General features: G+C 53.2%; 4 protein-coding genes, 3 long non-coding RNA genes and 1 pseudogene across 15 annotated transcripts; 3 read left to right on the top strand and 5 right to left on the bottom strand.

The window, feature by feature from the left end:
* Window positions 1-20,764: 20,764 nt before the first annotated feature.
* ACP7 (acid phosphatase 7, tartrate resistant (putative)) lies at window positions 20,765-37,230 on the top strand. Its single transcript, XM_023245575.2, has 13 exons — window positions 20,765-20,901; window positions 21,644-21,925; window positions 27,602-27,802; window positions 28,110-28,292; window positions 29,164-29,287; window positions 29,501-29,563; window positions 29,661-29,775; window positions 29,866-29,973; window positions 30,064-30,121; window positions 30,200-30,267; window positions 30,378-30,449; window positions 33,163-33,300; window positions 35,397-37,230. Exons 2-13 carry the CDS (start codon window positions 21,805-21,807, stop codon window positions 35,460-35,462), a joined length of 1,317 nt encoding a protein of 438 aa, XP_023101343.1. The 5' UTR covers window positions 20,765-20,901; window positions 21,644-21,804; the 3' UTR covers window positions 35,463-37,230.
* Window positions 37,231-43,652: 6,422 nt separating this feature from the next.
* PAK4 (p21 (RAC1) activated kinase 4) lies at window positions 43,653-88,815 on the top strand. Of its 8 annotated transcripts, none has more exons than XM_011289878.4 (11): window positions 43,653-43,807; window positions 57,189-57,318; window positions 77,919-77,992; window positions 79,206-79,464; window positions 82,210-82,668; window positions 82,883-83,320; window positions 84,652-84,785; window positions 85,004-85,130; window positions 86,279-86,404; window positions 87,241-87,375; window positions 87,807-88,815. In XM_011289878.4, the coding sequence occupies exons 4-11, from the start codon at window positions 79,261-79,263 to the stop codon at window positions 87,960-87,962; spliced, it is 1,779 nt and encodes a 592-aa protein (XP_011288180.2). In that variant the 5' UTR covers window positions 43,653-43,807; window positions 57,189-57,318; window positions 77,919-77,992; window positions 79,206-79,260; the 3' UTR covers window positions 87,963-88,815. The 8 variants fall into 8 exon arrangements, 7 of the variants coding, with proteins under 7 accessions (XP_011288180.2, XP_011288178.2, XP_019675129.2 ...); XR_891157.4 differs by lacking the exon at window positions 57,189-57,318 and having other exon boundaries at window positions 43,655-43,807; window positions 87,807-88,021; window positions 88,161-88,815; XM_019819567.3 differs by lacking the exons at window positions 43,653-43,807; window positions 57,189-57,318 and adding exons at window positions 69,427-69,624; window positions 70,079-70,142.
* Window positions 44,441-45,606, bottom strand: LOC111558140. 2 transcript variants are annotated; one of them, XR_006590236.1, is made up of 2 exons: window positions 45,418-45,606; window positions 44,441-44,930 (listed from the first exon to the last, which is right to left on the bottom strand). It is a non-coding gene; the product is annotated as an uncharacterized LOC111558140 (long non-coding RNA). The 2 variants fall into 2 exon arrangements; XR_002738724.2 differs by having other exon boundaries at window positions 44,441-45,016; window positions 45,418-45,549.
* On the bottom strand, window positions 74,574-76,702 carry LOC109494804. The gene is made up of 2 exons (XR_002149868.3): window positions 76,082-76,702; window positions 74,574-75,517 (listed from the first exon to the last, which is right to left on the bottom strand). It is a non-coding gene; the product is annotated as an uncharacterized LOC109494804 (long non-coding RNA).
* A 2,385-nt stretch (window positions 88,816-91,200) lies between the features above and the next one.
* LOC109494805 lies at window positions 91,201-97,378 on the bottom strand. Its single transcript, XR_002149871.3, has 3 exons — window positions 97,270-97,378; window positions 95,952-96,013; window positions 91,201-91,604 (listed from the first exon to the last, which is right to left on the bottom strand). It is a non-coding gene; the product is annotated as an uncharacterized LOC109494805 (long non-coding RNA).
* A 5,723-nt stretch (window positions 97,379-103,101) lies between these two features.
* Window positions 103,102-106,671, top strand: NCCRP1 (NCCRP1, F-box associated domain containing). Its single transcript, XM_019819571.3, has 6 exons — window positions 103,102-103,786; window positions 104,393-104,455; window positions 104,540-104,591; window positions 105,173-105,268; window positions 105,860-105,998; window positions 106,131-106,671. The coding sequence occupies exons 1-6, from the start codon at window positions 103,117-103,119 to the stop codon at window positions 106,269-106,271; spliced, it is 1,161 nt and encodes a 386-aa protein (XP_019675130.3). The 5' UTR covers window positions 103,102-103,116; the 3' UTR covers window positions 106,272-106,671.
* An 849-nt stretch (window positions 106,672-107,520) lies between these two features.
* SYCN (syncollin) lies at window positions 107,521-108,929 on the bottom strand. Its single transcript, XM_003997817.5, has 2 exons — window positions 108,510-108,929; window positions 107,521-107,684 (listed from the first exon to the last, which is right to left on the bottom strand). The coding sequence occupies exons 1-2, from the start codon at window positions 108,902-108,904 to the stop codon at window positions 107,675-107,677; spliced, it is 405 nt and encodes a 134-aa protein (XP_003997866.3). The 5' UTR covers window positions 108,905-108,929; the 3' UTR covers window positions 107,521-107,674.
* A 13,614-nt stretch (window positions 108,930-122,543) lies between these two features.
* Window positions 122,544-128,528, bottom strand: LOC101091983 (annotated as a pseudogene).
* Between the last annotated feature and the right edge of the window lie 8,919 nt (window positions 128,529-137,447).

Here is a 137,447-nt window from a genome sequence, read left to right as displayed (position 1 = left end):
TTCTTGTGGCAAACGTTGAGTGAAGACACAGTCGCGCAGGAGGCGCTGGCGGCCATCTTGGGACAGTTGGGTGGCAAATCCCAAGTTGGATGACAGCATGCTGAGGATGATGGAGGAGAAAAATGGACAGAGGTGTCCCTCGCTGTCATCACTGAGCCACTGCACCAACCCAGGTGTCACATACCTCCTGGTTAGGAAGAGGGAAAAAATGCCCTCAAGCTTCAAAGCCTCTTGGAATTGGGTTTCCTTTACTGTTTCCCAAAGCATCTTGGGAATTGTGGTGGGGGTCTCCAAAGCCACCCTTGGGTTTGGTGATTCACCAGAAGCAGTCACAGGACGCAGAGGGTGTAATGCCCACAGTTAGAGTTTACTATGGTGGAAGGGAAAAGGTGCATGGCGAGAAATCCAGAGGAGACTGGGCACAAGCTTCCAAGAGTCCCTCCCCCCCCACCCCCCCCCACCCCCCCCCCACCCCCCGCCCCCAGTGGAGGGACCAGGATGCAGCCTAGGTCCTTCAGCCATGATGGGTGACAGCTCATGCAAATATTGTCCACCTGGGACGCTCACTTGAACCTAGGAGTCTAGGGTTTTTTTGTTTTTGTTTTTGTTTTTTTAGGAGTCTAGGGTTTTTACCGGAGGTTGGCCGTGGAGGCACGCAGTATTTGAAGCCTGACTCCAGAGCTCCAGGAGGAAAGGAGACGTTCAACTGTACATTATATTTTCTTTTCTTTAAAAAAAATTTTTTTTTTAATTTTTTTTTAATGTTTTATTTATTTTTGAGACAGAGAGAGACAGAGCATGAGCAGGGGAGGGGCAGAGAGAGAGAGAGAGAGACCCAGAATCCAAAGCAGGCTCCAGGCTCTGAGCTGTCAGCACAGAGCCCGACGCGGAGCTCGAACTCATGGACCGCGAGATCGTGACCTGAGCCGAAGTCGGCCACTCAGCCGACGGAGCCACCCAGGCGCCCCTCAGCTCCAAATTATATTTTCTGCACCAACTATCTAGACAAACAAGCGCCAGGGTGGTTCGAGCCCCCAAGTGTGCAAAAACAATCTTGTCAGAACATTCAGAGAGCTCCATTGGCGGATGCTGGCTAAGGGCCAGTCACGAAAACAGGCACCTCTCGGAACTGCGTATGGGGTCTGCTGAATGAACTTTTTTTTCTACATAAATATAATCACCACTTTCATTCTTGTCTTCGAGTACATGGAGGTCCAGAGGGGTTAAGAAACGGAATGGGCCCAAAGCCACCCTAACAAATGCTGATGCTCTTTAGTCTCTGGCATGACTGCTTCAAGTTGGCCACATCAGTGGGACCGCCTCTCCAGACCAAAGAAAACACGGACGTGGGCTGGATTTGGCCCCAGGGCCTGCAGCCCTCATCCCTGGGATATCGAGATGCCACTGAAATCCTTATAAGGGAGTACGAGGGGGGAGAAATCCCCAAAGGTAAAGGAAAGGATGTCAGAGGAAGGCCACACGAAGGGACAGATATGTCAACACACTTCCCAAAGAAGGAGCTCCACTCGTTGGGGGAGCAGTGGGCTCTGGGACAGGAAGAGGGGCTCAGAACTTGCAGGAAGGGCTTAGAGGGGAGGGTCCAGGTGGCGTCAGGGGGCAAATGCAAAGGGGAACTGGAATCCAGCTGTGTCAGCTGGTTGCTTACTCCCTCCTCCCAGGTGGCCCCACATTGAAACCCCGCCCTGGGAGGAACTATTCTATAAAGCAATACTTTTGGAATCGTGGGTATTTCATTATATTTTTTTAAGTAAGCTCCACGCCCAGCGTGGGGCTTGAACTCACCACCCTGAGCCCAAGAGCCACATACTCTATAGACTGAGCCAGCCAGGAGCTCCTGGAACGGTGACTGAGGATCATTCCTGGAGTGGCCACCTCTCCCCTGGGGGCATTTGGGAAACTGGAGGAAGGTTTTTATTACAAGGATTAGGGGGAGCGACCATCACTTCCTGGACAGGGGACCAGGGCACCAAGATGCCAAATGTCCCATGAGGCTTCCCACAGTGGCCCCGACAGAGTCCCACACTACAATCCATGAGACATTCGTGGAAGTTAAGAACCTGCTTATAATTACCCGCGTCCAGCACTGAGCTCCGTTTACTTATAAACAAAGTTATACATTTTCCAGAAATGCACACACCGCTCGCACCAAGGGAGGTTCGTTCATTGTTCGCCACTGGGTTCTTCGAATCACAAATACGGTATACTGTGTCTGTTTTGTTTGTGGCAGTCAGAGAGCATTCAGGAAGATTCTGCCCCGAGTACACACTCCCACCCCCATCATTGTGTCTTGAAGCTTTATCAGGCCTGAGTCCTTCATTAGTGTATTACAAATTACTTTCCCCTTATTCTTTCCTTATATCACAATAAGGGCATTATCTTGATTTAAAAAAAAAAACTTTTGGTATGTGGGTAGGTTATATTATCCACAAATTTTATTTCGGGGTGGCGAAAGGAGCATTAAAAAATATTTATTATAATACTAATCTACGGTGATAACAATCAGAACAGCAGTTACCCCGGAGGGTGGGTGGTGGGTGGTGAGAGGTTTGACTGCAAAGGGGCACAAAAGAACTTTCTGGAGCAATAGAAATGTTCTTTACCTTGACTGGGGTGGTATACAACTATCAAAAGTCATTAAACTGCATACTTAAAGTGGGCTTGTTGCATTGCAATTGCAATGCAAATTATAACATCACTCGGGCTGAATAAAACACAAATTTAAAAATATTTGTGCAGAAAAAATTTTAAGTACGTATTTGTTACAGAAAGGAGGTAATGGATCTGCTGAGGCTTTGAAATTGATTAGGTGGATTTGTGTGGGAATCTGAAAAGAAAGATGAAACAATAGCAGAAGAGATCATTTCATCCAGGGCTGCCTTTCACACAAGTTATGCCAAACTTTCAACTAAATAATAAATGTGCAGATGTGGGTGCAGGTTGGGTTGCGATGTGACTACATTTCTTATTCTGAGTTGCAGTCAAAAAACTTCGAGGGGTGCCTGGGTGGCTCAGTTGGTTGAGCGTCTGACTCTTGCTTTTGACTCAGGTCAGGATCCCAGTGTCATGGGATCAAGCCCCATGTAGGGCTCTATGCTGAGTGTTGAGCCTGCTTGGGAATTTCTCTCTGTCTCCCTCTCTTTCTCTCTCCTCTGTCTCCCTCCCCTGCTCACACTCTCTCTCTAAAAATAAAACAAAAACCAAAAAACTTTGAAAACCACACTCTAAAATAGAAATCGCCAGACTTTCAAAGCGATCACTCCTATTTCGGCACAAAGCGGATTCAGGGCAATGGCTTCGCTCATGGTGGTGGACGTCAATCTGTCCCCTCACATCGTTATCTTTTTTTAAAGTTTTTAAAGTTTATTTGTTTTTGAGAGAGACAGAGTGGGACCGAGCGGGGGGGGGGGGGGCAGAGAGAGAGGGAGACAGAATCCAAAGGGGGCTCCAGGCTCTGAGCTGTCAGCACAGAGCCCAACGCGGGGCTCAAACCCATGAACCGTGAGATCATGACCTGAGCTGAAGTCGGATGCTCAACCGACTGAGCCATTCAGGTGCCACCCCGCCCCCCACATCATTTTCTTAATAGATTCTTTTACAGCAACCTGATCAGATGTGATTAGATTAAAATCATTCTGGCTTTACCTGAGAAGCTCGTCAGTCAGGAGCTTGTGTCTGAAGCTTGCAAGAAGATGAGATACAGGGAAGGGAGAAAGAAGGTGATGGGGTAAAGAATCAGAATCTCCATCTTTCATAATGAAAACTTAATACATAATGTCTAAATTCGATGGATCCAGCCATTAACACTCACAAAATGGGAAAAATACAAGTCGTATCACACACAAAGGGCTAATTTTCCTAACATGCATACAGATTACTAAGCTTTGGACTGGGAAGCTCGTCGCCACCATCACCATCAATAACACCAAAAGGTGGAGAAACAGAGTGGTTTGAGACTTCTTAAGAACAATACAGATTTTCCTTGACTTACGATGGGATCATGTCCTGATGAACCCATCATAAGTTGAAAGTACGAGGGGCTCCTGGGTAGTTCAGTTGGTTGGGCTTCCGACTTCGGCTCAGGTCATGATCTCATAGCTCGTGAGTTCGAGCCCCGCATCAGGCTCTGTGCTGACAGCTTGGAGCCTGGAGCCTGCTTCACATTCTGTGTCTCCCTCTTTCTCTGCCCCTGCCCTGTTCATGCTCTGTCTCTCCTTCAAAATTAAATAAACATAAAAAAAATTTTTTTTTAAGTTGAAAGTGCTAGAAGTCAAAGACACATTTAATACACCCAGCCTGCTGAACATCATAGCTTAGCCTGGCCGACCTAAAACATGCTCGGAACACTTACATATTAGCCTACAGTTGGGCAAAATCATCTCACACAAAGCCTATTTTACACTAAAGTGTTGAATATCTTATGTCAATATTGAATGTTGTACTGAAAGTGAAAAACAGATGGTTGTTTGTATTGGTTGTTGACCCTCACGATCGTGGGGCTGACTGGGAGCCGCGGTTCCCTGCCACTTCCCAGCATCGTGATATGCCCATCCCTGCATATCACTAGCCCCGGAAAAGATCCAAATCCAAAATTTGAAATCTAGTTTCTACTGAATGCGTATTGCTTTTGCGCCATCGTAACAGTCAAAAGATCATAAGCCGAGAATCATTATTGTACATCGGGACCATCTATGTTACCAACGTGAGGACAAGGGAGCAATGCCTTCAAAATTCTGAAGGAAACTACTCTCTGTCCCCGAATTCTATAGCCAGCCAAACTATCACTTGAGCGAGAGGGGGAGTTGAAGACATTTTCTGAAGCACAAGCTTTAAAAAATGTACCTCCTGAGACCCCTTCCTCAAGAAGCTGGAGGATGTGCTCTATAAAATGAAAGTATCATTAAGGAAGAGAAGGAACTGGGACCCCAGACACGCAGGGGGCCCTTCACAGGAGAGAAGTGAGGGGAACCCCAAGGATGATGGAAATCCCAGCACGTCAGCTAGTCTCAAGATTACAGGTCAACCAGTCCTAGTAGGACCACGTGACTGCAGGGACACTCACGTTGAGGGCTGTCATCCCCAGATGCCAACTGCCATTGAACTGTTTTGTTTTCTTTTGATTTTTAACCTGAGGAGAGAACGGCTGGATGGACACGAACCACATTCTTGTCTGTAGTTGACTTGTCGCGGCCATGATGGAGACCCTGTTCTCCCTCCACAACTGGCTGCTGGATCCCCACCCAGGGGGCTCATTTCTCCCCCAACAAATGTGCTGCTTGGCTCCCACTCATGAGAGCTGTGGGAGGCCGGGGGTGTTCTCAAAAGTGGAAGACACAGGGCTGACCACATTCAGGCCGGCTGTGCGGGACGTGGCCCACATGTCCGCCCCGACAGTAACACTCATTTACGTATGGTTAGCCGTATGCTTTCTAGGATTCGTTCAGGCCCTCACCCACTGAATTCTCCAGAAGGGGTTTGTGTAGACTCTCAAGGAAGCTGCCACCAGATTATGATCTGGATATGGTCCAGCTCTTCCTCTCCCAAGGACTTCCGTTGAAGAATGGCTGGTGTGCCCTCTCCTTACACAGATAGATGGCTCTTCTCTTGTTCTTTAACCTTTCCTTCTCTTGCAAAAAGCTTTCTTGTTTCCCTTGGGGCCACAGCTTGGGAGAAAGCTCCAGAGTGGTTACAAAGCTGCCCAGTGGGGCTGCAGGGAGAGGTTCAGGCACGAGCCCTGACCCCAGGGGGATGCCAGATGGACCCGTCAAAGGCCGCTGGGCTCCAGTGTTTCCTAGTCATGGTTGTGTTCCCTTATCACTTTTTAAAAACTCAACCATAACGGTGGATAAATAGATATTATTATATACTAGGATCACAGTTACCACGAGAAAGGTGAACCCAGAGTGTGCGGTCTAACCGATAACGCCGTACTGACATAAATTTCTCAGTTTTGACAAACGTACTGTGTGGTTTTTTTTTTTAATGTTTATTTATTTTTGAGACAGAGACAGAGCATGAACAGGGGAGGGTCAGAGAGAGAAGGAGGCACAGAATCTGAAACAGGCTCCAGGCTCTGAGCTGTCAGCACAGAGCCCGATGCAGGGCTCGAACTCACAGACTGTGAGATCATGACCTGAGCCGAAGTCGGCCGCTCAACCGACTGAGCCACCCAGGCGCCCCAAACATACTGTGGTTTTGTAAGATACTAGATGCGAACATCAGGAGAAACAGGGCAAGGGGTCTACTACACTGGAGCACTCTGTGTTGCAACTTTCTGTCTATTTAAAATTATTCTAAAATTAAAACATCGGGGTGTCTGGGTGGCTCAGTCGGTTAAGCATCCAACTCTTGATTTCGGCTCAGGTCAGGATCTCACACGGTTTGTTAGTTCAAGCCCCACATCTGGCTCCTTGCTGACAGCATGGAGTTTGCTTGGGATTCTCTCTCTCCCTCTCTCTCTGCCCCTCTCCCGATTACTTGCGTGTGCGTGCATGCTCACTCTCTCTCTCTCTCTCTCTCAAAAATAAATAAAACTTAAAAAAAAAACAAAAAACAAAATTAAAACATTCAAAAGAAATGTCATAGGGCCACCTGGTTGGCTCAATCAGTAGAGCATGTGACTCTTTTTTATTTTTATTTATTTATTTTTTTAATAATTTTATTTATTTTTGAGACAGAGAGAGACAGAGCATGAGCAGGGGAGGGCTCCAGGCTCTGAGCTATCAGCACAGAGCCTGACGCGGGGCTCGAACTCACAGACTGTGAGATCATGACCTGAGCTGAGGTCGGACGCTCAACCGAATGAGCCACCCAGGCGCCCTTTTTTTTTTTTTTTTTTTAATACAGCAGCCTCTTATAAGGCATAGATCTTTAAAATTTTATCTCTGAGGGAGAGCACGAGCAGGGCAGAAGCAGAGAGAGGGGAACAGAGGATCCAAAGCACAGGCTCCACGCGGATAGCAGTGAGCCCGATGTGGTGCTCAAACTCACCAACGGAACTGGCCAACCGTGAGATCATGACCTGAGCCGAAGCCGGGCACTCAACTGACTGGGCCACCCAGGCGCCCCGGAGCATGTGACTCTTGCTCTTGGGGTCGTGAGTTCAAGCCCCATGTTGGGCCTAGCGCTTACTTAAAAAATAAATAAATAAATAAGTGGGTGAATAAAATTAAAAAAATAAAAAAAAATGTCAACCGTTATGGTGTCGGAGGACGGAGGAATTGCACGTAGGTGATCAACTATAAAGAAAAGAAAAGAAAGAGTAACACAAGAGGCCATAATGGTGACACGGGACTTGGGTGGGGCACACAGGTGCTGCTAAGACACTGAGGATGAGCTCGTTCCTTACCCAGGTGACGAGTTTACGGGCTTCTAAATTGTTATTCTTTAAGCTGTACACAGGGGTCTTACAACTCTGTACTGTGTTCTATGAAACCGAATACAATATTTGGGTAGTGTCTTACACACAGCCTGGTAGTGACCTACCACCAACGACACCCCAGCCAGAGTGAACACACATATCACAGGCATTTGGTTCTGTGTTCTCAGGGAAAATCCTCCCCTCCAAAACAAAACCAACTCCCTAAAGGGTATTCTACTCAATAAACATGCGTTTCACCATTTTGTTGCTCCTTCTCATAGCACAAACACCTTTCTTGTGGTAGCTGTGCTCCCAGTATATAATAATACCCATTTCTTTTTTTTTTTATTTTTTTCCCAACATTTTTATTTATTTTTGGGACAGAGAGAGACAGAGCATGAACGGGGGAGGGGCAGAGAGAGAGGGAGACACAGAATCGGAAACAGGCTCCAGGCTCTGAGCCATCAGCCCAGAGCCCGACGCCGGGCTCGAACTCCCGGACCGCGAGATCGTGACCTGGCTGAAGTCGGACGCTTAACTGACTGTGCCACCCAGGCGCCCCAATAATACCCATTTCTAAGATATCATGGGTCCGCGTTCAGTAGTATTTTGTTATTGTTCTCAGATTTCAACCTCAACTCAAGCTTTATCTAAATCACCGTTCAGTGATCAGCTCTAATGTGTGAGGAAAAACAGGACGTCTTGCCCAGAGGTAAGCGGCTTAAGCCATCGGCGGTGGCTGACCCAGAGGCAGGCACTTTATGCTTGGCTTTCCTCATCTGTGAAATGGGTATAATGAAATCCCTACCTCACACCCTTGTTAGGATGTATAAAGCACTTAAATGTGGTGGGGTTTTTTGTTTGTGTTTTCAACATTTATTTATTTTTGAGAGAGAGAGAGAGACAGGGCTCAAGTGGAGGAGGAGCAGAGACAGAGGGAGACACGGAATCCAAAGCAGGCTCCGGGCTCCGAGCTGTCAGTACAGAGCCCCATGCGGTTCGGTTTCATGAACCTCAAGATCACGACCTGAGCCGAAGTCAGATGCTTAACTAACTGAGTCACCCAGGTGCCCCATGGATGTGTAAAGCACTTAGAATGACACCGTGGCACCCACTGAGTACTCTGGAAATGTTCTTCTTTAAAAAAAAGACAAAGAGTTTTTAAACGCAATTAAAAAAATTTTTTTAATGTTTATTTTTGAGAGAGACACACAGAGAGACAGAGCTCGAGTCGGGGAGGGGCAGAGAGAGAGGGAGACACAGAATCTGAAGCAGGCTTCAGGTTCTGAGCCATCAGCACAGAGCCTGATGCAGGGGCTCGAACTCACATGCCGTGAGACCTGAGCCGAAGTTGGACACTTAACAGACTCGTCACCCAGGTGCCCAAAGGTAATTTTAAATAACATCTGTTCTTAACTCTTATATAGTTTGGCCTGGTTTACTCTGTCCCAGGCCTCAATTTCTGGATCTTATGGAACCATCACTCCCACCCCACGATTGGACAGTGTTGGGAGATGCCCCTGAACTTGAGGCCTGAAATCCAGGATGTGATGGCTCATGTCTATGGGCGGAGGGCGCTGGAAATGATTCCCAGCTCTTCTTACTAAGGCGTATATCTCAAGTTAGTGAGTTCACTTCTCTGAGCCTCAGTTTCCCGTTCTAGAACACGAGAGTATGAGGAGGAGTGTGGAATCTACACAATCCCACTCATGGCACCTGACACATAGTGAGCACCCACTGGCTCAGGTCATGACTATAAGGATGAAGCCTCAGGTAGGCGGGAGACTGAGTGTTCGGGGGGGGCTCCCCTGGGTCTGTCACAGGAAGCTTCCATATCCAATAGAGTGAGTCACCCTTCCTTCCTACCATAATTTGAGGCAGAGTGGCATCTCCCAGGAGGTGAGCGGTGTCCTGGTCACACCCCTCACCTCCAGTGGCTCACAGGTCCCCTGACACATGACATCATAGTCAGGATGAAATAATGGAGCCAAAGGTTTGGATGAAAGGAAGTTGTTCTCTGTTTGTCTCTTCCTCTCAATCTCAAATTCTTTTTTGTTTTTTTAATTTTTCGATGTTTACTTATTTTTTGAGAGAGAAGCAGAGAGACAGAGCGTGAGCGGGGGAGGAGCAGAGCGAGAGAGAGGGAGACACAGAATCGGAAACAGGCTCCAGGCTCTGAGCTGTCAGCACCGAGCCCGACGCGGGGCTTGAACTCGCGGACCGCAAGATCGTGACTTGACTCGAAGTCAGGTGCTTAACCGACGGAGCCACCCAGGCGCCCCCAATCTCAAACTCTTGAACCTAGCACTTTCGGGTTCCTCTTGAAGCAGCGGGGCCCTGGGGAGTGGGCAAGGGCCTTGGTTACCCCCGGTGAAGAAGGTGGTGTGAAAGTAAAGATGGGCTCATGTTCTCAATAGTGAGGATTCATTCACGTGTGCAATCATTTAACAAACCTTTATCGTACAGCTACCGTGTACCAGGCAGACAAAAATCCCTCGCCTTCCTGAAGCTGACAACCTAGTGGGGAAGTCAGACAGACGTAACACCGGGGGAAATATTCTAATCTGCTAGAAGCCAGGTCACGATCTCGCGGTCCGGGAGTTCGAGCCCCGCGTCGGGCTCTGGGCTGATGATGGCTCGGAGCCTGGAGCCTGTTTCCGATTCTGTGTCTCCCTCTCTCTCTGCCCCTCCCCCGTTCATGCTCTGTCTCTCTCTGTCCCCAAAATAAATAAACGTTGAAAAAAAAATTAAAAAAAAAAAAAGAAAGAAAAGTGAGGCATTCCATGTGAAAATACTGGGCAGGGGCATCTCAGGGCAGGGTCAGCAGACTGCAGCCTCCAGATAAAATCTAGCCCATCATTCGTTTTTGTATGGTTCCCAAGCCAAGAATGGTTTTTACTCCTTTTCGTGGTCGGGAAAAGGAAATCAACGGAAGACTTTGGGACCCCTAAAATTTGCATGAAATTCACATGCCAGGGTCCGTACATGGAGTGTTATTGGAACACAGCCACGCTCGTCGGGTTACATAGTGCCCGTGGCTGTTTTTGTGTTCTAACCCCGGAGTGGAGTAGCTATGCCAGAGACCACATGGTCTGCAAAGCCTAAACTAGTTAATACCTTGCTCTTTACAGAAGAAGTTCCCAGATCCCTGGCTTAGGGGATTGCAAATGGTATGTGAAGGTGGACTGCCATTTTATATTAGAAAGTCAAGGAGAGCCTCGCTGAGAAAGTGACACGGGGGTAAAGCCTGAAGGAAAGAGGGAGGGCTGCTATGCCAGCATTGGGGAAGAATGTTTCAGGGAGCGGGAACAGCCAGTGCAAAGGCCCCGAGGTAATGTGTCTGCTGTGTTCAAGGCACAGTGTGGGAGCCCCCATGTCTGAAGCAGAGAGAGCACGAGGGGGCGTGGTGAGAGAGGACAGAATGGTGATGGGGACGGTTGTGTGGGCTGGGCCACAGGGCGGACTCCGGCTTCTATCCTGAATGAGACGGAGCCATGGGAGGGCTCTGGGCAGGGGAGGGGACAGTAACAGTCTGGTTACACGTGGGGAAGGCTGGGGGCAGGGAGACGAAGGAGGGAGCTGCTGAGATAGTCCTGGAAGGAGACGATGAGTAGATGCTGGGGAAGGGAGAGAGGCGGGCAGATTCTGGATAAATCTGAGGGTGGAGCTAACAATATTTCTCAAGAGATAATATCCCAACCTCGGAAAAGTCTTTCCTAAAAGTGCTCCCGTCCTAGGCTTTCAAATCACTCCCGTCAGGGTTTTAGTCACAGCTTGACTATGTGGTCATACCTATGTGGTCTTAGGTAAGTCGCTCAATCTCTCTCAGCCTCAGTTTCCCCACCTGTTAATGGGGCTAATAACCGGGGTGCGGTATCAACGAGCTCATTCATGCAAAGCGTCCATCATGATGCCTGGCACACGGAGCGGGCTCCCATGCGAGGCAGCTGCCGTAATGAGGATCGTTCCCCACGAGGGACCCCAAGATCTGTGGGCCCGGGTCACCGTCCCTGAGTCGTAGACCACCTTCCTGGAAGGAATCTGTCCATTTACCGCCCACCTCCGCTGGATTCCACCCTCCTCCTCGACCCCCGCCCCACCAAGTCAGTGACCCGAAGACCACACAGCGAAGTGCTAAACCTTGCTGAGCCTCAGTTTCCTTAGCTGTAAAATGGGCCTCCTAACGCCTGCGTTACGGACAGTCAGGGCCATGAAACTATTCCATATACACATCAAGTGCTCAGAAATCCATTGCCGCTCTGTTTTTCCCATGGCCATCAGCAACAACAGCCACGTGGGTCTCCTCAAGTATTTTCCCCAACGCTGTATTATGAAAATTCTCAAACACACAGGAGAATTGAGAGAATTTTACAAGAAACACACATGTATCCACCACCTGGATTCTACCATTAACATTTTATTATTCTTGCTTCATCACGCATCTGTGGATTCCGCTGTCCAGCCGTCAGTCCATCTTACGTTCTTACGACAAATTTCAAAGTCGTGAAATATTTCTCTTTTTTTCTTAATTTTTTTTAATGTTTATTTGTGAGAGACAGAGACAGGGTGTGAGCGGGGAAGGGGCAGAGAGAGAGAGGAAGACACAGAATCCGAAGGGGCTCCAGGCTCTGAGCTGTCAGCACAGAGCCCGACACCGGGCTTGAACTCACAAACTGTGAGATCGTGCCCTGAGCTGAAGTCGGACGCCTAACCGACTGAGCCACCCAGGCGCCCCGAAATATTTCTTTTTGTGAACATATATATTTTTTAAGTTTAGGGAGAAAGAGAGAGCAGGAGAGAGGGGTAGCAGGAGGGGGGGAGGGAGAGAGAGAGAGAGAGAGAGAGAGAGAGAGAGAGAGAGAGAGAGAATCTTAAGCAGGCTCCACGCTCCTCAGAGCCCAACATGGGGCTCAATTCCACAACCCTGCGATCATGACCTGAATAGAAATCAAGAGTCAGGTGCTCAACCGATTGAGTCTCCCAGGTGCTCCTCAAAATCCTGAAATATTTCTATTAAGATTTTCGAGGACTCAGTTTGCACCAAGCGTTGTTTTTATCACTGTTCTTAGTTCATTACTTCCACTTGCTCACCCAGTTCTCACATCAACCCTCTAACATATGTCAAGTATGCAGTAGAGTGTGTTATTCCCATTTTACAGGTAAGGAAATTGAGGCACAGAGAGGCAAAAGACTGATAGCTGCTAAATGCTGGAGTTGGGTTTGAACCCAGACCATCAGGCTGCAAAGCCCTAGCTTTTAACCATTAATGCCATATTGCTTCTCCTTAGCATGGGAGAAGCATGCCACCCACTGGAGTATCATGCAGCCAGTATCAAAGAATGTCGAGAAGAATCCAGTAAAAATAATACAGGACTACGACATGATCATGATTCAGCTCAGATCCGGTGTCTAAGAAAAAATATGCTCCGAGGAGGGGCACCCACGGTCACCAGTAGTAGCTCAGGGGTAAATGGACACTGACTGATTAAATAAAATCGTTTGTTACTCATTGCAGCTACTATTGGTTGAGCTCTTTCTTTGTGCCCCACCCTCTATCACAGGCTTTGCATGTTGTATCTTTCCAAGCACTTGGAAGGTAGGCACTGCCATATCCATTTTAGAGATGAGGACACTGAGACTATGAAGGGCAGGACTGGCCCGAGGTAACTCAGCCGATAAGTGGAAGAACCAGGATTCAAATCCAGGTCTGTCAGTTCCCTGTGCTGATAGGCCTTTCCGGCTCTTTCCAACGTCTTCTTTTTCAGTAATAAGATGATTTAATTCCATAATGGAAACTACTCTTTTAAGAAGACATCTCCTTAAGAAAGTAGACTTATTTATCGTTATTGTATTAGCCATGTGTATTATTTTAATACAATTAAAAATCCTACCTCACACCATAGACAGAAATCAGTTCCAGGGGCCCCTGGGTGGCTCAGTAGATTGAACGCCGACTTCGGCTCAGGTCATGATCTTGCAGTTCATGAGTTCAAGCCCCACATTGGGCTCTGCGCTGACAGCTCAGAGCCTAAAGCCTGCTTCGGATCCTGTGTCTCCTTCTCTCTCTGCCCCTCCTCCACTCACGTCTCTGTCTCTCTCAAAAACAAAATAAACATTAAAAAAATACAATAAAAATCAGTTCCAGATAGACAACCAACTTAAATGTAATGCAAGATGATAAAGATTTTGGAAAACAACGTAAGAGAACATCAACATGTTTTGGAGGCATGGAAATATTTCTTAAACAAGACATAAAAATAATTATTCATAGGAAAAGACTGAGGAATTGGACTGCACTAAAGGTAAGACCTTCTGTTCATTAGAAAATGCCATTAGATGGGGTGCCTAGGTGGCTCAGTCAGTTAAGCGGCCGACTTCGGCCCAGGTCATGATCTCGCAGTCCGTGAGTTCGAGCCCCGTGTCGGGTTCTGTGCTGACAGCTCAGAGCCTGGAGCCTGTTTCAGATTCTGTGTCTCCCTCTCTCTGACCCTCCCCCGTTCATGCTTTGTCGCTCTGTCTCAAAAATAAATAAACGTTAAAAAAATAATAAAAAAAAAATAAAATGCCATTAGAGGGGTGACTGGTGGCTTAGTTGGTTGAGCATCTGACTTCAGCTCAGATCATGATCTTGTGATCGTGGTTTGTGAGTTCGAGCCCATCAGGATCGCTGCTGTCAGTGCAGATCCCCTGTCCCTCTCTGTCTCTGTCCCTCCCCCACTCATGCTGCTTTCTCTCTCTTTCAAAAATAAATAAACATGAAAAATCATGTTAATGTCATTAAGAAAATGAAAAGACAATCTGTAGAGTAGGAGGTGTTCATAGTACAAACAACTAACAAATGGCTTGTGTCCTGAGTATATGAAAAACACATCCATTTAAAAAATGGGCAACCCAATAGAAAATTGGGCAAAACACCTGAACAAGCACATTACAAAAAAGGATATTCAGGGGCGCCTGGGTGGCGCAGTCGGTTAAGCGTCTGACTTCAGCCAGGTCACGATCTCGCGGTCCATGAGTTCGAGCCCCGCGTCAGGCTCTGGGCTGATGGCTCAGAGCCTGGAGCCTGTTTCCGATTCTGTGTCTCCCTCTCTCTCTGCCCCTCCCCCGTTCATGCTCTGTCTCTCTCTGTCCCAAAAATAAATAAACGTTGAAAAAAAAAAAAAGGATATTCAAAAGGCCAATATGCAAATGAGAATTTTATTACTCATCAGGAAATGCAAATTAAAATTATGATGAACTACCATTGCACATCCACCAGAATGGCTAGAAACGAAATGGCTGACAATGCCAAGTGTTGGTAAGCAATGGAAGTACTCCAAGATGGCCAGAGGGAGAAGATAGTATTACAACCACTTTGGAAAACTCTTTGGTAATATCAACTAAAGATAAACATACATGTCCTATGATCCAGCCATTCTACTCCTGGGTTCATACCCAAGAGCAATGTGTAATAAGTTGCCCCTTTTAATAACTCAGGAGTTAGGGGCAGTGACCTTCCCATGCAGTCAAAAATCTGAGTATAACTTTTGACTCTCCCCAAACTTAACTACTGAGAACTTCCTCTTGACGGAAAGCCTTACCAATAACATAAACAGTCAATTAACACATATTTTGTATGTAATAGGTACCATATTCTGTATTCTTACAGTAAAGTAAGCTAGAGAAAAGAAAATGTTATTTCAAAAATCATAAGGAAGGGGCACCTGGCTGGCTCAGTCGGTAGAGCACGTGACTCTTGATCTTGGGGTTGTAAGTTTGAGCCTCACACTGGATGTAGAAATGACTTAAAAATAGAATCTTCAGGGGCCTCTGGGTGGCTCAATGGGTTGAGCATCCAACTCTTGATTTCATCAGCTCGGGTCATGACCCCAGGGTTGTGGGACTGAGTTCCACGCTCAATGCAGAACCTGCTTAAGATTCTCTCTCTCTCTCTCTCTCTCTCTCTCTCTCTCTCTCTCTCCTTCTGTCCCCCTCCTCTTCTCATGCTCTCCCTCTCTCTCTCTAAATAAGAATAATAATAATAAACATATAAAATAAAATCTTTTAAAAAATAAGAGGGGACTCAAATAAATTTAAAAAATCATAGGGGCGCCTGGGTGGCTCAGTCAGTTAAGCATCTGACTTCAGGTCATGATCTCACAGTTCATGAGTTCCAGCCCCGTGTCGGGCTCTGTGCTTATAGCTCAGAGCCTGAAGCCTGCTTCAGATCCTGTGTCTCCTCTCTCTGCCCCTTCCCCACTCGTGCTCTGTCTCTCTCTGTCTCTCAAAAAGAAATAAACACTAAAAAATAAATAAATAGGGGCGCCTGGGTGGCTTGGTCGGTTAAGCGTCCGACTTCGGCTCAGGTCATGATCTCACGGTCCGTGAGTTCGAGCCCCGCGTCGGGCTCTGTGCTGACAGCTCAGAGCCTGGAGCCTGTTTCAGATTCTGTGTCTCCCTCTCTCTCTGCCCCTCCCCTGTTCATGCTCTGTCTCTCTCTGTCTCAAAAGTAAATAAATGTTAAAAAGAATTAAAAAATAAATAAATAAATAAATAAATAAATCATAAGGAAGAGAAAATATAGTGATAATACTGTATTTACAAAGTCTACGGACATGTGGGCCCATACAATTTATTTATTTTTTAAATGTTTATCTTTGAGAGAGACAGAACACAAGCAGGGGTAGGGCAGAGAGAGAGAGAGAGAGAGAGAGGGAAACACAGAATCTGAATGAGGGTCTGGACTCTGAGCTGTCAGCACAGAGCCCGAGCATGGAGCCCGACGTGGGGCTTGAACCCACGAACTGTGAGATCACGACCCGGTATGCAGTCAGACGCTTAACCCGCTGAACCACCGAGGCGTCCCTGGACCCACGCAGCTTAAAGCTGTATTGTTCAAGGGTCAGCTGTATAGGTTGACCACCCTATGCTGTGAACGTACCAGAACAAAATGCTCATTATGTATCATTTGCGAGAGCAGAAAATGGAAACAACTTAAATTTCCAGCCACAGCTGGTGTGTAAACATAGAAACATATTGTGGTGTATTCGCACAATGGAATACTACTCGGCAACGAAGACGAACGGATTGCGTCACACACCCAACCTGGATGAATTTCACAATCGTAGCGTTGAGGGAAAGAAGCCGACACAGGAGTTCATACTGTAGAATATCATTTACATCGTGTGGAAAAGAGGCACAATGAAACTCCTGTCTCTAAGGAGGCATACTTAGGCAGTAAAACCTAAACCAGGTCAAAGTCAGTCCAGTAGGCACCTTCTCAGGGACGGAGAAAGTAGTGCCTGGGAGGAGGTGGGGAGGAGCTTATGGAAAGCTGGTAGAATTTGTTGCCTCACCTGGGTGGTGGTTATACAGGGACGGTCCCTTTGTCCTAATTCAGGAAGTGGACTACTTGTGTTTCAGGTACCCTGCATATGTATGTCCTATTTCACAAGGAAGAAGGTTCAAATAATTTAAAAATGATTTAGAGGGGCACCTGGGTGGCTCAGTCGGTTGAGCGGCCGACGTCGGCTCAGGTCATGATCTCACAGTTCATGGGTTCGAGCCCCGCGTCGGGCTCTGTGCTGACAGTTCGGAGCCTGGAGCCTGCTTGGGATTCTGTGTCTCCCCCCCCGCCCTCTGCCCCTCCCCTGCTTGCACTCTGTTTCTCTCTCTCAAAAATAAATAAACATTAAAAAAAATTTTTTTTAATGATTTAGAAAAGGAAGTTCATCACAGCCTCATGTTACAAACGGAGTAGACCAGATGTCTATGATATAATAATCATTGGAAGGGACGTGCGTGGCCCTTGCTTTGTGCTGTTGTTTATTATCTGTTACCTTATTTCATCTTTATGACAACCCTCTGAGACAGTTACTACCATTATTCCCATTTAACAGATGGGGAAACTGAGGTCCGGCGACGTTCAGTAACTTGCCTACGTCAGTCAGCGCTAGAGCTCGATCTAATCCCAGGCCGTCGGGCCCCAGAGGCTGTGCTCTGTTCACCACCACGCGACTCTCTCCTCTCTAAGGAGAAGCAGAAATAGGGAAGTAGAAGGCTATTTCTCAAAACACAAAGCTGTCTGATGAGAGGATCTGGAAATCGTTCCACGGCCGTCTGTCCGGACAACAGGGGAAGGCCGTGATGGGAGCAGGGCTGGGGGGCAGGGCACAGGGAGCTGTGAGCCCCTCACCCACCACATCAGAGACCAGCAGGTACAAACAATTCTAGTGGGGCTTATTTATTGTTATTATTATTATTATTATTATTTATTATTTTTTTTTTACTTATTTATTTTTCTACTGGGGATTTTAACCGGAGCTGGTGGATGGAATTCAGCGGCTACGTGATTTTGGATGGGAAAGCCCATGACCTCTTTGCTTTCACTGCCCTTTAACTCAGCAGTCCTCAAAGAGCGGTTGGGGAACCCCCCGTGAATCCCCAAGACCTTTTTCAGGGCGTCAATGAGATCAAAACTCTTTTCTTTTCTTTTTTTCAAGTTTATTTACTTTTTTTTTTAATTTTTTTTTTAACGTTTATTTATTTTTGGGACAGAGAGAGACAGAGCATGAACGGGGGAGGGGAAGAGAGAGAGGGAGACACAGAATCGGAAACAGGCTCCAGGCTCCGAGCCATCAGCCCAGAGCCCGACGCGGGGCTCGAACTCACGGACCGCGAGATCGTGACCTGGCTGAAGTCGGACGCTTAACCGACTGCGCCACCCAGGCGCCCCAAGTTTATTTACTTTTGAGAGAAAGAGAGAGTGCGTTCATGGACGCATGCACATGACTGGGGGAGGGGCAGACAGAGAGGGAGAGAGGAAATCCCAAGCAGGCTCTGCACCACTAGCCCAGAGCTGCAGGTGAGGCTTGAATTCACGAACCCAGAGAATGATCTGGGCTGAAATCAAAAGTCTGACGCTTAACCCACTGAGCCACCCAGGTACCCAGAACTATTTTCATAATAATACTGAGATGCGTTTGTCCTTTTCACGCTCCGAAGGCTGCTCGACCTGTGGTGACATCATTGATAGGACGGCTAATGACACGTACGCATGTGTATTCCTGCGTTTGAAAAACTGCTCATTTTAGGGGCACCTGGGTGGCTCAGGGGGTTGAGTGTGGGACTCTTGATTTCGACTCAAGTCGTGATCTCAGAGATCATGAGATGGAGCCTGGCGCTGGGATCCATGCTCACAGTGCAGAGCCTGCTTGGGCTTCTCTCTCTCTCTCTCTCTCTCTCTCTCTCTCACTCTCTGCCCAGTGCCTCAAAATAAATAAACAAACTAAATAAAAACTTCTCGGGGCACCTATGTGGCTCAGTCGGTTGGGCATCTGACTTCAGCTCAGGTCATGATCTCGCGTCGCGGTTCATGAGTTTGACCCCCCCCAGCATCCGGCTCTGCGCTGACAGCTGGAGCCTGCTTCGGATTCTGTGTCTCCTTCCCTCTCTGCCCCTCCCCTGCTCGCACTCTGCCTCTGTCTCTGTCTCTCTCAAAAAATAAACAAACATTACGAAAAAAATTTTAAAACCTCTCCTTTTATTTTTCTTGCATGACAAGTAGCAATGGATATAACCTATATGTGTGTGTGTGTGTGTGTGTGTGTGTACACAAAACGTCTTTGGGGTCCTCAATAATTTTTAAGAGGATACAGAAGGGCTGCTGCGATTGAAATTTACCACGTCCTTCTGTCCTACTTTCAGACTTTCAGCTCTGCCATGAGAAGAAATCAAAGATGTTTTCAAATCCCACTGAGTCACTGCGGGCCACTCAACCATCTTCTGTTCATCCATTAAAACTTCAGAGTTTGCCATAATTTTCTGAACCTGCACTAGATCTTGAAGTTTAACGCATTAAGAAGGAAGCGCACATCTCACCGTATCATGTATTTGTTTTAAAAATATTTCAATATTGGGGCGCCTGGGTGGTTCAGTAGGGTAAGTGTCCAACTCTTGATGTCGGTTCAGGTCATGCTCTCAGCGTCTGTGAGATCGAGCCCCACGTCGGGCTCTGTGCTGACAGTGCAGAGCTTCCTTGGGATTCTCTCTCTTTCTCCCACTCCCTCTCCATCTGCTCCTCCTCCACTCGCACTTTCTCTCTCTCTCTCTCAAAATAAATAAATAAACTTAAAAAAATTTTTTAAATCTTTCAAGATCTATAATTCGGTAGCATCGGTTTCCTTCATAATCCTGTGTGTTTATTTCATGCCTGTAAAACCATGATTCAGGGAAGGGCTTCACCAGCCCGCTTAGCACAAAAAAAGTTTAGAAGCCTCAGCTTCTGCAAGAAAGACTAAAAGCAAGGGCAACTTACAATTGGGGGTGGGAGTGGGAATTGAGGGTGGTTGAGGATGAAAGAGTTGTTTATTGTTACATTTTAAGCTGTAATGGGGACTCTGGAAGGTGAAAAAAAAAATCCGAACAGTACAAAAGGCCCATCTGGAACCCCGGGCCCCTTCAGTGTCACTCCGAAATCTGTTGTACCCAACCTGGGGACATTGTTGTACTTTGAATTACAAAAACCAAGTAGGCGGGGTCATTTTATCTGCTGCGGGGAAGAGAGAACAATCGAAAACCTGGACCCTCCATACTTTTTCTGCTGCTGGAGGAACCCCCAAACACATTTTGTGGCAAGCCACACTCAACCTCCGAACAGCTCCCGAAGGTTTGCTGGAAAATTCTCACTTGCTCCCACCTAGACCTCAGACCCATTTCTGGAGTTCATGCAATAATAATAATAATAATGATAATAATAATAATAATAATAATAATATCCAGCCTTTATTCTGGGCCAGGCCGGCTCTCAGCCTGAAATTGCCTCACCTGGTTTAAGCCTCACACCCGCCCATAGGATATGCACTATTAACACCTTCGTATTAGGCGTGAAGAAGCCATGGCTCAGCGAGGTTAAGCAACCCGCCGAGGGCGCACAGCCCAGAAGCGGCACTGTCCTTCTTGGATTTTGATTTTGTGTTTTCAATGTGCCCCGGGGTTGAGTGGGGGTTGGGGGGGGGATGGGAATCCGTGAGCTAAGCTTGGAGAAGGAGGAAGGTGGAAGGGGTTTAGAGGAAGACGAGCCGGCTGGAAGGGATGGGGGAATCGAATCGCCTGGGTCGCAGACCCTCGCTGCTGGCACACGCGGGTACCGCGGGATCTGGCAGCTCCAGGGGCGGGAGCCAGCGTCCGTGCCCTGGGGGCTCCGCAGTCGCGGGGTGGGGCGCCTGGGGGACCCAGCTCAGCCTTACCTGTCTCGGCGCTCATCTGGTGGTCAACCTGGAGGTGTTGGCTGCGGCGTACCAAACCTTTCTGGGCCCCCCATCCCACGCCCCACCCTGGGTGGGGGGGTGGGGCGCCCAGGACCGGCCGGACCTGTGTGGCCCGGGGCCCGGGTTGCCTGGGGAGCCCGTCACCTCGAGAAGGCAGGCTCTTCCGGGGCTGGGACAGCTGTGGGCGGCAGGATGCCACGATGCCTGCAAACTCATAAATACCGCCGCCGCACGGGTGGCCAGAGACGCGCGTGCGGGCAGCTGGCGCCCCCGAGGGTGAGCCGGGGACCGGGAGGGCGTCCCCCCGCTCCAGCTCCCGGCGTCCGGGCTGCCGGTCCTGGCCCGGCTGTGCCCCGGCAGGTCCTGGGGGAGCTGGAGAGCGAACGGGGGCCGGCCAGAAGGGGCTGGGGAGAAGGGGGGTGGGTATGCAGGTGCAGCGCCGGGGGCGGGATTGGGGTCACCGAGGCAGGATGGGATGCTGGGGAGAGGGCAGAGAGGCTGGGGCCGCCTCCGGGAGGGTGGAATTCCGGGGGGGGAATCTGGGGTTGGAGTGGGGGGTTGGGGTCACTGGAGGACCAGATAGAGAGCGGCGAGGTCTGAGAGCCGAGTGCAATGCTAGGGGTGGAGGTAAAAAGGTGAAAACGCTGCGGTTGCTGAGAGCAGGCGGAGTGCTGGTTACCGGGTTGCCAAGGGCAACTTGCTACCCCGAGCCCCCAGCCCACTCCCAAGCCTGTCACCGAGAGCGAGCTGCGCTTAACGGCAGGAGCTCTGGGGCCGGGACCCCTGGGTTCCAGTCCCGGCTCCATCACATCCCCAGCTGTGCACTGAATCACTGTTGCTCGTTTCCCTCCTGGGTGACACAGGGGACACCCGGTGACACGGGGATCATCACAGTAGCCACCACACATAGGAATGTTGTGAGGCGCCCGTGACTTAATGTATGCAAAGTGCTTAGCACGCAGCGAGTCTCGGGACATCGGGCGCTTGGTAATGATCAACACGCTTGTTTTCCCTGCAGCATCCGGATAACCGTCCTGCCTCCCTCCCCGCAGCGTCGCCTGCGCTCCCTCCACTCTGCCTCCCAGGCTCTTCGCGGGTTCCTGATCTTCGCGCTGTTCCGGAATCTGAGCTACTGTGGACCCCTCCCCTCCCCCATCTGTCCCTGACCGTCCCCTTACGATGCGCCTCCTTTGTCTCTGCTCGTCCTGCTGCTGTGTGCTCCTGTTTTTCTCCCTCGGAGTCCGAGGGGCCCCAGAGGCTCCCAGGGCCCCCCCTGAGCAAGTCCACCTGTCCTACCCGGGTAAGTTTCTGTGAGCACTTCCTGGGCGTTTCCCCCGGAGGCTCAGTGGGCTGGGGGCTCCGGAATCCCATGCCAATTGTTGTGGGACCTTGGGCTTGTCCTTCCTGAGCCTCGGTTGTCTGCCTCTGTTAAATGGGGGTTCCAAGCAGTGTTTCCTCTGGCTGTGTGGGAAATGATTACCGTGTCCACCCGGTGGTAAGCACTCCCCAAAGGGGGCTGCTGTTGTCCCTGCCCATTGTGTCCCCACAAAGCTGCCTCCTGATCCTTGATCCAGAGGCCCGGGTGCCCTGTGGCGGTAAGGCCTTGGACCCTGGAGCCTCTGTACCCAAACATCCTGGGTTTTAATCCCACTTTAAGTAGTTTAATCGTACGTACCTGCTGTGTGACCATGGGCCAGTGACTTAACCTCTCTGGTCTCGGCGTCCTCATCTGGACAATGGGAAAATGTTAGTGTGACCTCACGGCGGGGAGTAAATGAGATATTACCTGTGAAGGGGCAAAGCGGAGCTTGGCCTGCGTGCATCCATGCCTCTCCCACATTTTTGTCTCAGGGCCCCTTGGCACAGCTAAAAATTATTGAGAACCTCAAAGACCTTTGGTTTATGTGAGTTATAGCCAAATATTTGCATCTTAGAAACTAAAACTGAGGCATTTACAAACTTTAAGTCATTTAACGTGAACACTGATAAATCTGCTCTGCGTTAGGTAAATGGCATTTTTCATGAGATATTACTATGCAAAAGAAAAGAAATTTCACGAGAAGAGCAGCACTGGTTTACATCTTTCTAAGCCTCTTTAATGTCTGGCTTCATAGGAGACAGCCAGATTCTCCCCACATCTGCTTCTGCTGCTGTTGCAATAGGTTGCTTTGGATGATACCTAGGAAGGAAATTTGGTTTCTCACGGGCACTGGGTTGAAACAGGGAGGAGGCTTTTATCATTATTATTTTTGTTATGTTTTATTTTATTTTTGAGAGAGAGAGAGAGAGAGAGAGAGAGAGAGACGGAGCATGAGCAGGGGAGGGGCAGAGAGAATAGGAGACACAGAATCTGAAGCAGGCTCCAGGCTCTGAGCTGGCAGCACAGAGCCCTCTGTGGGGCTTGAACTCACGAGAGGTGAGATCATGACCCATGCAGAAGTCAGACCTCCAACTGACTGAGCCACCCAGGCGCCCCCGGGGAGCAGGCTTTTAAAAGGAGTTTCAAATTATTGTGCCCATAGCTTTTCGATCTTGCACCAAATCTCAGCACACAGCCCTGTCTGTCTTTCAAATAATTTTAGCTTTTTATTTTGCAATAATTTTAGACTCATGGAAGAGTTGCAGAGAGAGTGCAGAGTTCCTGTACCCCCTTCACCCAGCTTCCCCAAATGTCAATGTCTTATGTACCCATGGTACCGTTGTCAAGGCTAAGAAATTAACATTGGCATCATATCACTAACTGAACTATGGACTTCACCCATCTTTCCACTAATGTCTCCATTCTAATCCAGGATCCAACCCACGACTCCACACTGCTTCTGACTCTATGTCTCTAACCTCCTCCTCTCTGTAACAGCTCCTGTCTTGTTGGTTTTTTGTTTGTTTTTAAAAAAAATTTTTTTTAACGTTTATTTATTTTTGAGACAGAGAGAGACAGAGCATGAACGGGGGAGGGGCAGAGAGAGGAAGAGACACAGAATCGGAAGCAGGCTCCAGGCTCTGAGCTGTCAGCACAGAGCCCGACGCGGGGCTCGAACTCACAAACCGTGAGTTCATGACCTGAGTTGAAGTCAGAGGCTTCACCGACTAAGCCACCCAGGCGTCCCCCCGCTTGTACTAATTTTAGATTTAACAGAAAATTAGAGTTTCCTTCTCCCCGGGTTTCTCCTAGTGTTATGTTAGCGTCTTACATAATTACGGTCTGATTATTAAACCGGGAGGTTAACATCGGTACAATACCATTAACTGAACTAGAGACCCTGTTCATATGTCAGCACTTTTTCCACTCGGTTATTTTGTCATTCAGCATTTAGTTGTTCTCCTTAGTCATCTCCAACCTGCCAGTTGCAAAGTCTTTCTTGTCTTTCGTGCTCTCGACATTATTTAGCACTGAGCAGTTATTTTGTAGGGTAGCCCTCATTTGGGGCTGGTCAGGTATTTTCTCAAGATTAGGATGAAGTTATGTGTTTTTCTGGCAAGACTATCACCGCGGCGATGTTGTGTCTTTCCCGGTGCCTGTTATCGGAGAGTTCATGATGCTGACACAGTTTATGGCTGTTCCTTCACCGCCTGGTTACAGGGGTGCGTGCTGGGTTTCTCCAGGGCAGGATTTTTATTCTTCCCTTTGTGGTTAATGAGTATCTTGGGGGAGATTCCTTGAGACCATGCAAATGAATGTTTCTCTTGAAACTTCCTCCAGCCAACTTGGGCAGCTGTCAGTGGATCTTGCCTGCAACAATTGTTAGGTGGTGTTTGGCTAATTGTGACTTTGTAACTTTCTAATTCCCTGTCTCCAGCTAAGGAAACTTTCCTTCCCCCCTTCATCCATCCATTCATCCATCCATTCATTCTTTTATGTCAGTATAGACTTACAGATACCCACTGTTCCATCGGTTAAATATACAGCACTATTGTTATTTACTTTGTGTCTCAAGCTGTCCCGGATTTGGTCTTCTGGATTTCTTTCAGATTGGCTTCTGTGTTCTTTCAACAAACCCCCATCATTTTTGGAGCACTTCCACTTTTTCTGGGATCATAGGTTATTCCAGGCTTATCTTGTATATTTCCTGCCCCATCTTTGGAATCAACCGCTTATCCAAGGAGCCCCAGTTTCTTTCACTGGAGAATGGGTATTTAGAAACTAAGATCTGAGCACTCGGTGTGCTCGCGGCTACCGAGGTATCATTGCTTCTAGGCCCTTTCACGAACAGAGCTAGGCAACATGTGTGTGTTACACGCGTATGCACACATCTCTATTTTCGCGTCTGTGTGTATACACTACCTACCATGAGATCATGCTGATACCTCTGATTCTATTTTTTTTTTTAACATTTATTTATTTTTGAGACAGAGAGAGACAGAGCATGAACTGGGGAGGGTCAGAGAGAGGGAGACACAGAATCTGAAACAGGCTCCAGGCTCTGAGCTGTCAGCACAGAGCCCGATGCGGGGCTCCAACCCATGAAACCTCGAGATCATGACCTGAGCCGAAACCAAGAGTCGGACGCGTGACCGACTAAGCCATCCAGGCGCCCCTCTGTCGTCTTTTTAAAAACATTTTTTTATTACTGAAGTATAAGTTGACATCCAACGTTATATTAGTTGCAGGTGTAAAACATAGTGATTGGACAATTCTATACACTACTCAGTGTTCACCACGGTAAGTGTGGTCGCCATCTGTCACCATACAATGTTATTACGATACAATTGACTATATTCCCTGTGCTGTACTAGTTTCATCTCGGTGACTTATTTATTTTATAACTGGAGGTTTGTACCTTTTCTCTATAGTCTCTCAGTGTCCAGTCGAGACCTAGTTCCCGTGGTGACCCACCCCTTCGGTGTGGCTACTTTATTCACTTAAAATTTTTTTTTAATGTTTATTTTTGAGAGACAGAGCGTGAGTGGGGGAGGGGCAGAGAGCGAGAGGGCGACCCAGAATCTGAAGCAGTTCCAGGCTCTGAGCTGTCAGCACAGAGCCCAACGGGGCGCCCGAACCCACAAACCGGGAGATCATGACCTGAACTGAAATCAAAAGTCAGGCACTCGGGGCGCCTGGGTGGCGCAGTCGGTTAAGCGTCCGACTTCAGCCAGGTCACGATCTCGCGGTCCGGGAGTTCGAGCCCCGCGTCGGGCTCTGTGCTGATGATGGCTCAGAGCCTGGAGCCTGTTTCCGATTCTGTGCCTCCCTCTCTCTCTGCCCCTCCCCCGTTCATGCTCTGTCTCTCTCTGTCCCAAAAATAAATAAACGTTGAAAAAAAAATTTTTTTTTAAAAAGTCAGGCACTTAACCGACTGAGCCACCCAGGCGCCCCACCCCTGTTCACTTTTTAAATATAGTTACCTCCATTGGTCAGTATTTATATTCCATGCTGGCTTCTCCCCACATCCTGGGTGGTTTTAATTGTTAGTTTATTTGGGGAGTGCGTGAAGGAAATTTGAAGCGGGACTATAATTCTAAGAGTCAGAATTACACAAAAAAGGTAGTGTTTTCTCTCCTGGTCTTTCCTGCTCCGTTCCTGTCCCCCCCTTTTCTACCCCATCCACCCCATGTAAGTAACCCATCTATTTCCTTTCTGTTGTATCCTTCCTGTATTTCTTTGGTAGAAACGAGTAGATAACTTGTGTATATCCTCTTACATGAAGAGTAGCCGACTATAGGCACAAATAAGGGAGGGGCAGAGAGAGAGAGGGAGACACAGAATCCCAAGCAGGCTCCAGGCTCCGAGCTGTCAGCACAGAACCGGGCGCAGGGCTTGAACTCACCAACCTCGAGATCATGACCTGAGCCGAAGGCGGACGCTTAACTGAGCCACCCAGGTGCCCCGACATTTAAGAATTTTGAACTGTCACTTAAAAGTTTGGATCTCTGGGGTGCCTGGGTGGTTCAGCCCGTTAAGGGGCCAGCTCTTGATTTCGGCGCAGGCTGTGATCTCACGGCTCGTGGGATTGAGCCCCGCATCCCGCTCCGCGCTAAAGCATGGAAAACCACCACATAGAGACTTAGTCTAGAAGTTGACAGATTTCGTGGCACTGGGCCCACATGGTGGCTGTCACCAGAGCCAGCGATGGCCGCCCCTTTGAGATAGGGCAGGGTCTACAGTTGGCCACACACACCGTAACTCCTTGCTGCCTTATTCCTTCCAGCTGGCCCTTGTCACCGTTTATATTACCCAGCAGGCTTCTAGACATCTAAATTTATAACCCCCAAATAATATCAGGTGTGGGGGTGCCTGGTGACATTGGGGAGCCTGCTTGGGATTCTCTCTCTCTCTGCCCCTCCCCAGCTCGCACTCTCTCACTCTCTCTCTCAAATAAATTAAAAAAAAAATTTTTTTTAAATCATGCATTTAAAGTGGCACAAGGTCTGCACAGAGTGAATAATGATATTAATAATGTAATCCTGGGGCACCTGGGTGGCGCAGTCGGTTAAGCGTCCGACTTCAGCCAGGTCACGATCTCGCGGTCCGTGAGTTCGAGCCCCGCGTCAGGCTCTGGGCTGATGGCTCGGAGCCTGGAGCCTGTTTCCGATTCTGTGTCTCCCTCTCTCTCTGCCCCTCCCCCGTTCATGCTCTGTCTCTCTCTGTCCCCAAAATAAATAAAAAACGTTGAAAAAAAAATTAAAAAAAAAAATAATGTAATCCCAGCTGCACTGTTGCAGGCGCTTTACTCGTATTGACTCACCTAAGCCTCATCAAAACCCTGTAGAGTAGATATTATTGTCATTCTACCTTACAGATGAGGAAACTGAGGCTCAGAGAGGTGAAGTGACTTGCTCAGGGAAGCACAGCTTAGAAACGCCAGAGCCGGGATTGAACTTGGGGAACTCCGGAACTGTATCCCTTGACTCCTCGGTGTTCCGGAGCTCTTAGTTATTGGCCCTCACTCTCTGTGCATCCTTCCCTTCCCCCCCTCTCAGCACCCCCCCACCCCCCCAGGCCTCACCGCCCAGCTCCACTCTGTTCCTCTCTCCCCAGGTGAGCCAGGCTCCATGACGGTAACCTGGACCACATGGGTCCCCACCCACTCTGAAGTGCAGTTCGGCCTACAGTTGACGGGGCCCCTGCCCCTCCGGGCCCAGGGCACCTTCAGCCCCTTCGTGGATGGGGGCGTGCTCCGGCGGAAGTTCTATATACACCGAGTCACGCTGCGGGGGCTGCTGCCGGGGGTCCAGTACGGTGAGAGGGGCCCCGGACCCAAGTGTTGAGGGGAGCAGGAAGAGGAGTGCAGTGTATACTAGAAGCTACTACCACCAGCAGGGGGCTCGGGCTGGGCTGGCAACTGCTCTGTTTACCCGGACCCCATCGTAGGAGACCCTGAAGATGAAAATGGAAGGCGCTGGGGTCCGGGGCCGGGTGGACCAGAGGGCACGGGTCAGAACCCTTCGATCCCCCACCGCCTCCCCCCACCAGCTGAAGGTGGATGGCGGTGGAGGAGACGGCCGGGGGTGCCCCTCGCTGACCACGACCTTTCCCTTTCCCTCAGTTTACCGCTGCGGCAGTTCTCGGGGCTGGAGCCGTCGGTTCCGCTTCAGGGCCCTGAAGAACGGTCCCCACTGGAGTCCCCGCCTGGCTGTGTTTGGGGACCTGGGGGCTGACAACCCGAAGGCCTTACCCCGGCTGCGCAGGGACACCCAGCAGGGCATGTACGATGCTGTTCTCCATGTGGGTGAGGCATCGGCAAGGGTGCGCCCAGAGGTGTGGGGTGGGCGTGGGTGGGAGGACTGTTGAGGGGACCTGGCCGGGGCCAGTGTGGTTCTGAAGGGACCGGGGATGCGCCTGACCTTGGCGATGGTGTCTATGGTTAACCAGAACGCCCGGGTGAGAATCCCAGCTCCCAACACGTAGAACGTTGCTTTTGTCCTCTGCGTTACTCCCCTGTGACAGCTGAGACTGGGTCAGAATTCATGGGACTGTCGTCATGACTAAATAGTTGACATTGCCCAGCGTGCTGTAAGTGCTACATGTTCATTGTCATTATCATTGCTGCTGTGGCTTCTAGGGACAGGGAAACAGATGGGAGATGGAGATTGGGGCTGATAAGGTTCAAGGCCACAGACTCTGGAATCAGACTCTCGGGACTTGATTCCTGGGTCTTTACTAGCCAGCCTTGTGACCTTGCACGGCCCCCCTGGGCCTCAGTTTCCCCGTTTGAAGTGAGGTCATAATAATATCCACCTCAGAGGGTGTATTGAAGATTCAGGTGATCAAGAATGTGAAGCATTTGGAACTGTGCCTGGTACGAAACCAGTATCAGACTGTGTCGGTCTTAACATCGTTGTCCTGGGAGGGGACAAGAGGGCGGGCAAAGATGTGGGCCGGTGTAATCAGAGCACAGGAGACCAGCACGGTCCTGCGGCGGGGGCTCAGACCAGAGGTTCGGGAAACAGTCCCAAGGGCACATGTGGGTGGGTGTGAGGTAGGGATCGGAGAACCGGGATGGCTCCGAGCCAGAGTTACAGCCGACTGAGCAGCTGCCTCAGTCCTGGCAGAAGGAGAGCCGGGCCTGGGTCCTCACTCTCTCCCCGCCCGCCCCTCAGGAGACTTTGCCTACAACATGGATCAGGACAACGCTCGCGTCGGCGACAAGTTCATGCGGCTCATCGAGCCTGTGGCCGCCAGTCTGCCCTACATGACCTGCCCTGGGAATCACGAAGAGCGCTAGTGAGGGCCGAGGGCTTCAGGGTGGGCGGGGGCCTGAGCGGTGAAAACGGATGTGTCCTTCTTAGTGTCTCACCTTAGTCCCTCGCGCTGCAGCTGCTGATTGGTGGAGATAAGGGCTGGGCTGGGAGCCAGACCCAGCCTGGAAGTGGGGAGGTGGGGGTGGGACCCGAGAACCCAGAGTCTCTTCCCACCCCTTTATTTCCTTTTATCCAGCAATTTCTCTCACTACAAGGCTCGCTTCAGCATGCCGGGGAACAACCAAGGCCTGTGGTACAGGTAATCTGGGGGACCTGGGGGACTGGCTTCCCTCCCCCGAAGGGCGGGAGATGCAGAGGAGACCCCGCCTTCGACCCATGCCCTTTGACCCCTCCAGCTGGGATCTGGGCCCCGCGCACATCATCTCCTTCTCCACCGAAGTGTATTTCTTCCTCAATTATGGCCGCCACCTCGTAGAGAGACAGTTCCACTGGCTGGAGAGCGACCTCCAGGTAACCTGGCTGGAGGTCCCCTCTCATCCCCTGACCAGCCTGCCCTCCCCTCCCCTCTCCCTGCCTCTCACTCTGGGCCCTTCTCTCCAGAAAGCCAATAAGAACCGGGCGGCCCGGCCGTGGATCATCACCATGGGCCACCGGCCCATGTACTGTTCCAATGCAGACTTGGACGACTGTACATGGCACGAAAGCAAGGTGGGGACCCCCTCCCTGGGGGCGGGGTGCCGAGCGCCACGTGGGGGGCCGGCCCGATTCACCACTCACCTCCTCTGTCGCCCTGCCCAGGTTCGCAAAGGCCTCCTTGGCAAGTTGTATGGGTTGGAGGACCTTTTCTACAAACACGGTGAGTGACCCGGGGGAGTTCCCCGCCCTCTGATCTCTCCAGGGTCAAGGGGCTTGACCCCCACTTTTTCTGTCTCAGGGGTCGACCTGCAGCTGTGGGCTCACGAGCACTCGTACGAACGGCTGTGGCCCATTTACGACTACCAGGTGAGGCTCAGGGAGGGCCAAGGGCCCGTGTGGCTGGTGTCGGTGGACCCCTGGACGCCCCGGGGTGTGGCCTGTTGTGACATGCCCCTCCTCCTCGCTCCCTCCTCCAGGTGTTTAATGGCAGCCGAGAGATGCCGTATACCAACCCCCGAGGCCCCGTCCACATCATCACTGGATCTGCTGTGAGCAGGGCGGGAAGGGGGCGCCTTCGGCTTCTTGCCTCTTGACTTTCATCGCCTCTTGTACTGGCCTCGGTGCCACGTGCTTTGTAGAGTCACCGTCACCAACTCTCAACCCGAGAGCGTAGGTGCCCCTAGTAGCATGCCCATTGTACAGATGGGGAAACAGAGGCACAGGCAATCAGATGCTCGTTCGGTAGTGGGTTCAGTAAGTGGCAGGGGTTGCCCCGGTCACCGGATGATCCAGAGGCACCGGGCTTATTATTATCCTCGTCGCACCTGAACTCCAGACTAGTCCCATTTCCCCGAACTTCTCACTAACGACCGCCCCCTGTTCCGGGATCCCACACTGTGTCCAGTATCTTGTGTCTCCTGAGTCTTGTCCCATCGGTGACGGTTCCTCCGTCTTTCGTTGTCGTTCATCCTTCACATTTTGGAAGACTCCCAGCCAGTTGTCTGGCAGAATGGCCCTTGGGTCTGGGCATGTCTGACGCTGAGCCTGGGGTTATGCATTCGGGGCAAGACAGTGCCCGGTCGTCACCCAGAAGTGATGGTGTGACCGGGGGTGACGTGCCGTCTGCGTGTCTCATTCCTGGAGGTGTTTCCCTGCATCACCTGGTGAAGGAGGTGTCTGCCGGGTTCCTCCACCGTGAATGTATTATAGCTCCCTTTCTAATTAACAAGTGTCTTCAGGGAGATACTTTGCCGCCATGCAAATATCCCATCTGTCCTCAAACTTTCACCCACTGTGTTGAATCCCTTGGCGGGTCTTGCCAGCAAGAATTATTACTGTGGTGTTCTAATGGGGAGCTTCTATTTCCCGCGTTCCTCCTAGATTTATTAATTAGAAGCCTCCCATGAGGAAAAGTTGTCCCTTCTGTTCCATTTATGTAGTTAGTTATTGATTTATACCAGTCTGGACTCACGGGTAATGATTCTATCCTGTGGGCGATAATCTGATACGACCGCTATTACCTTACTGCTCCTGTTCTGGCCACTGGGAAGGCTTCCGGTCAGGCCCTGTGTTTTTTTCCCACGTGCCCCTGTCATTTGGTGAGCACTTCCTTATTTTTTGGCGCTCCAAGGTGCTCCAGGATCATCTTGTGTTTTCCTGCCCCCCGCCCTCTGCCTTGCAATCACTCATTTCTGCAAGGCGAGAGGGCTTGTTTTTTAAGCCGGTTCTTACAAATCAGGACGATCAAAGTAAGAACCACTTGTGACAAAAATTCAAACAGTGCAGGGGGCAGGAGGTGAACACCAGCCCTCCACACCCCTTCGTAGTCCTACTCTGTTGTTCTGGCTCTTGGATGGCATTTTAGAATGTTCTCCGCATGTACAACGGAGTCATTGTCTTGATAGAGATGTGTTACTGTATTGCCCACTTTTAAAAAACAACTTGGATTATGCTTCATACCCTAGGGGTTCTCAGCTTTGGTGCGCATACCATGGGGAAGTTTTAAAACTCCCATGTCTGGGCCCCACTCCACAACAAACATGAGAATCTTCGAGAAAGGGGCCCTGACATTGGCCCAGTGTTGGCCACCACCTGGAGCAGGAAATAGACTGTGGTCAGCACCAGAAGACTCCTCATACCCCTACGTGATCGCTGTTCTGAACTTTAATCAGCAGAGATTGGTTTTTTTCTTTGATTTTAAATTTTGACATTCCTTCAGACTTCCAGAACAGTTGCAAAAATACAAAGACTTTCCATATCCCCTTTACCAACATTTCCCAAGTGTGAACATTTAGCTGCCTTTGTTGTAATCTCTATGTTATTTTATTTGTTGTAGTTATTATTCTATTATTAATGTTTTATAATTTTATCTTATTATATATAATTATTACTAATATATATTATTACTCCTGGAGAGATCATTTGGGACTCTGCCAATATCTGGCTATTCCTCAAACTTTCACCATTAGTTTCACGATCTACTGATGATTCTTGCTTCCATCTGTTATTACAGTGATTGCTGCTTCCATCCATTATTATAGTGATGGCTGCTTCCATCCGTTATTATAGTGATGGCTGCTTCCATTAGTTATTATAGTGATGGCTGCTTTCATTAGTTATTATAGTGATGGCTGCTTCCATTTGTTATTATAGTGATGGCTGCTTCCATTAGTTATTATAGTGATGGCTGCTTCCATTTGTTATTATAGTGATGGCTGCTTCCATTAGTTATTACAATGATGGCGGTCCCTCATGGTCTCTGCTCATGTCGCCTGGTGTTCTGCTGCTTGTAGAGGATGAGCACACCCTCTCCCCCAGGCACTGGTGATTTAAAAAGCTTTCTTGGGGAGTCTGCTGTGCAGCCAGTGTTGAGACCCACCGGTTTTTATCTATTTTGCATTTTCCCTTTTATTATACATCTTGGCCACCTTTCTGTAGAGCCCTGCTTTGTGATGGCTATGCTATAATTTATTTAACGGACCCCCACTGATGGGCATTTGGGTGACTTCCAGCTCAGGGCTTTTACAGAAAATGCTGCAGTGGGCAGTCTTTTCCAGCCATGCACTTTTCTAGAAGTCAGAGACCCAGGGCACAGGAAGCCTGGCTGGGTCAAAACCCTCAATGCTGAGCATCAGTGAGGTCAAGTCTTAACGGATTTTGCCCTCCTTGGGGGCAGGAGGGTCCTGGCCCGGGAGGTTGTTTCTGCTCCTTGCGGGTCCTCCACCCTCCCCAGCCCTGGGTCTGAATGATTCTGTCTGGCAGGGCTGTGAGGAGCGGCTGACCCCCTTCTCCCTCTTCCCACGGCCCTGGAGCGCCTTGCGCGTGAAAGAGTACGGGTACACGCGGCTGCACATCCTCAATGGAAGCCACATCCACATCCAGCAGGTGTCCGACGACCAGGTCAGTGAGCAGTGGTCCAATCACCTCCCTGAGTAACCAGGCCTGGCATGTTCTGGAGTCGAGTGGTTAAAAACAGGGACTTCAGGGGCGCCTGGGTGGCTCAGTCCGTTAAGCGGCCCACTTACTCTCAGGTCATGATCTCCCGCTTTGTGAGTTCGAGCCCACGTCGGTCTCTGTGCTGACAGCTCAGAGCCTGGAGCCTGCTTCGAGTTCTGTGTCTCCCCTCTCTCTGCTCCTGCCTTGCTCACCCTCTGTTTCTCTCTCTCTCTCTCAAAAAAAAATGAACATTAAAAAATTTAAAAAACCAAAACCAAAACCAAACAAAAAACAAAAACACACGGACTCCAGAGCTGGAAACCCTGGGTTCAAATCCTGCCTCTGCTACTTACCAGCTGGATGACCTCGAGCAACTTATTTCAACTATTTGAGCCACAATTTTCCCATCTGTTAAAGGGGATGATAATAGTTGAATGACTTATGATAGAGAAGTGCTGAGAACGGTTTCCCAAACCTGGTAAATTCCATAGGTGTTTATCAACATGAAGCAGGGACTGAAAGAGGTGGGAAACCAATATGACATGTGGGTGGTTGAGACGCCTTAAGGTTAGATGCACCCAAATAATCACGGTTCACCATTATTTTTGCCACTGTAATTTTAAAATAATAATTATGATGATGATTTATTGAGCACCTGTTGTATATCCGATGCTGTGCTAGATGCTTTCCATCTCGTAGTATTTGAGTCACGAGAGCCATCACATTGGGTGGGTTTTCTTTCCATTTTACAGATGAGATAACTGAGGCTTAGAGACAGGAAATAATTTTCCAAGGGTCACACAGCTGGAGGGTGGCAGAGCTGGGATATGACCCTAAAGACCATATTCTTTTCTTCTTCTTCTTCTTCTTCTTCTTCTTCTTCTCCCCCTCCCCCCTCCTCAACTATGTTCTTTTTATTATAAATAACTTCCATTTATTGAGCCCCACGCGCTCCGGGGGTAGGCTTATGTGTTATCCCGTTCGGTTCTCCCAGTGTGTAGAATATGGGAGTTAAGGCTCAGAGTTGGATAATGTGCTTACAGTCATGGAGAGAGAGCCGTTGCACTGGGATGTAAGTGAGGTTTGTCTGACTCTGGGGTTTGTGCTTATAATAATATCCTACACTTATGCAATCCTCGCCATGCTCTGGGGCCCCTTCAGAAACATCCTTCGGGGTGCCTGGGCGCTCAGTCGGTTGGGCATTGGCCTCTGGGTTTCAGCTCGGGTCATGATCTCACAGTTCATGGGTCTGAGCCTCAGGTCCGGCTCTGCACCGGCAGAGTGGATCCTGCTTAGGATTCTCTCTCCCCCCCCCCCACCGGCCCCTCCCCTACATGTGCACACACGCACTCTCCCTCAAAATACATAAACTTTTAAAAATATAAAAAATAAAAATTGGCGCCAAAAAAATAAATAAAAATAAAAAACGATAAAAGTAAAAAATAAAAATAATAAATAATAAAAATAAGTAAAATATAAAGTAAATAAAAATAAAAAATGATAAAAGTAAGTAAAAAATAAAAATAAATAAAAATAATAAATAATAAAAATAAGTAAAATATAAAGTAAATAAAAATAAAAAATGATAAAAGTAAGTAAAAAATAAAAATAAATAAAAATAATAAATAATAAAAATAAGTAAAATATAAAATAAATAAAAATAATAAATAATAAAAGTAAGTAAAAATAAAATAAATAAAAATAAAAAATAATAAAAGTAAATAAAATAAAAATAAATAAAAATAATAAATAATAAAAATAAGTAAGAAATAAATAATAAAAAATAATAAAAGTAAAAAATAATAAAAATAAAAATAAAACATAAATTTAAAAAGCCCTCTACAAATAATCTCATTTCATTCCTACAAGATCTATGATGTACATGCTATTACTATCATGCCCGCTTTTCAGATGAGGAAAACTGAGGTTCAGAGAGGTCTAGCAATTTGTCCGGTCTCACACAGCCCATTAAAGGTAGAGCTGGAATTTGAATCCAGGTCCCTGGCCCTGGAGTCTGAACGTCCAGCTGTCATTACCTCCTTTGTTTCTGTCCCTTGCAGGACGGGAAGATTGTGGACGACGTCTGGGTGGTGAGACCCCTGCTTGGCCGGATGATGTACCTCTAGGCCCAGGGGCAGCCCTGGTCAGGAGCCCTGGGCCTTGCTGCCTTGGCTAGTGTGAACGGACGCTGCCCAGGCCCGGGTGGAGAGTCAGGGCGGGCCTTGTCTCCCAGCCCTTCTGAGGCCCCATGTGGGGTGGACACAGCCCTCGGGGAGCTGGGGCCGCTCTCCCCTCCTGGAGAGGTGGGGGTGCCCTCTGGCTGTAAGGAGAGGGCAGGTGTACAGGAACCGAGTGAGGCGGGCGCTGGGCAGCCCTGCTCTCCTGCATAGCACTGACGGGGCGGGGCGCCCACGGGGCCTCTGGAATAAAGAGGCTCATCGCTGCGACTCTGCACTTCCGCTGGGGGTGCCCCCTGGCCCGTCTCCTCTCCCTCCCGCGCATCACCCGCCCGGAGTCAGCAGGGTGGGCACGGCCGTCATGACACCACTCTCCGGCAGGTGGCGCTGGTGACTCCCTCCTGGGCGGGCCTTCCGGCCCAAGGCGTGCCAACCGGTGTTGCTTTGTGCCTCAGTTTCCCAGCCCAGCACTGGTTTATCCTGGAGGGGAGAAGTGTTAACACTCCTAGTGTTAGTCCTAGTCCGTGTAAGCCTCCAAGCTAGTGGTGCTTACACGGACCTGCCTGTTTTTTTCCCCTTTCCCCTTCCTCTTCTCCGCCCCCTCTGTCTCCCCCCCCCCCCACCATTATTTACTGGGCGTCTACCCCCAAAGCAGGGAAGGGCCATGAGGGGGGACACTTGCAATTTTCACCAGGACAATCAGGGAGACCTCACTGAGAGGGTGACATTTGATCTGAAGGAGTCAGAGGGAGTAGCCACAGGACCAGAGTGTTCTGGGCAGAGGAATGGCCGGTGCAAAGGCCCTGAGACAGAAACGTGGCTGGCCCTGCAGGGGTGTCGACGTGGAAGTGGAGGCCGGGGCGGCTGGGGCAGAGTGAGTGAGGGGGAGAGAGGGGCAGAGAGGGGTGACAGGGAAAGATCAGAGGACTTTGTCCTCTATCCTATGTGTAGTGGAGCCACAGGAGGGCTCTGAGCTGGTGACAGACCTCCGACTCCGGGAATCCGAGGTCGAGCTGGGCTCCAGCCCCAGGGCTCAGGGCTTCCCTGAGGTAGCCCGTGGGTCCCCAGCTCTGCAGGCTCACCTCGTCTTAATCGCTCTATGAGATGCACGGGCTCAGCTTTCTAAAACCAGCCCATCCCCCGGGTGACACTTTCTGGGGGGGTGGGTCTGTCTCCCCCACTGGACTGTCCATCCCGGGAGGGCGGTGCCCAGGGCTCTCCCCGGCATAGCCCAGCACAAGGTAGGTGCTTAATAAATATTTATTGCCTTACTGATGGCCACCATATGCCAGGCTCCGGCGGGGCGATGCCAGGGACACGCCGGGGACAGCAATGAATCCGCCCCCGTCAGGCCCTGTAGGAGTTCATGGGTGAGCAGAGAAACACAGTTACCCAACGCCGGTGACAAACAATGAGGGAATGCCACAGAGGGGTGCACCCAGCCCGTGAAGTCACCCACTGGGCGGTTGTTGCCCTGAGCTGGTGCCCGTGTGGGCCTGGCCTGTTCCATCCCAGGCCTGGGGGAGGCTGTGAACGTGCCTGGGCGGTGGGGTCCACAGAGAGCAAAGGCCCGGCACTGGGTTTGAATCTCAGCTCTGCCCCTTCCTGTGGGGTGTGAGGTCACCAGCCCACTCTGAACCTCTGTTTTCTCATCTGTCACAAAAGGAGGATCACACATTATGGGGTTGCCTTGGGATTAAATGAGTCTGAAAGCCTTGGGGTCGTGTTGTCCTTGACTCTTCTTTTTCTCACGGCCTTCATTTTTTGTTTAAGCGAGAGCAAGAGAGAGAGAGAGAGAGACAGAGAGAGCACAAGCGGGGGAAGGGCAGAGAGAAGGAGAGAGTCTCAAGCAGGCTCTGCACCATCAGCACCGAGCCTGATGCGGGGCTTGAACTCACGAACTGTGAGCTCATGACCTGAGCCGAGACCAAGAGTCAGATGTTTAACAGACTGAGCCACCCAGGCGCCTCTGTCATGTCCCGCATTTCATTAGCTAGCGGGGCTCCTGGGTGGCTCAGTCGGTTGAGCCTCCCACTTCGGCTCCGGTCATGATCTCGCGGTTTGTGAGTTCGAGCCCCGCATCCGGCGCAGCGCTGATGGTGCAGAGCCTGCGTGGGATGTTGTCTCTCCTTCTCTCCGCCCCTTTTCTGCTTGCTCTCTCTCTCTCTCTCTCTCTCTCAAAATAAGTAAATAAATTAAAAACTTAAAAAAAAAAACCCACACGGCATCCCACCCCCTACCTCCCATTACCTTTCCCTGCTTTATTTGCCTTCAGATCACGTTTGCTTTGGGACCCGCTATGGAGATACATCTTTCATGATTTATTCTTTATCTCCTCCATCGGAAACTGAGCTCCTGGGGCACGGGGGTTTCTGCCAGCTCTGTTTACCCCTGGAGTGCCAGTACCCGAAACAAAGCAGTTCCTCAATGAACACTGCTTGAGTGAATGAGGGAAGGCAGGAGACGTGCAGACAAAATGCTTAATGCGGCACTTGGCGCTGAAGGAGCAGGTAATAAATAGGAGGAACGATGGTAATTTAGGTGAATCAGACGAAGGCCTGGCCCTCGGGGTTCCCACTGCCGGGTGCGCAGGAGACAGGCGCGTCTGGCCGATTGCAACACCTGTCGTGTGTGACGTGCCCAGCAAGTGACAGGTTGCAGGGCGGAAGCCCCTACAGCTTCTGGGAGGGCAAAGCAGAGCGAGGCTTTTGGAGGCTCCACAGATGTGTGTCCAGCAAGCTGGGGTGAGTGTTCCCAGGAGGGGCGGCGGTTTTGGCCCTTGTGAGGCTTAAATTCTACTGGGAGAGATAGAGAAGAAACCATGAACAAAAATACTATCATGCGAGCATTCCGGATGGCGATCAGCACTGCGGAGAAAATACCCTGGAATGAAAGCATTGGGATAGACTCAGTCGGTTGAGCTCCGACTTCGGCTCAGGTCATGATCTCGTGGTTCGTGGGTTCGAGCCCCGCGTCGGGCTCTGTGCTGCTGGCTCAGAGCCTGGAGCCTCCTTTGGATTCTGTGTCTCCCCCTCTCTCTCTCTGCCCCTCCCTTCTCTCTCTCTCCCTCAAAAATAAACTTTATTTTATTTTTTTAATTTTTTTTCAACGTTTTTATTTATTTTTGGGACAGAGAGAGACAGAGCATGAACGGGGGAGGGGCAGAGAGAGAGGGAGACACAGAATCAGAAACAGGCTCCAGGCTCCGAGCCATCAGCCCAGAGCCCGATGCGGGGCTCAAACCCCCGGACCGCGAGATCGTGACCTGGCTGAAGTCGGCCGCTTAACCGACTGCGCCACCCAGGCGCCCCTCAAAAATAAACTTTAAACATACATAAATAAATACACACATTTGAAAAATAAAGCGTACAATTTGAGGAGTTTGGGCCCATGTGTATTCCCATGAAACCGCCACTGTAATCAAGACCCGGAACATTTCCACCACCCCAAAGTTTCCCTCCTGTCCCTTTGCCGCGAACCCTTCCTGTTGTCCCCCAGCTGCTGCCCTCTGTCACCAAAGATTCGATTTACCTTTTCCAGAAAGCTAGGAATAGAACTGTAAGAGACTGGCTCCTTTCACGCAGGCTAACACATTCGCAATTCATCCACGAGGCCCCGCTTACCAACAATTCCTTCCTTTTTATGCGAGCAGCGTCCTGGAATGGATACACGGCAACCCGTTTATCTGTTCGCTAGTTGACGGACGTTTTGGGTTGTTTCCAGTTTCCGGCGATGTGAACACAAGCGCTGTGGAAAAAAAATAAAACAAAAAACCCCGAAACCCCCCAAAACAAGCGCCATGAACCTTCCTGTACGGGTCATCGCGGGAATATACGGATTCATTTCTCTGGAGTAAATACCCACGCGTGGGATCGCTGGGTCCTGTGTCTTCTGCATTCTTTTTACGGTGGCAATCTTGTATTCTGTGACACGTTTCGAGCCCCCCTTGTCACCTTGTTTGGTATTAGCCATTGGTTCATGTGTTTATTATTTCTCTCTCAAGCATTCATTCTCTGAAAAAGAAGAGAAATGGTTGGAAGCCTAGACCCTGAAGCCAGGCTGCCTGTGTGGCTTTGGAGAAGTTACTTAACTTCTCTGTTCCCTTTCGCCCATTTGGAGAATGGGAATAACAAAAGTGCATAGGCTGGTTGTAGGGATTAAATGAGGTGGTGCATGCAAAGTGCTGAGCACAGGGCCTGCTAGAATAGAAAATCTTCAGTAAATGTCGGGGGTTGTAATTATCCAGTAGGCTTGGCACGCGGATGGCGTTCGACGAATGTCTTTATTGAATGAATTTGAACAGTCTTGAAGAGCATCAGCTTTGAAGTCAGACTTCCTGGGGGACATTCCAGCGGAGCTGCTTACAAGTGGTGGGACTTTGTTCCACCTCCCGCTCTCCTCCCCTGCCTCAGTTTCCTCATCTGTTAAATGGGGCTAAAGATCCCACCTCATAGAGAAGTGGTGAGGATTAGATAAGGTCATACAGGGAAAGTGTTTAGAGAGTCTGGGAAAAATTGGAAGCAACACGAATATGCAATAATAGGGAGATTGTGAAGTATGGTATGATACATTAGTAATTAAAAAAAACGACGGTGAGTAGGGGCACGTGGGTGGCTCAGTCAGTTAAGCGTCCGACTCCGGCTCAGGTCGTGATCTCACGGTCCGTGAGTTCGAGCCCCGCGTTGGGCTCTGTGCTGACAGCTCGGAGCCCGGAGCCTGCTTTGGATTCTGTGACTCCCTCTCTCTCTGCCCCTTCCCCCACCCCTCTCACTCTCTCTCAAAAATAAATAAACGTTTTTTAAAAATCTGCTTATTAGTGGGGTGCCTGGGTGGTACAGTTGTCTGAGCATCTGACTCTTGATCTCGGCTCAGGTCATGATCTCGCAGTTTGTGAGTTGGAGCCCCGAATCTGGCTCTGCGTTGATGGTGCAGAGCCTGCTTGGGATTCTGTCTCTCCTTCTCTCTGCCCCTCCCCTGCTTGTGTGCATGCACGCTCTCAAAATAAATAAATAAACTTAAGAAATTTGTTTGAAAATATGCTTATTAGTGGACCGATGCAGTTCAAATCTGTGTTATTCAAGCGTCACCTATACATTCGCATATATTCCTTTGTCTATGTCTTTTTTTTTCTCCCTTTAAGAACAATTCCAAGAAGAAGAATTGCATCAAAGGGTTGACAGCATTATTAAGTCTCTTCATGGATATTACCAAAAGCCTGCCCCAAGATCATAGTCCTATAAGTGGGGTATGAGAGTGGCTGTTATCTGGTATTCTTGTCAGCACTAATTATGACATAAAATTTTTTCTGAGAGATCAAAAAAGGGATCTGTTTAAGAGTTTAATATCCATTTCATTCATTTGATTTGCCAATTCCATTTTTTTTCGTATTCGTTGTATTTTAAATTTGTGTTCATGTGTTTTGCCTGTTTTTATGTTGTATGTTCATCTTTCTTACTGATTTGAAAATGCTCTTTACATATGAAGGACAGAAAGCTTTGTCTGCCATCTATGTATCGCCACTCATCTTTTCCCTTGATGTACTGAAATTTACCATTTTTATGAGGCCAAGTCCTCCTCACCTGTTTCGATCTATTGGGCGGTCACCTCCTGGCTACCTCCTCCAGGAAGCCTTCTGGAGGAGGCTGATTTTTTTTCTCTCAGAGCCCTGAAGAAAGAGGGTCTAATTGCCCATCCTGAGGAAGCCCTCGGAGGAGATCTACCACTGGGCTTGTTCCGGGGGTCTGATCTCTGACCGAGATCCCCAACTAAGTTCCAAGAGCCTAATGCCCTGCCTTCAAGAGGGCCGCAAAGAGGCAAAGGCTACCCCCGGCCCTCCTCCCATCACTCCGACCTGGATCGCGTGCCGTCATCTTCGCTACTGGACTTGACTTTTAAAAAGCGGAGACTCTGTAGGACATACAGATTTCAAAAGAGCACAAAAACAAGAATGTTTAATGCTGGCGAGGATGCCTAAAAGTGCACGTTCCCTCTGAACGCTGGTGGGAACGCGAATTGCATCCTTGGAGCACAATTTGGCAGCCTGTGTTCCGGGCCGCCGGGAGGCAGCAGAGGGCAGGTAGCGAGAGCCTTGGCTGGGAATCAAGGGTGGGGAGGAGCCCTGGCTCTGCCCCATTAGCTTGTGTGACTTGAGCAAATAAAGTTACTTCTCTAAGCTTGGATTTCCTCTGCGAAGCGCAGGCACGAATAATCATAGCCCCTGTTGTTAAAATTACACAGCTTAGCTCCAGGCATGGCAACTGTTACTATTATTAAATCTTAAAGTTGTACATTTCCTTTGACCCAGCAGTTCCATTTGTGGGAATTTATTCAAAGGAAATAATTAGAGATGTGCACAAATATTTAACTGCTTGAATGGGGGGGGGTATTATTTATAATAGCAAAATATTTATCACAGCTTCGATGTTCAACAAGAATGAGTGGTTAAACAAATCAGAGTTCATTGACAGGATGGCATCTGAAGCCATTAAAACTAATGCTCTCGAAGAAAATGACATGGGAAGATACTGGTGATATTTCCCATCTTGTTTTTAAAAACATATAAAATTCTTTATAAACGTATGCCTCTGATTCTGTTAAAGACAAAAGGGGTAGGTAAACGTACAGAAAAAAAAATGACTCATGCAATCATCCATTCATTGCCTCCACAGGCATTAATTAAATGCCTACTATGTGCTAGACACTGTTCCGGTGTGTGTGCGGGGGGGGGGGGGGGGGGGGGGGGAGGGAGGCAGAATGCATTCCGCGTTTAAGAGTATTTCTGTGGGGGTGGATTTAGGAATCATCCAACCACCCCATTCAGTAAATGTTTATTGATCATCTACATACCAACAGTGCAAGGGTACTGGGGCATGCACAGTGAAGAAAACAGACAAAACCCATGCCCTCCTCGAGCTGACATTTCGGTAGAGGGAACTACCAAAAAACAATAACTACAATTAGCTAATCATCTCGTTTGTTAGAAGGTGATTACAGCAGGGAAATAAAAAAAAAAAAGCAGACAAAGTGAAGGGTTTAGTAGCTGGAGAGAAGGTTGTTTGCTGCTTTAGTTAAGGTGCGAAGGTATAAGATCACTGATAAGGTGATACAGGAGTAAAACACTGGAGTCAAGACAGGGAGCCCTGGGGTACCTGGGGGAAGGCTACTCTGGACAGAAGGAACAGACAATGCAAAGACTTTGAGATGGGAGAGCACCTGATATTTTTCTGGAAGGGCAAGGTAGCTGGTGCCCAGTGAGTGAAATCACAGGACAGCTTGTCTGGGTTTAGCTTAAGGATTTTGTTGTTTTCTGGTAGTTTCCTTTTTTTTTTTTTTTTTTTTTGACACATTATTCACTTTTTAAAAACTTATTAAAAAGAGTAAGATCAAATAGTGTCTTGATTTCAGGTCAAGTTCCTGAACTCAGACAGACTGTCGTTCAAAACTCATTATCTGGGGCGCCTGGGTGGCTCAGTCGGTTAAGCGACCGACTTCAGCTCAGGTCATGATCTCCATGAGTTCGAGCCCCGCGTCAGGCTCTGTGCTGATAGCTCAGAGCCTGGAGCCTGCTTCAGATTCTGTCTCCCTCTCTCTCTGACCCTCCCTCGTTCATGCTCTGTCTCTCTCTGTCTCAAAAATAAATAAACATTAAAAAAAAATTAAAAAAAAAACTCATTGTCTATGTCCTGTAATCCTGAGGCAGCTAGGTCACCACTTTGAGCCTCAGTTTCTTTACCCGTAAATTGGGTATTAACAATAAAATAGGGATTTAGTGAGTGTTTAGCGGAACGATGCAAGTAAAGCATTTGGTCGGGTGTCTGGCACATGAGAAGTTCGTCATAACTGTTTCTGGCCACTATTGCGCATTACCGCTTTCCACCCACCAACTCTTTTTAGTGTAAGGTGGGTCTGTTACAAGAGAATAGTCATTTCCCCTTTAAGAACTCGATCCGGCGGGGAGCCAGCTTCCCGGCACCCTTTCCAAATTTTCCAATCCCCGCTTGGCATTTTCATCCCCAAGGCCTCCGATTGGACAACATGCACCAATCAGAGGCTGGAGCGGGTTCTGCCCGCGGCCCAGCTCCGCCCCCGAGTGGGCCCTGCCCCCTGCCCGGTCAGCCCCGTTGCTATGGGGACTGGTGGGCGGTGAGGGGGGAAAGCCCCGGATGTTCGTTGGGGATTTAACATGGCGGCGGCAGTGGCCGCGGTGGCGGCGGCGCAAGAGAGTTGAGGGCCGTGTGAGGGTTCGGAATTCCGAGTCGAGCAGCTAGGCCGCGAGCGACTGCAGCGCCGATCCGGTAGGATAAACGGTCTGGCCAGGGGTTTGGGGTGGGCCGGGCGATGGCGGTGGGAGATCGTTTACACAAGTAGGGGGCGGGGCCGCTGGGGTCAAAGTTCACTCAGGAGGGAAGGGTCGCGTCCGAGGGGTCGGGGGTCAATATTGCTGGGGAGGGTGGGGTAGGGGAGGTCAGAGGTCAAACTGGCGAAGGGGGCGTGGCGAAGGAGAGCGCAAATTTCGAAATTTAGAATGGGGCGCGGTCGAGGGGGCTCGGGGCGAGTGTCAAAAATGGGGGTCAGAACTCATCACTTGAAGGCCGGGTGCGCCTACCAGGGTCAGAGATCGCAGCTAAGGGGGTTGGTGGTTCTCAGGTTTAAGGCAGCGACCAGCGGAGCAGATGCCTGAGATTTAGGTTGGGGGACCTCTTTTTAAGGGATCAAATGTGGGGCGTGGCCAAAGGAGGGCAAAGGTCAGAATCTGACAGATGATGTACCTGAGGGTCAAAAGTTAAAAGCCTAGAGGGATGCATTGCTGGGGAGGACGGGAGGAATGTCCCAGAGAGAGGTCAGGGAGGTCCTGGTGGAGTAAAAGCCCCCTCCCGCAAATAATGAAAATAATAGCAAACACTTACAAATCGCTATGTGCCAGTTCATTTAGATGCTTTGCATATGTTTAATCCTCACTACAGCCTTACAGGGTTGGCACTATTATTAAGAGCCCAAGTGATTAGCCCCGGATCATCTAACGAATAAGTTGTGGGGTTGGGATTCAAACTCTGGAGTTCTGGGCGCAGAATGGTACGATGCTCTCAAACATAACCTTGTCTATCATTTAATGACGGCTCACGCTGTTCTCAGTGCTGTTTCATTCTACCACAATCTTGTGAAGTGGGTACCGGATAGACCCACTTTGCAGACGGGAAAACTGAGGCTCAGATAGCTTCTGTTGAGTAACAGAGGCCGATTCCAAGCTGGGTCTGACTGATTCCAGAGCTCCTGCCCCCAGTCCTCATACTGTAGATTGTTGAAGGTCTGTTCCTGGAAGCAGGGGGCCGGGCAAAGCTGAGCCACTCCCTGGACTGGAATGGATTGTCTCTGGGCTTCTTGGAAGGGCGTGATCTGGGAAGAGAAGTTCCCTGGGACCTATGGGAGTGGGGTGTTTGTGGGTGGCCCAGAGTTCAATGAGTCTGATGGGCTTCTGCCTGGAGAGGGTGTCCTTGAGTGGGACCCTGTACAAAGTTGAGTATCCTCTGTACTGAAAGCCCCAAGCTCTCACCTTGGTCCTCAGTCGCCCCCACCTCATTTCCTCCCCATCCCTCCTCGAGGTCCAACCCCACTGGCCTGTTTGCTGTTCTTACTCTCTGTAGGCATATGCCACCCTCCAGGGCTTTGACCTTCCTGTTCCCTCTGCCTGGAATCCTTTCCCCACCCTGCCCCCTCACTCCCAGTCACTCCACCCAGTTCTCACAGTCCCTCACACTCTTTATCTCACTATCTTGTTTTCTCCCCAGCCCTTTGCTCTGTTCTTACTCGGTTTTTCAGGGCACTGTTTATTCCCTGCCTCCTCCCCAGAATGTGGGCCCCCCACGGCGGGAGTTTCCCCCATGTTGTTCCTTCCCTGAACACCCACCTGAAGCCCTGCCCGGCGGTAGAGGATGCTCGGCTGTTGGTGGTCGAACGATGGACGCTGCTGGGCGCCGGGACCATAGCAGTGGAAGAGACACGGAATCCCTGGCCTCCAAGGGCTCTCGGCATCCCTTCGTGGGAGCAGACTGGAAGCAGACCCCCAGCCAGTGACACATGGCTTCATCCGTACCCCTGGGGTGCCTGGCCTGGGAGGGGCGGTGGAGCAGGGAGGGGATGGGTACCTGCCCTGGGTCTGGGGAGCAGTACTGGGGACTGGTTCGGAGCGCGGGCGCTGGAACAGGGATTCACACGCAGCTCCAGCGCTCACGGGCTGTGACTGTGGGCAAGTCGCTTAACTTTCTGGGCCTCCGTTTTTTTCGTCTGCAAAATGGAAATAGCGATAGTGGCCACCTCGTGGGATTGCTGTGAGGGTGCAAGGTGTAAAGCGCTTGACCCAGGACCTGGCACACGGTAGGTGCTGTGTTAGCGTTTGTCTTCCTTGGGAGGACCTCAGAGACCGTGGAGGGCCTCTTTCCATCCGCCTCCTGGCTTTCTCAGCCAGCCGCCCCGCCCCCTTCTGGGCAGGGTCACTGGGTGGGCACACTGCCAGGCAGCCCCATGAGGTCAGCCCAGCCTCGTGCCCTCGCGGTTCCAGCTTGCTCAGCATCCCGGGCTTGGCACAGAAAAGGAGGGACGGGGCTTTGGCACTGGGGACCCAAGTTCGGGTCCCTGCCCTGTCACCGGCCGAGGGACCTTAGGCAAGTCATTTCTTACTTGCCAGTCTTATTCCTGATGATACATTTTAGACTAGGGAAGAAAGTGAAGCATTCAGTATAACAGAGCACTCCCCCCTCCACCTTGGGCCTCAAGTTCAGAGCTTGCAGTGTTGAGTTCAATGCCCCGCCCCCTCCCCAGCCTCCCTGCCGGGCTGCCCGGCACTGGATTTGGTGTTCAGCGCTCCTCTGCGGGTCTTCCTACTTTTACTGCCTTTGAGAGTGTTCTGGAATGACAGAGCAACGGCCCTCAACCCTGGCTGCACACTGCAGTCACCTGGAGAGCTTTCAAAAATGCCGTCGCCCAGGCCAGCTGTAGAGATTCCGACTTGGATCCGCTTGGGTCTGGGGTGGGGCTGGGATCAGTACGTGGCTCTGGTGGCCAGCCAGGGTTGACCGCCGCTGTTTTCCGGTTTCACGGATCATGTAAGTGGTATCCCGGTAAGCAGCCTGCTTTTCCTGCTCGACGTTGGAGTCCACCTGTTGCTCCGCGAGGATGCGTGTCGCACTAGGATTCACGGTCTCGGCCGTGAGTGTTTCTTTTTGTGATTATGCCACACAGGAGTTACCTGTTCACCTCTTGGTGGACATTTGGGTGGTTTCCCATTGGGACAGTGACGGTGCTGGGTCGAACATTCTAGAACGTGTTTCCTTGGATACCGTGGCCAGAGTCTCTCGCGGGCATGGGACTCGCAGTGGAGCTGCTGGACCTTCCAAATTGCTGTCCTAAGCAGTTGTACCAGTCTGCTTTCCAGCCAGGCTTGAGGGCTCCCTTCACGCCACGTCCTGCTTTGGGCGAGTTCACGGCCCCCGCTGAAATGGCGTTACTCAGCCATGAGATGGTGGCTTCATGCCCACCCCCCGCCCCCGGGCTGGCTGGGAGCAGTTGAGGAGGTGGTTCACGCGATGGGCTTAGCTGGGGCCTGACACCCACGGAGCCCCCACACCCAGGCTTTTGCCCCGTAGGGCATCCGGGGCAGTGACCACAGCTTTGACACAGCTCTCCTGGGGAGGCATCTCTCAGGGCTGAGGTGGGGAAGGAAACCGTACTGACTTGAACCTCCTCAGGAACGGGGCAGGGAGGAAGCAGGTGAAGTGTGGAAAGCGACAGGCAGAGCCTGTCACACTCTTTGTGTGTCTGACCACGGGTCCCACTGGCAACCAACACGGCCCCGGCCCTGCCTGCACGGATTTTGGCATACCAGGGACACGGGCCCCATCCCCAGACAATGACGGCCCAGAGCGTCAGGGCTGGGATGGGGAAGTGCAAGCAGAGGCGTCAAGGTTAGGATCCGGGAAGCACCTGGCCCAGCCTGGGGAGTCAGTGAGGGCTTTCTAGAGAAGGAGACATCTGACCGATGAGAAAGAGTGAGCCAGGCCTAGAAAGGAGGTGGAAAGAATAGAGCGGGCAGTGGGTATGGGAAGTGCAAAGGCCCCGAGATGGTCAGGTCCCAGCACGGAGGCCAGTGTGGCCACTGAGCTCGGGGAGGCGGGGAAGATGTGGCAGATACACGGGGGGCCGACAGGCTGAGGCGAGGAGTGTGTCTAATGAGGATCATTGGAAGGTTTCAAGCAACATCTGGTGTCTTTCTTTAAAGAAAAAAAAACTTCTTTTAAAGTTTATTTATCTTGAAAGAGAGAGTGAGAGAGCACAAGGTGGGTAGGGGCAGAGAGAGAGGGAGAGAGAATTCCAAGCAGGCTCTGCACTGTGAGAGAAGAGCCCAACTCGGGGCTCAAACTCATGAACCCTGAGATCGTGACCTGAGCCGAGATCAAGAGTATACTTAACAGACTAAGCCACCCGGGCGCCCCCATCCCGTTTCTCTTTTATAAGGGTTGCTCCTTTTGCCATGTGGGGCCCAGATCATGGGGGGCGGTGGCAGGGAGACCGCAGGGAGGCTGCTGTAATAGTCCCAGCAGATGAGGGCGGAGAGGATGAGGGCGGCCGTGATGGAGGAGGGATCTGTGTGCTGTCGAAATCGTGGGTGCTTTCCACATATTAACCCATTGGATCTCCACAGACAGCCTACGAGGTAGGTGCTGTTATTGTCCCCACTTTAGAGATGAGAAAACTGAGACCCAGAGAGGTAGGCGACAAGTCTAAGATTACACAGCAGGCAAGTGGCAGAGGTAGGACAGGAACTCCAGGCCTTCAGACTCTGGAGTCACTGCCAGCTGTGGCTGTTCTCAGTGATTTGGAAGTGGTTTTGATGAGACAAGGTCTCTTCCTGTCCAGTTGGGCCTGACCCAGGCTCCTCTTTATTAGATGGAAGCTCCTTGGAGGTCTGTTCAACCTGGGCTGTTTCTGGGCCCCGGGTCCCTACCTCCCTCGGGGCCCCCCACAACCCCTTCGCTCTCTTATCCACTGCCTCGCCCCTCCTTGTCCTGCTGGCTCACAGTAGACCAGACTTCCTGGCCAGACGCCGGTCGGGGTGTCCCCAGCAGCTGTTTATCCCATCACCCGAGCCAGGCGGCCACAGATGCTGCCAGCAGGAAGCGGTCTCCTTCCAAGTCACGGCCAGGGAAATGGGACCCTTCCCGCCCCAACCACCCTTCCGGGGCTGGGGCTTGTTGTCCGCCGGCCGCCTTGGCCCACAGGAAGGTGTGGGGGGAGCACAGGGGGGCAGAGGGGAGCTCTGCCAGGTCCCAGGGGAGCTGGCTGTGGCGGATGAGACAGAAGCCACCCCTCACCGCAGCCTGTCTCCTGGGGCCCTCTGGTCCTGCCCTGCCTTTCCCCAGGTGCTGCTGCCGTCCTCAGGGGCAGTGACCACTTCCGTGCCGGGGGCCACGCCGTCCACAGCATCCCGGCTCCCCCTAGCTGGGGCCCCTGGGAAAGAGCCGGAGCCTCCCGGCCTCACGTTCCTCACCTGTGAAATGGGCCGTTGGGAGGGTTGTAGATCGTGCTGGAAAGCGCTTAGCACGTTGCCCGGCCCACGGTGAGCTTGCGGTAACAGTTTAATAATTCAGCAGTTTTAACAGTCTCCGTTTCCGTGCGCCCCGTCCTCCTGGGCTGCGGCGTCCTCCTCGTGGGCTCCCAGCCTCCCGGGGCGGCCAGGCCAGGCGCTGGCTGTGCTTTTTGAGCATCCTCGCGGTGGCTCTGCCCAGGGGCCCGGAGGGGGAGGGCTTGGTAACCTCATTTCTCTCTGCCAGCGTCTTCTTCGTTTTAAAGAGGCACGTTTTTGCTCCGTGTGCACGTTGTCCCCTACATAAGAGTTGCAAACCTCCGCACGGCACAGCAGGCTGCAGGGTGACGAGGAAACCCCTCTCCGGGCCTGGCTGTCCGTCCCCTTCCCAGAGACAGCCGTTGTTCCCGGCATCTTTTCTTTCTTGCGACGTCTGTTCCTGCACACGATCTGCCCCCTTTTGTTTCTCCCCAGGTGGAGCCGACTTCCCATGTTGGTATTCTGTCCCAACCCTTGCAGTTTTTCCCCTTCCGTTCTGTGGAGCGCTCTCTGCGGCCGTGTGATGTCCCCTGATGCGCCTGTGTTCGCGTCAGTGGCCGTTCCCGCCCTTCCAGCCTTTCCCTCTTCTGGACAGGGCTTCACGCCTGTGAGCGCGGCTCTGGGTGCGGCTCTGGAGACGGGCTCGGGGGTCTGAGGTGCGCACTCTGGTAGCTCTGCCCATAGGGCTCTGGCCTGCCCGTTTACACCCCAGCCCCGGGGTCTGGTGGCTCTGAGGTTGAGGTTTTCCTCCGGGCTGGCAGTGTTGTTGGGTGTTACCTGATACTTTGATCTTTGCCCGTCCTTACCCGTAAGGTCCTGAGGTCCTGATTTTCATGTGAATGAAATGGAGCATTTCTGTGTTTGTTGAAAGCCATCCAGGCTTCCTTTCCCGGGAGCTGTTTGTGGGATTTTTACTTTCCCTGAGAAGGGGAAACTGAGGCACAGGCTGGCAACCCCCGCGCAAATAAGTGGCAGATCCAGGACTCGAACCCCAGGCCCTCCTGGCTCCAGTCTGGAGTTCTTAACTTGAGTGACACGGTGGAGGCTGAGGGCATGGACTCTGGCGCCAGCTTTGCCCCTATTAGCTGAGTGGTCACTTAACCGCTCTGTGCCGTGGCGTCCTTATCCATAAAACGGGGACGACGGCGGTACCTCGCCGAAGGGCTGTTGTGAGGATATAGATGCGGAATCTTCAGGCAAAGTGCATCGAAGGCGCTCAGAGACTTAGCTGCTAGTGATAACATGCATAGTCTCACCCGATACCAGGACTGTTCACGGGCCTCCCTCTGCGTGCTCCTGCGAACTGACTTATTGGCCCCCGCCAGCACCCTCCAGATCGGGGCGTTCCTGTTACTCCCCTTCCACAGGGGAGGAGATTGAGAGCCTGGGAGACTTGCCTGGGGCCACTGCCGAGTCTGCCTCCTGACCACCTTGGCACACGACCTGTGCCACCCCCGGAACTAAGCCTGAGGGCTTAGAAGGCTCTCTCGCGCCCCCCTCCCCCCCTCCCCCCCCCCTTTGTGTCTTCCCGGGGTTCCAGGCCCTCCCTGCTTCCACCCCCAGGTGCCTGGGGCCTGGCTCTGGAAACTCCTGATAAAGTGGCATTGTGCTGAGGTTTCGGCCCGGCTCACTTCCCCAGTCTGGTTTCAGCCGCTCCCACACCACGGGAAGGGAAGCCGCCTGGCTATCCTGGGCCTCCTCCCGCCCTCCTCCTGCCCCTTCCTCCCCTCCCCTCCCCTCCCCTCCCTTCCCCTCAGCAGTCGGTGCTGGGAATAGGGAGAAAGTAGGACATGGCCGGAGGGCAGGGCTCTTCAGCACCTGCCGCTCAGGTGAGGACCCCCAGGCCGGTCTGCCTCCTCTCTCCCTAGGGACCCCTCCTCTGCTGCCCGCGGGCGCCCCCAGATCTTCCACAGCAACCTGACCCCAGATGATTTGACTCCGAGATGCCACGTGTGTGTCTATGTATGTTTATGATTCTACTACTTTTATACGTGTACCAATCGTGAAACGTAATATGCCTCCGGAAATGCGCGTAAGCGCACGCCTCAATTTCACATAATTATAGGAGGAACCGGCACCCTCACCACACCCGGGGGGAGACAGGACACCTCACCCTGGAAGCCTCCACCCCCACTCTCTCGATCACGACCCCAGGAGTGATCACCCCCCTGGCCTTGGGGGTCCCTGCGTCCCTGCTTTTCTGGAGAGTTCTTACCAGGCATGCATCCCCCACCCTTGCCTGCTTTTGAACTTCATATACATGGAGTCCTCCGGCGCGTCCTCGTTTGTGCCCGCCGTCTTTGGTCCGCAATCTGGGAGGTCCAGCCGCGCGCTCGAGAGTGGCAGGCCCCTCGTCTGCTGTCACTGCTGTGTAGTATTCTGTCGTGGAAATAAACCAGAACAGATCTCTCTGTCTCCTGCTGTGCAGGGTATAAATGTCCTTGAACTCGTCTGCTAGGGCACGTGTGCATGCTTTTTCCAGGGAATCTACCCAGGGTGCCTTGCTTGGGTCAGAGGTAGGGTATGGTACCAATGTGCACTATGCATCCTCACCAACGTTTGGTCAAACTTTCTTTTTTAATTTTTTTAAGTTTATTTGAGAGAGAGAGAGGTGAGGAGGGGCAGGGAGAGAGAGAGAGAGGAGAGAGAGAGAGAGAGAGAGAGGGAGGATCCCAGCTAGGCTCTGCATCAACATCGCACAGCCCCATGCGGGGCTCGAACCCACGACTGAGAGATCATGACTTGAGCCGACACCAAGAGGCAGACGGGACACCTAACCAGCACCCCTGGTCGGTCAAAGTTTTTAATTGAGCTTGGAACATTTTATATTCTGTTCTGCAGAAGTAACATGTGCTTGTTTATCATTGATTGGAGTCCTCTCGTTACTCTGTCCTTCCCATGTTCCTGTCCCTGCCAGCTCTTACCCGTCCTTCCAGTAGGAGTCAAGTGCTTATTCCTGAGTAGGCGCTGTACTGGGGCCACGGGAACCAGAGGTGACCACAGTAGGTGGCCCTTAGTGTACCCTGTCTTAGTGCACAGACCTTGGTCAAAGGTCGACACACAGACAGGTAAAGGAAGCCAGACTCCCGAGCCCCCGTCGTCCCCCAGTGACCCTGTCTCATCAGTGGGCACCCCATCCATCCTGTAGATCCGGCCAGGAGTCTGGTATCATCCTGACTCCTCTTGTCCTCTTCCTTCGCATCCACCATGGTAGGAAAGCCACTCGCTGTACCTTCAGAACAGAACCTTTCACTCTCCCTGTGTCAGCCCCTACTTAATCCACTCTCTTCCCCCACCTCCTCACTCCCCGCACCCCCGCTGCCCCCACAGTCCATCCTCCCATGAGGACAGAGGGAGCTGGGGTCACATCGTGTCTCTGCCTGCTGGGGACCCTCCTGTGGCTTCATCTCTTTGGGGGGTGGGGCATGAGATCCTGGCCCAGCTTCCTTGCCAGCTTCCCTGCCAGCTTCCCCTTCTCTCCTGCCATGCTGTTCCTGGAACATTCTAGGCTGGGTCCTGCCTCAGGGCTTTTGGTTCATGCTGCTTCCTCTGCGACCTGTCACCGTCTCTTCCCGCCTTCCCCTGCTTGATTTTGTTTGTAGCACTCATCCTACATTACATTACATTAGGATTTGTGGGTCACTTGGCTTATTGTCCTCCCTGCCCCTCATAACTTGGCTTCATGGGCCGGGGGGTAAGCGTGGGAGACCCTTACCGTGTCCCTTGCTAGAACCTCAGCTTGATGTGTATGTGTCGTGATTGCTCAGTCAACGCTGGCGGACTAAACGTGAAAGCAGGAATGAATGAGCCGTGCTAAGCTGTGAGTGCTCTTGTCACCTGAGTGCAGTGACTAATGACGGGAGATCTGCCCCAGGTAAGGAGGGAACACCACTTGAAGGGTGGATAGAGGTTGGCTGGGGATGGGCATTTGAGGCTGGGAGAGCGCAGGGGCCTTCGGGGAATTGAAGGGTAGCAGTGTCAGTTCTGTGGTCAGTCTGGATTTTGAATGCAGACGGCCACGCGGGCCTCTCCACGTCCCGGTTCTTCTCTAGAATCGAGGCCACCCTGGGTGTTCTAGGGCATCTATGAAGTTCTGCTCCTAACATACTTAGCTGATGCCTGGCGTATAAATATGAACGTGATTGTTTTCGTTTCCCTTCCACAAATACTGTGGCCCTTTGTTGTCTCCAGGGACACAGTGGTTGGTGGATAAACAGATCCCGTTGCTACCCACTTGGCGTCTGCCTCTTGGACTTTCAGCCTTCGGGGGCATCCCTGCTCAGAGGCAGGGGAGGGCCTGAAATGACCTCGGGTCTGGGGAGTGCTTATTCCCTAGACTGATTAATAGGGAAAACTAATTGAAGGTTTGCACGTACCAGGCCCGGCGCCCCACGTAGCACTCCTGTGCGTCTGCTCAGTGCATCCCGGGATCCCAGAAGGTGGCCGTGACTATTTGACCCCTTTCATAGAGGGTAAGGGTGGGACCAGTGGGGAGTGCTAGCCTGTCCTGAAAGCTGGTGCTAAGCAGGTCCGGTGGTATCTCCTCAGCCTGCCGATTTGCCTTTCCCTGGTGGCCGGTCAGGTGGAGCAGCCTTTCACCTGTTCCTGGGACATCTGGAAGTTCCTCTCTTGTGAAGAGCCTGTTCAAGTCACTTGCCCATTTTCCATCAGGCTGTCTGCATTTTTATTTGTCAGTTCTTTGAGTTAAATCCTAGGTTCTGGATGAGAGCCTTTGTGTTTCTGAGATGCTATACGTATCTTCTCCTGGCCTGCTGCCTGTCTTTTCGCCTTCTTTATTGTATCTTTTGATGAACAGAAGCTCTTAATTTTAATGTGGTCAAATGTATCACTCATTTCCTTTACAGTTTTATAGTCCTGCTTCTCACCTTTAGTCTTTCTTTGTCCTGGGTGTGTGTGTGTGTGTGTGTGTGTGTGTGTGTGTGTGTGGTGTGAGGTAGGCATCCAGGTTCATATTCTTCATCTGGATCCCCAATCCTCCAAATACCATTTATTAAAAACAGGCTCACTTTTCTCCACAGTCAGGCTTCTCATAGATCACATGTCTGTATAACTGGGTCTTTCTCTGAGTGCTCTGTCCTTTTCTCGCTCTTTTGGCCTATTCCTGCATCACTACCATGCTGCCCTAATTTCTGTAGTTGATAAGAAGTTTTGATCATGGGGAGAGCAAACACTCTTACTTGTTCTTCAAGAGTTCTATTCTTGTTCTTCAAGAGTTCAAGAGTTCAAGAGTTCTATTTAAATGTTAGACAAGCATCTTGTCACACACACAGACACAACATTTTGTCTCCCCAGTCCATGAACATGGTATATTTCCCCATTTATTTGTCTTCCCTGACGTCTCTCAGGAACGTGCCCTGCTTTTCCAGCACTTGGACTTTTCCAGTCCTTGCCCACCTCTTGTTGGATTTATTCCGAGGTACTTCATGATGTGGCCAGGGGAGTCCGTGCCTTCCTCTCCCACAAGGTGCCTTGCACCCTAGGTTTGGCCTTTGCCAGGTGAGGCTCACATTAGGGGCAGAAGTCCCCCTCCCCAGACCCTGCTTCCTCCCTGGCATCACTCCTGGGCCCTGGGAGAAGGCAGGCAGGGTGCCCGGAGAGGAGGTTGTAATTTTCCTGAATGATTTCAAGGGCTAATTAAAGGTTTTCCTTGACTAATCAGCTTACAGTTTAATTATCGGGGAACAGGCTCAGGGATGCGGGAAGCAGCTCTGGAGGAGTCTCCTCACAGCGTGGCAGGAAGGAACCAGGGCCCAGCTCTACCCCTCTGGGGTGGCAGGACCTGGGGATACCCTGGCACCCTCCAGTGGACCAGCTGGTGTTTCCCATCCCCGTGAAAGAAGAGAGGTGGAGGGCAGCTGGTGTGGCTGAGGTCAGCGCGGGTTCCTTCTCCGCCTGACATCCTTCCATGTCTCCCACTGCCGGGGGCGAGGACCCAAACCTGGAGCCCCCTCTGGTGGACCGGGCCCTGCCCCGATCTGCTTGCCTGCTGCACTTAGCCTTGCCCACCTTTCTTAAGTGCCCTCATCTCAAGTATTCCTCACCGAGACTTGAACTAGAGGTCACCCCCTCTGGGAGGCCTTCTCAGGTCGCCCCTCCCCCTGCCCCGCCCACCAGAGCAGGTGATAAGCTCTGCTACTCCCTGCTGGCTGTCAGGGCCACTCACTCCACCCCTGCTAAGTGCTGGGCCTGGCGCCTGGTCCAGCATGTGAGCTGCAGAGAACCCAAAAGGAGAAGGGGTTCAGCATGGGCCTTCCGAGAAGCCTGGGAGGGCTGGAGGACTGAGGGCTAGCTGATGCCTTCCCAGGGGAGGCTTCTGGCTGGGCCAGGCGGAGGTGGGCTCCTGGGAGTTTGTGCAGGGGGAGGGGACCCGGAGATGGCCGTGCCAGGCCCGCCTGCATTCCTCTGCAGGCCCCGGATTCCTGGTGGCCCGAGGTGGGGGAGGATGAGCAGGCAGAGGGGCCTCCCAGGCGATGCCCCTGCCCCTCCCCAGCCCTCCTTTCTCCTTCCCTCCCCCTCCGTCATCAGTCTGTCTCACTTTACAAATCCCACCTCTCCCCTCCCACCCCCCAGGCCTCAGGCCTGGAGCTGTGTGTCCTGCCCAGCCCCTGACATCCTACTTACCCCCGGCTGCACCTTAAATCATCTGGGGTTATCGAGCCCAGATCGTTTGTTTGCATCCCAATCTCTGGCTGTGGGGCCCGAGCATTGATTAGTTTTTGTTTTGTTTTGTTTTGTTTTGTTTTGTTTTGTTTTGTTTTGTTTTGTTTTGTTTTAAGTTCCCTGGGTGACTAGCTAAGATGAGAGCCACCGGCCTACAGAAATGATAGCAAACGTGTTCACTTCTGCAACGTTGGGGGCACTTTCCAGGCTCCTGACATGGCGTGATTGAGCCACGTCACCCCCACAGGCGCACTGTCGGAAGATAGGACTGTTGTTCCCACGTTACAGATGAGGCCGCTGGGCCCAGGGAGGGCTTCCGTGCTGGCGGTACAGCCTCTGCCGCTGTCCCGTCTTCCCATCCCTGGGTCCTCCAGGCTCCTGGAGGCGGCCTTCTCTGTCTCCCTGCCCTCCTCCTCTCTTTCTCCCCATGTCTCTCTGCCTTTCTCCTCTCTCCCCCTTTCCCCGGCCTCGATTTCTCACTCCCTCCTCCGCGAGTCGAAGCTTGTCCGGCTTCCCGTTTAGCCAGGATCCTGCTGAAGCCACAGAGGGAGATGGTGTCCACCAGCCCAGGACAGGGATGGGAAGGATGCCGGCGTCACCCTCGCAGCCCCCATCACCTCTCCTGACACCTGGAGTGGGGGTGGGGGCAAGCGTCCCACTGATATTTGGGGGTACTGGGGCCGGCTTTGCTGCCTCGCGGGAGGACTGTCCGGGCAGGCGGCAGACCCTGACGTGACCGATCCTGTGACCCAAGATCCCTCCGCGGGCCCAAAAGTCTGGTGGTGCCCTCTGTGGCCGGTTACCATTTCAAGCTCCTGCGGGGCAACCCAGGGTTTGGTTTCAGCAAAAGCTTATGCTCAGATGTGGAGGTTGCATCGCGGGGGCCTTTACTATTTGAGGAGAACGAGGGAAAATGGGTCCAGTGCTCGCCAGGGCTCACTGGCCTCCTCTCCCACGCCCACTCAGGGCAAGGGCTCCCCACTGGGCCTCTCCGGTTCTGGCAGAGCTTCCCCTGGGGCCCCGGCCGGTCCCCGGAGCCCCGGATGCCGCGGCGGCGTCGGTTCCCACATCTGGAGCAGGAGATGGGTTCCCGCTGCCTCCTGGGAGTAGCTGGGAGGAGTGAGCGAGTCAGTGGCGTGTGTGACGCTCAGCACAGCGCTGCCATCCGTATGTCGTCATGGTCGCTTTGGCCGCGATCGCTGTTACAGTTCTTAGAGGCAGGACACGTGTTGGGATTTAGTAATAAAAGATTCACTGGGCGAGCAGGCCGTAATTCTTTGCTGTTATCAGTGGGTCACATTTCCTTTTGCAAAACGTGTAAAACCTTTGTGTAGAAGTGTTCATTCATGCTCAGAGGAGTGGTCTCATGCCTTCCCCAGGTCCCCGTCGCTGTCCGTGTCACCGGCATCCACAGTTACCAATGATGTCACCGGGCTTTTTCATCTCGTAACGCAGTCCCCACCTCCGTGATTGTTTCAAAGCAATTCCCAAACGTCATACACTTTAGCCGTAAGTTTTCCCAATTTTCCTCCTGAAGGAGATTAAAGAGTCTAAAAGAACAAACCCACAATACTGTGGTCACAGGAAAAAAAGAGCTGGTAGTTCGTGAACATCCTCACATTTCTCCAATTGTCTTATCATCCTTGTTTTCAATTTGTTCGTTTGATTTGGAATCCAGACAAGGTCTGTGCTTTGCATTTGGTTGACAGGCCCCTTAAGGCGTCTGTCGTCTGTGGGACCTCTCGTGTCAGCGCTTTAGTGTGCTTGCTGTTTGCATTGTGTATCTATCAAAGACCCTAGTGCTTTGTCCCCTCGAGTTTTCCACAGTCTGGATCCAGCCGATGAATCCTTGTGTCTCTTAACGTGTTCCTCTGTCCCTTGTGCCTCCTGTAAATTGGGACTTAGGTCTAGAGGCTTGATTATATTCAGGTTCTGTTTCTTTCCCAGGTGGTACTATATGTATGAACATCAGATCAACATTAGTGCCTGGGGCACTTTTAAAATAAACCTAGGGGGCGCCTGGCTGGCTCAGTTGGTTAGGCATCCGACTTCGGCTCAGGTCATGAGCTCACGGTTCTTGGGTTCCAGCCCCGTGTCAGACTCTGTGCTGACAGCTCAGAGCCTGGAGCCTGCTTTGGATTCTGTATCTCCCTTTCTTTCTTCCCCTACCCCACTCACACTCTGTCTCTCTCGAAATGAATACATGTTTAAAAAAAAAAAAAAACTTAAAAAAATTAAATAAGATAAAATAAAATAAGTTTCATTAAATTTTAAAAATTGAGTGGGTCGAAAGAAAAATTCTTCCATTGCTCCCAGTCAGACTGGTATCCGGGGATACAGCAGAGTGGGGCGGGGGGGGGGGGTACCTGAGGACAGAGGCTCAGGAGCTGCTGGGGCCTGGGCAAAGGGCTGTGTGTCAGCCACCAGCCTCCACGAACTGTCATCAGGAGCGCATGACTTCGGGTTCCTGCTTTGCCAGGACCCCTAGGCCCCCAGCTGAGAGCCATCCCCGTCCCCCAGCCCCATCCTTGAGTCACCCCCTAGCTGGCCACTAGCTGGCCTGGTGGTCATTTAGGCACAGAGCTGCTCTCCTGGCCTGGCTCTACCCTTGGCCAGCGGGGCCAGCCTGGGAAGCTGTCCCATCCTCCACCCGCTTCCTCGGGAACACGATGGGGACCACGCCTCCCTAGGAGGGCTGTGGTCAGGACTCAGCCAGGCGGAGACCATGCAGAAAAGGGTGCGATGGGAGCTACTTTTCTTCCACAGTCCGCGCGGGCTTCCTTGACCTCAACTGTACCACTGCCCCCACCGCTCCTGGCCACGCTGGCCTCCTCGCACATCCTGGCGTGTATCAGGCGGGCTTCGGTCCGGGGGCCTTTGTGGTGGCCATCCCCTCTACCCTGGGTTGCCTCGTGGCTTCCTCCCTGCCCTCTGGTCCAGCTCCAGTGCCACTCGCCTCGGAGACCTCCCTGACTGTGCTCCCTGTCGTCGCCCCTTGTTACGTCCCTTTTCGTTTACTTGTGTATTGTCTTATCTCCCCCACTGGAACTTCAGCTCTGGGAAGGAGGGACTGTCTTCTTTACTGCTGTGTCCCCAGTGCCTAAAACCGTGTCTGACGCTCACCGTGTGCGTAATAATTACCGGGCGCATGAAACAAGAGGATGAACACGGTTACGCGAGCAGACTTTGGCCAGCGTCAGACCTACCACGGACTCCTGGCTCTGATACACGCTGTGTGACCTTGGGCTGGCACCTCCCCTCTCTGAGTCTCACTTTCCTCCTCTGCAGTGTGGGGTGTTAACAGCACCCTGCCCACCGCCTCGTTTTGGGCCAGCAGGGCGCCCGAACGGAATGCTTTGCAGCTGGCCTCGCTGCCGTCTTGTGTCTCCAGCATAGGGCACCGATGAGCCAGTAAAGTGTCCTCCAGGGGGACACTTCACTAAATCTTAACTCTGTCCTTCTACTCTGTATGACTGGCTGTTGGTGCCCCAGGGTAGGGCAGGGCAGGGGCACATTCCCTTGGCCAGAAGGGCTCACTCACTGAAGAGTGATGCACATGGGACACGGGAGTGTCCAGGGTACGGGGACCCCGGCCGTGGCAGCATCCAAGGGCTCCAGGGCTGGCTGCTTGCAGGCCTGTGCCTTCCTTGAAGGAAACAGGCCAAGAGCTGCAAGGGGCCAAGGAGGACTGTTGTGATTATGATAGCAGTTTACAGCTTGGGTGTGTGTGTGTGTGTGTGTGTGTGTGTGTGTGTGTGTGTGTTGAGAGATAGAGAGAGCTCAAGAGAGGGAGATTGTCTGAAGGTACAGGTGCATATAGAGGAAGCTTCCAGCTGTCAGAATTGCCGTCCCTGGTGTTTGCCACACGGGAGTGTAAAATAGGACATGTGTAGAGAAAAAGTACATCACTCCCTGTTCAGTTTAATGAATGATTCTAAGGTGTACCCCCATCTAACGACCACCCAGATCTGGAAGGTAGGTGTCACCAGCTTTGTCAAAGAAATCCAACCGTCTTTTTTTCCTTTTACTTTAAAAAAATTTTTTTTTTAATGTTTATTTATTTTTGAGAGAGAGAGACAGAGACAGTGTGAGTGGGGTGGGGCAGAGAGAGAGGGAGACACGGAATCCGAAGCGGGCTCCAGGCTCTGAGCTGTCAGCACAGAGCCCCATGCGGGGGCTCAAGCTCACGGACTGTGAGATCATGACCTGAGCCGAAGTCGGACGCTTCACCAACAGAGCCACCCAGGTGCCCCTTTTCTTCCTTTTAATTGTTGCTTCTATTTTTGTGAATTTTGAGAGCTATCAGATGCCCCAAGAGGACAGGGAATCACCTGACGGCCCCCCTTAGGCCCTCTTGCCCAGCTGAGAGGAGAGACACCCTGGCCCTGGGGAAAGCCCTGTGTGCCCACCTGCAGGTATTCGGGCCTCACCGTGGTCCCTTGGTGCCTCCCTGCACAGTCTCCCATAAGGCTCCGCAGCTTTTAAAGCCGAGTGTAATGACACCAGACCGCCAGCTCTCGGCTGTAATTTGCTCTCAATATTTTGCTCTTGAGGTTTCTCTAGGTGGACGAATGAAGTCCTGTGCCAATAGGAATGTTCCCCAGTGTGGGTCGGAGCTGCCTCCCCCGCCCCCTCAGTTGCCAGATGAAAGCAGCCCAGCCCTGGGGGAGCCTCGGGAGGGCATGCGGGGGGGGGGGGGGGGCAGTGGTTTGAAACCTCAAGTGACATCGGCATTTTCTGTCCGTGGAGGGCACTGCTGGCTTCCCAGGTCACCACATGGGACTCAGTCACAGGCCCTTGACATGTAAGGGGTCTTCACTGAGCACCTGTAAGGGATAAAGGAACTCTGGTATCACCCGGGGTCTGTTTGTCCCACTACAGAGGAACGGATTGCAGGCTGAGGGCCAGACGGTCTCTTCTCTTGCCTGCCCCCCTGTGCCCCTCTGCTTCCCCTGGTAGCCAGGCTCATCCAGCCTTTCCGGAGAGGCCCTCGGGGGTGGAGATGACTATCAAAGGCTCTGGATGCGTTCCCCGGCTCTGCCGCCTATTGGCTGGGTGACCTTTGGCATGCGGCGACTTCCCCCTGTTGGCCTCAGTTTCCCCATTTATAAAATGGGACTGTATAAAGATTATTTCATCCACGGAAAGCACTCAAAAGAGACTGGCGCGCGGGGCGCCTGGGTGGCGCAGTCGGTTAAGCGTCCGACTTCAGCCAGGTCACGATCTCGCGGTCTGGGAGTTCGAGCCCCGCGTCGGGCTCTGGGCTGATGGCTCAGAGCCTGGAGCCTGTTTCCGATTCTGTGTCTCCCTCTCTCTCTCTGCCCCTCCCCCGTTCATGCTCTGTCTCTCTCTGTCCCAAAAATAAATAAACGTTGAAAAAAAAAATTAAAAAAAAAAAAAGAGAGAGACTGGCACGGAGAATCCTTGTACTGAGTGCGAGCTGTGTTATTGTCCTCACTGCCACTCACTCATTGATTTTGTAGATATTCCCTGAGTACTACTGTGCCTCCAGCTCTGTTTTGGCTGACGCCGGGGAAAGGCTGGTGGCCGGTCACCCCATGGTCTTCCCTCATGGAACTTGTGCTCTAGTGGTGGAGACAGACAGCACCAGTCGGTGACAGCCAGAATGACCGTGGAGCACAGATCACTGCCTTGGCTGTGGAGGAGGAAGCCCAGAGAACTGGGCTTAGGAAATCAGGGAAGGCTTCTTGGAAGAGGAGACTTCTGAGCTGAAGGCTAAAAGAGGCACAAGAGTTAGTATGTGGAATGGTGTTCCAAGGAGAGTGAATAGCATGTTCAAAGGCTAAAAGGTGGGCAAGGGTCTCTGGCATTTTAAGTAAATTATTAATATATATATGTTAATAATTTATATATATATCTTATATATATCATATACATTATAATATATATGATATATATATTATATAATATAATATATAAGATATATATAATTCAAATAAACATTTGAAATACATATATATATATTTTTTTTCAAATGTTTATTTATTTATTTTTGAGGAAGAGGTAGAGAGCAAGCAGGGGAGGGGCAGAGAGAGAGGGAGAGAGAATCCCAAGCAGCCTCTGTAATGACTGAGCCACCCAGGTTCCCCTCAAGTATTAATATTTTTGACTAAGCTTTTATTTCGAGATAACTGTGGGTTCACTGGCAGATGCAAGAAATAACACAGAGAAGGCCCCTGTTTCCCCAGAGGTAACATCTTGCAAAAACTATAGTTAGTACAAGACCACAACCAGGATAATGACATTGATGCAGTCAAGAGACAGAACATTCCATCACAAGGTTCCTTCCTGATGCCTTTTTATAGCCACATGCCCTCCCTGGCACGTCCCTACCTCCTGACAATCACTCATCTGTCCGTTCCCCATTATTATAATCCTGCATTTCAAAAATGTGATGTACTGTGAAACAATTTTCACAGCCCTGATGTAAAGAACTGTAACAATAAGGAGAATTTAAAATATAAAATAAAGCAAAAAGCTTACAGTTTCAAAAAGAAAAGAATGTTATGTAAGTGGAATCCTACTGTATGTAACCTTTCGGTTGGCTTTTTTTTTTAACTCAGCCTAATTCTTTGGAGAGTTCCCCAGGTTGTTGCGTGTATCCGTAGTTGGTTCCTGGAGCGCCTGGGTGGTTCGGTCGGTTAAGTGTCTGACTTGGGCTCAGGAAATGAACCCACGGTTTGTGAGTTGGAGCCCCACGTTGGGCTCTTCGCTGACGGTGCGGAGCCTGCTTGGGATTCTCTTTCTTTCTCTCTGCCCTTCCGCCACTCGCGGACACTTGTTCTCTCTCTCTCTCTCAAAATAAATAAACATTAAAAAATAGAATAGGTATTTTTAAAACAATAGTTGGTTCCCTTTTCTTGCTGACGAGTATCCCATGGTATGGACGTACCACAGGTTATCCTTTCACCCATGGAAGGACCTCTGGGTTGTTTTCCTTTTGGCGGCTATTACAAATAAAGCTGCCATAAACAGTTGCACACAGGTTTTCGTGTGAACGTAAATTTTTGTTTCTCTGGGGTAAATACCCAGAAGTGCGCTTGCTGGGCAGTATGGCCAGTTGCACGTCTAAAGAAATTGCCAAAAAAAAAGAAAAGAAAGAAATCACCAAACCGTTTTCCAAAGCGGCTGTACCATTTTACGTTTCCCCCCCAGCAGTGTGCGAATGATCGTTTCTCTGCATCTGCACCCGCATTTGGTGTTGCCGCTGTTTTTGATTTTCGCCGCTCTGTTAGGCATGTTAACGGTAACTCATTGTGGTTTTAATTTGTGTCTGTCGCCACACATCCTTTCATGTGCTGACTGCTGTCTCTACACCGTCTTTGGTGAAATGTCTCTTCGTGTCTTCTGCCCATTTTCTCCCGGGGTTGCTTGGTTTTTTTACTGTTGAATTTGGGGAGTTCTTCTAGAGACTAGTCCTTGGTCAGATAGGTGGCTTGTAAATCTTGTCTCCCAATCGGTAGATCTTCCCCCCCCTTCTTGTGGACTTCTGCAGAGCAAAAGTTTATAATTTTGATGAGGTCTGCTTTATTAATTTTTCCTTTTATGGGTCTTTTCATATCCAGTCTAACATTTCTGCCTAGCCTTAGATCCTGAAGGTTGGTTTGGTCGGTTGGTTTCTGAAGGTCTTGTGGTTTTCTGTTTGAGTTTGTGATCCATTATAAGTTAACGTGGGTGCAAAGGGCGGGGTTGAAGATCAGGGTTCATGACTCCAGCACCGTTTACGGGAAATGCTCTTTCCTCCATTGAGTTGCTTGTGCTTTTTGGGGGGCCAGAAGTAAGTCACCACAGCGAGATCCTACTTCGCACCTACCAGGATAAATGTTACCAGTAAAGGGAAAATAGCCAGTATTGGCGAGGATGTGGAGAAGCTGGGAGCCCTCACGCATCACCGATGGGAATGTAACACGGAGCAGCCGCCGTGGAAAACAGTCTGGTAGTTTTTCAAACGGTTAAACACAGAACCATCATATAACCTGGCAGTTCTACTCCTTAGGTATATACCCAGAAGAGTTGAAAGCAGAGGCTCGAATAGATATTTGTACATCAGTGTGCGTAGTTGGATTGTTCACGATAGCTAGAAGGTAGAGGGAGCCCAAGTGGCTATCAACGGATGAATGGATACACAAAATATGATGTGTATATATACAACACAGTGAGTTATTTTTCAGCCACAAAAATGAGTGACATTTTGAAAAATGCTCCCACGTAGGTGGACCTCGAAAACATGCTCAGCGTAAGAAGCCAGACATAGGAGAAGTGTTGTAAGATCCCACTTAAAGGAGACACCCAGAATAGGCAAGTTCCCGGAGAGAGTAGAACAGAGCCTCCCAGGGCCTGGGAGGCAGGAGGGAATGGGGGCTGCTGTCTCATGGCTGTAGGGTTTTTGCTGGGGATGACGAAAACATTTTGGGTGTAGACGGTGGTGATGGTTTCACAACACTGCGGAGATACTTAATGCCGCTGAATTATACACTTCACAAATGGTTGAAATGATAAATATTGTGTATATTTTACCACAAAGAAGGAAAAGCCAGTGTTTATTTATTTTAAGTATATTTATTGATTTTGAGAGAGAGAGAACATGCGTGTGCCCGCAGGAAGGGGCGGAGAGAGAATCCCAAGCAGGCTCCTCACTGTCAGCACAGAGCCCGAATGGGGTTCGCCCTCACCAACCGTGAGATCGTGACTTGAGCTGACATCGGGAGTCGGACGCTTAAGCGACGGAGCCAGTCAGGCGCCCTGCAAAATGAGTTTTTTAAACACCAGTGTGTATATTTGTGCGGGTCTGTTTGTGGGTCCTCGCTCCGGCTCGCTGACCCGTGTGTGTTTATCCGCACTGATTACTGCGGCTTTGTGAGTGGGGCTTCACATCAGGGGGAGTGAGGCCTCCACTTTCCTCTGTTCCAGAATTCTTGGGCCTGGGGCCTGTCGCTTTTGGAGTTCCTCTCAGGCCCCCTTGCGTGGAAGGTGGCACTGTGGTTTACCCAACTTCCGAGACCCCCTTGACGCCTGCCTCGTCCTCAGCCCCTGTATCTGACTCCTCAAGTATCGCCCTGGCCTGTCCCCCTCTCTCTGCGTCCCGCTGTCCCGGCTGCCTTCATCAGTTGCCTGGACCGATGCTGTGTCTTGTCCCCCACACCCACTCAAGCCACCTCGATCTCGTCCTCCGCAGACAGGACAGCCAGAATTCTCTCTGGCAAGGACAGGCCCCTCGCCAGCACCCACCCGGCTCCCCCTGGCTCGCCTGTGGCCTGGCTGCTGCCCCTCTCTGGCCTTGCTCCGCCGCATTCTCGTCCCTCCAACCAGCCTGGCTCAGCTGGAATTTCACATTTCATTTGTGTGATCCTTGATCAGGGGCCCCAGCGGGCAGGGACCAGGCTGCACCCCGCCCCAGCCCTGGTGACACAGGGCAGACATGGATTGGATTTCTCTTGACAGAAACCCTGAACGTGGGCAGGAATTTGCACCCGCGATTGGGGGGAAAGGGAAGATGAGGATATGAGCCCAGAGAGGCTGGGAGAGCCTGGGGAACCCTGGAGAGGGGGTGGCTTTAGCCGTGCGTGCCCGCTAGCGTTTCGGCAGGAAAGGGACATAGATTGGATTTACAGAGGTCTCCCTGGGCCCGTGGAAAATAGGCAAAGGCTTGGTGGAGACACTCGGCGGGAAAGGAGTCTGATGGCTTTCAAACTACGATGGGTGTGCGTCCTAAGTAGAAAATGCAAATGAAAAGTAGGCCGAGAGGGGCCAGACCTCCCCTATCTGACAGGCAAGGAGCGAAGAGAGCGAGACAGCACCCTGGGCTGGGAGGCCGAGGGGCTGTGGGGGGTGGGGAGCGCTCACGTGGGCGGCTTGGCGGTGATGGTCCTTGTCCAGCGAGCCCGCTTGTCAGCACGTGGCCCACAGACATGCTGGCACCCCCATGAAGTGACATCTGCACACGGGCGTCGTTTTGCCACACCATTTGTAAGAGCAGAAGGCTGGAAACCACCTACCTGGCCCCGTGGGGACTGGCTCGGGCATCCCGGTCCTTCCGCGCAACAGCTCAAGTGCCCGCAGTGCTTTGCAACGATCGAGGCCTGGAAAATCGCCTAAGACACGTAAAGACTATGTATATAATGTGTGTATGTTATACATACATAAACACATACACAGGTACATATATACACGTATGTACTTGTGTCTAACATCGTGATTTTATGTATTTAAAAAAAAAATTTTAATGTTTATTTTGAGAGAGAGAGAGCGCGCGCGCGCGCGCGCGCGCGCGCACAAGTGGGGGAGGGGCAGAGAGAGGGAGACAGAATCAGAAACAGGCTCCAGGCTCTGAGCTGTCAGCACAGCCGACGTGGGGCTCGACTTGGGAACAGCGGACCCTGACCTGAGCCAAAGTCAGACCTTTAATTGACTGAGCCGCCCGGGCGCCCCCGTCACATAATTTGAAATCGTTAGCCTGCATGCCGAGGAGGGTATCAGGCACGAATGTGTAGTGTAACCAGTTACTGTGAAGGGGAAACCCACCTAGCGCCCCCGCCCCAGGAGAAGCGGCAGCTGGCGCCAGCCCCCCAGGACCCCCTCTCAGGCCCTCCCTGCCCCAGAGGCCGCCCCTCCCCTGACTTTGGAGACAGTCACCGCCCGGTGCTTCTCCTTGGGTTTCGCCGCCTCTGTCGTCATCCTTAAGCAGCGTATTTCATTGTGTCTAGTTTTGAGCTCTTTCTAAACGAAGTCACGGGACGCATCGTTTTGCGGTTTGCTCCTTCGCTTTCGACTGTCCGTTCGCAGGTAGCCGTGGCTCATTTCTTCTCACTGCTGCGTACCACCCCGTGGAGCCAGCACATCCCAGATCGTCATCCGTCTCTGGGGGACGAGCGTGTGCGTCGCTCCCAGTCTCTCTAGCCGATTCCGACTGTGCTGCGGGAACTTACCCGTGCGCGTCCCTGAGGCCAGCGGTCCGCTGGCCGGGAGAGCTCAGTACGTGCCCGGGAGAGCGCCTTCTAGGTGTCGAGGGAATGTGCCCGGGAGAGCACGTGCTAGGTCCCCAGGGTGCGTCTTCACCTCCGCTGGGTGCTGCTGAGCTCCTCCCCCGGGCCGGGAGTGCGGAGGACCCAAGGCACGTTTTTTGAGAAAAGCAAGGTCGGAAGAGTACGCGTGGTGTGCTGCCATTTCTGTTTTGTTTTTGTTTTCTCAAACGGTGTGCGCACACACGTGCACACGCGCGCGCTTGTGCAGGCTCTCTCAGGAAAAAGAAAACTGCGTAGAGGTTGCCTCTGGGGCTGAGCTGGGGCCGCCCGGGAGGGCGCAGTCCTGTCACTGTTTACCCTTTGGTGCCACTGGCTTTTGAACCCTGGGCCTGTGTCCTGTAGAGCAGAGAGAAGGAAAGGGAAGAAAGGGGATGGATGAAGCCCAGATGTGACGGAGTGTGATGAATTTTGCATGGGTTTATCGGCTTAGTCTGTACTTGGGGGTTATGTACACAGAGCCGTATAACAGTCTGTTCCGGTGTGAGATGGTCCTGGAGCCACCTCTCCTTGCCCCTGAAGCCTGTTCCCAGGAGGACCCCTTGTTTCCAGTGTGGCTTCTGGGGAAAGAGTGCTCCCTCCCTCTCCCCCCATCCCTCCCCTTGGGACCTAGTTTCCTTTGGCTGGCCAGAACTGCCCAATCCAGCCAGCCAGCCAGCCAGCCAGCCAGCCAGCCGGAGCCCAAACCTGCCTGTCCGGTCTGGGAAGGTCTGGGGGCCCACCCACTTGGCTCCTCTCTGGGCGGCTGCCTGACAGGTGCCCCACCCCATATAGGAGGGCGTGGCCTGGGATCTAGGACTTCTGGGGTCTCCTAGACCTGCCCTGCTGTGGCCCCCCCATGCCGGACCCAGCCTGGGCCCGACTGGGAGCCCCTGGCTTGGTGGGTGGGTGGTAGACAGGAGGAGGGAAGGTGGGGTTTCCAGGACCTTGGAGCCGGTGCGGTCCTCCTGGTCCCAGTGATAAAGTCCTCGGGGAGTTGGCCGCCGGGAGTCGTCTCTGTAGAGGCGCCAGAGCAGGAGAGTGGGAAGGACACAGGCTTCTCTGTCCACCTGCCCGCCTGGGCCACTTGCTCGCTGTTCTCACGGGCTTACCATCGACTGGGCACCCGTCCTAGGCCACCTGTGAGAACCTGAGAACCTGGTCTCCGCTGCTCACAGGACCCCGCCCCCGTGGGGAAGCAGTCCCCCTCCACGTCAGTCCCTGGAGCAGGGAGTTTTGTCTAGTTTGTTCCCTGCTGAATTGCCAGGGCCTCCAACAGGCCGGCCTGGCAGGTGCCGGGAGCTCCGGAAATGTGTGAACGAATGAGGGAGACCGACGTGGCAGAGGCAGCGTGGCCTGGAGGAGTCAGCACCAGGATGGAGTCTGGAGGGGGTACCAGACCCAGCCCGGTGTCAAGGAGGGCTTCCTGGAGAAGAAGGTGTCTGAGGCAGGGCCGGAAATGTGGATAGGGACACAGCAGGCAGCCCCACCGTCTTGCCCCCCGAGTCCCCTGTCAGGGAGAAGACAGACAGACACACAAAACACATTTTACGCAGTGCACTCTGACCTGGGCCGGCGAAGGCTTTGTAGAGGAAGTAAGATCTGGAAGGGGAGGGAAGAGGGAGACAGAGGTGGGGCGGGGTGTGCACACACCTTCTAGGTTTCCCCTCTCTAAACATCTCTCTCCTGTGTGGAATGGGGGTTCAGGGCAAGCCAGCCTCATGCTCAGGACAGCTGGTGAAGGGCACAGAGGCCTGTCCGGGAAGCCTGGTGCCCGATCTCCCTGCTGGGCGCCTGGGGCAAGTGTTTCAACCTCTCTGGGCCTCAGTTTCCTCCATTGTAAAAGGACCCTGGTAAAGTACCTCTCCCTTTTAGGGCAGTGGTGAGTGTGTTGTAGGTGCCGAGAGCGGGCCCAGCCCAGAGTCAGTTCTTGGAGAGTCGGGCCCCTCACTTTCAGAAGGTTAGTTGCATCCTGGAAGACGGGAGCCAGCGGGGCGTGACGAGGCCCCAGCCCTCCCCGCCTTTCTCCCTCCACATGTCCACCATTCAGGCCCACCAGTCCCACTTTTGCGCCTAGAGATGGCCGTGTCAGGGGTCCGCCGTGACCTTCCCTGCATCTAATGAGAGAGTGGGGTACAGCAGGAGAGGCCCCCTTCGCGGCCCCTCTTGGAGCTCTTGCTGGAATCACGAGGTGGCCGGTGGGGGCAGAGACCGCAAGCTCTGGATCTGCAGCCGCCCCTCCGCATCGGAGGGGCCCCCCACCCTGACCAGCGCCCCCCTCCCCCAGCCCAGGCTGTCATCTCAAACCTGGCTGCCTGGCCAGCCACTCTCGGATACTCAGCCCCATGCTGCGTGGCCACTGCTTCCCTGGCCCCTGGCACCAAGCCTGACACGGGGGTGTGGGGTGCCAGGGGGGAACTACCCCGTTGAAGCAAAGGGCTGGGGCTTGGGTCCCCCGTTGCTGTGTCCCTGCCCAGGTCCTCCCTCCGCCGGGGCAGTTGTGGCCACGTGGCCCCGGCTTTCCAGGCTCGGCCCCTCCTTCCCTCTGTTCCTCCCTCCTCCCTCCCCCCTCCGTGGACCGGAGCCACCGCCGAGCTCGGCTCCTGCCAGGGCGGGCCTCGGCACCACCCGCTGCCAGAGAGGCTGGGGTGCAGAGCCAGCCAGCTCTCTTTGGTGGGCGCCTGCGTCGTGGGCCGGGGAACCCCTTGATCCCCGTTCACTGCTCTGCCGGCTGGAAGCCTGTCTGCTGGCCTGCCCCACTGAGGGTGGCCCGGGACAAGGGAAGAGGATGGTGGAGGTGAGCCGACCCTGGCCTCGGGCAGCAGGGGAGGAAAGGGGAGGACCACATGGGGCGTGGGAGGGCAGTCCTACCGCCTGGCGACCAGAGCCACCCGGGCCAGGGTAACACGTGCTCAAGGGCCCACACCGATCTCGGGGCCGGGGGCGAGGTGGCCGTGTTTCCACGTGCTCAGAGGCAGGTGTCTGTCTCCTGGGGCTTCCTGCGTGCCTCAGCGCAGGCCCCTGAGCACCTCTGTGGGGGCACATTCCCGGGGCCTGCTTTTGTGGGGGGTGGTCCTGAGGGGCTGTGCCCCGCTGGGTCACCCCGGATGACCCTGGGGTTGGCCATGGGTGTGCCTGGGTCTGGTGTGGGGTCTCGTTACCTTCTGTGTGTGGAGCTAGGGTTGTGTGGGTCTCGGGGTCTAACTCTGTCTCGGGGAGTGTTCCTGAGTGTGTGTCTGGGTCCTTTCTAGGCAAATCCGGCAGTTGTGGACCATCTGGGATTGTGTATATGCGCGCGGGTGCCTGTGTTTTAAGGTGGGTGGCTGGTCTGTATGGTGTATCTCGTTGGCATGTGTGGTGGGTCTCTTTCGGGAGTCTGTGCGTCTCGGCGGGAGTGGGGGGTGGTCTCTACTCTGTGTGGAGAGGCAGCTGCGGGGCTGCCGATTATCCTGGCCCTTCCATTCTGGTTCCTCCGGGCCAGGCCCTTCTTCACGGCCGCTTCTCCCACTCGGAGCTCGGCCACGGCTGCTGGGGCCTATATTCTGGAGGCGGGAACTAAGGCTCAGGGTGGGATGTCCTTTCCTGCTCCGAGGCTCCTGTACGGCTGCTGTCACCAAGATGCGGTGGGGCGGCTTCATGTACTTCAGTGTCTAGGGCTCCTCTGTGTGTGTGTGTGTGTGTGTGTGTGTGTGTGTGTGTGTGTGTAGCGGGGAGTTGTTTGGCGGGGGGGGGGGGGGTGCTCCAAACGCTCTTTCCTGCCTGTGACCCCCTCCCTCCTTCCTGCCCTCCCTCAGGGGAAGAATGAATGAAGTCGAATCGGATTTTCCTGGTCCCTGGGGGCTCATCCACACTTTCAGGCTTGTTGTGGCCTCTGTCCCCACCCTGGGCACCTCTGGGGGTGCCCTTTGTGTCTGTGTCCTGTTGTGCCTGGTGGGGGGGTGCGGGGCACCGGGCCTGGGGCTGCCGGAGGAGCCGCCTGGCCTCCTTGGGGCTCTGGGCACCTGCCCGGCCCGGTTGGGCACAGGAAATACTGTGTCTTCATTCAGCCCCGCTCTGAGCTGTGTGCCACCCTGTGTTGGGCAGGGCTGGGGACCCAGAGGGGCTGAGATGGCCCCAGGCCCTGCCCTGTCGGAGGGCTCCTGGTGCGGCAGGAGAGGCAGACCCGTCGTCGGACAGTGTAGCCCGTTCTGCTCCCCATCCGGGCCCTGGAGAAAGCAAGGCAACAGAGACAGACTGGCACCCCCGTGCTGGCCAGGAGACGGCTGTGCCCGGCCTCCTCTTTCATTTATTTGTTCCCAGCAGCAGGTTCACCCGTAGCGAGGACCCGCTTGGTGGCGGGTCCTGTTCTAAATGCTTTTCACGCGTCGCCTTATTCCGTCATGCAGACAGTCCCAGGAGACAGGGACTGTCGTCATCCCTGGTTTGCGGATGAGACCCAGAGAGGTTGAATCACTTGCACAGGGGCGCACAGCTTGGGAGTGGTGGAGCCGGTGACAGAGCTTGGGTGGCCCACTCCTAACCACCCACCACCTCCCGAGTCCTTGCCTAGCACTGTCTGCACAAAGGCCGGGTTGGGGGGGGGGGCAGGGCTGCTTCTCGCTCCCCAGACTTCCCCAGGCCAGGGGGACCCCTGGATCTGTGTCCTCTTATGGGATTTCACCCGTTATGGGGACCAATGGGTTTCCTGCGGCATCTGTCACTGTATGACCTGCCTCTTGCCTGTCGCCAAAATAGGCTGTCACTTCTTCACGTTTGGAGCCTCGGCAGCACAGCAGGGCTGGGGTGGGCCTCCCTGGGGTGGGCAGGGCCCCGGGGTTGGAGTGCAGTGGGCGCCCCTTGTGGTGTTTGGAACACGCACCAGCTTCTTCACAAATAGCCGGATTTGGTCTCCAAAGCCCGGACCAACTCCTGCTGGAGCCTCAAGGTCGGACTTGCAGGTGGTGTGAGGCAGGGATCAGGGACTGATGTCCACTCTCCGCCTCCACCAGCCTCGCCTGTCCCCCCTCAGGGTCTGGACGCATCACTTGGGCAATGGCATCCCTCCTTTGCTCCACAAATACCTGATGAGTGCCTTCTGCTCCGGATGCCAAGCATACAGCAAGAATGAGACAGAGACCCCCGCTCTCAGGGAGAGGGAGCCTCTACTGGGGGGAGAGGAGGAGGAGGGGACCAACAGTCCGCATGTACACGAGGTCAGGTACTAATAAATGCCACAGAGGAGGATAAAGCAGGGGTGCAAACTTTGTCAGGGGTCAAGAAAGACCTTTCTAATGAGGTTTTATTTGCACGGAGACCCAAATGTCAGGAAAGGGTGAGCCACGCAGCTCCGGGCAGAGGGAAGCATAGGTGCAAAGGCCCTGAGGCTGGAACAAGCTTGAGGTGTCTGAGACAAAAATGCAGGAGGCGAGCGCAGTTGTAGTGAAGAGAGTGGGAGGGATGAGGTCCTGAGGTTGAAACAGCCCAACTGGTCTGGGGCTTGGTAAGTCCCAGTGGGGAGTTTTATCCAAGGGGGAGGCCTGGGGAGAGCCATTGGTTTACCGTTGCTTCTGGTTCCCTCCTAACCAAGGCAGCCTTTCTGATCTTGGTTCTGGTTATCGGCATAGAGTTGTCTCTGCTGTCGTTCTTGTCCCATAAACCTCTGGGGTCCTTTGTCTGGAGCAAAGGCCTTGGCTGGAGCCTGGGCCGCAGGGAAGCAGGAGGCAGAGGGGGTGGTGACCTTCTCTGTGGGTCAGAGTGGGCACTTTTGTGACCTGGTGCTGGGCAGCCCTGGGCAGTGACTTCCCCTCTCTGGACCTCAGCGTTTTGGTTTGGGAAGGAGAAAGGAAGAGGAACCGTGCGGAGGGCTCACTGTGGCCTGTCTGCACGCCTGGTGCCGCACGCCTGGTGCGGGCCTGGGCCAGAGTCGGCACCGAAGCATGCGCCCGTCCCCTCCATCCACTCGGCCACCAAGAAGGAACAGCCCGCGCTAGGTGCCGGGACCGAGCCGTAATCAACTGAAACGTGGGTCCCGCCTGTGCCGAGCCACTGACTTAGTGGGAGACAATAGGCACACTCATGAGTGTGTAACCTGTTGGGTGATGTGAAGGGCCGGGAGAGGGTAGGCGGAATGTGCCAGGCACCGGGGGTGCGGTGATGGGCAAGACTGGACCAAGCCCCCGCCCCCGTGGCGCGCTTGCCGCAGCCAGTGCGGAAAGTTGGTGTCGGTCCTCAGCAAGTCCGTCATCGCGACCATTACCACACGCCTGGAGCCTGCCCGCTTCTCCCTCCTGAGCCCCCACGTGGGCCTGCCCACCCCTGTCTTCCGCTGGACCGTCACGTCCTGCACCTCCCCGGGCTCCCCGCTCCCAGTCTGTGCCCCACACTTGGCCGTGGGGAGCCCGTGGACGCGAGTCAGGCCACGTCCCTTCCCTGCTCAGAGCCCTTGTGTGGCTCTGCCTCACTCCAGGGAAAGGACAGAGTGATCTCCGTGGCCCCCAAGTCCCTACATGATCTGCCCCCACCGCCTGCCCCACCACTCGGCCTCCTCTGCCCTGACCACACCTGGGGACATTTGTCCTGACTCTTCCCTCTGTGCTGCCCTGCCCAGTGCTCTTCCTCCGGGTATCCCAATGACTCCCTCTCCGCTCCCCTGTCAGGTCACTGCTCAAGTGTCCCCTTCCCAGCCACGCCCCCCCATCACTTCATTGAAAATTCCAACCTCTCCTGACCCTCAACACTGTCCTGACCCTTCCTTTGTGTATGTCCTCAGCGCTTCCCATCTCACTTACTAGATGTTTTTCTGATTCAGTTCATTTATCGACGGTCTCCTTTCCCGTAGACCGCGAGCTCTGCACGGGCAGGGAGGCTTCTGGCCGTCCTGACCACCGCTAGGAGCCCCGGCCCTAGCCTGGCAGAGATCAGCCCTCAGTAGCTATCGACGGTGGGTGGGTGCAGGAGCGTGATGGGGTCCTTTGTGGGTAGAGTAGGTATTGTCAGGCCCAGAGCTCGTGGCAGGGTCTGGGGTCAAGGTCCCTGAGGGTTCCTTGGAGGAACTCAGCTCGGGGCGGGAGACTGGGAGAGAGATTTGGACTGGGGAGGGCAGGGCGCTGTACAGGTGGGCACCCAAGAGCTGAGCACAGGTATGGAGGTGGGAAGGGTGGGGGATTAAGGGAGGCAGCGAGGCTTCTGCCGGAGGCCGGGAAAGGAGGCCGGACTCTCCTTCCGTTGTCAGAACACAGCCAGGGGAGATGGGGTAAACTGAGGTGAGGAGGGACTTCCCAAAGCTAGTGGGTGAAGGTCTTGACAGAAGGGTGAGTGGGAGCCAGGGGTGAAAGCCCTGAGTGCAGGCCGGGGCCAGTGAGCCCTCCTCCGTGGTCCTCTTCCTGATCGAGGGGTTCGTTTGGGTGGATGTGAAAGCGAGACTGTGATCCTGTCACATCCCCTGTTCTTTCCCTGGGCCCCTGGGGTCCAGCTAGGTCAGCTCCCAGAACTGCAGCTTTATTCAGAGCCTGGGGGGAGGGAAGGGGACAGGAGGCAAGGAGTTTCACGCGTGCGCGCGCGCACACACACACTCCCCAGACACGGCTTCGTCCCACAAGTGGATCTTGCTCTCCCCCTGGGGCCGATTTCCTTGGTGGGGAGAGTTTGGGTGGGTGGGAGGGTGGGTATCATTTTCTCCTGAAAGCTCAGAGTATAGAACCAGTGAATGCAGGGGTGACTAGAAAATGAAGCTTTTGCTGGGACAGGTTGGAAGCCGCCTGTCCCACATGCTGAATAATTCAAAAGACTTTCTTTAATTGCAATGACCGTACGAGAGTAGAATGCAAAATGGGCCTGCGTTCTTGGGATCAGACCCTAGACTTCAGAGGCATCTGCACGCTGTCCTCCTCTATTCCCTCTGTCTGACGTTGCTGCTTCACCCGCCGCCCCTGGGTCCCAGGCACATCTCCGCCAGAGTGCCCCAGGGACCGCCCGGGCAGAGTCAGAGGTGTCCAAGCAGGGCTGTAGCGTAGTGGGTACAGATGAATCAGTTCATTCACCACAGGTTCCTTGAGCGCCTAGTGTGGGCTGGGGCCATGTTGTAGACGGGGTACACTGGGGAGCAAGACAGAAGACAGGTGCAAAGAAAAAGGCATAGAGGGAGCCGGGACAGGAGCAGGGATATTTGAGCACAGACTCCGGGTAGTGGGGAGGAGGGAGGGAGCCATGTGCAGATCAGGGAGAATGAAGTTCCAGCAGGTGAGGTGACAGCCAGTGCAAAGGCCCTGAGGTGGGGACACGTCTAGGGTTTGAAGAACAGCAAGGAGGCCCATGTGGCTGGGGCAGAGTGAACAAGGGGGCAGAGGTGACAGACCAATCGTACAGGCCATGGGGCCACACGGAGGAGGCTTGGGGGCCAGCAGAAGGCTTAAGGAGGTCGACTCTGTAGTAGATGCCCCTGTCTTTTAGGCCCAGCTCTGCTTGGTAACCTGAGCAAGAGATTTCACCTTTGTGATCCTCAGTTTCCACATCTGCGAAGTGGGAATGAGAATAGCTGCCCCACCGAGGTCATGGGGGGTCCGTGAGCTCCGCGTCCGCATCTGCACAGGGTCACGGGACCCTCGTGGTGGTGGTAGTGATGGAAGTCCCAGAGCTGAGCCTCGGTGTGGCACATTTGGTGGCAGGGACTGGTTTGTGGACATCTTTTCTGCGTCAGATTGTCCTGCCGAAGGCTGCGGTAAAGGCAGATAAGGATGGGAGGCAGGGGCAGGAACCCCACTCTACCCTTGGGGGCCTGGGACGGGTCAGACAGGGGGTAGGGGACCCTCAGCCCCAGGAAGGGTCAGGGCAGGACCTGAAGGGCAGGGTGTGGGTGTGGACTGGAGGCTTGAGTGGGAGGGAGAAAGGCACCCTGGTGATGACGATGATGACGGAAACAAGGGCGTCCCTGTGGCCCTCCGGGCAGGCCAGGCAGGGAAGAGCCTGGACTCTGGTGCCCGCCTGCCCGAGTTCAAATCCCGGATGCCCTGGACAAGGGACTTCCTCTCTCCGGGCCTCAGGCTCCCCATGTGTGAATTGGGGCCAGTCGGTTGTGAGGGCGGAATGGGACTGGGGGCAGAGGGCGCCGAGCAGAGCCTGGCACGCACGGACCTCCGAGGGGGCAGCCGCCTTTATTTCCGAGAACTGGCCGGGCACGGGCTTCGGGTTAACAGGCCTGGAGCCTCGTGTCCCCCACTCTGCTGCCAAGCTGTGTGACCTGGGCAAGTGGACCGTGCCCTCCCCGTGCCTCGTTTTACCTTGTCTGTTAACGCGTAGTGGCTGCTTCCTCGTGGGTCACGTGTGCAGATTACATGAGGGACTCCGGGCAGGGTGCTTAGAGGAGGGGCCGGCACACAGTGGGTGCTCAGGTCAGTGCTGCCCACAGCTGCTTTCGGGCCAGGCGGTCAGGGCCTCGTGTTCTCACTTGTGACTCCTGTAGGAACTCCAGGAAGCAGGCACTGGCATTATTGTCTTTAACAGAGGGGGAAACCGAGGCACAGAGTGGCCGAGCGGCCGGCCCCCAGACACACAGTGAGCTCCCGAGGTGGGTTGGTTGGCAGGGACAGGAGCCAAGGCGGCACAGGGCACAGCAGCCGGGCTGCTCAGGGGCCTGGGGACTCGGTGGGGGCGGGGAGCCGGGCAAGGGAGCCGCCAGAGCTGGGAGCTGTCCCAGGGTGGAGCCGGGGCCTGATCATTATAAACACGGCCAGTTCCTCTGTTTGTCCCGCCCTCCATGAGGTGCCCAGAGGGAAGGGGTGGCCCCCTGGCAAATATCCGGAGGTGTGTCCTTCCATCCCCTTCCCCTGCAGGGGTCACGCGAGCCGAGCGGAGGGCAGGATAAACAGGCTGGCTGCAATGTGCAAGGGTGGCTTGGGGCTTCTGGGGGAGGGTTCTGAGTTGGCTGTCCCACCTTGCAGGCTGCCTCCCGCGCCCCGTCTCCGTGCTGAGCTCCTCCCACCTCAGGGTCCGCCCCTCCCTCTCCCGGATTTAGACAGGGGTCACGTGGCTAATCTTATGCCCCTGGAGTGATTTGGTGCCTCGGGCTGTGGGCTGCTGGGTGGAGGATGGGTAGGGCTGCGTGAGAGAGGCCAAGGTGAGGGTGAGGCTGGGCCTGGGGCCGGGTGGGGGCACCTCTGGGAACACAGTGAGGAGGTGGAGGCGAGGCTCCGGGGTCCTGCCGTGGGGACAAGGCGAGGACGGGTACTAGGAAGGGGGGGACAGCCGAGGGCAGACAGGCTGGAGAGCCCGGACAGGGATGGAAGTCTCCCGGGAAGGATGGGCAGGGGTCAGTGGGCTGGAACGGGGGAGAGACATCGAAGGGGCTCCCGGCTTGGTTGGGGTCAGAGAAGGGAAAGAGGCAGAGGCAAAGGGGCACCCGCCCTGGCCAGGGCTTTCACACCCCACTTCCTGGCAGCCAGGGGCCCCAGAGCAAGCTGGGAAATTGGACCTGCTCGGGGAGCCCTGGCCAGATCTGGCTGTGGCCACCTGCTGCCCAGGAGGCCCCGACCAGTTGAGACAGGTTGTCTGCTGGGTCCCCACCCCCTCCCACTGGGCTCCTGCCACCAGACCGGTTCTCCCAGATGGCTACCCACTGATGGTCCTACCTCTGGGCTAGGGGTGGCAGCCTGTTCTAACCTCACAGATCTGCTCCCACAGGAGAGGAACAGGGAGGGAGGAGAACCGGGGGCTGAAGGGCCGCATCCCAGGCACGCTTGAGAGTGTCCTCATTAGGTCACAAGACTTACTAAGCTTGGGGCCGACCCTGTGTCAGGCACTGTGCCAGGCTCTGGCGGGCCAGCATGAACCAGACGGAGATCCCCGCCCAGTGCGTTTCCCCTCATCCTCTGGGCCTTCGTTCACACGGCCTGTCTTCTGGGAAGCCTCCCCTGACCCCCACCTACCATCCTTCACGCCAGTCTGGTACTCCCTGACCCCAGCCCTGACCGCTCTGGGCTGTCAGAGGGCTATCTTGGTCACCACTGTGTCCCAGCATCAACCAGTACGTGACTGGGCACAGAGGAGTGGGTTATTGGTGAATGAATGAATGAATGAATGAATGAATGAATGAATGAATGTTTTCTTCCCATTTTACAGATGAGTAACTCGAGGCCCCAAGAGGAGACGTCACCTGCCCGAGGGCACTTCTAGCACAGCCAGCATCAAACCAGGTCTGTGGGACTCTGGGGCCCATGTGTGGGACAGGGGAGCAGGACCCGGGGCCCTTCCTCCCTCAGACACCGCAAGGAATACTCCTACTCACGAGAGTCACACACGTGGACAAGGCCCTCGCCCCACGCCCGGCTCCGCTCCTGTTAACTCAGTTAATCCTCACAGCAGCCCTGTGCCGGTTGATCCGAGGCACAGAGAGGTCAAGTCACTTGCCCAAGGTCACGCGTAGTAAGTGGCAGAGAGAGATTTGTGCTCTGGCCATTTGACTCCCCTTGCCCTCATCGTCCTGGTCTCCCCGTGGGACACTGCGATCTGCGCATCTCCCCTACAGCCCCTTTGGTTGTAAAACTGGCTTTCGTTGAGCATTTATGCCTTGCCTGGTACTGTGCTAAGTATTCACCTGGAGACCACGGCCCCTAAAGGCGGGCGTGGTTTTGTCTGCTCGCATCTGCTGCACAGAACTTTCCCCATTGTGTGAACTCACTTCTGTGAGTCTCGGTCCCTTCATCTAGAAAGTGGGAGTGTTGCGGTGAGACTCCTAGGGGTCGCGCATAGGACAGGGACTGTGATTGGGTAGGTAGCCAAAAGTGTGCGGGGTTAGCCCAGATTCCGGGCTGGGAAAGCAGAGGTGGCTGAGGCCAGGCCTTTAGGAATCGGTCACTGAGCACACTCTGTGTGCCTGGCATGGTTCTGGGAATGGGGTGGGACACAGAGACACTGGGCAGGTGAGACCTGGCCTGTGGTGCTGATATTCCAGTGCTGACGGGTATAGACACGGAGCTAGTAAACACAAGAACAGTGGAATTTCCAGACGTTAAATGTGTTATGAAGTGATATCATGGAAGGCTAGTGGGGTGGTCTTTTACTTGAAGATTCACCAACTCTGAGACTTGAAGGAGGGGAAGGAGGGAGCCATGTGTGGATACTGGGGAATAGTGTCCCAGGGGGAGGGAACAGCCAGTGCAAAGGCGCTAAGGTTTGAAAACCAGTGTGAGCGTAAACAAAGGGGAGGTGACAAGGGCAGGTTGTGTGGGGTGGGCCACCGGGAGGACTCGGCTGAGGGCTCTGAGCGGGGGCAGGTGTCCACAGGGTCTCTCGGGCTGCATGTGGGAGACGGGAGACCGGGGAGGAGACGGGGACGGACAGGACCAGGGCAGGGCCGGAGGAGCAGAGAGGACTGGGCGGGTTCTGGTGAGTGGCCCCCTCCCGCAGGCCTGCTGATAGGAGCCCGCGTCTGCGCCCTCGTGGTGCCGAGAGCCTCAGCGCCATGTTTGGGAAGAAGAAGAAGCGGGTAGAGATCTCCGCGCCATCCAACTTCGAGCACCGCGTGCACACGGGCTTTGACCAGCATGAGCAGAAGTTCACGGGGCTGCCCCGCCAGTGGCAGAGCCTGATCGAGGAGTCGGCCCGCCGGCCCAAGCCCCTCGTGGACCCCGCCTGCATCACCTCCATCCAGCCCGGGGCTCCCAAGGTAGGCCAGCGCCCACCTCCACCCCTCCTGCCCCACACCGACCCCCCACGGCGCCCCCGGCCCTTAACCCCACGCTTGATCGACACACCCCAACCGTCCGCCCCAATCCTCGTCCCCCCGTGCCGACCTTTCACTCCTCCACCCGCTGATCCCTCCCCTTGCCTCTCAACACTGACCGCTACCTTGACCCCTGCAGCAGCCCCCCACACCAGCTCCGATTCCTGTTCCTCTCCCTGGGCTCCATGCCCCTGTCCCCAGTAGCAGAAACTTGTCCTGGGGCGAGGGACAGATTCCCCCCCCCCCCATCCCCCATGGTCAGGGCTAGGCTCAGAGGAGCTGCTGACCCAGCCCCACAGTCCCGGCCAGCTTCTGGAGGACACCTGAGCTGAGCCCTGAGGGGCGCGGAGGAGTCATTGTGCCGAATGGAGAGGAGGCTCGGCTTTTAGAGGAGGAAACGGTCCAAGTGAAGCCTTGGGGGTCTTTCAGTTTGGGGCTTTGGTTTCCTGCCACCTTGGGCAAAAGGGTGGAGTTGGGATTTGAACGGAGGTCTTTTTCCAAGGCCTGTGCTCTTAAGCCCTTTCCTGTCTGCGTGGTCCAGGCGCCCAGGCGTGGCCCGCGGTGAGGCTGGCCCGGTGGTGGCAGGGCGTGAGCCTGCCCGGCCCGGGAAGCTGGCTTTGGAGCGTGGACTTCACCCCAGGGGCAGTGGAAACCAGGAAGGGCCGGGGCCAGGGGCATGCAGCCAGGGTCGTTCTAGGGGCGGAGATGGGTGTGCCCGTCCGCGGGCCCAGCGCCTGGGGACAGGCCTGCAGCTGACTCATCCTCTCCTGGTGCCCGGCCCCTGCCTGGCGGGAGGGCGCCCTTAGTGATCCGCGTGGCGTGGCGGGTGGGGACACAAGGGCGGACGCTCACCAGGATGACCGGAATCTCCATCCGGTGGCCCACCGAGGTGTGAGGACGTCCCACGCAGGCCTTTTGAATATTTTGAAGTCTTTGCCACGGCTTAAAGCAGCCGAGGCTTCACCTCCGGATCTTTCTTTCTGGCTCTCCTGGGCCCCACGCAGCCCCCCTCAGTTCTACCCCTGGCTGGTCCCGTGGCCCCTGGAGCACTGGCTGTGGCCTCCCCGGGGGAGCCCCTACAGTCTGGCCCCTGCTTAGCCTGTCCGCCGTGAGCCCCGCCAGGAGGATGAGGTGCCTGGTCGTAATTCATGCAAAGGTGCCACGTGGGCTAGGAATCTCTCCAGTCCTCCCGGGCCCTCCCCAACCCCCAGGGACTTAGCCTCTTATCCCAGTACCAGGGTCTGAGCGGATATCTACCTTCTTCACTGGGCTCCTGGGCAGGGCCGGGCTTCTGCGCTGGTAGCCAGGCCCAGGAGAGGCAGGGGCAGGGGCGCTGCGGCCTGTAGGTGGCTTTTGTGTCATCGGTGTTTTCTGCACAGCAGAGGCAGCTCCGGCCTGAGGCTGCCTGGCCGCCCTGGGCCCGCGTCCCCGCATAGCAGTGACTGATAGCAGAGGGATGGGGGTGCTTCTCTGCTCCCCGCGGCCTCCTCCCAGCCCCCCTCACTCACTCACCGGTTCAGCCAGTGTTTACCGAGCCCTGTCTGCATACCTCCCAGACACTGTTCTGGGCGCTGAGATGTGCAAGAGCACAAAAACAGGAAGAGACAGGAGCTGCCTTCATGAACGTTGCACTGGGAGTGCAGGCGACAGTCAGCTTATGAGTGCTTCGTGTCTGCTGCTGTTGAGTACTCCAGAGAAAAAAGAAGGCAGGGAACGGGGAACAGGGAGAGTCAGGGGCGGGCATTTTAGACTGCGGGTGGTCAGCAAAAGCTTCCCTCTGAGACGCCGAGCAAGCCTGAAAGAGGGAAGGGAAGGAGCTGTGGGCATACTTCGGGGGAAAGATGTTCTAGGAAGAGCAGGCAGTCAGTGCAAAGGTCCTGAGGTGAGAGCGTGCCTGGTATGTTTGAGGAGGCCTATGTGTCTGGAGCTGAGTGGGGGCTGGGGGAGTCCTGAAGGCCTTGACTCAGTACTCGAGGGAAGAGGTGGCCATGGCCCGGATCGGGGTGGACTTGGCAGGTGAGGCTTGGGTGGATTCAGGACACACTCTGGGTCCACCGGGCCCTCGTGGGAATTTGCATTTGCCCCCGCTGCTCCTGGGGCACTCTTGCCCTGCGCTTCAGGCCCGGTCCTTCCCGACTCTCCCTGTCCTCCACCCTCGGCTTCCAGGGAACCCAAGAGTGTGGTTTTGGGGCTGACGGCCCTCGCGGGCTGCAGGGGAGGAGGAGGTCCGAGCCGTGCCCTGGCCCTAGCTAGCATCCTGTAATTTCCGGCTCTCCGGGGCTGATTATGGGGTGACGTGGGCTCTGCACTCCTTCCCCTCCGGCTCACAGGGCAGAGGCCTGCTCCCAGCCTGGAGAGCAGAAGACAGGGAGTGCTTCTCAGGGGGCCCAGCCAGCCCAGGGGCCACAGCCTGCCCTGTGGGAGGTTAAGCCTCCAGCTCTCCTGCGACGGTAGACAGACAGACAGACAGACAACTCAGTGGTGTGGGAGGGGCTGCAGCCTCCCCCCCTCCCCCGCCGGTGCCTCCCCCAACTGCCTGGCCCCATCATCACCCCATGGCATTTCTTCATTCCGTCTCTGTCTTGTCTTTGTGTGTGTTGTGTCGTGCTGTCCTTGTGTGTCGGATCCACGTCCTGTGTCCTCCTCTTCCTTGCCCGGCCCCCATCCCGCCATTGCCCCGGACCCCAGACCATCGTGCGGGGCAGCAAAGGCGCCAAGGATGGGGCCCTCACGCTGCTGCTCGACGAGTTTGAGAACATGTCGGTGACACGCTCCAACTCCCTCCGGAGAGACAGCCCGCCGCCACCTGCCCGAGCCCACCAGGAAAACGGGATGCCCGCAGAGCCGGCCAGCACGGCCAGAGGGGCCCCAGAGAGAGCGGGCGGCCAAGGCCGGGTCGCCGGTCGCAGCGAGGCGGGTGGCGGCAGTGGTGACAGGCGGCGGGCGGGGCCAGAGAAGAGGCCCAAGTCTTCCAGGGAGGGCTCGGGGGGACCCCAGGAGTCCTCCCGGGATAAACGCCCCCTCTCTGGGCCTGACGTCGGCACCCCCCAGCCTGCCGGTCTGGCCAGTGGGGCAAAAGTGGCAGCTGGTCGGCCCTTTAACACGTACCCGAGGGCCGATACGGACCACCCGTCCCGGGGTGCCCAGGTAACCAATCCCCCTGCCCCAGGACCTCCCGCCGTCCCTTTTTCCAAAGCTTCCCCTGTTCCCCACCCGCCAACCCCAACCTGTGCCCAGCCCGCTGTCCATCTCCATCCTGACCGCCATGTGTCTGTCCCGCAGCCAGGGCCCCTGTCCTGCTCAGGGAGCAGAGCCGGCCCCCGTCCCCTCCACTGACAGCTGCCTCTCTTTTCTGTTGCAGGGGGAGCCTCACGACCTGGCCCCCAATGGGCCGTCGGCAGGGGGCCGGGCTGTCCCCCAGTCCTCCTCCTCCCGGCCTCCCACCCGAGCCCGTGGACCCCCCAGCCCAGGAGTGCTGGGCCCCCATGCCTCCGAGCCTCAGCTGGCCCCCCCGGCCCGCCCCGTCACCACCCCCGCCGTCCCCCCCGCCCCTGGGCCCCCCGGGCCCCGCTCGCCACAGCGGGAACCCCAGCGAGTATCCCACGAGCAGTTCCGGGCCGCCCTGCAGCTGGTGGTGGACCCCGGCGACCCTCGCTCCTACCTGGACAACTTCATCAAGATCGGCGAGGGCTCCACGGGCATCGTGTGCATCGCCACCGTGCGCAGCTCGGGCAGGCTGGTGGCCGTCAAGAAGATGGATCTGCGCAAGCAGCAGAGGCGCGAGCTGCTCTTCAATGAGGTGGGCCTCGGGCCCCCTCCTGTCCCCTCCTGTCCCCGCCGTCACCCTCCTCTTGGAGTCCTCCACCAGTGGGTTTCAAGGCCCGTTCTGGGCCAGCCCCTGTAAGGGTGGGGATGGGAGAAGGCCGTTCAGGGCTGGGGTTCCCTGGGGCTGGGTTCTGGGCCTGCCTCCTCTCCTTACTCCTCACACCTCCCCGGGCTGTCACCTCTGCGCCCCCGTACCCCCCGCTGCATCTCTGTCCCGTTACTGGGCTTCTCTGAGCCCCAGGCCGCTCACACCCTCCCAGACTGGCCCCAGAGTCCCAGCCCTGCCCCTTCCTGGGTCCCCTGTCTCAGAGAGGTCCCACCCTCCCTGACCCCAGCTCAGAGCTCTGGCCCCTCCCCGTCTCCCAGCCCGTCAGCCCCTGCGTAGCCCCAGCCTCTCCTGCTTGGCCCTGCCCGGCCTTCCCCTCTGGGCGCCCCCTGGGCATTCCCCACACAGCCGCTAAAGGGCTCTTTTTTTTGACATGTGACATGTGAGACTATCCCACGCCCGCGCCCCACCCCTCAGTGTCCTCAGGATGAAGGCCTGGCCTCTTGGCCGAGCATTTGAGGTCCAGCCCCCATCTAGGCCCTTGGTTCTGTCCAGCCTCTGGCTTTGGCTCTTGTGGCGTCTGCCAGGGAGCTTGTTACAAAGGCAGACTCCCGGCTCCTTCCCCAGAGGAGGCAGGCCCCGGACTCTGACGCAGGAGTCCCAGGACGGCAGGCCTGGAGGTGGTCTAAACTGTGGCTTTTGCCTCCCCGTCTCAGTACTCCTCAGCTGTCCCCATAACCCTTCCCCCGGCCCCCCAACATTACAGGGCTCCAGCTGCAGCGGGAGCTATTCAGCGGGACCCCTGCAAGCGGCGTGTTCCCACCCCCAAGCCCCGGCTTTGCCTCGTTAGGCCCTCTGCCCCTGAAGTCCATCCCCCCCAGCCTTTTATTCTGACCTTGGCTGATAACCTGCTTGTGCTGAGGTCTCATCCCTGTGCGTAGATGTTCTCTTCCCGAGTCCCTCTCCCAACACCAGCCTGGTCATCAGGGCCGCTCAGAGACCAGCTCAGGACTGGTCGGAGAGCAGGATCCGAAACTGGGGTGTGGGGGGGCGCCCCCCCACCACCACGCAGGCATCAGGCCTCAAGCTGCCGTTGGGGTCTGTTGGCTTTGGCACTGGGGCAGGCGCTCCAGGATGACCCCGGTGAGCGGGAGTGACAGGTGGGACTGGGCCTGCGGCATGGCGGGGCCCAAGCCCGGGGCGGGAGAGGAGGCGGGAGGGTGGCCCTCCCCACCCCGCTGACCCAGCCCGGTGCCCAGGTGGTGATCATGCGGGACTACCAGCACGAGAACGTGGTGGAGATGTACAACAGCTACCTGGTCGGGGATGAGCTCTGGGTGGTGATGGAGTTCCTGGAGGGCGGCGCCCTCACCGACATCGTCACTCACACCAGGTACCGCCAGGCAGCTGGACCCCGGCGGGCACCCAGCCTGCTGCCTCCCCAGGCTCTCCAGCGGGAGCTGCGTCCCCTCAGACCTGTCCCACGACAGGATGAAGTCCCCTCGGACCCCTTGGGGCGGGGCCGCGTCTCGGGGCCGGGAGGGCCGCGTCCCCCTCGGACCCCCGGCCGGGGCCCTGTCTGCCCCAGTCGCTGACCCCCATCCCGCGCAGGATGAATGAGGAGCAGATTGCCGCCGTGTGCCTGGCCGTGCTGCAGGCCTTGTCTGTGCTCCACGCGCAGGGCGTCATCCACCGCGACATCAAGAGTGACTCCATCCTGCTGACGCACGACGGCAGGGTGAGGAGCAGGGTGGCTCGGGCTTCCCCCGCCTCTCCCCAGTTCCCCCCACCTCTCCCCAGCTCTGCTCTGCTCCGAGGGTATCTCTGATCCCGGGTTCAGTGGCTCAAGGAGCAGTAAGTTTGCGCCTCATCAACAGTCCGGAGTCGGGTCCGGGGCGGTGGGGGGCTCCGCTCACGCATCCACGGGGGGCCTGGGCTGGCAGAGTCTGCCTTCAGTGCAGGATGCTGGAACTGTGGTCTCGCATTGGGCCCAGAGAGGGCAGAGGGCGTCTGAGTGGCCGGCCACTGCTCTCGGCCATACGCTTCCTCCTCCACCAAGAAACTGTTCCTAGCCGAGCACCCAGAGGTGGGCCGTCGACCGCCATCCCGCCTCCCATCTTCTGGACCGACGCTCCAAATTTGAGGTCCACGGATGAGCCTCCCGGGGCCCAGGACCTGCATTTATATTTTTTTAAGAGTAGATATGATTTTCAGCGGGAGGGGGTCCTTGACTTTCACCAAAATCTTGTTGGTGATTCGCCTGTCCTCCCCCAGGAAGGTTAAGCCATTCCAGTAGAGGTAGGGGTGGGAGCGGGCCCTGTTTCACTGGAGTCTCCGTTGAAATCCACCAACCCCTAAAGCCATCTGCAGACGTGTTTGGGGGACATCTGGGAGCCTGAAATTGTGTGCACGCCGTGTGCGTATATTTCCTGGGGGTGAGAAGATCCACACATACCCTCAAGAATCTGAAGGGGGCTCGTGGCTCCAAAACAGGTGAAAATCCGTGGTTCTGGGAACGCGGTTGTTGCCGCGTGGGCCACACCCCTCCTGCCCTCGTGGGCAGGGCTGTGCCCCTCTCACCTAAAGATGTGCTCCCTCCAGGGACACCGGGGCCCAGGGCATGGGCCTCTGGAGCCAGCCGTGATCTCCGCCCCCATGAAGCATCTGTTACCTGTAAGGCTTGGGCCACTTCCTGCAGGAGTCCCAGGGCAGACCCTGTCAGGGAGGCAGAAGGTGTGATCCTGGGGAGGTGACACACCTGAGGGCCCCCTGCTGGCAGATGGTGGAGCCACTCAGTGGTCTGGCTCTAACCTCCAGGCTGCAGGTGGACACCGCTCACTCCCACCTCCAGCACCTCTGACCCCCGCTGCCTGTGCCCTGTTGCAGGTGAAGCTGTCAGACTTTGGGTTCTGTGCCCAGGTGAGCAAGGAGGTACCGCGGAGGAAGTCACTGGTCGGCACTCCCTACTGGATGGCCCCAGAGCTCATCTCTCGCCTCCCCTATGGGCCAGAGGTAACCCAGAGGTGGCCCGGTTGTCCGGCTGTCGGCCCTGGCATACAGCGCGACGGTCCGAAACAGCTGGAGTGCTGGGGGCGGGGTGGGGCTCAGTCTGGGAAGTGGGTCACCAGGGATGGGCTTGTGGGAGAGGACGTAGGCACGCATGTGCTCTGCGCATTCGTCCCTGATTGGGTGCTAGTTCGGAGCCACGCCCAGGGCTGTGAGTGACAAAACCAGCTCAAACGGTTAGCTGGGTCTGGGTCCCAAGAACTGTGAAGTTGGGCATGGTGACCGGCTTCGGGCCCAGCCATCCATGTGCTCTGTCCGTCCCCAGCCCCGACTGCTTCGGAGTAGTCCTCAGTCAGGCGGGCACCGCCCTTGTTGGAGCAGAGCTGGCCCAGCCCCTCGGTACATGGCCACGTCCCCACCCCACGAGCGGCACTGTTTTCCTGGATATTAATCTTAGAATTGACTCTGATTGGCTCCGCTTGGGTCACGTGCCTATTCCTGAACCAATTACTATGTCCCACCTGTGCCGATTGGGCCCCCTGGTCCGGGACCCCAGGATGCTCTGCAGAGGGAGGGAGGGAGGGAGGGTCGCTCCCCCGAGGAGACCTGGGCGTGGTTAGCAGAAAAGTGAGGGGTGCTGCGTGCGCAGAACCCTTCGAGGGCTCCCTGCGGGAAGAGTGTGTGGGTCTGGCAAGGTGGGTGCCAGAGCGGGTGTTCAGGGCCCAAGGACCCCAGTCACAAAGAGGCAAAGGCAGAAGCAGGGCCCCTCCCCACCTCCGCGGCTTCCCCCAGCACCAGCCAGTCCCTGCACAGCTCAGCCCGACCATCCTTCCCCACTACAGGTGGACATCTGGTCTCTGGGGGTGATGGTGATCGAGATGGTGGATGGGGAGCCCCCCTACTTCAACGAGCCACCCCTGAAAGCCATGAAGATGATTCGGGACAACCTGCCGCCTCGACTGAAAAACCTGCACAAGGTGGGCCCCGCCCGGCAGGCAGGTGGTGTAGGGGAGAGGACGCTCAGTGCTGAGCTCCCCACCCCCTACCCCCGCGGGTCCCCTGAGCCCTCACCGACCGTCCCACAGTGGTTGTGCTTAGGCTGGCCTGGCTGAACACACACAGCATAGCCAGGTGCAGGAGAGGAGCCTTCCTGGTAAGGGAGAGGTGCCCCCAGGGCTCAGCTGCGGTCACCTCCTTACAGACCTTGAAAATGCAGAAGAAATGAGCCCCTGGCTGGATTTGTTGCTCCCCCCAGGGCCCGACCCTAGTACACATGGGACCTCCTGGCCCCCTCCCTGGGCAGTGGGTATTGTCATCCCATTTGACAGAGGAGCACGGAGGCCCAATGGCAAGTGAGCGGTGGAGCTGGCACTCAGATCCCCTGACTGTCTCCCTCTCTTCCCGACAGGTGTCCCCGTCCCTGAAGGGCTTCCTGGACCGCCTGCTGGTGCGTGACCCGGCACAGCGGGCCACAGCGGCTGAACTGCTGAAGCACCCGTTCCTGGCCAAAGCGGGCCCGCCCGCCAGCATCGTGCCCCTCATGCGCCAGAACCGCACCAGATGAGGCCCAGTGCCCTGTCCCTGAACCAAAGAGCCCCTGGGGTCACCCCTGCCCTGCCGCAGGCCAGTAGGGGGCCGGCCCCCACTCCTCAGCCTGGGAGACACTCCATGTGGCACCGCCCTTCTTGCTGGGGGTGGGGGGGTGTGCAGGACCCTACTACTGAACTCCAGTTTTGATTTTGTGACTTTTGAAAAAACACAGGGACTCGTGGGAGCACGTGAGGATCCCAGGACCCCCACCCTCGGGGACAGGCCCTCCCTGTGTCTTCCTGTCTCCAGGAAGGAGGGGCAGCCCCCCATCACTGGAAGTCATCTGCAGTGGGGGCTGCTGTGGGTGGAGAGAACACTACGAAAGGTGTGTGTCTGTCTGCGTGCGTGTGCTCACGGGTGTGCATGTGTGTGCGCGTGTGCATGTGCGGAAGGTCCATCCGCTCTGTCCTCCAGCCTGCGAGTGGGTATCGCTGAGACCTTACCTAGCATACAGCGCAGCCCCCTGTCCCCGCCTGAGCCATTGTGGGGGCGGTCATGAATGTCTGAAGAGTGGCCTTTTCCCCAAGTCCTGCACCCCCTTTCTGTGGCTGGATGGGGAGACGGGGGTCAGGGCTTCCTGCCCGTCCCCAGCCTCTGCAGAAGACGACTACTGCGCCTGGACAGCCTCCTCTTTTCTAGAAGTCTATTTATATTGTCATTTTATAACACTCTAGCCCCTGTCCCGACTTGGGGACGGATGGCCCCTGTCCTGCGGGGCAGCGTCAGGGACAGAACCACCACTTGAAGAATCAGGTTCCTGTCCCCTTGGAGCCGCCCCACCCTCCCCTCCCTCGAGTTAGTTTTACAATTAAAATGTTTTCTTGTTTTGTGTGTGTGTGTGTGTGTGTGTGTGTGTGTGGAGCCCCACCCCCACCCCCATCCAGGCCGGCTTGGTGTGGAATTGGGAGGGGTTGGGGCGAAGAGAGGGCAGCCTCTGCGGGAGTTCGGGTCAAAGAAGCCAGTAGCACCCCCCTGACCAGGGGCCCGGATTCACTCCCCTGCCGGCCTGCCAACAGCCAGGTTCCCGGAGCCCATGTGCCACGACCACCAGTTGGCCAAATCTGAGATTTGCTGGAAACTTGTTTCAGAGGTTGTCTTGAGCATGTCCAGTGGATGGAAACGATCCTTGATGAGTTGACGTTCGAGTAAATTGGCCACTCAGAAAATCGGTCAGCGGGCAGGTGGGCTTTTGAGGAATCGGCGGAGGCAGATGGATCCCGAGTGGCCAGCTGGAAGATACTCCATTGGCCAAAGCCTCCCCTCCACGTCAGGGTCCTGGTGGAGGCTGAGCCTGGGTCTCCACAAGGGGCGAAAGCAATTGGCTGACGTCACGATAACCCCGCTGCCTCTGAGTCCTGGTCACTGACCGCCCCGGCTGGTCCTGGGCTTGCCTGCGCGCATCTTCCCCGGAACCCGGGAAGTGGCGGGGGCGGCGGCAGCGGGAGGAGCCAGTCGCATCACCATTGGCACCCGGGACCTCAGCCTAGTTTGTGGGCATGAAGTATGTAGAGATTCTGGCTCGGGCCACACCTCCTGTTCCCCACGGTCACATGACACCCCCTCCTCCGCCCCCAGCATCCCTCTCCTCAGGCCCTGAGCTCCCCAAGGATGGGGCACCGTGTCTGTGATCCGGGCCGGCCAGGAACACGCACTAAGGCTAGATGGGGAATCGGGTCGAAACCTACCAAGGGCGACAGCTGTTGCCGAATGTGTGAATGTGTTGGAGCCTGGGTGGAGCTGTTACGTCCCTGGGAAGAGCCAAAATTGGTATAAGGAGGAATGGAAAACAGGAAAAGTCCAAAGTAACACACACCCCCGTCCCCCGCCAAACACACACTAACGAAAAAGCTTGGAGCTTAAATGCTTTTACAAATGAGTTCTACCAGACTTGGATCCAGTAATTCCTACCTGGTACAGTTTGTTCCAGGAAACAGAAAAAAGATAGAAACCCCCACTCATTTTAGGAGGCTGGTAAGCCTGTGATTCTAAAACCAGCGAAGGACGGTGAAGAACAGAGCCGCCGAGCTCACAGCCTGAGTGCCTTGTTTCCCTGGGGCCCCCGGGGCCTCTCCAGGACAGGCCACTGCAGGTGAAGGACGGGAAGTCCCTTGTAGGGCCATTACATGGTGGAGGCGACCCAGCTGTGATTGTCCCCTTCAGTCACCGTCACTACAGTTTAAAGAATGGTTTTGGGTGGCCTTGAGGATGTCTCTGCAAGCGCTGTGCCCCCGTCCTGCTGTCCTGCCTCCGCAGAAGGGGCTCCTGTGACATCAAAGGCCTCTAGTTGTCTCAAACAAGAGATTTAATACAGGGGGTTAGTTACAAAAGTATTGGGAAGTCTGTGGGAGCCGACAGGGCCAGTAACCCGGCCATGCGTGGGGCTAGAGGAACAGAAGGGCTCAGTGGCACCACCAGAATCCCGGAAGTCCCCTCATGCCTCTGCTGCTGGGAGAACAGGGGTTCTTCCAGCTTCCCGCCCCCCAGCACCGGTGCCTCCTGCAGGCAGAACCCTACTGACCCCAGCTCGCAAGGGGGTCCGTGCAAGTTAGTTCTTCAGGCTTCCAGCCTCGGCAGGACAGGGGAGCACTCAAGGGCAAGTGTGGCACAGTCGCAGCCGGCCTCTGAGTCGACCTGGTGCCACGCAAGCAGCGAGGGTTACCTCAGCTCCAGCAGGGGGTGCTGTGCTCTAAACTGCAAAGGCCTGGGAGGGGCAAGTCAGGATGTATTAGCCTGTAGGTCAAAGGCATGTTTAACAAAAACCCAAGATGAGTGAGTGAAACAAGTCAGCCCAATGGTTCTCCGAAGTGTGGTTCCCAGACCAGCAGCATCCCTGGGAACTTGCTGGGAATGCAAATTCCCAGCACCCCCCCCCCACCCCCCACCCCCCCACCCCCCCCCCCCCCGGCTGAATCAGTGGTCCAGAGGACTGGAAGAGGTAGGCACTCCCCTTTAAGGACATGACCAGAGGTTGCACCATTGCCTCATCGGCCAGAGTTTAGTCACATGGTTTCCTCCAGTGGCAAGGGAGGCTGGGAAATGTAGTCTTTATTCTGGGCAGCTGTGTGCCTGGCTAAAAAGTCTGTTAGTGTAGAATTGTGATTCTCCACCTCTTGCTCTTCACTAGACTCACTGGGCTTCTCCGGAGAACCCCGAGGCCGACCCACGTGTATTCAGGAGCTTAATATACAATAAGGATGGCCCCACAAAGCAACGAGGGAAAAATAGATAGTTTAATAATAGTGTTGGGGAAATTGGTTCATTTTCTGGAGATAAAAGAAAACTGAATCCATACCTAACACCACAACAAAACCCTAGATCTGTGCTGTCCGGGGCGGTAGCCACTAACCACATATGGCTATTTAATTTTTTTAATTAATGAAGCAAAATGAAGCGTTCAGTGCTGTGGCTGCAGTAGCCACATTTGACATCCTCAATTGCCACTTCTAACCAGTGCTACTAATTTGATGGTATAGATATGAAAGCTTTCCATGATCTGAGTTCTGTTGGACAAGGTTTCTCTGATGGATTCAGCATCCTCTGAAAAACTATAAAGGTGACGGAGGAAAATACTTGATGACCAGGAGCAGAGAAGAACTTAAAACTCCATTGGAACAAACTGTAAAGCAAAAAAAAAAAAAAAAAAAAATTAATTTGACTATGTTAAAATTTAAAGCTTTTGTTCAAGGAAGGACATCATGGGCAAATGTAACAGGTTTCAGAATGGGAAGAAATATTTGCAAAGTCTAACATGGAGATTTGTGTGTGTGTGTGTGTGAGAGAGAGAGAAGAGCGTGTGAGCGAGCAGGGCAGAGGGAGAGAGCGAGAATCCCAAGCAGGCTCCATGCTGAGTGTGGAGCCCAACTTGTGTCTCCACCCAAAACCCTGGGATCATGACCTGAGCTGAAATCGAGACACTCAACTGACTGAGCCACCCAGGTGCCCCGAGAAGATTTTTTTTTTAATTTTTTTTAACGTTTATTTATTTTGGGGGCAGAGAGAGACAGAGCATGAACGGCGGAGGGGCAGAGAGAGAGAGAGACACAGGATCGGAAGCAGGCTCCAGGCTCTGAGCCATCAGCCCAGAGCCCGACGTGGGGCTCGAACTCACGGACCACGAGATCGTGACCTGAGCTGAAGTCGGACGCTTAACCGACTGAGCCACCCAGGCGCCCCGAAGATTTTTTTTTAATGAGAAAATGAGTGACCCAAATAGGAAAATGGGCAAATGGTATAAACAGGCAACTCATAGAAGAAAAGAAATAAAAAAAAAAAAACAAACACAAAAGACCAATCAGGGTGTGTACAAGCACAAACTCACTGGTAATTAGAGGAAGACAACTTTCAACAACAAGTTGTCACAAGTCTGCTAAAAATTAGAGTGTGGTTTAGTCTGATGAAGTAAGTATTGCACATATGTATCTCCCAATAATTCTGCCTCTGGGTGACTTCCCAAAGAAATCATGGGACCGGGAGGGAGCGAGCACGAGGATGTTCACTGCAGCAGTGTTTATGGGGCAGGAGCAGGAGGCGGCCTGGGTGTCCCTCCTAGGGCAGTGAGTGATAAACACGGGCTGCACACCAGCTCGTGCCGTGCTCAGGACCCAGGGACCAAGTGCGCCCATGGGTAGGGGGAGCCAACCCAGCAACAGAAAAAAGTGAAATCAAGATCTATAGTACCAGGCTACGTGTGTCGATTACAAATTATGGGCATAAAACAATAATATTCATTTTTCAGGGTTAAAAACAAGAAAGACTCATTTACATAATGAAATGGCTCCCAGTGGGGAGGAAGGGGGAGGGAGAGGGAACAAAGAGGAAGAATAAATGAACAAGAGAGGGGTTTGGGGAGGAATAAAGACCTTCAAGGTCATGCTGATGGTCTGTCCTATGAACAAAGGGCAACCCTCTTTGGTATGGCTTGGGACCTAGTCACGGGTATTTAAATGAAAATTATCCAGGTGATTATACACACACACACACACACACACACACACACACACACGCAGAGAGTGGGGGAGGGGGGACAGAGGATCTGAAGCAGGCTCCACACTGACAGCACAGAGCTTGAGGCAGGGCTCGAACCCATGAACTGTGAGATCATGACCTGAGCCAAAGTTGGACGCTCAATCGACTAAGCCACCCAGGCACCCCTGTGCAGGTGATTCTAACGCGCAGCCAGGATTGAGAACAGGAACATGGTGTGGGGGCCGCCCAGCACTTTGTCTGCCACAGTGTCACTGTTGGGCTCAAACCTCATGCCTGCTTCCTGCCAACACCCCACAGCTTATGAAGAGGGGCCCAGGAAAAAAAAAAAAAGCCCAGGGAAGCATCTCATGCCTTCCCCCATTTCACAGATGTGGAATCATGTCCACAGAGGGTAAGGCCCTGCCCCAGGTCCCGTGGCCTAGGAGGGCCAGGCCTAAAGTCTCAGGTCCCTCGTTGGTTTCTGTGCCAGGCCCTGGGTGGCCCAGACGGTGGGGCTGCAGCATTGAGCACGACAGACATGGTCCAAGAGGCTCAGCCTCCGAGCCCCGGGGAGGCTTTTCCTTGAGAAATCCCCATTTTCACGTGAGAGCTCTTCAGTCTTCAACGTAGGCTACCGATCTGGCACGTTGAACAGTATCGTGTGGCCCAAGCAAAATCAAGGTCATAGCTAACATTCGTCAAAATAGTCCGTGTCCAGGGCTTTGCTGAGCTCCGAGTTTACCTCGTTTAACCCTACAGGGTGTTGAAAGGCGCCCCTTGCGGCCTCCCGGAGATCCGTCCATGCGGAGCCTCCAAATCCCTTCTGTGGAAAAAGGGCCCTTGCGGGTGTGATTAAGGGTTTCGAGATGAGATCACCCTGGTTCCTCGGGCTGGGCCCTGCATCCAGTGACAACGTCCTGTCCTTAGAAGGGAAAGCGGAGGGAGGTTTGCGATGCCCAGAGAAGGCACGTGAAGACGAGGCGGACACGGGAGGGCTGCAGTGTGAACAGCACCGGCGGCTCCCAGGAGCCGCCAAGAAGATTCTCCCCTGAGAGCCTCAGAGGAGGCAAAACCCTGCTGACGCCTTGATTTTGGACTTCGGCCTCCAGGGCTGTGAGACAGCACCGTTCTGCTGGTTTAAGCCACCAAGTCTGCGGCGATTCCCTTACGGCACTCTGGAAGCTAATACAAGCCTCCCAGGAAGTCACCAACCTGAGGTCACACAGCCAGAAGGTGCGAGAGGCGGGATTCGAACCTAAGCACGTGGTCTGGGATTCTCTGCACATCACTGCCCATTCACAGCCTCCTGGACCGGGCAGGGCTCCCTTCACTACTGCGCCTGAGGGGCCACAGGACCCAGTTGGAGATTGTCACCGTCTGTCTCCCGGGGGGCTGGGGGTGGCCAGTCAACTGGACTAGGGCCAGGCCCCAAAAAGGCTCAGGGGAGAGATGGTTGCTCAAGAAGCCTTAGGGCTGAGAGGTGTTGGGGCTGGGAGTGACTCTGGACAGCAAACAGGGTCCAGGTCTGTGGTTTGGGGAGGTGGGGACAGCTCACGGCCTGTCCCTAGAACGTCAGACGCATCACAGAAGTTTGGGGCCCCCGGGTTCAGCAAAGTTAGAATCTCTCCCTTTCTTCCTCACTCCCTCTCCTCCCTGTACCTTTGTCTCTGTCTCCGTCTCTGTCTCTCTACCTTATTCTATCGCTGACTCTTAGTATTTAAGCAGGTAACCCAAACCCATGGAACAAAATGTAAAAGATTCCAAAGGGGATAAATTGCAAAATCAACCTCCCTCCCTCCCCCGTCCCCCCTCCCCGGAGGCGACCCCTGGTACAAGTTTCTTTACAAGTTTCCCGCAATCTCCTTCCAGAAACGTATGGCATGTACCAGCAAATCCCTCCATGCATATGCAGATATGTGTCCTACTTTGCACAAATGTTAGCATAAATGTACACATCCTTCTGTGCTTTGCTTTTTCCTCCTCCCTAACACTCCATGGTGGTGGTGGTTCCTTGTTAGTACGGACACAGCAACCTCACTCCTTGCCGATGGCTATAGTATTATCCCATGGAGCTTATGAACCGTGAGTTACTGAAACAGTCCCTGTTGATGGACTTTTCAGGAAGCTTGCGGTTGTTTGCCGTCCTAAACAATGCCTCGGTACAGATCTCGTACGAATACTTTGTATTTGGCACAAGGGCAAATGTATCTGAAATACACACGCCTTGCCTCTTCCCGCACCTGCCGCTGACTCCCACCTGCTCTCTGCCCCAGGTAATGCCTTCCGGGTGTCTCTAACCTTCTAGATCCTTCCCTGCCCCTGGCCAAGCTCATCCCAGTCTGTCTTTATCTACACCTCTGTCTCTGTCTCTTTGCTTCCCTCCCCACCACTCTCCCCTCCTCCTCTTCCTCTCTCCCTCTGCCCCTCCCATTTCCCTCCTACCCAACTCATCCCTGCCTCTCTGTCGCCCCCTGCAGGACGAAGCTGGCTCCCCGCATCCTCCACCAGACTCTCTCCCATCCCCTGCCCCCTCCCGACCTGGCTGGGCTTCCCCACCCCCTGCATCCCTGGTGGGAAACCTACCGTCTGTTTCTCAAAGGCCCCTGGTACCTGCCCTCCAAGAACCCCACCATTCTCTCTCAACCAGTAGGATTGGGCCCTGGGGGTGATACTGGTTTTGCCGTGAGAGCTAGACTCTAGCTCTGGTGGGAGCTAGACTCATGCACGTTGGATGCGGTTCCCTCATCCTCCTGCCTTCTTGTCCTCCCTGCTCAGCAGAGCAACCAGTCTGTCGGCCCTGAGCTAAAAACAAAACAAAACAAAGAAAACAAACCCGCCCAAGGCCCTGCCCTGGTGAGGCAGACATTCTCATGGGGTGACACGGTTCATGACCAAGTGAACATATCCACATACTCATAGGTATTTATAAATCATACAAAATTCAAGAAAGAAAGAACGGGGTGTGACGACAGAGAATAGCAGGCGGTGGGAAACTGACCTTGGCTGGGGAGGGCCCAGGTTGCTGTTTATGCACCGGTAGGGAACAATTGCCAGGATATACTGTTGGGTAGAATAAAGGCAGAAAGGTGTGTGTTATGAAGAGGTGACGTTTGAAGGGAAGATGGAGTGGAAGGCCTGGTAGGCAAAAGGGGCAGCCTGTGCAAAGGCCCTGAGGTAGAAAGGAAGTTGGAAGGTCAAGGACCAGCAAAAATATGGGATACCACGAGTGAGGGGAGAGTGTGGGCTATCTCGGATAGCACTGTGGGGAGGAGTTAGCCCAATATTATAGATGAGGAACTAAGGCTTGGAGAAGGAAAGTCCTTCGCCCAAGGACACACAGTGTAAGGGTGGCGACTGTTGAGCTCAGGCAACCTTATGCTCAACCACCAGCCAGTGGTTCCTAGTGTGGGATCCCAGGCCAGCATCACCTGTTGGCCCACCCCAGAACTACCGAACCAGAAACTCGGGGTGGGAGCAGGGTTTGGAGCCCGACAGTCTGCGATTAATAAGCCTTCTAGAAGATTCTGACACATAGTCAAATTTGAGAACCACTGAACCAGGCTCTCTTGCCTCCCCAGGCCTCTGAGGAGGTCCTCTGAGGGATCCCTGTCTGTCGTGGGTTGCATGGCGACGAATGTCAGTCCCCGAAAAGATATGTCCCCAACCTAGTCCCCAGAATCCGTGAATGCTACCTTACTTGGAAAAAGGGGTTTTATAGATATAATTAGGTTAGAGAGCTTGAGGTGGAAAGGTCATCCTGGATTAGTCAGGTGGGCCCTAGATTTAATGACAAATGTCATTGACCTATGCGAGTGAGGCAGAGGGGCCTAGGGTGGCTCAGCCTGTTGAGCGTCCGACTCTTGATCTCAGCTCATGTCATGATCTTGTGGTTCGTGGGATCGAGCCCCACATTGGACTCTGCCCTGACAGCAAAAGGCCTGCTTGGGATTCTCTCTCTCCCTCTCTCTGCCCCTCCCCCCTCAAAATAAATTAACTTTAGGGGGAAAAAAGAGCGAAGCAGAGGGAAATCTGAGAGTGAAGAGGAAGCAGCATGACCACAGAGGCAGAGGTTAGAGCGAGGTGGCCACGAGCCAAGGAACACGGCAGCCACCAAAAGGCACGAGAGGCAAGGAAGGATTCTCCCCCAAAGCCTCTGGAGGGAGGGAGACCCTGCCGACCCCTGATTCCGGATTTAGAATAAGCTTCTGTTGTTTCAGGCCACCACGTGTGTGCTCATTGGCTGTGCAGCCCTAGGAAAGTCGTACACCGTGTGTCATGGGGCAGACGGACCGACAGACCCCAGCGGGACTTCCCACCTGGGACGAGATGGAGCCCTGTCACCGTGCCCGGCACAGCCTTCATCTGTCCTCCTCCTGAGGGCTCTGAATCCTAGGAATGGCAGTTGGAGCTGCCGGAATGCAGAGAGGGGGCAGGGGCGGTGTCCGGGTAGCTCGGGACCAGCTCCATGACTTAGAGACTGGGCTGCTGACCAGGATCCCCTCTGAAGCCTTTGGGGCTACGGGAGGGGTTTTAAGGAGAGCAGAGCCATGGTCAGATGGCTGGTAAGAAGGGTCCCACTGGGGGTCAGGTACTAGCATGAGGACTTTGGACCCCAACCTCAGCCCCCTTCCCTGGGGGTGCAGACTCCGGGGCCAGCCCGCTGGGGTTCAAATCTCAGTTCTGCCACGTCCTGGCTGTGTGACCTTGGGCAGGTCACTTTACCTCTCTGTGCCCCAGTTTCCTCCCAGTGAAGTGGGCTTAATAATAACAATACCTACCGCAGTGAGTGCGTTACGTGAACACACACGAGCGCATTGGGCAGTGTCTGGTCCAGATTAAGCGCTCCATAATTGCAATCATTATTGTTGTTATATCTCATTATTTTCTTCTGCTGTCGACACGGTGGTGCCTCCCAGATCTGGGTCTCGGCCCTGATCTGTCCCTCAACTGTGGCCTCGTACATCCGGTCACCGCCTGGCACCGTCCCTTTGGATGTCCTGCACTTTCCTGTCTCTCCTCCCCAAGCCCGCATCTGTCCCGCCTTCCATACTCCCCTCTCTGATAATGGTGCCACCATCTGTCCACGGCCCAGGGCCAATCAAGAGGGGATACTGAACCTGTCCTCTGCCTGTCATTCCATGACCCCGCCCTGGTCCTGTCCACTCTCGTCTGCCTCCTCGCTGTTCCCCTGACCACTCTCAGCCAGAGATCATTTCCCAGCTGAGACCTTCCCCGGGGTCTCATTTAGAATGTATTCCACCTACCTACCTACCGCTCCCTACCTAAGCTGCCCCCCAAGGCCCTACATTCCTCTGTTCCAGCTGGCCTGGGCCTCCCTGCTGTTCCCCAAACACACTAAGCTTGGTCCCACCCCAGGGCCTTTGCACTTGCTTTTCCTGCTGCCTGGACATGCTCAGCTCTTTCCCCTTCTTCGGGTCTCCACTCGAATGTCCCCTCCTCCGAGAAGCCCTCCCTAACTACCCTAGTTAAAGCAGGCTTCCTGCTCCTCTCCTCCGTCCTCACAGTCTGTTCTTTTTCGTCAAAGCACTTGATGCTGTTTGTTAATAATACCCCTGGACTTGTTGAAGTCCATACCTCCCCCGACAAGGCCTGAGGCTCCGTGAGGACAGGAATCTGTTCTTCCACATTATCTCCCCAATGCACAGGGCTGGGGGATGTAAGTAATAGTGGTACTTGATAAATATTATTACTTATTATTATGTAATCCTTAAGTATTTGTTAAAAGAATAAGAGATAGAAAGGCAATGGGAAGCCAGGGCTCCTTGTTTGCTTTGCATATATTTTTTTCTTCACACGAATAGTAGCATATAAGGTCCCCTGTGGGTCACCTCGCTTTTTTCACTTAATAAGCTTGTAGATAATTTCTTATTAGTATGTAGAGAGAGTTGCCGTATTCGTTTTGTTTTGCTTCTTACTGAGGTATAATTTACAATACAACACACCCATTTTATTTTATTCTGTTAATGTTTATTTATTTTGAGACCCAGAGAGTGTGCGCCGGGGAGGGGGAGGAGCAGAGAGAGATCGGGAGAGAGAGAATCCCAAGCAGGCTCCGGCTCGAACCCACGAACGGTGAGATCATGACCTGAGCCGAAGTCAAGAGTCGGACGCCTGACTGACTGAGCCACCCAGGCGCCCCCCGCCCCCAAACACACCCATTTTAAACACACCGCTGGGCGAGTTTTGACAAACATATTCACACACATATATAACCACCACCACTAAGACAGAACTGCCTCATCCTCCCAGAAAGCACCCCCCCCCCCCGCCTCGTGCCTCTTTAAAGGGGACCCTCCCGGGCCCAGGGAGCCACCAGCCTCCCTTCTTGGATTCTAGGTGACTGCCGCCTCTTCCGGCATTTTCCCTAAGCGGAACCGCAGAGCACATGCGCTTTTTTGCTTGGCATTTGCCACTCTGCATGACAGTGTGTGGTTTCGTGCGCACGCTTGTATGTTTCGATGCTTTATCCCTTTTCCTTACTGAGAGGAGAGAGCACGAGCACCTTGTGCTGTTCTCAGCTTGGAGCTGTTACGAAAAAGCGTGGCGTGTGGCCCTTTGTGTGGACCTGTGCTTTCGTGTCCCGTGGCTGAGTCCTCGGCGTGGTGGGACGGCTGCGTTGTAGGGTGGGAGGATATTTGTTGTTCTTGTTTCCTTCATTTTTTTTTTTTTAAAGTAATCTCTACACCCAACGTGGGGCTTGAGCTCAAGAGCCCAAGATCAAGAATCGAATGCTCTTTCGACTGAGCGAGTCAGGCTCCCCGGATATCTGGTTTCATAAGAAATTGTTGGGGCGCCTGGGTGGCTCAGACGGTTGAGCGTCCAACCCTTTTTTTTTTTTTTTTAATTTTTTAAATGTTTATTTATTTTTGAGAGAGATAGAGCGTGAGCAGGGGAGGGACAGAGAGAGAGGGAGACACAGACTCCGAAGCGGGCTCCAGGCTCTGAGCTGTCAGCACAGAGCCGGATGCGGGGCTTGAACTCAAGAGCCATGAGATCATGACCTGAGCCGAAGTCGGACGCTTAACCGACGGAGCCACCCAGGCGCCCCACGTGTCTGACTCTTGATCTCGGCTCAGGTCATGACCTCACAGTTCATGAGCTCCAGCCCCGCATTGAGCTCTAGGCCAACAGTGTAGGGCCTGCTTGGGATTCTCTCTCTGTCTCTCTGCCCCTCCCCTCCTCTCTCTCCCTCTCTCTCAAAATAAATACACTTACAAAAATTGTCGAAGTGATTTCCAAAGTGGTCCCACCATTGCTCATGGTCTTGAATGTTTCGTGACCCATGAGAGGTGCCCTTGAGGAGGGGGGCTATGTCGGTCACCCAGGCCTCAGTCTGTTTGGAAGATGGGTCCCCACACTAAGACCTTTATTCCTTGAAGGTGGAGACAGGTGGACATTTGAGGTCTAATGTTGAAAGCCGCTTGGCTTTGCAGGGCCCCGGGTTGTGGCCTGGATTCCTCAGATTTAAGTAAGAATGTTTCTCATAGGAGTGTCAGGGGGAGAGGTGCTTCTGAAATTTTGGATTCTGGGGCCCAGAGGGATTGAGTCAGGCGCCTGGGAGTGGCACCTGGGAAGACACATTCTGCATAAGCTCCCTGTGTGAGTCTGATATGCTGCAAAGTTTGAGACACAGAGTCTGGGGGGTGAGTGAGGGGGAAAGTCATTCAAGGTGGAAAGAACTTTGGGAACAAAATCCCTGATGGGAGAGCACAGGTTATGGGGGCAGGGACCAGAAATCCGGGCCTCGAATGTCAGTCCAAGAGTGCCTGAGGGCACTGGGGAGCCATGGTGGTTTTAAGTGGGGGAGTGTCTGCTTGGGTTTGGGTTCTTGTAGGACCCCTCTGACTGTATCCGTGTGTGTGTGTGTGTGTGTGTGTGTGTGTGATATAGAAGGGGGTGAGGACCCAGGAAGAAGACGATGTGAAGTGTGGTGTGGAAACCATGACAGGCCAGGGGGGCAGGCGGGGCAGGGGTGTAGACCCCACTCTACACACTCCTTGCCGCTCTTCCTTTTAGGTCTCTGGCCCCAGGCCACTCCCTGCCTTGGATTCTGACCCAGGAACAACTGTGACTCCCCTCGAAAGACACTCCCGCTCTTCTCTGCCCTTCCTCTTCCTCCTCCCCCACCCCTGCTCCTGTGCTCCCTCTCCAGCGAGGACAGGAGGGCAGGCGGCCAGATATGGGTGTGTGTTGTGTGCTTGTGGCGGCCGGGGGAGTGTCTCTGACCGTGCATGTGCCAGGAGCTCTGCGAGTTTTTGGGAAACCCCGGAGGCCTTCCTGGTGCATCTGGGTGGCAGCCCTTGAGGGCAACAGTTGGTCTGCTCCCTCCCATGGGTCCCGCTTGCCACCCCTCCCCACCCCCCCGCCCCGCCCTCGCCCAAGACCCTGGCTAATTCTCACCTTTCCCAGGACAGGTCATCTCACCTCTTGCCTCAGTTTCCCAATCTGTGAATGAAGGAACCATGGCTAGATCCCCCCTACCCGGGCTTGTTGTGAGGTTCCATGAGTTAAAGACAGACACCCAGTAAATGTGACCATCATCTCTCGCGTGCTTCTGTGCGGGCCAGTATTCCTCCCTGGGGGTGGGGGGATTTGATTCTGTGTCCCCGTCCGTGTGCCTCCGCGGAAACTCTGGTGTATCCACCTGTCGACCCGCCAGCTGTGCAACCGCGGATGAGTTACTAGACCTCTCTGCGTCTCCGGTTCCTCATCTGCAAAATGGGTGCAATGATGGACTCCATTTCCTAGGGAGGATGTGGTGATCGAGTTAATTACTCCACCTAAAGAACGCGGAACAATGCCTGGCACGCAGGCAGCCCGCAATTACACGAGCAGCTTCATTCGGGTGTGAGCTCAACTCTGAGTGTCTGGAACATGTGTCTGTCCGCGTCTTGCAAGAATCCGGGGCAGGAAGTGCCCGTGGAAGCATACGGAGTTATTTAGGGCAGCATGGGACCAGGCCTGTGAGGGTGGCCTCTCTTTCCTCATCTGTGAAATGGGAATAACAACACACCCCACACGGGGTCGGTGCGCCGGCAACACAGGCACTGGGTGCGCAGGGCCGGGCCGCAGCGCCACCCCTGTGTGCTGCTGCCTTTCCTGGGTCTCCAAAGTGCAGATAATAGGGGCGTCCACCTCCCCTGTTGCTGGAGGCCGAAACGAACCCATAAGCACTTAGAACAGCACCTAGTACACAGGAAGCACCCACTGTGAAAACTGTCGCCGGTAATCCGTGCGGAACTCTGTGCCTGTGCTTGCCTGGGCCGGTGTGGGACGGGGCCCCGGAGGATGTGGCCGCGGGCATCCGGCCCTACAGGTTCCTCCGGCACCCCACTTCCTCCGCACCCCGACCTCTTGCCCCCACCATCGCCCTACCCCTCACTCCAAAATCCCCAGGACTTCTGAGGAAAGAGGGTTTGGCAGTCCGTAACCCCTGCCCCTGTCCCGGGAAGGGGTACAGGCCCCCCCCAAACCCAGGTGGGGTTGCTGCTCCCCTCTCTGCTGCTCTCTCAGGGCTTCCCTGGGGTCCCCCATCTCGTGCCTTCACATCTGTCCCTCTGCATCTCTCTCTTTCTAAAAAAAAAAAAAGTTTATTGGGGCACCTGGGGGGCTCAGTCAGTTAAGCATCAGACTTCAGCTCAGGTCGTGATCTCGCGGTCCGTGAGTTCGAGCCCCGCATCAGGCTCTGTGCTGACAACTCAGAGCCTGAAGCCTGCTTCAGATTCTGTGTCTTCCTCTCTCTCTGCACCCCCCCCCCCATTTTCTCTCTCTCTCTCTCTGTCCCTCTCTCTCTGTCTCTCTCTAAAGTTTATTTATTTTGAGAGAGAGAGAGAGAGAGAGAGAGAGAGAGTGCGTGCAGGGAGAATCCCAAGCAGACTCCGCACCATCAGCACAGAGCCCTAAGCGGGGCTCGAACTCACAAACTGTGAGATCATGACCTGAGCTGAAATCAAGGCGCTTACCTGACTCAGCCACCCGGAGGCCCCTGTCAGGGTCCCAAGGGTGTGGCCCAGGTGAGGGGGGAGGAGGAAGCAGCAGAGGTAGGACCTCCCCCCAACCTCCTACCCTCTGGATGCGAACGGGGTGGGGGCAGGAGGGGGTCTTCCTCAATTGACCTCTGAACCCTGCCATGCCAGGTCTTGATGAGGGCGGGGAGCCCTGGTATTAGCTCTTTTGTCACACGCTTCTCCCAGGGCCAATGCCTGGGCCCTCGGCCGGCCCCGGGGAAACTGAGGCAGGAGGCTTGGGAAACTGTAGCGGGGCTGGGGGCCCGGACTCCTGGGTCCCGGCGGAGGAGAGGACCCGGACTCTTGGGTCTGAAGGGGCAGGGGACTAGGGCCCCCGGACTCCTAAGTCTGAGGGCGGAGGGCCTGGGACCGAGGGCCTTCCCCCAACACACCCGTCTCTTAAATGCCCGCCGAGCGCCCCGCCCCTCCCGCCCCCAGTTAACCCCGAGCCCCGCGGCCGAGCCCGGCACAGTCGCCCAGAGCCCACAGACCGAGCAGGTGCGCGACCCACACGCGCTCGGCAGCGGGATGGACACCGACCAGCCCGAGAGCCCCCGGGAGCCGCCGTCCCCGCCCCCGCCGCCGTCGCCGCCGTCGCCGCCGTCGCCGCCGTCCCCCGCGCCCCCCGAGTCCCCCGGGTCCCCCCGGCCCGAGCAGCCGTCGGAGGCCTACGCCCGGCAGCTGCTGCTGGAGGAGTGGGGGCCGCCCGGCGGGAGCCTGGAGCTGCCCCCCCGCCTCACCTGGAAGCTGCTGTTCCTGCGGCGGCCGCTCTACCGCAACCTGCTGCGCTCGCCCAACCCCGAAGGTGCGGGACCCGCAGGGCACCCGGCCCCGAGGCCCCGCCTCTTCCGCCGCGCGCGGCCCCCTCGCGGCCCTCCGTCTCCCCTTCTCCGCCCTTCTCGCTTTCTCTGCATCCCTCCCCGGCTCTCCCGTCATTGTGCCCCCCTCCGTCTCCTGGCGCCTCTCTCCGTCCCCCCTTGCACGGCCCTCTGTCTCCGTCTGTACCATTTGCCCCTGCTATGTCCCCTTGTGTCTCTTTGTCTTACCCCGCATCTCTACCTCTCTCTCCCTGCCTCCCTCCGCCTGTATTTCTGTCTCTTTCTCTACGTGCCTCCCTCTCTCGGTCCCTCTGTCTGTCACGCCAGGACGCCCTCCTCCTTCCACCCTCCCTCTTCACCGCACCGTCGCTTTTCCCCCCCGGACATTCTCAGGGCACTGGCAAGGCTCTGACTCACACGTCGCTGCCAGGCAGGTCCGGTCTGGCACAGATTCCTGCCCTTCCAGCGGAGTCCTGGGGGGGGGGGGCGGGGAGGGAGTCCGGGGGAGGCGGGTAGGGGTGGGACGGGGTGGGGGGGGGCCGCTGGAGGCAATTTCAGCCTGCCTGAGGCTCCACTCACCTTGTGCATTTCAGGCATCAACATTTATGAGCCGGCACCCCCTACTGGTCCCACCCAGCAGCCCCTGGAGACTCTGGGTGAGTGCTGGTGGCGGCGCCCGAGGGGAGGGGACAGTCCTGGAGAATGTGCTTGTTCTAACGCTTTGCTCCTCCACCTGCCAGGCAACTTCCACGGCTGGTACATTAGGACCGAGAAGCTCCAGCAGAACCTCAGGTGAGCGGCCGGGATGCGTGTGGCTTGCGTTTGGTTCCCTGCCCCAGGGTCTGGCTGCGGGCCCTAGAGACACTGACTTTGCCCCTCTGGGCCTCAGTCTCCTGCTCGGTGCACAGGCTTTGGCATAAAAGAATGCTCGCAAAACACAAGGGAGGGTCTGGCTGGCTAGGTCCCTCCCGCATGTAGTAGATGTTCAATAAATAACAGGTCTTAGTGTTGTTTTCTCCACTTTTTTCCCCCCGGGAGAGGGAGTCACCAGGCCACTATTGATTCTCCATCAAACCGAGCCTCATTTCTGCACATTAGGGGAGACGGTGTAACTCAGGGGCTCAGTCACACGCGCCTGGGTTGGGATCCCTAAGGCCAGTGACTTCCCGTCTTGAGCCTCTGTTTCTCATCTGCATCATGGGGTTCCGAAGGAGTGGCCCTCAGAGGGGAATAGAGGAACCCTCAAGGTGCTGACTGAGTGCTCGGCGCCCCTATGTGGGTGCCCTTGATGTCTCTGCGAGGGCGCTAGGACCCCAGCACGTCCCAGGCCTCACTGCCCGCCCCCCCCCCCCCCCCACTGCCCTGTCCCACAGCTGGACCGTGAAGCAGCAGTGTGTGGATCTTATGGCCGAGGGCCTCTGGGAGGAGCTCCTCGACGATGAGCAGCCAGACATCACGGTCATGGACTGGTACGTGCCCCGGCCCGGCCAGCCTGTCCCCGCCAGCTCACGGGATGGGCTCCCGGATGTGGAAACCTCACCTTTCCTCCCCTTTGGTCTGAGCTCATCACCAAGACCGGCTGGCCCGCTGCAGGACCCAGCCCCGCCCACTGCACTAGCCCCTTCGCCCTGAGACTCCCAGCTTTTGAGATGGGCCAGGCCGGGGGCCGGTCCTTCTTTCTGAGATGCTCGGCACCCCCTGTTCTCGAGATAAAGCCCTTCTTATCCTTTGGGGTTCCGTCGCGCGTGGTTACACAAGAATCCTTTCCTGACTACCCTCGAGCTGGGGCAGACGCGTTATGCATTATGTGCCCCCAGACCTCCCCCCTCCCAGCCCCCACCATTCTTGGTTTCACTGGTGACAGGGCTGCCTCCGCCATCAGACTGTGACTCCCGCAAGGGCGGGGTGTGGGGCCATCTTGCTGTGTGGCCAGCACTGCCCGGCCCCGGGTGCACAGAGCGGGTGCCAGTGAGCGTGTGCTGAATGGCCATCAGGGCCAGGGGCTGGGGCCGGGACGTCGGGGCCGCAGTGGCAGCTGAAGGCCTGGACCCCACCCCCAGGTACGAGGACAGCCGGCTGGACACGTGTGTCTATGAGCTGCACGTCTGGCTGCTGGCAGCCGACCGCCGCACGGTCATCGCGCAGCACCATGTGGCCCCCCGGGTCTCCGGGAGAGGCCGCCCCGGCTGCTGGATCCAGGTGAGGCTCTGTCCGCGGCTACCATCCCCAGACACGTGTTCCTGTCACCTCAGAGAGGGCAGAGGGCAGGGTAGGGTAGGGATCGCAGGTCCCTAACGAGGACTTCTCCCCTAACCCTGGGTGCTGCCACAGGTGTCCCACGTGTTCCGCCAGTATGGCCCTGGCGTGCGCTTCGTCCACTTCCTGCACAAGACCAAGAACCGGATGGAGCCCGGGGGGCTGCGGCGGACGAGGGTGACGGACTCCTCCGTGTCCGTGCAGTTCAGGGAGTGACTGGCAGACTCCGGGCCTGTTCTGACCCCCGGTGTCACTTGTCCACAGCCTTGACACTTTACCCGATCCCTTGGCACCTCCCCGACCCTTCGGCTCTGTGGCCTTCTCTTCGCACCTCCCTGGTGCTCACCACCACCTGTTCCCTTAATCGCTTCATGACCCCTCAGCCTCTCCTTGATCGCTGACCACCTCCTGGGCCCCTTATTCCTGCCTGGCCCTCGGCTCCCCGCTTGGCATCTTCCCACACCCTTGGACGTCTGACTCGTTGGCATTGCTTCCGCACTCTCTGAGCTCCGTGAGGGCAGCGGCCACTTCCTCCTGAGTTAGTGCTCGACAGACAGTAGGGGCTTCGTGCATCCTTGTGGATCGACGAATAAATGCGTGTGCGCGGGGATGCGGAGTCTTTTCCCTGGCGTTTGCTTCTTCACAATGTCACTGAGTTCACACCGTGATTTTCCAGCACCCCACAACCCCTGTGCCCTTTGCACCTCCCTTGACCGCTGATCTCTCCACATGTCCCCAGTTTACAGCCTCTTGGAGCCGCCACCTGCCTCTTCTCTGGCATCTCTTAGTCTCAGACTGTTCCCCTTGTCCCCGCACGCCCAAGTTCTCAACCCCTAGAGCCGTCCCCATAGCTTTTCCCACAAGACCCTCACTTCTCCGCCTCAGTCCTCCAGAGCCCCCGAACCCAGCAAAGTATGGTATCCATCCGGGGCCATCGTGCTGGGGACAGTGGCGGGACAGACTGCAAATCTGAATGAAAATTTTTTCCATGTGTTGGGGAAAAAGAGATTGAAAGTCTTTAACAATCCCTAAGCCCGGGGCTCTGGCCAGATCACGCAGGAGACCCCGGTCTTAGCCTGGGCAGGGTCCTTGGAGGCCTCCTGCTGTTCCATGCGTGAATCCTGAGGGAATCTGGAGGTCCCTGGCAGGCCAGAACAGCTGGGGGTGGGGTGGGGTGGGGGGGACATTCAGGGGAGGGCTATCTACCAAAAAGTGTGGGAAGCATTTGAACGTTTAACAGTCAGCCAACGGTACATGTCACACGCGTGTCCTGTGGATGTGTGCCTTTGTGCACACCTAAATCCATGGCAGAATCTATGAGTATGTCCCCACCTACAGCATTGTCCCAAGTATAGGCTGATGCAGGCCTCACCACCCTGCTCTCTCCCCCGACCCCCCCCCCCCGCCCCGACCGCCCTTTCCAGTGTGGACTTGGGCCCCAAGCACGAGTAGATGGCAGACAGGGTAACTTCACAAGCACACTCTATATTGCAGGGAAGACAGGGTGGGGAGGGGGCAGGAAGAAAGTTCTCTCCTCCTGGGACTTGGGGCCTTCAGCATACCCCAGGTGAGGGGCCTCTGCACTCTGTGGGGGTTGGACACGAGGTACCTCTAAGGCATCAGTAACACCTGCAACAGAGTCAAAAATTGTCACCAGCAGCGGGGGATGCCAGGGGCTTAGAGATCCAGGGTGTGGGGGCTTCCGAAAGCCTGAAGTGGGGTGGGGGGCTGGGGCTGGGCTCTGAGTTCAGGACCTAGGTGTCCTGGGAGCTCTTGGCGCTCTTGTAGGGGGAGGGACCCAACAGGTGGAGAGAGCTCTGACTCAGTGTAGGGCCCCAGGGTCTGTGAGCTTGCATGCGAGAGTGCAGAGTGGGCTCTGGGGCCTCCAAAGTTGGGTCTGGAGGACTCCAGAACCCTAGCAGGGCCTCCTGGGACTGGTTTCCAGGGCGGAAGCCCATCTAGAGGGTCTAGGTGGATGGGGGGAGCATGAGGGTAGCTGGGGGCTTCCTGGAACTGGGTTTGGGGTCTTGCAGTGGGTCAGTTTAGAGTCTGGGAGTCCCAGAGTTGGGTCTGGGAGCTCCAGGACCCGATGATCTGGGGGTGGGACGACTGGCTTCGGTTCTGGGGGCTCCAGGGTGAGAGGACTGGTGGCTCCCCGTCCCCAAGCCAGGCCTAGGACTGCCAGGCTCTGGACGGATCCGCAGGTGGAGGATTCAGGAAGGTGGGAGGCGGGCTGGAGGGTGGGGTCAGCTTCTGAGTCCGGGAATCCCAGAGCGGGGTCCGAAGGGCATGGCCTTGCTGGGGGGAGGGTGCGGGGAGGGGAAGGGGGCCCTCCGGGATTGGTTCTAGGGAGTCCCCACGTGGGTCGGGGGCGCCGGGGTGGGGGGGGCGGGGGGGCGGGGGGGGCGGTTCGCGCTTTGGACGCGGAGGCGGGGCCGGGGCGCGGGCGGGCACCTGCAATAGAGCGACGAGATGGTGTTGGACCAGTCTCCGAAGATGCCCTTGCGGAACTCTTCCAGGCGCGGGTAGGCGCCGGTCGAGAACTTGTGCGTCTTGCCGGCCTTGCCGCGCAGGGACCACACGGTGATCTCGCAGCGCGGGGCCACCACGAGCGAGGAGGCGGCGTTGTTCCAGTCGGCGGGCAGGAAGGGCAGGTCGGTGCCCGGCTCCACCGACAGCTCGGCGCCCCCGCAGCAGTTCTCGTAGTAGGGGTCGCTCTTGTCGTAGAGCTTGGCGCACGTGCGCGTCCCGTCCGGCCTCTTGAGGTCGGCGGGCAGCGGGCAGGCGGCTCGGATGCCGGGGACGGCCACCAGGGCCAGGGCCAGCAGCAGGGCGCACAGCGGGGACATGGCGACACTTCGGGCCGCGTCCCCTCGAGCTTTTATGCGCCTGACCCGTGGGAAGGGAGAAGCTGCGAGATAAGGATGCCCTCCCTCGCCTCCCCCGCGGGGAGGCCTTCCTAACCGAGGCCGGAAACCCACAGCCGCTGAACACGAGATGGGCAGATTTGTATACAGCCTAGTAACTTTCACGTGGCAAGCTTACTTTTAAAAAGTCGATTAACAGGACTTGAGGACGAGTCTCTTGTAACGGGAGGGCAGCATAGCCTTATAGGTATAGGTAGGAAGAGCTCTAGAAAACCGACGGGGATTGGAAACCAACCCCCCCTCCGCCCACTTCCAAATAAAGAGAGATCAACGGAGGGCGGGGTGGGGGTGGGGGTGGGGGGCTGGGTTTCCAGTCTGGGCAAGTCCCCTTATCAGGACACCGGACCTTGGGAAAGGAAAAGCTGGAGGTAAGGAGAGAGAGGCCCTGGAGGGAAGGGAGAGGAGGGGAGGAGAGGAGGAGAAAGATCCCACTCCCCCCAGAACAGGAGAGATTCCCAACCAAGGTTCCCAACCAAGGTTAGACATATCAGGACAACACTTGGTTTTTACCACCTCAAGGCAACGTATAAAAAGGTTTGGGGGTGGGGGTGGGGGGTGGGAGATCGCAACTCGTGGGCCAGTGTATCAATGATAGCTATCATATATAAAGAGTGCTTACAAATGGACAAGAAGATATCAAACAACCCCCCCCCCCCCAAGAAAGGCAAGCCTTGGAGAGGGAGAGGGGAGGAACAGGAGGCTGCCACAACCTCCTCCCCATTTCCCAGGAGCCAGAAGATTTGCTTAAGAAGACTGGAAATCTTGAATTTATAAGATCAACAGAGGACCTAGTGAGCTGTATAACATGTACACCTTTTGTATAGCAACAAACACAGCCTAAACGAAAACCTTTTAACCTGGGAAAAAGTAGGCAATTCTTGTAACATACAGTAAGCGGTGACCAATCAGCAAGCAGAAATGACACAAGCCGAAGGGAAACTTAAGGAGCAGCAAAGGAAGGGTGGGTAGGCTGGGACCTCACAGGGGGACAGGGAGCTGGGCATCTGGGAGCCTGGCCAAGACCCTTCAGAGACTTGGGAGTTCCTGGCTGCCTGCCAGGCGAGCACAGAGTGAAGAGTGGATGAACCCATCAACAATCAGTGTTTCAAGTCTGTGGCTCTGTGGGTAAGGCCAAGTCTGGCCTTGGTTTCCTCATCTGTAAAATGGGTGATATTCCGGGGCACCTGGACGGCCGATTGAGTGTCTGACTCTTGATTTCGGCTCAGGTCACGATCGATCTCACAGTTGGTGAGATTGAGCCCCCTGTCGGGCTCTGTGCTGACAGTGTGGAGCCTGCTTGGATTCTCTCTCTCTCTCTCTCTCTCTCTCTCTCCCTCTCTCTCCCTCTTTCTCTCAAAATAAATAAACGTGAAAAAAATTTTTAATGGATGATTGTTACGAAGATTACAAAGGGTGACAGAAAGTACAGAGGGAGGGGGTAAGTGAATGGCCTACGGAGCCAGGCTGCCTGGGGCCAAATCCCAGCTCCTCTTACGATGATATCCACCTCAGGATGCTGGCATAAGGGGTCAGTGAGTTAGCCCCCGTGACAGCACTAACGGTAGGGCCCTGGCCAAGTGTCCTGTGGGCATTTGCCATCACTGTTACTACGTCAGCCCTGAGCACGGTGCCTGGCACACAGTAAGAGCTCAATAAACACAAAGCAGCACAAGGCGACATCAACGACAGTCTGCTCTTCTCCCTGACCAGCTCGCCCTGCCCCGACCCCCGGGGCCCCCAGATGCTGTCTCTCCGCTTTGGCCAGGGTCATGCAGGGGTGAGGAGCCAAAGGCTAGAAACACTTGGAAGTAGGTTCAACGTTTTGACTCTTGTCACTCTGTTGAGTGGCCTTGGGCAAGTGAACTCACCTCTCTGAGCTTTGGTTTCCTCCTACCTTCAATGGGATGATAGAAAAGGACAATAGAAATTTACTATGGGGCGCCCGGGTGGCTCAGTTGGTTGAGAGTTCAGCTCAGGTCATGATCTCATGATTCGTGGGTTCGAGCCCCGCGTCGGGCTCGGTGCTGACAGCTCAGAGCCTGGAGCCTGCTTCGGATTCTGTGTCTCCCCGTCTCTCTCTGCCCCTCCCCCACTCGTGTGCTCGCACCCTCTCTCTCTCTCTTTCACTTTCTCTCACTCTCTCAAAAATAAACGTTAAAAAAATGTTTATTTATTTTTGAGAGACAGAGCATGAGCGGGAGAGGGGCAGAGAAAGGGAGACACAGAATGGGAAGCAGGCTCCAGGCTCTGAGCTGTCAGCACAGAGCGGACGTGGGGCTCGAACCCACGAACCGTGAGATCATGACCTGAGCCGAAGTCAGACATTTAACCGGCTGAGCCACCCAGGCACCCCTAAACATTTAAAAAAAGAAAATAACTATATAAAGAAATCTATAACTGACATAATTAAATCTTATTCATAAACATTAGGAACAATCCACACAATTTTTATTTATACATATAAATACTTAATCTGTAATACTGAACAAAAACATTATCAATATAAATATATAAAGCACAAAGTACAGTGCCCAGCACAGGGCACAAGCTCCAGAGACGGGAGCAGTTGTGACTGTCTTATAATGATGATTTTGAGACCCTGGATCCTGGCCTGGCCCTGCCCCAAATCAGAACCTGGATCCTTCTCCCTCCTTTCCTCCTGTGAGCCCATGAAATCTAATCTCCAGCCGCTAACTTCCCAGCCGGCCTCCTTGACCTCAGGGACACAGAGCCCCCACCCTCCCAGCTCTGCATGGGTCCTTGGAACAGGGATGGAGACAGGAAAGCATAGTGCTATTGGAGAGGGCCACGAACATCAGACACTGTAGCGACACGGGACAGCAAGGATACCCTGACGGGGAGACAGACCCAGCGACAGGACCCCTGGCTGTGGACCATAGTGTACAGCCAGCATCAGAGAGAACCCACGGAGACCCAGCGCGAGGGCACGGCATCCCCAATCCGGGGTCACATACGCGGGCAGGGGAGGGGAGGGGAGGGACATGCTGTGACACAGTCGACCACCTGATGGTCACTGAGACTCACTGGTGAGTTCTAGAGAACAGCACGCACTCAGCGCAGACACATGCTTGGACACAGTCGGGGAGAAACTCTGTCCCCGCCCCCGGACAGAAGCACACCCACCGTCAACAACAAGCCCCCAGCCCTCAACCACTCCCGCTCTACAGCCCATGAAATCTCCAAAGCACAAAAGTCCATGCACATTTCTGATGTCCCAGAGTGAGCACCCACAGTCATCTTCACCCAGAAACAATTTCCTTACTGTTTATTAACACAAACTGGGCAAATAGTAGAAAAGTAAACATCTCCTTTTTTCCTTTTTTTTTTTTCAAAAAAAAAAAAAAAAAAAAAAAAGGAAGAATGCCCTGCCCTTGAGGAACCCATGAGCCCTTGAGAAAGTAGATCAATAATTTGAACACAATGTGAAGAGAGTTAAAACGGGGCATTGCAAAGGACTCTGGGAATACAGTGCAAAGAATAGTCAGTTTCCCCCTTAATGTCCACTGGTATATTTTGATTTGTATCATCAGGAAAAAATCTTTTCAGAGCTCACAACCTGAATGCCACATTTGTCACAAGACCCTAAAAAAGGAGATTGGTGTGCATGTGAAATTGCCACTAGTAGAAAAAGGAAGTATTTGTCTCAATCAAGGTGGTGCCTGAACACAGACAATATTATAGGTGGCACACCCTTGAAATGAAAATGCTGTCTGTTGCATAAGTACAGGAAAATATTCAGATCGGTACTCAAGTTCACACTGGATCAGGGGAACTCACTACGCTTCTGCAATGATATGTCACTGGTAGGATTATTTCTGTATAATCCTTAAGGGCTAATATGCCCCCCCCCCCCAAGCAGCCATAATCCTATGGTTTGGAAATAGGGATTCTCAGAAGTGTGGTCCCCGGATCAATGGCATCAGCATCCCCCGGGGACTTGTTAGAAGTCAGTGCAAATTCTCAGCCTCACCCAAGTTGGATGAATCAGAAACTCTAGGGGTGGAGCCCCACAATCTGAGTGTTAAATGCCCTCCTGGTAATTTGATGCCTCCTGGAGTTTGAAAAACGCTGGGTAGGGTTTTGGTCTAAGTCTCCGCAGGTCACTGACTTTATTACATCTAGAATTTTCTGTATTGACACCTCAAGTTTTTCAGCTTCTATAAGACGTATTTCACAGAATTTTCCTGATTAAAAAAAAACACGTTAGCCATAGAAAAAGGGACAGGTCTTGGGGGTCCCAGGGGGGAGCCTCATAAGGCCGTGCCTGGAACCGAATGCCTCACATGAACTTCATGAACTTGAATCTTCTCCAACACAGACAAAAGGTCAGTCATCATCCAACTTCAGGACGTGGCTGAAGACCGTATTCTCAGATACACCGGCCCCAGGTGAGGCTCCTTGTTCCCAAGCCTCCCTTGGATCTCATGGCCCCCTTGCGGTCTAGGTCAAGGCTACTCAACCTTCACTGCGCCGCAAATCGCTTGGGGAGGGAGGGGGGAGGGTCTTAAGAAACCGATCCAACAGGTCTGGGTGAAGGATCTAGGCTCTGCATTTCCCGCGAGCTCCCGGGTGCCGCCAGGCTGCTGGGGGCCACTGAAGAAGCGTCTCTCCCCAGCCGAGACAGGTGTAGCGAGAATGCAGCTCCAAATATGGAACCTGTCATCAGGAGGTCGTGGCAGGATTTGGGAGGTGGGCAAGGCCAAGTGGACGCCCGGGCAGCGGTTAGATAGAAAGAGAAACTCCAATGAAATTTCAGGAGGAAGGCTGTGGAGGAAGCGAAGTCCGAGACTCCTCGGGGCTGGAACAGCTTTGGCTCAAGAGTCTCTGCAGCCGTGGGTGCGGGTGCGGGTGCAGGTGCGGGTGCGGGTGCGGTGCGGGTGCGGGTGAAACCCTGGGCGGAGCCCGAAGCGGGGCGGGGCTTCGGCGGCTGCGGGACGGGTTAGGGGAGGCTGGGAGCCCTCGCGAGGTGGCGCCAGAGCACGGAGATTCACCAGGCAGCCTGGGCGTGCCGGCGTCCAGGTTCAAATCCCGACTCTGCCCTTCACGAGCTCCGTGCACTTGGGCACGTCGAACAACCTCTGTAGACTTCAGCTTCTTCGTGTGTGAAGTGGGGCTAAGACACAAAAGTTAGTTGTAGCTTCTTAGCTTTGAGGCTTGCATGGGACGTTTCCTTTTTATTGCTTATATTCGTCGTTGGTATATTTTTTTGAGAGGGGGAGGGGCAGAGAGAGAGAATCTTTGTTTTTTGTTTTTTTGTTTTTTTGTTTTTTTTTTTTCAGAGAGAATCTTAAGCAGGCTTCATGCTCAGCACAGAACCCCAGGCGGCGCTGGATTCCACGACCCTGGGTTTATCACCTGAGCCTAAATAAAGTGTTGGTAGCTTAACCGACTGAGCCACCCAGGCGCCACCACCATTACACTTGCATGGGGACTAGAGATTAGAGCATGGACATCTTGGGGGGACAATTACTCTGCCTATCGCAGATCAGTATTGAGTTTTACTATAAAGGAGGAGTAGTCTCTTTTGTATGAAGAGAGGCAGTCGCCCAAGCTGTCTGGGGCTCCAGTGTCAGGACCCAACCTCCTTCTATACTGTGGCTCCATCGTCAATATGTGGGTTCCTCTTCATGGTCCAAGATGGCTGCTTGCGCTCCATCCTTCACACCCACAATCCCAGACAACAGGTGGACAATGGGAGGGAGGGAAGGAAGAGTGAATGCCTTACCCTTTAGGTCTTTCCCAGAAGTGCCACATGACACTGAACTTAGCTCCAGGGGAGCACATGATGCTACACGAAGATGAGTCTTGACTCGGGTTAGCCATTTGCCTGCTGACAGACCAAGTTTCCTGTTCCTAAAGAAAGAACAAACATTGAAGGATTGTCACAAAGCTTGGGTAAGAGGCAGGTCGAGGGATGGCACGAGAGGCGGATAGGGGACAGATATCCAGGAGAAGAGAAAAGAGGATCCAGCCTGTCCACAGCCTGGGTGTGGTAGACAGAAGGCTGACTGCGGTGGGCTGATTAACGGCCTCCAGAGATACTCTGGTACCAATCCTGGAAGCTGTGAATGTGACCTTATTTGGTAAAAAGAGACTTCGCAGATGTGAATGCGTTACAGATCTTCAGATGGGGAGATTGTCCGGGATTATCTGGGTGAACTCCAATCGCAAACATATGTCTTTGTAAGTGGGCAGTCGAGGGAGACTTGACCACAGAGGAAAAGGTGTGACAGCCGAAGCAGAGATTGGGGCGATGTGCTTCGAGGATGAGGAAGGGGCCCGAAGCCCAGGAGTGCAGGCCACCAGCGGAAGTTGAAAAATGAAATGAATTCTTCCCTGGATCCCCCCTGAGGAATCAACCCTGCCGACACCTTGATTTTAGTCTTTGAGGTCTCGTCTTTACCTTCTGACTTCTAGAACTATCGGAGAGTCAATGCTGTTGTTGCGGACTACTAAGCTTGTGGCAATTTGTTACACCAGCCATAGGAAATGAATGTGGTGACTCTGCCCTAAAATGTCTCATGTCCCCTAGGAGAGCTAACTGGGGCAGGAGATCCCCTGAGGAATTGGGTGTTGGCTAAAGTCTTCCAGGGAACCACAGTGATTATGGGCCCAGCAGCTCCACTTCTGGGTATTTACCTGAAGAAAACAAAACACGAATTCAAAAAAGTATCTACGCCCCCATGTTCATCGCAGCCCTATCTACAATAGCCAGGTCATGGAAGCACCCTAAGTGACCACCAATGGAAGAAAGGATAAGGGAAATGTGGTATAGGTACACAATGGGATGTTATTTGGCCATGAAAAAGGGAAATCTTGGGGCGCCTGGGTGGCTCAGTCGGTTAAGCGTCTGACTTCGGCTCAGGTCATGATCTCGCGGTCTGTGGGTTCGAGCCCCGCGTCAGGCTCTGTGCTGACAGCTCAGAGCCTGGAGCCTGTTTCAGATTCTATGTCTCCCTCTTCCTCTGACCCTCCCCTGTTCATGCTCTGTCTCTCTCTGTCCCAAAAATAAATAAACGTCAAAAAAAATAAAAAAAAAAAGAAAAAGGGAAATCTTGCCGTTTGCGACAACCCAGGTGGACCTTGAGAGCATCATGCTGAGTGAAATAAGTCAGACAGAAAAAGACAAATAGTGTAGGATCTCACTTATGTGTGGCGCATGAAAACAACACACACACACACACACACACACACAAGCAAAACCGAACTCACAGAAATAGAGAATTGGTGGCTGCCAGAGGCAGGGCAGAGGTAGAATGTGGACAAAAATGGGTGGAAAGGGGCAAAGGCACTGACTCTTCATTATGAAATGTCATGGGATTGTAACCACACCATGATGGCCACAGTTAATAATGCTGCAGCCCGTATTTGAACATTGCTAAGATAGATCTGAAAAAGTCTCATCACAGGAAAAAACATCGTAGTAATGTACGGGGACGGATGTTAACTAGGCTTAGTTGGTGACTATTCATACGTACCGACGTCGAATCATTATGTTGTATGGCTGGAACTAATATAATATTCTATGTCTATTATACCTCGAGTCTTGAAAAAGTGATCGTGGGGAGCAAGGGGACTTCCAGAAGGCAAGGGATGAATTCGATTGACTGGTGCCAATACACCCCAAAGTAGGAGTAGTAGTAAATTAAAAAAAAATAGTGACAGTAACAATGATAAAAGTGGTACTAATACATGTTCTCATTTACTCTTCATAGACACTCAGTGGGTTGGTGACGACGAGCCTGTAAGTTAAGACACGCTGCATTTTGCCACGGGAACAAGCAACCCTCAGGGGCTGACATCTGCAAAGGTTCTTGCTCACACCACATGCTCATCCAAGTCACTTTGGCGACTTACTCAGACAATACCCGGATGCTTGCCAGTCTCTGGTCATAGGAGAAAGCAGGTAAAGTGTGCACCGGCTCAGAAACGACATGTCATACCAGTCACATTTAGGGGCTAGGGGGATGGGGTGGGGTGGGTAATTGGCTTTACTAACGAGACAAAAAGACAGTGCCCTTGGGGAGATTGCATTCCATGTGGGGAGACTGGCAATAAGCAAAAGAAAATAAATGAAACGATTGAATGCCACATGGTGTACCTGCTACGGAGAAAAGTTAATCAAGCAGCGGGCATGGAACAGAGTAGGAACAATTTTGAATGAGTGGTCAGGGAAGCCTGACCTCAAGTCAGCAAAGACTTGAGGAGGGGAAGGAGGGAGCTATGGCAATGCTGGGGGAGGGCGGGGGAGCATTCCAGGCAGAGGGAACTGCCAGAGCAAAAGAATATTTAAGAAATGGTAAGGAATTCGTGTGGCCAGAATGGAGAGAGGTGGGAAGAGAGAGGAGTAGATGAGATCAGGGAGGTCAGGGGGGCAGGTCATGTGGGGCCTTATATGAGGACTTTGTCTTTTACTCTGAGCAAAATGGAGCCAGGAGAGAGCAAGGGGGGTCCTGGCCTGACTCAGGTGTTCACAGGGTCCCTCTGGCTGTGTTTGGGGAACAGACTGGGAGCCCAGGGAGGAGGCTGCTGCCATGGTCCAGGGGGAAGAGGGTGGACAAGACTAGGTGGGGGCAGTGGAGAGAGTGAGAAATCGTCCGATTCAGCATATACTTACAATTAGAGCCAACTGGGTGTACTAACCAGATGTGAGAAATGACAGAAAAGAGAGGAGCCAGGGATGATTCCACGGTCTTTCGCCTGTGGGTCTGGAAAGATGAGCTGCCACTTACTGGGCTGAGAAAGATTACAGAAACAACAGGGTTAACATGAGAAGAGCAGGAGTTACGTTTGGGGCATGATAAGTTTGAGAAGCCCATTGGACATCTAAATGAAGTTGTTCGGTAGTCACTTTGATGTATAAGCTTGGAGTTCAGGGGTGAGGTCTGAAGATCAAAATTTGGGAGTGGTATCAGTCACTTTGTGCTGTGTAATAAATAATCACAAATATCTCAAAACCACAATAACCACTTACCGAGCCCAGCATCTGCAGATCAGCCGGGGGTGGCTCTGATAATCTCTGGCAGATTCCGGCCAGGTTCAGATGGGTGGGTCTGGCTGGTTCAGATCCGAGGCCAGCCTGAAGGACAGCAGCAAGCCAGGGGAGCTCTTCTCATTGCCATGGTCAAAGCCCAGGCAAGTGGAAACCCATGAGGCTTGGCTTAGCTTGAGAACGACACATCATCACTTTTAGACATACATCATTGGCTTTAAAAATCCACATGACTTGGTCCAAAATCGAGAGGCAGGGAAGTAAACTCTGTCTTCAGTGAAGCCATGCCAATGATGTGGATTTGGGGGTGCGGGGGAGAATTTGCAGCAAGAATTCAATCTGTCCCAGGAGCCATGACTGTAGAGGCTGGTTATGTTCTAAAGCCATGAGAATAGACGAATGCATCACAGATTGAGGAAAGATAAAGACGAGGATGAGCCCTGGTATATTCCAATGTCTATAAGTGGGAGAGGAGGAGAATAATCAGAAAATAAGACTGAGCAGGAGCCACCAGAGAGCTAGAAGGAAAATCAGGCAAGTGGGAACTAGCGAAGAGTATGTTTCACAGAACAAAGAATGATCACCTATGTCAACGACTGTGAATAGATCATGAAAGATTGGACTGAGAATCAACCACTGAGTTTAGCAATATGGAGACGATTGGTGGTCTGGAGAAGAGCTGAATCTGTGGAGTGGTAGGATGCTGTCCCTTTTCTTCCTCTGGATATTGCCAAGAGGATGTAATGTCTGGAACTGTAGTAGCTCCCGTGTAACCATAAGTTGGCCAAACTTAAGGGTGAAGCTAAAATGCTGAGAATGGCAAGGCTGAGAGATAGGAAGAATCTGGATTATTGATAACATTACTGTGAGTTCCTGAATTAGCCAACTCTTGGCCTATTTTACCCTTAGACCTCTGGTTATAGGAGATTACAAATTCCTGATTGTTTTGAGTTGGGGTTTTCTATTATTTAAGCAAAAAAAAAAAAAAAAAGTCCTGATAAACATATTTGCATTTAATACACAATGGTATGGTTCTTTTTGCTCTACAACTATATGTGATGTTACAGTATTTCGTTTAAAAAACAACCGGGACACCTGGGTGGCACAGTCGGTTAAGCATCTGGCTCTTGATTTTCAGCTCAGGTCATGATCTCATGGTTGTGGAATCGAGCCCCATGTTGTGCTCCCCTCTGAGCATGAAGCCTGCTTGAGATTCTCCCTGCCCCCCCCACCCCGCCTTCTGTCTCTCCGCCCCTCCCCCACTGGCACACACTCTCTCGCGCGCTCTCTCTCAAAAATAAAAGCCACCACCACCACCATTACCTCTAAGTGCTGAAGATGTTAACAGGCATTCATCAAGATCCAAGGGATGGAAGAAACCACCCTGCTCTGGCAGATAGCGGTGTTCAGAACCCTGGAGAGCAGCCAGTGGCACTGCCTTCTGGGTGCAGTAGACTGGCTCTTAGAGGGGTTTCCGCTGGCCAATCCCTTCCTATGGATCATTATTCAGAAGATGGCAAGGGGACCTTTAGAATTAGAGTTTTTGTTGCTATTGGCTTATGAGGTGGTCCAGTGTGGATCTGAACTTGAGCTGTTTTCTATGCACAAGAACAAAGTTAATTTGTCCCTGTCCTTGAAATTAGAGTTGGAGATATGACTTTAGAATGTATTAGACTGCCTTATCATTCAAATTATGTTCTTACATTTGTTTGTTTGTTTGTTTGTTTGTTTGTTGAGAAAGAGAGAGAGAGAGCACACAGGGAGAGAAGAGGGGCAGAGGGAGGGAGGGAGAGAGAATCCCAAGCAGGCTCCACGTTCACCATAGAGCCCAATGTGGGGCTCGATCCCACAACCCTGGGATCATGACCTGAGCTGAAATCAAGAGTCAGACGCTCAACTGACTGAGCCACCCACCCAGTGCCCCTGTTCTTACTTTTTAAAGTGAGGAATCCATTTATTGGGAGGGAATTACAAATCTCTGCCCTATTGACCTCAGTCTTGGTTATGTCATTTGTTTTGTCTAATGAAAGTATGTGTACCATTTTGGAGCAGATGCTCTAAGAATGAGTACATAGACCATCATGTACTCTAATCTCTCTACTCTAAGACCAGCAATATCCCAGTTAGGGCTACACCTTTATCCTGGATCCCAGTGAGGAGCTGGGAGTCAGCCTACCCGTGATGGTCATATTGAATGAGCAATAAACATTTGTTGTTACTAGCCACTGAAATTTGAGAATTATTTATTATGATAGCATAACCTGGCCTACGTTGACTGATACAAGAGTAATCAGCAAGAAGGTTGTTGGTGAATTCATGTATGTATGAATGTATATCATGTATATAGAAATGTATAAGTCCAGAGAGACCATAAAGAGGGAAGCAAGAAAAGGGACAGGACTCTGAGAAGCTCTAGTATTTAAGAGGTAGGAAGAAGAAAGAGAACCAGAAAATGTGACTGAGAAGTAGCAGCCAGAATTTGAAGGAAGATAAGAAAAGTATCATATCACAAATATCAAAATGGGAATGAGTTACAAGAAGGAATGGATGAAGAATGGGTTCTATGCTGCTGGGAGGCCATCTGGGGTGAGAACTAGAGAATCAATCACAGGATTTAGCTGTGAAGAGATTGTTGGTGTTGAGTGGAGCTCTTGGGGAAGAAGCCAACTGTAGGGGCTATGGAGACTGGGTTAGGTAAGGAAGTGGAGCCAATGGAAAAAAGATATGGAGAAATAGTTGGAAAGAAACCTATGGACTAAGAAAGGTGAGCCTGATGATGGGCAAATACTTGTAAAGAAGGTTTTGAAAAATAGAGGACAAGAGAAGGGTATTTTATGGGGGAGTGAATTAAGAGGGGCCAGGATCAGGCACTGGCCCAAGTCAGGCAGAAAGACACTTCATCCATGGGGACAGAGGAGCAAGGTAGGAGAGTGGTGTAGATGATGAAGAATTTCTACCTTGCAGCTTCTGGAAGATAGAGGGAAAGGTAATCTGTATGGAAAGAGAGAGGAAGTGATGGAGTAGTGAATACGAGAAAGAAGAGATTTGAAAGAGATGGAGTGAAACGTTCCAGAAACAGATTTAAAGAGAGGGGTGTCACAGAGATGGGAGTGGGCAGAAGAGCCTGGTTCCCCAGACTGCAGCCCCAGATTATCCATCTTCCTGACTCTCCTCCATGGGTACTGAATACAAGGATACTTTGACACTTCATACCAACTGCAGTCCCAGGGAATGATGGTGACAAATAATCCCATGCAGCCAGAACTCTTCAGCTTTGAGGGAAACTCACCTTTCACTTCCATGTGTATCATTAAGGATGTTTTGGCTACAAATAACAGAAAGTACTACCTCAACTAGCTTAAAAAGTGAGGTGAATTTGTTATCTCACACACACACACAAAAGTAATGAATATAGACACAAAACTCTTTAACAAAATATTAGCACATAGAATTCAGCAATAGATCAAAGAATTATACACCATGATCCAATGGGGTTCGTCCAAGGATGCAAGACTGGTCAGTATTTGAAAACTAATCAGTATAATCCACCAAAACAGGCTAAAGAAGAAAACTCATGTGATCATATCAATCAATGCAAAAAACACATTTGCCAAACTTCAACACTCACTCATGATTTTTAAACACCTCTTATAAAAATAGGGACAGATAAGAATTTCCTCAAGTTGATAAAGAGCGTCTACAAAGAGTATCTACAAGTTGATAAAGAGTTAACATTACACTTAATGGTGAAAGACTGAAGGCTTTCCCTGTAGAAGAGAGAAAATGTGCCTTCTCAGGCCATTCTTATTCAATGTAGTACTACAGTTCCGTCCAGTGCAATAAGGCAAGAAAAGGAAATAAAAGTGTAAAGGGTGGGAAAGAATAAATAAAACTGTTTGCAAAAGACACAACTGTCTGCATAGAATGATGTCCACAGTGTAACGTAAATGACTTCTTGGTGACAACTCTGACATCCCTCCCAAGAGATTTCCACCATGACAATTGTCACTCTGGATTGGGAACCACAGTAAGTTTAGGGGAAGGAACCACAAACACAAGATTGACACATATCCTTAGAAATACTCAGATACAGACCCTAGGTCCATGATAAAGCCCTTGTCCCACTGATCTGACAGCCACAGCCTCCATCCAGACATGTTATGACTTGGCATCACAACTGCTTGTTTAAGTAGCTTGCAATGAAATCTTCCGCTACTTGCAGCTGAAAGCGTCCTTAGTGAGCCTGTCCCTCCTCATTCATTCTTTCATAAACTCTATCACCCTCTCCCCCCTTCCTTTGCTGCCCCCTCCCCCCACACACACTCAGGGGGCCACAGTCACTTGTGCAATCGTGCAGTCATTTACGCAGTCACATACAAACAAGATCAATGTCACAAATAGTTTGTTTTCACACATTTTATGAAAAGCATGAGATAAACATCTTTTGGGGGCTTCATAAACAAATAGGGATCTGGAAGCAATAATCTAGGGGAGATTGTTGGTGTGGCAATAATATCTAAGGGACACGCTACAGGTGGCCCTGGCCCCTCAGTGATCAGACACAAGGGTCTTCACTGGTGACACCTTTACCTCCCAGATGAGGAGGTAGAAGAGGTTGAACATGACAGAGGCCTCCAGGCAGCTGAGGGACTTCAGTGGGGAGGAAGGGATGGGTCAGTGACTATCATCTGGGCTCCCAGCTGTCCCCAGATACCAGTCACTCCCTGGTCACTCACCTTCTTCGGGGCCTTGTGGAGCCAGGGAAGCCAGTGGTGGAGGTGGCCTCAGGTCTGGGGGCCTGCTGGGGGCAGAGGAGGGTGACATGTGAGGCAGGGCCCAGGACAGAGGGGGACGTTCAGGTGGTCAGAGCGCAGACACGGCCTGGGTGCCCCGAGTGCTCACACAGGCCCAGAGCTCGGAATGGATGTGGCACAGCGTGTGAAGGGGCTGGTCCAGGATGTCCCCCTGGGACGCGTCAGCCACGGTCCCCAGGACCTTCAGCGTCAGGGCCAGCTCAGCCTCCAAGGCCACGGAGCGCTCCCGCACCTGGGGACGGGAGACAGAGGCAGGTGAGAGAGGACAGGTTGGGAGGGTGAGGAGAGAGGGGCGGTGAGAAGGAGAAGGGCAAGGGGACAGGTGAGGGCAGGGGTGGGCCTGACTGTCCCCTCACCTGCAGCTGTCGCAGCTCCCGGGTCTTGGGGAAGAGGCAGGGGCGGCAGGTCCAGGCCTGTGGGGCGACTGACTCTTTCTGGAGAGCAGAGGCAGAGGTGGACCCCGGCAGGAGCAATGAAGGGGACACTCACAATGGTGTCCTCCCTCTAGGGCCCCGCACCTGGCTGCATTCCCGGCTCCTGAGCCTCTTTCACCAAGAGGAGGAGGAGGCTGCTGCCCTGGGATCTGTTGCCCTGGGGCCTCAGTCTCCCCTTCCGGGTGCCAGCTGCAGCTCTGTCCCCGATGACGATGACAGTGCCTAAATCTCCACGTCCTCCTGGGAGCTCATTCTTGCCTCAGCTCCGTGTCGCACCATGTGGCCCAGACAGACGGGCCATCTGGGCTGACATGGCAGAACACAGCCCGAGGTTGTCTGGGGAGCCAGGGGAAGCCCCAGGCTGGGGAAGCTGGGGGGCAGGGCGGGGCCAGGGGAGCCTGGGGAGGGGAAACGGACACGGGAAAGTGACCTCCTGAGCTGGACACTCCTCAGGGCTGGGGCGGCCTCAGCCCCACAGTCAGGGGTTACAGGTGTCTGGGTGGGGTGGGGAGCTGATCTCTGCAGGCTGCCCAAACGTGGACAGGAGACAGCGAGGGGATACCCAGAAAGCATCTCCACGAAGGGACTGGAGGCTTCTGGAGGGAGGCTGCTTACAGCAGAGGGATGACCCAGGGAGCCACGCAGGGGGAAGAGTCAGTAAGGCAGAGACAGAAGAGAAAAGCTTCTCTTGGGCCCCCCTTCACGTGATACCAATACGAGATGGGAATGAGTGCTAAGGACTTCAGGTGCGGCTGAGGACGTCAAAGGACCCAACTGATCGTGAATAAAGGAACTCATTCCTTTATTTCTCTGTTCATTCAGCCGATCATTGATTCAAGAATGTATTCATGGGGCACCTGGGTGGCTCAGTGGGTTAAGTGGGGGATAGAGGCTCAACGCAGGGCCTGCTTAGGATTCTCTCTCTCTCTCTCTCTCTCTCTCTCTCTCTCTCTCTCCCTCTGACCCTCTTCTTTGTTCCTGCTCTCTCTCTCTCTCTCTAAAATAAAAAAGGGGGGGGCGCCTGGGTGGTTCAGTCGGTTGAGCGCCTGACTTCCGCTCAGGTCATGATCTCACAGTTTGTGGGTTCGAGTCCCGGGTCGGGCTCTGTGCTGACAGCTCAGAGCCTGGAGGCTGCTTTGGATTCTGTGTCTCCTTCTCTCTCTGCCCCTCCCCTGCTCATGCTCTGTCTCTCAAAAATAGATAAATGTTAAAAAAAATTAAAAATAAAATAAGCTAAATTAAAAATAGTCACAGGTTCCAGGGACTGGAAACACCTGTGGGGGCCACTATTCAGTCCACCGCTCGTCTGTTGCGAATGGAGACAACAGACTACAAGTGTTGGCAGAGCTTGTGACTTTATCACCAAAAGAAATCACAGATGTTTTCTTATTATGTTATTTTCCAACAGGCATCTTGCAATATTATTTATGCTCATCTCTACTTTCAAGTTAAAGTAGCTATTAAAGCTGCCACGAGTGGCTTTCTATTTAATGCATTAGCGAAGAAGCACATAAATTACTATATCACGGGTTTAAAAAATATTTTGATAGCCGCATTACAATAAAAATTGAATTTCTTTGTCCTGTGTCTTTTCCTTTATTTCGAGAAGCTTTGCAAGGCTGTCATGAGGTCCAATGCGTGAAAATGTTTAAGAATGCCTGCCCTCTGCCTGAGTGGCTCAGTTGGTTAAGCATCCGACTCTTTTTTTTTTTTTTTTTTTGAGTTTATTTGTTCATCTTGAGAAAGAGAAAGCAAGCAGGGGACGGCAAAGAAAGAGACAGAATCCCAGGAGGCTCTGCACCACCAGCACAGAGCCCGATGCGGGCCTCGAACTTACAAGCTGTGGGATCATGACCTGAGCTGAGTCGGTTGCTTAACCGGCTGAGCCACCCAGGTGTCCCGAGCATCTGATTCTTGATCTCAGCTCAGGTCTTGATCTCAGGGTCATGAGTTCAAGCCCCCTGGGCATGGAGCCTATGGAGGGGGGCAGGGAGTGAAAAACTGGGTCTCTGGAAAACTGGGTAGAGATGTTCTGTCAACTGGACCACGGCCCTCAGGGCTGTAGGGTGGAAGAGAATTATACTTCCGTGGGGTTTTCTCATCCACTGGTTTTGAGAGTCTCTTTGTTACAGCAGCTCACCCTTTATGCAAACTCTTTAGTATGAATTGTCTAGAGTTGTTCTCACTCGTGGGGGCATATCCAGGATTAAGTGGGGCTTGAAGCTTACACCATTCAGGGGCTCCTTTTGAAAAACCGAATGGATGCAGCCACTATGGAAAACTGTATGGGGGGGTGTCCTCAAAAAATTAAAAATAGAACTACCATATGACCCCCTAACTGCGCTTTGGGTATTTACCCCAAGGATAAGAAGACACTAACTCAAAAGATATACACACCTCTGTATTTACTGCAGCATCATTTGCAATAACCAAGACATGGAAACAACTTAAGTGTCCATCAATGGATGAATGGATAAAGAAGGTGTGGACTGTATATAACAAGGGAGTATCATTCAGCTATAAAAACGAAGGAAATCTTGCCGTTTGTGATAACATGGATGGAGTTTGAGGGCATTGAGCTTAGTGAAACAAGTCGGAGAAAAGCAAACCCCATATGATCTCACTTATATATAGAAGCCATGTATATCTATATCTGTATCTGTATCTGTATCTATATCTATATCATCTATATCTGTATCTATATCTAGCTTCTATATATAAACAAAAAACAAAAAACTCATAGACACAGAGAACAGACTGATGGTTGCCAGAGGCGGTGAGGGGGATGAAGGTGGCCAAGATGGGTGAAGATGTTCAAAAAGTACAAACTTCCGGGGTGCCTGGGTGGCTCAGTCAGTCGAGCGTCTGGCTTCGGCTCAGGTCACGATCTCGCGGTTTGCGAGTTTGAGCCCTGAGTGGGGCGCTGTGCTGTCAGCATGGAGACTGGAGCCTGCTTCAGATTCTGTGTCTCCCTCTCTCTCTGCCCCATCCCCACTCGTGCTCTGTCTGTCTCTCTCTCAAAAATAAAGAAACATTAAAAAAATTTTTTTAAAGGCACAAACTTCCAGTTATAAAATAAACAGCTATTGAGGGTGTGATTTACAGTGATTGTAGCTAATAATACTGTATTGAATCTTTGAACATTGCTAAGAGAGTAAGTCTTAAAAGTTCTCATCTCAAGAGAGAAAGTTATAAGTATATATGGGGATGAATTGAGGTGATCATTTCATAATGTATACAAATATCGAATCATTAAGTTGGACACCTGAAGTTAATATAATGCTATACATCAATTTTATCTCAATAAAAAAAAAGGAAACAGAAAGGGAAAATATTTTTTTAATGTTTCTTTATTTTTGAGAGGGAGTGCAAGGGGGAGGGACAGAGAGAGAGGGAGACAGAGAATCCCAAGCAGGCTCCGTTCTGTCAGCGCAGAGCCCAACGTGGGGCTTGAACTCACAAACCCTGAGCCCATGACCTGAACTGAAATCAAGAGTCGGATGCTTAATCAACTGAGCCACCAGGGGAAAAGGTTTCATTTTGCTTATTTTACACAAACGTGTGACCTTGTGAACCTGTGGAGAAGGCCCCACCCCAGACTGGGAAGGGCCATGCAAAGGTGAGGCCCTGAAGCTTGGGCTGTGTTGTGAATACGAATGCCTGGTGATGCTCTGCCCACATCCCTTCTTCAAGACCAGGAGGCTCAGGCCCCAGCGGTTGGGAACGTAGCTGCTGATGGCTCCCGGCTGCACCACGCCTCCCTGCCCCCCAGAGGGGAGAGCTGTTAGCTCCAGGGAACTGCCTTGCCTCAAAATTAGTCCCCCTCCCAGGGAACTGGCCATGGCCAATGGTTGGCTGACATAGAGATACCAAAGCCTGAGTCCCTGGCTTCAATTTGGGACAAGTCTGAGGGGCCATTTCGGCTGCAGAGCTCTCTGTAGGATGGGCTAATGTCTAGTGGAACTGCCTTGCCCCCCACAATCCTGCCTTCCTCATATTCTTCTTACAGGTGCACCTCCCAAGAGCCCTCCCCTAAAAGCCTTCTGCCCAGGGGTCCCTGGGTGGCTCAGTCGGTTGAGCGTCTGACTTCGGCCCAGGTCATGATCCCAGGCTTCGTGGGTTTGAGCCCCGCATCGGGCTCTGTGCTGACAGCTTGGAACCTGGAGCCTGCTTCGGATTCTGTGTCTCTCTCTCTCTGCCCCTCCCCCGCTCATGCTCTGTCTCTCATAAATATACATTAAAAATTTTTTTAAGATGAGGTCATTAGGTTTGGCCCTAATCCAATACAACTGGTGTGCTTATAAAAAGAGGGACAAGAGACACAGAGGAAGAAGGCGGCCATGTGACAATGGAGGCCGAGATGGCAGTGACGCACCCCAGGAGTGCCAAGGATTGTTGGCAAATGCCGGCAGCTGGAAAAGATGAGGAAATTCTCCTGCACAGGTTTCCAGACGAAAACCCGAATGGCCCTGCTGACACCCTGACTTTGGACTTCCAACCTTCAGAACTGTGAGACCGCACACTTCTGCCATTTTTAAGTCACTCGGTTCGTGGTGCTCTGTTACGAGAGCCCCAGGCAAGTAAAATATTATGTCTATTATTTCTACGTAGAAATACTAGATCATGACGCCCTGCCGGACATGTCTTCCAAACTCCGTGCTCAGCGATACCATGTTGGCAGCCTCTGTATTTACACCATCGAAACTGGAAAATGCTGCAAATTAGAGCTTTTCTTCTCTGAGAACCAGTCGGTAAACATTTACGGGAAGCGACTACCCATGGCTGTTACCTTGGTTAACAGGGCACTGGTTACAGGTGACAACTCAGACCTTTTGATGATCGTGGAACACAGAATCTGAATGAATATCGATGCCATTCTGGCCCTTCCGTCCGAGTGGGGGGGCATATGGAGGCAGGTGATACATGGCATCCTGACCCAGGTCTCCCTCACAGAGCTGTTACAATGGGGAAGGGCTTCTTAGAAGAGAAATATCTGCAGCTGGCCCCTTCCCATCCTGATCATCATAACTAAGAAACAATCATCACACCCCCGAGGGCATGGCAGAGATCAGTGCCCTCAGACGCGAAGAAGGCAAGAGTGGTGATCCCGTCACACCCTCATTTAGTTCACTTGCCTGCTCCCTTTGAAGCCCGTCTGGATCATCGTGGATGACAGTGGATGTGCCCATTTAATCAGGCAGTGGCCCAAACTGCAGCTGCTGTGCTGGACAGGGTATCTTTGCCAGCGAGAATGAACACAGCCTCACCGTGTGGTATGTGGCCATTGCCCTGGCAAATGCAGTCTTTCTGTCCCTTATGGAAAGGAGAGTCAGAAGCCGGTCGCATTTACTCAGGATGGCCAAGATGCATACTTAATCTGGCCCCAGGGATATGTTAGCCCATCCTGTCCTCTGCCATAACATTAACTGCAAGGACCTAGACCATCTGGACACGGAACGTCATGTTGGCCCACTCTTTGACAGCAACATGCTAATCAGATTGTAAGAGGGAGAAGTGACAAGTATATGGAAGATATATCCTCCCGAGGGTGGGAGGGAAACTCTTCAAAGGTCCGGGCACCTGCTCCACGAGTCAAGTCTTTAGGGGTCCAGTGGCGCGGGGTATGTCAGGATGCCCACTTCAAAATAAACTATTGCAACTCACACCTCTTCCTGCTAAGATAAAGGCCCAATGCCAGTTAGGCATGTTTGGACTCAGCAGACAGCATATGGGAATAATGCTCCAAGCCATAAATGTGAAACAGTGTCAGCTTCGAGTGGGGTGCAGAGAAGAAAAGCACTTTGCAGCAGGTCCAGACTGTGATGTGAGTCCTCTGTCACTTGAAGCATATGATCCAACAGACCCTATGGAACTTGAGGTATCTGTGGTAAGAAAAGACCACTTGTGGCATTTACACAAAACCTCAATGGGAAAATCACAATGGAGCCCACTAGGGTTCTGGAGCAAGGTCAGGGCATCTACAACAAAGTACACTCCATTCATAAAGCAGTGCCTGGCGTGCTGCTGGGTCACAGTGGACAGGAAGTGCAATGTCTCGAGACATCAAGTGACCAATTATGAGCTGTCTGACCCACCAAATCATAAGGCCAGGTGATCTAAGCAGCCATTCATTGTAAGATCTAAGATCTAAGATGAGACACAGGCAGGGCCAGAGGACAAGTCTGCTTCATGAACAAGTGGCCCAAACTTCCATGTCATCTATTGCTGTTATATGGCTGCCTATTCCTCTGTTCACATGTATGGCCACACGGCAGGGGGTTCTTTGTGACTGGCCCATGAGAATGAAAGAGGCTAAGTTTGGCCCATGGATGGATTGGCTCAGTACTTGGGTCTAAGATGAAAATAGACTTATGTCTCATGACAGCCCATTCAAGGGTGACCCCGAAAGACAGCTTTGAGAGGAAACCTTGTCAATAGGCAGAGCTCCAGGTGGTAAAGCTGATCATCCAGTATGTGGAAACAGAAGTAGCCCAAGGTGACTATGCAAGAATTTATAAGCACTAGAAAATGGCCCTGACGCTTGGTCAGCAGCTTGAAATTAGCCTGAAAAAGACGAGATGACCTCAGATGGGGACATTTGGGATAGAGGTATATGGATGGACACAGGGGAATGGACACACAGCGTATTTTGGTTTTGCATGTCAACGCCACCGGAGAGCATCTACTACAGAAGTGACACTAATCAACCAAGGGGAAGTAATGATTGGGCCAGCTGACATCAGCCGCCTCCATCATCAGCCTCCCCAGATCTGCTACCATGCGCACATGAATGGGGGAGCCATGGTGGCAAGATGAAGGCCATGGATGGGGCCCAACAGCCTGAGCTGCTGCTCACAAAAATTCATCTGGATAATGCCACTGCTGAATATCAAGCCTGCTAGCCAGAAGCACCGTGAACTAAGAAGACCAACCTGCCACTGGGTGATAAGTTGATGACATTGGATCCCTTCCACCCTGAATAAGACACTGATTCATCCTGATCGGGATAACCCAGCCAAGGGTTTGCCTCTCCTTACCTCAAGGCCTTAGCAAGAACTACCATCTGAGGGATGTCAGAACTCAGATCCACCAACATAGGATCCTGCATAACACCACCATGAATCAAAAGACTTCATAACAAAGGAAGCCCAGCAGTAGGCATGCAACCATGGGATCCACTGGTCCCATTTCATACCTCACTACTCAGAAGATTTGGCCTAATAAAGCTGTGAAATAGCCTCTTAAAGATGTAGCTGAGGCTTCCGCCTGCAATGGAAATTATTGAGTATGCAGCATATACCACAAATCAACCATCACCATATGGTATTGGGCCCCCAGCGAGTAGAAAAAAATGAGTCCGGGAACCAAAGAGCGAATGCAAAAATGGCATTGCTTACCATCATTTCCACTGACCCACCTTGGAAAGTCATGCTTCCTACCAGAAAAATTTAGGTTCTGCAGAATGAGAGATCCTGGTTCCCAGTCAAGGGTCCCTTCCACCTGAAACTCAGCAAGAATCCCATTGAACCTTAAGTTCTGATTGTTACCCAGCCACTGCTCTTCTGCGAAGACACCAATGAGCAACATTTTGGCAGGGGAAATTGACCCTGTTGTACAGTGGAGATGGGGAAGCATATGTTTAGCACTCAAGTGATCCACTGGATCTTCAGTTCGGTTAATCTGTTGGCCAGCTTTGATGGGGAAAAAAATGCATAGGTAGACTGCAGCCATAGATTGAGAAGGTCATGGTAGCAAGGGCCTCACACCACTCTGGGATAAGGGTCTGGGTTACCCATCCAAGCCAGTAGAAGTTCTAGTTGAAGATGAAGGGAATCTACAATGTATGGTGCAGGAGGGAATAATAAGTATCAGTAACTTGCCTGTGACCAGCTGCAGAAGCAGGATGTAGATCATCCTACTAAACCTTCTTCATCAAGTTCCTCCAGAAGACTGGACTAGCCAGAATCTTGGAAAAACTGTTCCCAGATGGGACAAACTGAGTATATGGAGCAAGCGGCTCGACTAAGACAAGGGGTGGACTGTAGTGGACACTGTGGTGGTCAGAGCCAAGCTGCCGACAGGGCACAGCCAGGTCCCTCCATGGAAATTTCCATCATCCACTGGGAACCAGCTGGGACTATGTTTATGCTCCAGTTCTTGGTGGGGGTGGGGGGGATGTCCCACAACCACTAACTGACTGATATAGAAATGGAAAGGCCTGAACTCCTGTGTCAATTTGGAACAATTCCAAAGGGCCTTCCCAGCTCCAGAGCTCCCTGTAGGACCTCATTTTCAAGTGTATGGTGGTTTAGCTTCCCCCTCTACCCAGTCCTGCTCTGCACACTCCCTTGTATGTCTATCTCCTGAGAATCCTCCCCAGTAAAGCTTGGGCTAGGAGGCTCTCATCTCATACTCTGTTTCCAGGAAACCCAACCAAAGGTGAACTTTGTTAGCTTTATGGCAAATCTGGTTCAGCCCCCTGGAATCTCCCCTTCCATTTCTTTTCTCCTGGTCTTTCCCTTCTTTCTGTCCTCCACATTATCACCAGCCTGGAAGTGGCCTTTGTGGGAATGGTTGAATATCAGAAACTTCTTGATGGGGTAAGAACAGAGCCACCTTCCCTAGTAAACCACAAAAATCATAAAGCAAAAATGTCACTATAAAACTACCATTAGTACATGAATGATGTAAATGAAATATAAAAGTGGTAGCTTTATTTATTTTACTAATTTTTCATCAAGAAAGCAAGGAAAACAAAAAAACTATGAGCATTTGTGACTTTTGAAAATGCTATTTTAAACTAACCTCTGTCTTTTTATTTCCATATGGCATCTCTCTCCTCCTCTACTTCATTGACCCCCATCTGTGTTCCTGTCTACCCTCATTCATAATTTCAGGGAGAGTCTGTACAGGGGTGTAAAGAAAACCACTGGGTTCTGTCGTGTGATAGTGTTGAAGAACCAGAAATAAGGATGGTCTCAGTAAAAAAAGTTTTACTTTTCACATTTACTTTTGTTGCCCATTTTCTTTTAGAGTCCATATATTATAGTGGTTAAGAGCACGGAGTCTGTCAACAATAATTTGTTTTGGGGTGCCTGGGTGGTTCAGACGATTAAGTGTCCGACTCTTGGTTTCGGCTGAGGTAATGATCTCACAGTTTCATGAGTTTGAGCCCTGTGTTGGGCTCTGTACTGATAGTGTGGAGCCTGCTTGGGATTCTGTCTCCCTTTCTCTCTGCCCTCTCCCAGTCACACTGTCTCTGTCTCTGTCTCTCTCTCTCTAAAAAAAAAAACACAATAATTTGTTTCAAATCCTAACTTATTAGCTGTGTAACATTGAGTGGGCAATTTACCTCTCTGTTCCTCACTATTCCTGGCCTCAAAATGTATGTAGATAATAGTACCTACAACATAGGATTATTGTGTGAATTTAAGGACTTCACCTTGGGATAGTGCTTAGAATATGACCAGATCCATTGTGACCTGTCACCAACTTCTTGCTATTGTTATAAAACAGAATGGCTTTTTTCTATTATTATATTTCATGTCAATTTTTGCCAATATTGACAAGGAAAGAACATGCAGTGTGTGTGTGTGTGTGTGTGTGTGTGTGTGTGTGTGTGTGTTGGTAAAGTTGGACCATTCTCCTGCATGGCTTTGGGCAGGGAGAAATCACACAGATTCAGGACCACGGAGAGTGGTACTAATTGGTCTTCTATCCCCTAATACTAGCGTTAGACAAAACCTCTGGAGGTGTGCCAATTTTTTTACTCTCCAGGGCACTGGAAGCCACGGACCCTGGGCAGACATTCACATTCATTCACACAGCATCGTACACACTTAGAGTATTGCGTGGAGGGAAATTGTGTCTATTGTGGTCAAACTGTATTTTCCAGCAATCTCTATTATATGCTCTGCTGCAGTGTGGCACTTCCACTCCACCATCAAGACTGAGTTTTACTTTTCACCAGTCCCTCAAATCTGGGCAGGGCCTGAGACTGCTGGGACCAATAGAATTTAGTGTCATTTCTGGACATGGCCCTTAACTGGCCTCCAGCATTCACATCTTGTCCTTTAAACACCGTTTGGAGGTCAGCCAACCCCATTGTAAGAAGTTCAACTGCCCAGGGAGTGCAGTGCTGGGAGAAGTCTGAATCGCATGGAGAAGCCACTTACAGGTGCTCTGGTAACTATCCCTGCCGAGCTCACAGCCAGCCATATGAGGGAGCCATCAATGGCATCCAGCCCAGTCAAAACTTCAGATCAATCAAATCCCAGCTGACATGTGGTCTGCAACCACAGGAGAGACCCTGAGTGGAATCACTCACTTGAGAGGGAACCAGAGAGGGAGAAGGATAGGACAAGGACAGGTGAGAAGGCCCTGACTACCTTCCCCACACACAGCAATTACTAATTCTGGATCAAAAAAAATTTTTTTTAAATAACTATTTACAAGCACTGGAGAGAAACTAGAGGCAGGCAGAAACTTGGAAAGGATTCAACCTTTTAAAGACAAGAACGCATTGTATGAGATCTAAGTTTACATGGCTTTTCCCCTAGAGACACATCTCTGTCTGTGCGGTAAGAGGCAGCTAGAACTCAAGCAGAAAATCGTAATCATTCATTTGAGGTGTCAGATGCCAGAGTTTGGGGCTTCCAGAGCAGGTAGAAATTGAGAGAAGAAATCTCAATATGGAGGGAGCTCCAGAAAGAAAGGACCTCGGTCTATATATAACTTACCCTGAATTTTCAATGTGCTGAAAGAAAAAAAGGCTGTCAACACAGAATTCTATAGCCACTGAAAATACCCTGGGAAACTGAAGGCAAAATAAAATGACTGTTCTCATTCTTGTCGTTCAGCAAGAAAGGAGAAAGGAGAAAGAGACGGGCATTGCCATTTCCTTCAAAGGAATGACTCATGAGGTGCTCAGATCACTTTCACTCATATGCATTGGGCAATACCCGCCGCTGTAGTTGCAGGGAAGGCTGGAAAATGTCTTTAGTAGAGCGCTCTTGGATCCACTTAAAACTTTGTCTCAGTAAAGGGAGAAAGAGAGAATAAGTATAGATACAGCTAGCTGTAATCTTTGCCACTTCTGGTTTTTTTGTTTGGTTGGGTTTTTTGGTCCGTTATGTGATTGTGTGATGGCTGGATCTGTGGCAGCCATTTTATGATCATGATGAGAGACAGTACTGATACACTGAGGAAGGAGGAGTAGCCGGGTGGAAAGAGTCTAGAACCAGTTAAGACGTCATGCCCTCTAGACCAGCACTGTTCAATAGAAGTATTATGTGAGACACATATGTAATTTTAAATTTCCTAGTAGCCACATTTAAAAAGTAAAAAGAAATATATGAAATAACATGTGACCAATACATATATGAAAGAAAAAGAAAATAATAGAAATATTCGTTAAATATCATATATTTAAATATATATCTGCAAATATAAATATTTATATTAAAAAGTATATAATTTCAACAGATAATCCGTGTAAAAAATTGTTTTAAGTTTATTTATTTGAGAGAGATAGAGCATGCACATGAGTGGGGGAGGGGCAGAGAAAGAGGGAGAAAGAGAATCCCAAGCAGGTTCCTTGCTGTCAGCACAGCGCCTGATGCAGGGCTCGATCTCACAAACAGTGAAATCACGACCCGAACCAAAAGCAAGAGTCAGTCGCTTAACCGCCTGAGCCACCCAGGTGTCTCCAGTGTAAAAGTTGTTAAGATTTTAGCCTTTTACGCTGAGCCAAAATTCTGTACGTACGTCTATCTATTCCCTGGCTCTGTCCCTCTGTCCTCAGAGAGACTAGGAGCAATGGTGTTCCTGAAGCAATCAACCCACCTCGCACCCAGATCTCCGTCTTCAAACACTGTGCTCCACTGAAAATAACCAGGTCTCTTTGGAGAAGTGGCTCTTTACAGACCTGGAAGGGGAGGGGGGATTACTAAAAAGTATATTCCAGAAAGCAAGGCGGTGCTCAAAGAATGACGGGGACACGCACAAAGACACAGGCGCCCTCTTGAACCCTACTGACCTAATCCGGAACAACTGAAATACCAAAATAAAGGATAGCAAAGAATTACAATCCACTGAATAAAATAAAGAGTCATGAGTCTGTGCTGATGGAAATCCATCGGTAAATACATAAGTGAGGGAGGAGAGAAAAGCTCTTCCCAAGAGTAGAATGCCAGCGAATACGTGTAAAAAGAGAATCACTCGTCGGTAACCGTCCTAACAGTAGCCGTCAAATGACCACCGTCAATGGATGCCAACATGGACGGGTCAGAGGTAGGGAAGGAATACGCATTTACCTAGTCTCAAAGTCTCCTCACTTACTTGTTACAAAGAGAAAAAGAGTAGCTTTACAGTGGGGAAACTTGGCAGGCCCGATGTGAAAAAAAAAAATTTTTTTTAATAAAAGTTCCTCAATTTCTGCAGAATGTTCTATACTTAGAGCACAGCTCAGCTTGTACCAGCTACATTTCAAGTGCTGACTAGCTAGGTGTATGTAGCCTGTGGACCACCCGGGTCAACACAGCTTCACACGAACCCTGCTGTTCCAGACTTCTCGTTAAATACGATGAAAGAGGGGCGCCTGCGTGGCTCAGTCGGTTGAGCATCCGGCTTCGGCTCAGGTCACGATCTCACAGTTTGTGAGTTAGGGCTCTGTGCCAACAGCTTGGAGCCTGTTTTGGATTCTGGGTCTTCCTCTCTCTCTGCCCCTCCCCCGCTCATGCTCTCTTTCTCTCTCTTAAAAATAAATATTAATTTAAAAAAAAGAATCCTGATCTTAAGAGACAGAATCTTAATCTCTTAAGAGAAAATCTTTTTTAAATTTTTTTTGGGGACAGAGAGAGACAGAGCATGAACGGGGGAGGGGCAGAGAGAGAGGGAGACACAGAATCGGAAACAGGCTCCAGGCTCCGAGCCATCAGCCCAGAGAAACAGGCTCCAGGCTCCGAGCCATCAGCCCAGAGCCTGACGCAGGGCTCGAACTCCCGGACCGTGAGATCGTGACCTGGCTGAAGTTGGACGCTTAACCGACTGCGCCACCCAGGCACCCCCTCTTAAGAGAAAATCTTAAGAGCCTCTTAAACTCAGCAGGGCTCAGTCCCACGACCCTGGGATTATGACCTGAGCCGAAATCAGGAGTAGGACGAAACGTGGCCGAAGGGGAAGTCAGAGGGATTCGAGGCATGAGAAGGACTTGCCACACACTGCTGCTGGCTCTGACATGTAGGGTCCCGTGAGCAAAGCCCACAAAGAGGCCACCAAGAGCTAAGGGTGGATGGGTGTTCACAGCCCCACGAGGGAGCAGGGATCTCAGTCTCACAACTGCCAGGAGCCGATCCTGCCAATAACTCGAATGAGCTCGGAGACAGATTCTTCCCAGGGCCCCGGGTAAGAACCCAGCCAGCCGCACTTTGTTCGGCCTCGTGAGACCCACGGCAGAGAAACTACCGAGCCCACGTGGATTTCTGACCCGCAGAACCGTGACCTAGCAAATCCGTCTTGTTTTGAGAGGCTAAATGTGTGATAATTTGTTATGGCAGAAGAAAAAATATTTTTCTTAAACAAAATTTTTTAATGTTTTTTTTCCTTAAAATTTTTTATGTAATTATTAATTTTAAAATTGACATCCCAGTTAGCTAGCATATAGTGCAATAATGGTTTCAGGAGTAGAGGCCAGTGATTCATCCCCTATGTATGACACCCAGTGCTCATCCCAACAAGTGTCCTCCCTAATGCCCCTTCCCTATTTAGCCCACCCCCCCCTACAACCCCTCCAGCAGCCCTCAGTCTGTCCTCTGCATTTAAGAGTCGCTTATGTTTTGGGGAGCCCGGGTGGCTCAGTTGGTTAAGCGTCCGACTCTGGCTCAGGTCATGATCTCACGGGTCGTGAGTTCGAGCCCCACATCAGGCTCTGTGCTGACCCCTTGTTCAGAGCCTGGAGCCCGCTTCGGATTCTGTGTCTCCTCCTCTCTCTACCCCTCTCATGCTCTGTCTCTCTCTGTCTCTCAATAATAAATAAACACACAAAAAAAACCCAAAAGAAAACAAAAAAAAAAACAACTTAAAAAAAAAGAGTCGCTTATGTTTTGTCCCCTCCCTGTTTTTATATTATTTTTGCTTCCCTTCCCTTATGTTCATCTGTTTTGTACCTTAAATTCCTCTTATGAGTGAAGTCATATGATATTTGT

The sequence above is a fragment of the Felis catus genome, chromosome E2, assembly GCF_018350175.1.
Source record: "Felis catus isolate Fca126 chromosome E2, F.catus_Fca126_mat1.0, whole genome shotgun sequence".
NCBI lineage: Eukaryota > Metazoa > Chordata > Mammalia > Carnivora > Felidae > Felis > Felis catus.
This window is presented reverse-complemented; position numbering and strand designations above follow the sequence as displayed.

Bases quoted from the DNA above. Each gene is read 5' to 3' on its own strand.
- ACP7 (XM_023245575.2), top strand. From the start codon at position 21,805: ATGCGCCTCCTTTGTCTCTGCTCGTCCTGCTGCTGTGTGCTCCTGTTT. The intron at 21,926-27,601 runs GTAAGTTTCTGT...CTCTCTCCCCAG, and splicing joins AGTCCACCTGTCCTACCCGG to GTGAGCCAGGCTCCATGACG. The intron at 30,450-33,162 runs GTGAGCAGGGCG...TCTGTCTGGCAG, and splicing joins ACATCATCACTGGATCTGCT to GGCTGTGAGGAGCGGCTGAC.
- PAK4 (XM_011289878.4), top strand. From the start codon at position 79,261: ATGTTTGGGAAGAAGAAGAAGCGGGTAGAGATCTCCGCGCCATCCAAC. The intron at 85,131-86,278 runs GTGAGGAGCAGG...GCCCTGTTGCAG, and splicing joins TGCTGACGCACGACGGCAGG to GTGAAGCTGTCAGACTTTGG. The intron at 87,376-87,806 runs GTGGGCCCCGCC...TCTTCCCGACAG, and splicing joins GACTGAAAAACCTGCACAAG to GTGTCCCCGTCCCTGAAGGG.
- NCCRP1 (XM_019819571.3), top strand. From the start codon at position 103,117: ATGAGGGCGGGGAGCCCTGGTATTAGCTCTTTTGTCACACGCTTCTCC. The intron at 104,592-105,172 runs GTGAGCGGCCGG...CCTGTCCCACAG, and splicing joins AAGCTCCAGCAGAACCTCAG to CTGGACCGTGAAGCAGCAGT. The intron at 105,269-105,859 runs GTACGTGCCCCG...CCCCACCCCCAG, and splicing joins GACATCACGGTCATGGACTG to GTACGAGGACAGCCGGCTGG.
- SYCN (XM_003997817.5), bottom strand. From the start codon at position 108,904: ATGTCCCCGCTGTGCGCCCTGCTGCTGGCCCTGGCCCTGGTGGCCGTC.